General features: G+C 39.8%; 5 protein-coding genes, 1 long non-coding RNA gene, 1 other non-coding gene and 3 pseudogenes across 8 annotated transcripts; 4 read left to right on the plus strand and 6 right to left on the minus strand.

The window, feature by feature from the left end:
- Positions 1-5,923: 5,923 nt before the first annotated feature.
- On the minus strand, positions 5,924-7,538 carry LOC125583267. Its single transcript, XM_048749899.1, has 3 exons — positions 7,065-7,538; positions 6,662-6,966; positions 5,924-6,509 (listed from the first exon to the last, which is right to left on the minus strand). The coding sequence occupies exons 1-3, from the start codon at positions 7,536-7,538 to the stop codon at positions 5,924-5,926; spliced, it is 1,365 nt and encodes a 454-aa protein (XP_048605856.1).
- Positions 7,539-35,718: 28,180 nt separating this feature from the next.
- On the plus strand, positions 35,719-36,934 carry LOC106386844. Its single transcript, XM_048751400.1, has one exon. The coding sequence runs from the start codon at positions 35,902-35,904 to the stop codon at positions 36,502-36,504; it is 603 nt and encodes a 200-aa protein (XP_048607357.1). The 5' UTR covers positions 35,719-35,901; the 3' UTR covers positions 36,505-36,934.
- A 13,576-nt stretch (positions 36,935-50,510) lies between these two features.
- LOC106389870 lies at positions 50,511-51,763 on the minus strand. Of its 2 annotated transcripts, XR_002656310.2 has the most exons (3): positions 51,558-51,747; positions 51,027-51,251; positions 50,511-50,928 (listed from the first exon to the last, which is right to left on the minus strand). It is a non-coding gene; the product is annotated as an uncharacterized LOC106389870 (long non-coding RNA). The 2 variants fall into 2 exon arrangements; XR_007320904.1 differs by lacking the exon at positions 50,511-50,928 and having other exon boundaries at positions 51,026-51,251; positions 51,558-51,763.
- A 14,922-nt stretch (positions 51,764-66,685) lies between these two features.
- LOC125583871 lies at positions 66,686-70,683 on the minus strand (annotated as a pseudogene).
- A 2,140-nt stretch (positions 70,684-72,823) lies between these two features.
- LOC106384696 lies at positions 72,824-97,344 on the minus strand (annotated as a pseudogene).
- Positions 97,345-97,898: 554 nt separating this feature from the next.
- LOC106384697 lies at positions 97,899-99,604 on the plus strand (annotated as a pseudogene).
- A 109-nt stretch (positions 99,605-99,713) lies between these two features.
- Positions 99,714-99,787, minus strand: TRNAT-AGU. Its single transcript has one exon. It is a non-coding gene; the product is annotated as a tRNA-Thr (tRNA).
- Positions 99,788-99,805: 18 nt separating this feature from the next.
- LOC125583872 (protein PLASTID TRANSCRIPTIONALLY ACTIVE 14) lies at positions 99,806-102,503 on the plus strand. The gene is made up of 12 exons (XM_048751402.1): positions 99,806-99,975; positions 100,062-100,220; positions 100,295-100,432; positions 100,510-100,635; positions 100,718-100,846; positions 100,939-101,028; positions 101,108-101,258; positions 101,331-101,440; positions 101,537-101,608; positions 101,692-101,797; positions 101,880-102,074; positions 102,182-102,503. Exons 1-12 carry the CDS (start codon positions 99,919-99,921, stop codon positions 102,301-102,303), a joined length of 1,455 nt encoding a protein of 484 aa, XP_048607359.1. The 5' UTR covers positions 99,806-99,918; the 3' UTR covers positions 102,304-102,503.
- Positions 102,504-102,789: 286 nt separating this feature from the next.
- Positions 102,790-103,936, minus strand: BNAC03G63730D. Its single transcript, XM_013830218.3, has 3 exons — positions 103,763-103,936; positions 103,536-103,673; positions 102,790-102,999 (listed from the first exon to the last, which is right to left on the minus strand). Exons 1-3 carry the CDS (start codon positions 103,851-103,853, stop codon positions 102,983-102,985), a joined length of 246 nt encoding a protein of 81 aa, XP_013685672.1. The 5' UTR covers positions 103,854-103,936; the 3' UTR covers positions 102,790-102,982.
- An 18,404-nt stretch (positions 103,937-122,340) lies between these two features.
- Positions 122,341-124,631, plus strand: LOC125583873 (galactan beta-1,4-galactosyltransferase GALS3). The gene is made up of 2 exons (XM_048751403.1): positions 122,341-123,755; positions 124,117-124,631. The coding sequence occupies exons 1-2, from the start codon at positions 122,614-122,616 to the stop codon at positions 124,460-124,462; spliced, it is 1,488 nt and encodes a 495-aa protein (XP_048607360.1). The 5' UTR covers positions 122,341-122,613; the 3' UTR covers positions 124,463-124,631.
- The last annotated feature ends 9,675 nt before the right edge of the window (positions 124,632-134,306 follow it).

The following is a 134,306-nucleotide window of genomic DNA, read 5'->3' on the forward strand; positions in this document are numbered from 1 at the left end:
TGTATTTGATGCTAAAATGTACGATATAGATGAAACTGTCGGAGAGAGTTGTTGGAGGGAGTCTTGGTAGTCGATGGAGGTGGCAATCCCAGTTGGTAAATCCGGCAGAGAAGAAGGGTTCACCTTCATATAGATGCTTAGCATCAAAGATTTTGGTGACGGATCATACGATGTAATCAAGTCAAAACCTCGGTTCTCAACATTATCGTATTGAGACAAACTAGTTGTAACTGGACGGGATCTGAACAAACTGTCATCAAACTCAAACAAGTTGAGAGCGTGTGATTGAGCGTTGGAAGAGGGCTGGGAATTGTTTGGATAATCGCGCCTTAGGGTTGGTGGGAAGTTTAACATCCGCGATCCAAGATAAGGATTGTCGGGACGGCCATGGTTCGAGGAAACAAACCAGCCAGTCTTAGGACATAAGACAAGCGTTCCATGGCCAAGATAGAAGGTTAAGGAGATAAGGAAACTTAGACTTAATGATACGTCCTAGATTCGGACAAGGATCACTCAACAGAATTTTGGATATGAACTCACCAAAGTAGGGAGATCTGATGGTTTGATAGGCGACACACAAGGTTGCGGAAGGGCATTATGCTACTACCGGCTTCGATTGTGGTTTGGAATGTGACGTTAAGACCAACAAGGGAAGATCTGTTTACTTGGAGAATCACTCGACAAGAAACAAGAACTGTTCTAAGCAATGAACAAAGAGATAAACTCATAAACTATAAGGGAAAAATCGATTGATTGATAATGAAGAAGAGTTTACATATTTATAGTACTTGTGGTAAATGAAAGACATTAGTAAAAACACTTAGGAAATAACAAAATTGACTGAGAAGGTGGAAGATCAGTTAAGAAAACTCTTCAGCTTCATATCTGATCGATGTGACTCTTCAGCTGATGTCTAGATTCATTCGTCCAAGTTGAAGTCGCCGCGGTAAGGAGCTGGACGAACGCGGGACGGTCTGGACAGTCCCTGGCCTGATCAAGCAATGTACTGATGCGGCCTAAGTCTTCAGATAGTTGGATGATTCATGCCTTAGAGAAATCTGAATGATAGAAGTCCAAGAGAGAGTCGAACATGAGGGTTAGTCCATCGACTCGATCTTTCGAACACTCGGTTCGCGTCAACCGGACCAATAGAGAGAAGTCTCGATCATTTTGGGAAACCTCACGATCCAAGTCAAGTCTGGCACGATCCAAGACAAGTCTGGCTTGGCTATCCAAGTCAAGTCTGGCTCGGCTGTTGGCTTTGGCTTGTCGAGATGGTTGGGAAGGACACGTACTGGCTTGGTCAGATCGGTCTTCAAGACCCGGACTTGGCGAAGCTCCATCCCGGATGTAAGTGGGTCGAGGCGGTACACGGCTCGATCGTTCTGGGCGGTACGGCTTGGAAGGCGAACCTTGGCTGAGCTGTTCTGAACGGCCTGATCTCCATTCTGGTACGGTCCTATGTACTGATCCATGGACTGAGGCGCATCACTTAATCTTATACAAGTCCAGAGTCAGATAGGACGAGTAAGAAAGTAGCAGGACGAAGTGAACGGGTAGCTCGACCAGCTCAACGAAGCTAGGTTAAGCTCACTCCAGCTCGACCACTACTAAGTCAGCTCCACTAGCTGAACTACTAGCTCACTCAGCTGAGGCAGCTGGGAGTCAGCTCATCTCAGCTCGACGGACTGTTCGGGTTTCGGGGCCGGGTCCGGGTCAGTGGCGGGCCATGTGGTCTGGTCATGGGGCCATGGGCTGTTGGGTCACTGGACAAGGACATGGGCTAGGTCCAGAAGGCTTGGGTAAGGCCTTGCGCTACTGTACGACCCAAACCCATGCGGTATTGGCGATGGGATGCGAGTGGTCGAGAGGGTACAACCCTTGGCCGATGGTGCCCATCCGCTAGCAAGTCATGCCTGTTCGTGGGGCAAGACTTACCCCTTCGGTTTCTATAAATATGGGGCCCTCTCTGTCGATTTCATTCATCCATTCCAGAGTAAAATACTCAGAGAAATCGTAGAGAGAGAGAAAGAAAGAGAGAGAGAGTTTCCGGCCAAAGCAAGGCCGATTTTGTGGTGGTTAGGTTTCCGGCGATCTGATCGTTTGTGAAGCAACCTCCGATCAAGTATGGGAGACCGAGACCAGGAGAAGAACATGGAGAACCCAGACGTGGTTCAGAAGGTACGTGGTGGGCTATGGCTCCATCAGACCGAATGGACAGTCCTTGTGATCGCACCACGGCTCTAGTCGGTTCATTAGACCTAACCGCTTCTCCTTACTTGTTTCTATCCGATCCCTTTCTCTTCTTTCTGATTTTACACGAAGGGTTTTGTTGGTTCAGTCCAAGGGACACGTCCCTAGGCTTGGCCGATCATAATCGAACCGCTAGCCTTGACACGGGTCGGCTATGCGGATGGTTCGAATCGCACCATGGACTGGGCGGTTGGGCTAAACGGTTGGTCATGTCCCAAAAGGCACGAGTTGCCAAAGGTCACGAGTTACCAAAGGTTGTGAGTTGCCAAAGGTCACGAGTTACCAAAGGTTGTGAGTTGCCAAAGGGTGTTAGTAACCAAAGGGTACGAGTTGCCAAGGGTTACGAACATCAAGAGGTACGAGGACCAAGAAGTACGAGGACCAAGAGTTACCAAGGACCGAAGGGGTGCATGTTCCAAACGGTGTCTATTGATACAGGTTGTGTCCGATCCTTATGGATCAGTCTATGACTTGTTAAGTTAAGACAAGTTTACGGTAGACCGGGTCCGGAATGCAGTGGCGCTCTACCGGTCGCGAGGCATCTCCCGACTTTTACGTGCATCGGACATGGACGAGCCACACCCCGACGCTGTTCCCGATCAGAGGGAGAGAGTTAGGCCCCGAAAGGACAAGGGAATCGCTCTCGAAGACAGAAACTTTGTCTCAGAAGATCTTCCGCTACCCGGATGGAACCCGGGTTTCACCCCGGGTGATGGTAGTGGAACCAGCGAGGCTCCCCTTCCGGATGACTTATTTGCCAACCTTCCTCCCGGTTTTACTACTCCAGCGTCACTGGATGAAGCGTCGAGGAGAGAAGTGATCGCGGAAGGTTCTCGGTTGATCAACGAGGTTTAGTCTCTGAAAAATTATTTTTTTTTGGCGAGTCTTCGTTTGTCGCTTCCATGTTTGACCCTTGATTCGTGTAGGGAATGCGGGTCTTTAATTCAACGCTTGACGGAAGTTTCAGAGAGGCGCGTCTTTCGCACTTCAAGGCCAAAGAGATCGAGAGGAAATTCATCCGTTTTCAGAACGAGGTTGCGGTAAGAGAGCGCAGACAGGCGGAGTCCCATTCCCGAGCTCTCATTCGTGCGGAGAGGAAAGGGAGGAGGACGATTGCTGCTGAGTTAGCGAGGAAAGCTACATTGTTTGATGCTTAATTCAGGAGTTTCAAGGACGCTGAAGACTACATGGGTGACTTCCGCAAATGCCGCAGTTCGGTTGGTACCCTTTGGAAGTCGCAGAACGCTGATTTCTTTTTTCTCTCCGAGGTTGCTCAGATGTCGGGCCTCATGAATGGGTGCGCCCAGGCCGAGTCGATGGTTCCTCCAATAGAGGGGAGGATCCGAGAGCTTTGGGAACTCATCGAGGTTTCGGAGGACACGACGGAGGCGGGAGCCGATGCTGCGGACGAGGGAGGAGAAGTGGATTAGCCCGCGAACTCATTTGGAGCCTTGAATTTTGGGTATCTTGACCTTGATCTCTGAAGGTCGTCGGGATTGTTTTCCCTTTGCCTTTTTCTCAAGATTTCGTGTAGTGTTTTAGGCCAAGTGTGGCCGTTCGTTATTTGAGTGTCCTATGGCCTTGCGAGGTCATTTGACTATATATGCGGGACTGGCCTTTGGTGGCTTCGAATCCCAGCCGCTCTCTGGCCTTTTTATATATAACGAATGTTCTTTTTGCATTCTATGGGTTTTAGTTTATACTTCTGCCAAGTGTCGAGGGAAAGACACGAGTAGTCACTTCGTTTCTTAACTCTTAATTTGTCGTTCCGTTCGTTTGCTCTTTCGAGGGTATTCAAAAACGTTTAGGAGTTTTACGAAGTTTCGTGAGCGTTTTAGATGTGGACGATGAGACATGTTTTAAGATCTCGTATCAGTTTCGATATCATGCCTTGAGATGTTAATGGACCAGCAGAACTGGGTTTAGGGCAAGACCTAGGTTTACTTTCGGCTCTAAGGCTATGCGACAACTAATCGGCTTTCATTTTGCCCGTTGGCGTTTTCTACCTGATTCTTTCCGATTAAAGTCTGCGACTGGGTGCCGGCTTATATGACTTGTGTGGGAAGAATCGAGCACTCTCCAGAGAACGTCTGGTGTGCTGACCAAAATTTTGGATTTTCTTGTGTAGCGCACTATGGTATCATTGTCGGATGTAAGAAAACCTTTAGTTTTTATGAAAGGGTTGACTACGAGTTCTTTTTTAGAGAACGTTTTGGACTTGTCCGTCGGGGCCAATCGACGGGCATTTTATATTTTAGAGTCACAGACGGACTGTGTATTTAGATAATATCTTTCGAGAAATATTTGCGACGTCTCGCTTTCTAGAAGATATGTCTTTTGCTGTGAGATGGCTACGATCTTCGTTTTTATAGCAGATGCATTTTTCCGGTTTTGGTTGACCATGAGTATGTGTGAATTATGTAGGTATTAGTTTTCGTCCAAGGACTGCTTGGACGGTATGCCCTTACCTTCGGCGTTTCTTAGGCCAACCTTAGATTACTGTGACTTATTGCAAGTGAATCGTGAGATCGGAAGAAGGTAGAATTTATTGAAAAAGTTTCGAAAATATCGAGTACATTCATGGATATTTCGGATTTTTGTGGGAGTATACGAGTATATGTACCCCCCCCCCCTTTTTAACAAGGGGGATAGCTGAACTTGTCGATATGACAAGCTGCCTACGTACCTCTTTCGAGGATCAAGCCATCTCGTAGTTCTGCTTGTTGCTGCAGGTGTTCTTACTCGCTGGATGGGATCGTTCCGGATACTTCAGCCGTTGGGGCTTCAGTTGGATCGACGACCATTTCAGGAGTCGGGCTGTCCGCTGGCAAGGCGATTGACTCGGGGACTATGTCGCTGTCTGGAGTCGTTGCCTGGTCGGGTGATTCTAGATCACTTTTTATGGAGCTCTCGGGAGCGTTTTGAGCTTTCTTAGCCCGCTTCGGGTTGACCGGGGGGGGTGTTCCGAGTTTGTCGTAGTTTATGCTCGGCCAAGAAGCGTAGCCTAGACTGTTTCTGGCATCCCCAGATTACCGCTGTTCTGTTTGAAGTTGGGAACTTGATGCCAAGGTGGTAAGTCGACGGTACCGCTTTCATGGCATTGATCCAAGGAGTTCCCATGATAACATTGTAGATTGCTGGGTTATCGACTACCGCGAAGTCAATGATTTTCGTAACCTCTTTAGCCATCACTGGGAGTTTGATTGATCTGAGGGTCATTGACGTTGCACCTGAGAAACCGGTGAGAGGTTTTGGTTACGGGACGACTTCTTCGAGTTCGATGTTCATCCTCCGAAGGGTATCGCGGAAGATGACGTTGACTGTGCTTCCTGTGTCGATAAGGATCCTTCCCACTTCCAGGTCTCGGATTACCTGATCGATAACCAATGGGTCGCAGTGAGGTTTGTCGATTCCGATGGTTTTCCTCTCTTCGAAGACGATCGTATCGTTAGGGGCGCCGTCGGTTGGGGACCGAGCCAGCCAGCTTGAACTCGTCTCAGCCTTCCGTCAATAAGCTTTGATCGACGAGATCGAATCGCGATAGAATTGCGATCCCCCGATGATCATGCTCACCCTTCGACGGTTGATGTTGTTTCCTCGGTCATCCTACCTCCTTCCGCGTTTCTCGCCCGTCTGATTTTCGCGGGTGTTATTTTTGGGGGACTCTTTATCAGTTTTGAGAGTGCGATCGGAATCCAGGAGAAGGTCTTTTATGCCTGTGACCTTCAAAATTTCGCCGGCGAGGAGCTTCGCAGCAAGCCTTTTCCCCGAGAACCTTGCAGTTCATAGTGGAATGACCTCTGGTCTGGTGGAACTCGCAGTAGAAATTATCCTTGAACTGGTTCCCAGTCCAGGTATTTCCGGAAGTCTTTCCCTGTTCGGAGTTGATAGCGTAATTATGCTCGCCCTGGAGATCTTCTCCCTCGTGGTGGACATACCTGTCGTTGCGAGGGTTTTTCCTTCTCGCGGACGTCTTCTGCGGGTTGTACTTCTGGGAGAGGACTTTCATCTCTTCTTCCATCATGATGAAGTCCGTTGCCTTGTGAAGAGCGTCCTGGATTGTTTTCGGTTTTTCAAGGGATATCCATTGCCGGAGTTTTGACCTGTACCAGAGAGTTTTCCGCAAAGCGTCGACTGCCACTTTGTCGCTGATTCCAGTGACTCTTGCCATTACCAGCTTGAACCTGTTCATGAATTCGCGGAGTGGTTCGTCTTCTCTTTGAGATAGACTCCAAAGGTCGACGTCTGAGGTTTCCCTGTCCATGAACATAGAATACTGTTTGAGAAACTCCGAGGCGAGCTGACGGAAACTTCCAATGGAGTTTCGTTTCAGACGAAGAGGAGGCAGTAGCCAGCGTCTCGTTCGCGTTCCTTGAGTTTGCACCTTCCCATCGCGATCTGGAAAGACTGCCGATGCGCCTTTGGGTCGGTGGTGCCATCGTAGACGGGAATTTTGATCTTCCCAGGATCTGAGATGTTAGTTTCCGTGATCCGGGCAGTGAACGGAGTTTTCCGTGCTTCCTCGAGAAGTCTGTCGATCTCGGGTTCAGCGCTTGTCGCGTTGTGAATCTGCGACTTTACCGCCTTGACTTCTGCCGCATTTTTTGCGATGTACTCGCGGAGATCATGGATCTCATCAGAATTTCTAGCAGCCTTGCGAACCTGTTGGCGTTGACTGCGGTGGATCCGAGCCTGATTCTCGGCCAGTTCTTCCTGCTCTACCCAATAGAGATTTTCTTCTTCCTATGTCACGGGCTTTTCGAACGATGCATCCTGCCGAGGGGACTGGCTTCGTGTTCTCTCAGATGGACATCGACACCTCCGGCCGAGTGATCGGACTGGTCGCTTATGTCCAGATCGATCCGCTCGAAATCGCCTCCTTCGTTGCTCCCGGCGGGAGGTGGAAGATTCTCCGCGGTCGGTTGTGCGCCTGGCGGGACTGTTTCGTCAGGGTTCTGACCTGAAGAATCCTTATCTGCCCGTGTGGCCCGATCGCTCGGAGTCTCGAAATCGAGTCTTCTTCCGCTGCGGGCTCTTGTGGCCCCGTGCGGGTTTTTACTCTTGGCCTTCACCGTTAAGGTTTTCACCTGTTTTGCGAGAGAGGCCACGAGCTTTTCTTGTTCGTCCGACTTTTTCTGAGCGGAGGCGAACATTTCTTTCATCTGGTCCAGTATCACGGCGTTCGTAGTGACCGTGGATACGTTTCCAGCTGGAGTTCTTTCAGCGTTGGCATTGATGGATGTCCCGTCGTGCGTTTGCTTGTCTTTGTCAGCGTCGATCGTCATACCTTACTGAGCGTGCGCGGTTGCGTTAGAGTTAGATCCGTACCCTCCCCCCCTCCTTCTAGCGCCAAACTGTGGGAACCAGAATTCACACCGTCGAGATTTGTTAATCGGAGGAAAGCCAAGCTAACCTAGCCTTCCCTGAAGGTCTCAGTTATCTGCTGGGCCACGCACAACACAATCAATATGAAAGAGTCGAAAGTAATAAATCGTAAAAGAGCGAAAAGAGAACAAAGAGGTCTTATTTCCGAATTCGCGTTTGAGCGTGAACAACAGGTAAGATCCTAGGCCACGAGAGCTGTCGGTACGTTCGCTAGTCTAGCCACCTAGGTTCTAACCTAGTCGAGTCGCAGCTCGATAGTTAAAACGGAAAAATGCCTAAATTGCTCTAAGTAATAAGTTTGCTCTGAGAAAGCTCTCTCTTGCTCCTCGCCTTAAGCCCTCCTTATATACTCTCTCTAGGTCGGTTTGCACCTTTTCCTGGGCCGGATTCATCGCGAGACGGGCTTTTCCATTTTTCGTCACCCTTCATGATTATCTTCGGAAACTTGGCATTTATCTTTTCCTACGAATAAAAAATAGACCGTCATATCAGCCTTAGGCTCAATCCTGTTCTAAAATCGTAAGTGAGCCATTTAGCCGCGGTTCAGGCCCCTTTTGGGCCGTTTTGGGAATTAAACATTTTTACGATTTTTCCTAAGAAACAGCTGTTGGTTTTTCCGAAAGGATTCCAATTCTCCGTATAGTTAAGGCAACTGGTGTTCAAGCTAACCATAGCCGTTTTATACGGCATGCTGGAATCCATTTCGACGACCAAGTTTTTATAACTTTTCCTAAAGTCTTTCTTTGATGATCCTGAGCGAGATGAGACATGGGTATTGCGTCCAAGGGCCCGAGGATTGTGTTACGGCAACTTAGACGAGGATGGACGGTTTCGGGACAGGAGGTCGGTCCTCGCCCATGGGCGAGGTGACCTCGGTCCGGGTCATCCTCGCCCATGGGCGAGGTAACCTCGGCGCGGGTTTTCCTCGCCCATGGGCGAGGTGACCTCAGCGCGGGTCGTCTTCGTCCATGGGCGAGGTGACCTCGGCGCGGGTCATCCTCGCCCATGGGCGAGGTGACCTCGGCGAGGGTCGTCCTCGCCCATGGGCGAGGTGACCTCGGTCCGGGTCGTCCTCGCCCATGGGCGAGGTGACCTCGGCGTGGGTCGTCCTCGCCCATGGGCGAGGTAACCTCGGTGCGGGATGAGACATGGGCCCGAGGATTTTGTTACGGTAACTTAGACGAGGATGCACGGTCTCGGGACAGGAGGTCGGTCCTCGCCCATGGGCCAGGTGACCTCGGTGCGGGTCATCCTCGCCCATGGGCGAGGTAACCTCGGCGCGGGTCGTCCTCGCCAATGGGCGAGGTGACCTCGGCGCGGGTCGCCTCGCTCATGGGCGAGGTGACCTCGGCGCGGGTCGTCCTCCCCATGGGCTAGTTGACCTCGGCGCGGGTCGTCCTCGCCCTTGGGCGAGGTGACCTCGGCGCGGGTCGTCCTTGCCCATGGGGGAGGTGACCTCGGTGCGGGTCGTCCTCGCCCAGGAGGTCGTCCTCGCCCAGGGGCGAGGTGGCCTCGGTTGAGACGGTCCTAGCTTACGATCGAGACCTCATCAAGACTGATCCTCTTCTCGACATTCCTCGGTTCGCATCCGCGAAAAACTGTATTTTACTTGATTAACCGTTTTCCAGGAATGTCTAGTTTTCAAGGATCGATCGAGAGTTGGTTTTCCGGGAACTTTCAGGCATTGATTCCGTCGTGACCGGTTTTGACCCCAACATTCAATAGAGAAGAATTCAAAACTCCTTGAGATGATACTTATATCTTCTATAGTTTCAACCATAGCTGGCCATTCTTCCAAGTTATGGATCAATTTTACGAGCTGAGCACAATCAGATTCAAAACATACCGAGGTGTGTCCATCTCCAAGCATCTTCTTCATGGCCCATATCAGTCCTTCCGCCTCCGTGATGGACTATGGATTTGACCCATTTTCATCCATAGTTTATAGGTGTTTTTACTAATAATTATTATATTATAGAGTCTATTTATTATATATATAAAATCAGGAGTGTTTTGGAGAAAAATGATGATTTTGGAGCATTTTGGAGATATTTGGAGAAAGCACCCGAGATGACCATCGAGCTCGACCATCGGTCGACATTGGAGAGAAACAATCGATCGATACTTTTATTGTTTTACTATTTTCACAGCAAGAGTTTTAGGATTTTGATAGATTGGAGAGAAGATCCAATTGGATCTTCATTAATATCTATTTACTATTCTAATGAAGTTTTCATACTTAATTGCTGTTATGAATTGCTTAGCCATGTCTGAGTAGTTCCACTGTTAGATTTTAGGGTTTAAATAGGTTAGGAGGGATTAGCCCCAACTATAGATTGCTGAGTTGTGATAATCATCTTTAGGATTGTTCATTAATGCATGTGTCTAGATTAGCTACCTAGAACCTGCCCTTGGATTGATTGATAAAAGCGAGAGCTTTATTCTCATCCTGAAAACATTCTAATATTGAACTATGTTTCTTGCTATGAGCAAGGCGAGAGCTGATCTAGTGAGCTTAGTAAGCCATTATTCAACCTGCGCATAAAGCTTGACTAGAGCGCGTCGATCGATATCACACTTGAATAATCGATCGATGGTGCAAAAGGTGTATCGATCGATATCCCTATAGGATTATCGATCAACACTTTCTATTGATCAAAATACGACAGTTGAGATCATTAAATCTCGTTAATAGACAAGTCAATACATGCGAGAGCTGATTGACTTGTTGATCAAAGTAGTTGAGCTTTACATTATCATGCATGCAACTCATTAGGCATCTGCAGGATTATAATCCCAATTTTCCTGAATAAAAACCCTAAGTCTAGCTATTTATTTTTAAGCACCAAAACCTAAACCAAGCTATTGAACAAACTCTTGTTCAATATAAAACTGCAATTTACATTTAAAAATCTCTATAACCATCTTGCTTAACAAATCACATTAGATTTCTTAGGTTCCCTAGTTCCCTGTGAATTCGATCCCTAAGTACTACAACTCGACCTCGTATTTGAGAGAGTATAAATCACTCCTTACGGTAATTTGGATGGTATCAAATTTGGCGCCGTTGCCGGGGAGCATTGATCGCCTATTTGTTTAATGTTTTTTAAGTTTCCGAAATAAAATTATTTCTTGGATTTTCAGGTACATGCCCAGCAGTACCAGAAGCAACAAGGAAACTCAACTGCTATTCTCACCAGATCCTGCAAGTTTGGAACGTGCGCTCCTCATCGACCGACAACAACACTCGTGTGTCGCTCGATTCTGCTCAACCACCGTCGACTCAGACACCAGTCCCGTTGACCGATACTCGCTCACCACTGTCGACCGACAACACTCACCTTCCGTCGACCGATATCTTTCATCCGACATCGATTGACATTCCATCCCGGACATCGATCGATACTGAGCCGCGAGACATGGTTGCGCCTTTGATACTCGTACGCGATAACAATGGAGACCTGCATGACCAGGAGGGTCATCTGCGTAATGCAGTAGGTCAGAGGATAGATGCTCAGGGGGCTACAATCTCTGAGCCTGATGCTACTGCTACAGGTACTACTTTACCTGTAGATGAGGCTGTGCAACCCAAAACGTTGGCTGACCACAACCGTCCAGATCGATACTACACCAACAGACCAGCCATCCTTCCTCCCACTATTGAGAGGGATTTTGAGTTGAAAGCGCAGTACTACACACTTGTGGGACAGCTACCCTACCATGGATTATCCCACGAGTATCCTATGGACCATCTGGAGAGGTTCAAGGATCTGATTTCTGCTATTAGAGTCGAGGGAGTCTCTGAGGACTACCTGTTATGCAAGCTCTTCAGGTATTCACTTGTTGGAGAAGCTCTGCATTGGCTCAAGCAGTTGCAACCAGGATCTCTTAAATCCTGGAGCGACCTCAAGAATGCATTCTTATGAAATTTCTTTGATGAAGCACGTGCTGAAGACTTGAGGAGCAAGATATCTACATTCACTCATGAGCCTGCAGAATCATTCAGAGGCTCTTGGATCAGATTCAAGTCTTACCACAGAGACTGTCCACACCACGGATTTAATGAAGTACAACTGCTCAGTTCTTTCTACAGAGGCATCGCGGTGCAGTACCAGATGGCTCTTGATGCTTCCAACAATGGAAACTTCAACACCAGGAATCCAGAGGAGGCAGTCAAGGTTATTAAAAACCTAGCATCCAGCAACAGCACCAAGAACAATGATTTTGAGAGGAAAAGATCTGCCACCATCCTTCGGAATGATCAGATGGATGAGGTGAAGGCAAAGCTGGATAGTGTTCACAAGCTTCTCAGGAAGCAGATTGGCTTTGTTAAAGATGCAGAAGCTGTAGAGGGTAGAGCAGACGAAGAAGAGGTGAACTACATTGGTGGAACTGGATTCCAAGGTTCTGGAAACCAGGGTGGAAACAGAAACTCCTATGGAAATATGAGTAATTTCAACCAAAATTCACAGTACCAGAAACCCTACAACAACAGCTACATCAACAACAGGAATTATGGAAGTTCCTACTACCAGAAGCCACCGCCGCCTACTCAAGAGAGAAAGATTGAAGAGATGGTTGATAGGGTTCTTGAGGCACAGCAGCGAATGACAGTGGACTTCAATGGGAAGATAGATTCTGTCTACACCAACCTGAACACAATGTCTGAGACTTTGAGCACTCATGTGAAGAAGATGGAGATGCAGGTTGTGCAGACAGGAGATGCTGTTAAGAGGCAGGAAGCCTCAACAGGAGGAGTAGGTGATGATGTGATGAAACACCATGTGAATGCCATCATTGAGGATGACTTTTGGCAAGTGGTGAAGGAAGAGAGGCTGCAAGAAGGAGATTTCGAGGTAGAAAGTTTGATGAGTTTCGGCGGATCGCAATGTTGTCGATCGACGCCAGACCTCGAACATCGATCGACATACACCAGTTCAAATTGATCGACAGAAACTCCAAAGCATCGATCGACGATGCCTACAGGGTCAACCGCGTCTTGCAATGCCGTGAAGATTCTAACTCACAAGGAGTTCACAGCAAAGGTTTTAGGATTTTGATAGATTGCAGAGAAGATCCAAAGTTATAATTTGTGATTGGAACTTCATTAATATCTATTTACTATTCTAATGAAGTTTTCATACTTAACTGCTGTTATGAATTGCTTAGTCATGTCTGAGTAGTTCTATTGTTAGATTTTTGGGTTTAAATAGGTTAGGAGGGATTAGCCCCAACTATAGATTGCTGAGTTGTGATAATCATCTTTAGGATTGTTCATTAATGCTTGTGTCTAGATTAGCTACCAAGAACCTGCCCTTAGATTGATTGATAAAAGCGAGAGCTTTATTCTCATCCTGAAAACATTCTAATTGAACTATGTTTCTTGCTATGAGCAAGGCGAGAGCTGATCTAGTGAGCTTAGTAAGCCATTATTCAACCTGCACATAAAGCTTGACTAGAGCACGTCGATCGATATCACACTTGAATAATCGATCGATGGTGCAAAAGGTGTATTGATCGATATTCCTATAGGATTATCGATCGACACTTTCTATTGATCAAAATACGACAGTTGAGATCATTAGATCTAGTTAATAGACAATTCAATACATGCAAGAGCTGATTGACTTGTTGATCAAAGTAGTTGAGATTTCTATTATCATACATGCAACTCATTAGGCATCTGTAGGATAATAATCCCAATTTTTCTGAATAAAAACCCTAAGTTTAGCTATTTTCTTTTTAAGCACCAAAACCTAAACCAAGCTATTGAACAAACTCTTGTTCAATATAAAACTGCAATTTACATTTAAAAACTCTAAAACCATCTTGCTTAACAAATTACATTAGATTTCTTAGGTTCCCTAGCTCCCTGTAAATTCGATCCCTAAGTACTACAACTCGACCTCTTATTTGAGAGAGTATAAATCACTCCTTAGGGTAATTTGAGTGGTATCACTCCGCCTGTAGCGGCGATGTAATCTCACTGCATTTCCTAAGCCCCATGAGAATCGTCCTATCTCCTTTGTCGAGCACAAAACCTAAGCCCGTAGTTCGCTCCTCATGAGTCCAAGATGCATCAACTTGACATCGGAGTCTCATCATATCCGAAGGCAGTACCGAGCTTGTCTCCTATGCACCTCCCTTTTGAGGATTGCCCTCTTCTATAGCTGTAATGACTTGCGCCACCTTCCAGCTTCTAGCTTCAGCCAACGGTAAGTGTAGGGTGTCTAATGGGGTAGAGTCCACTCCATTAAAAAGAAAATTGCTTCGTCCTTTCCAGATAAACCAGAGTATCCAAGGGAAAGGTTTGTGGCTTTCTTTTGGGACTCCATGCTCCTTTGCTCTCCATAAGAGGTGATCAATATTTGTGAACAGAGCACTACACGGGAATACGCCCGGAAATGTTGGGATGTCCGATAAGGCCCAGCATTGCACCGCGGGTGGACATTCAAATAAAATATGGTTGATCGTCTCTTCTTCTGCACCACACCGGAGGCATGATCTATCTGTTGTGCAGTGTCTATCACACTATCTACTTGCTGCCGTCACGAATCCAGCTTACGACTGCCATAAGAAATGCTTAATTTTCCTTGAAGTTTTCAAACTCCATACCTCTTCTTTCATCTTTGTGACGCTAGGTTCTAAAATCTGGATTTCTAAGGACGCCCTCCTTTTCTCATTAGCAACTTCATATTCTGCTCGTACAGTATAAGATCCCGACTTCGTCCGGTTCGAAAAGTAGCCATCTTTCCTTCCTAGCCTACTCAGTCTGATCTTTAGGATCTTTTGTATGTCTTCTGCTCTATCCAGTTCCTTAAGGAGGGGTTCATTCCAGAGTATGATTAAGTGATGAACTTTTAGGTCTCCATCGGTCGCGTCTCCAACTGGTAAGGCGGGTCTCGCCTGTACCTCTGGGATCCAGAAATCCTCCCAGACCTTAGTATCTTCCCTGGTCCCTATAGTACGTTGCAGGTCCTCTCCAAGTATAGATCGCACTGTCCATAAACTGCTCCACCCATAGGAGGGATTACTCGCTTTCCCAACCACCATTGGGTTTGACTGTCGATAATACCGACCTTTCATGACTTTATCTAGTAGTGAATCGGGATAGATTAGCAGACGCCAGACTTGATTTGCCAGGAGGGGTAGATTGAAATCTCGAGAGTCTCTAAACACCAATCCTCCCTGCTTCTGAGGTATACAAATCTTGTCCCATGCCACCCAATCTAAACCTCTATTATTAGCTTTGGCACTCCACCAGAATCTTGATACAGCTCCTGTCAACTTTTTATGTGTATCTTGTGTTAACAAATAACAGGACATCGTGAAGTTAGGAACAACTTGTGCCATAGATTTGATTTGAACCTCCTTTCCCCCCTTAGAGAGATGCCTAGCTTCCCACGTATTAACTCTGGCGTTTAATCTGTCTTGGACATACGCAAATACTTTCTTTTTAGATCCACAAATCTTCTCTGGCATGCCAAGATACATACCCATTCCTCCGTCTTTTCTAATTCCAGTTAACCTTTTCAGGTCTTGTTTGGTGGACGCTATGACCTTAGAACCGAACATAACTGATGACTTCTCTTTATTCAGTTGTTGTCCTGAGGCGTAACTAGAGACGTCAATAATCTTCATTAGCTCCTGACATTGACTAGGCTCTGCTTTACAAAAGAAGAGACTGTCGTCAGCGAAGAGTAAATGAGATACCGTCGGGCACGATCGAGCGATCTTTAGGCCCGTAATCTTCTTTGTGCATTCCGCTTCTCGAATCTGCGATATTAGTACTTCAGTGTACAGTAGAATAAAAATGGCGATAATGGATCGCCCTGCCGGAGTCCCCAGAAAGGAGTAATGTGGCCTCGTGCATCTTCATTAATCAACACTTTATACGACACTGACGAGACGCAACTCATGATCAAATGAATCCATCTCAGGTCGAAGCCCATTTTTTCCATAAGGGCTGCGAGGAATCCCCATTCTACACTGTCATTTGCCTTACTCATATCTGTCTTAATAGCCATGTATTTCGCTTTACAGCTCTGGTTCGTCCTTAAGGCATGGAACATCTCTTGAGCTACTAAGATGTTATCCGTAATTAAACGTCGAGCCACAAAGGCTGATTGTGTTTCAGATATCAGATCAGACAGTATTCTCTTTAGCCGATTCGATAAGATCTTTTAGATGATCTTATAACTAACGTTGCATAGGCTGATGGGAAAAAATTCCGCCACAGTAACCGGTCTTTCTGTCTTGGGAATTAAACAAATGTTAGTCTGGTTGATCTTCTCATCTAATCCCCTGTCGCAAAAAAACTCTCTGACCATGTTGATGACATCTGCCTCTACTACCTTCCAGAATATTTGGTAAAACAAGCTTGTCATCCAATCTGGCGTGGGGCTTTTTCCGGGTTAATCGCGAAAACTGCATCTCTGATTTCTGTATCAGAGACCGGCACCATAAGCGCATCATTCATCTCTCATGTTACTGTCTCTGTAACACACCGGATACTCTCCTCATAGGATGAGGGATTCGAAGTTACAAAGAGGTTTCCAAAGTATTCCACCGCAACCTGTTCGATATCGTCCTCTGTTTCAACCCAAACACCCATCGAATTCTTAAGTTTTGTGATCCTGTTCCGGGCTCGTCCTTGTTTAGTCTTTGCGTGGAAGTATTTGGTATTCCGATCACCTTCCTTAAGCCATATGGCCCGGCTCTTTTGTCTCCAGAAGATCTCTTCTTCTCTGTACGCAGCACAGAGTTGCCATTTTAGTTCAAGTTCTTCTTCGCTGGACAGGGTATCATCATTTTGAGCTTGATCTATCTTCACTTTCAGCTGCTCATTGTTATATTGGTTGCTCCGCTTCCAATATGCAATCGCCTTCCTGCATCTATATAACTTGTCCACCAAGTCACCCTGCTGTTGTCGACTATCTCTTCTCCCCCACCCGTCCTAACAGTCTCAGCGAACCTTTGCTTCCCGAACCATCTCTTATCGAATCGGAAGTTTCGTCGTGGTCTAGAAACCCGTGACTTTATACAAGCCAAAACTGGCCGATGATCTGATCCCCATCTTAATAAGTACTCCATATCAGTGTGAGAAAATATGTTGCAAATTTGGTGTAATTTTAAACGCCAAATTTACAGGAATTAATAAAAGATGTTGCAAGTTGTTATACTTTTACCTCCAAAAAGTTGTTGGTTTCAATTAGCTATCAGTTTTCAGAAAAAAAAATATATTATGATTGCTAAATTATTGGAACATGGATTCCCTTCTATTTCGCTAGTTCTTATGAAAAAATATTTTCCTATCTAATTCTGATAGAAACAAATTGATCAATTCAGAAGAAAAAAAACTCAAGGAGCTCTGGAGGCGACAATGGCGAGGCCGCTTTGAGATCATCATCTCAACGCATCGATCCACTCTTTGGTGGCCGATTGACCATCCTCAGATTGATCTTTGTCATCTGTCTGAAAGTCCGTTACCAAAACCACACAAACCTGCACTTTCTTCATCACCAAGCTTTCACCTTCATCAACGTTTCTCTCGGACGATCCTGGTTCTCGAACGATCATCAATGTCCCCGAGCAGTTCTAAGATCGTGATCTTCATTGAGATTGCAGTTTTGAGATTGTGTCCATTGATCGTCTTTCTTCATTGCGCCTTCTTCGTCCGTCGAAGTCGACATTGGAGCTAGCGTTCGCATCTACAGTCTCCATGAGTCGATCATTACATCGTCTTCCATCTGCTCATATGGCAGATCTAAAAGGCAAAGGGATTTGTTATGAAAGTGATGATGAGCCCATTCAGCTATAGGATCAGAATGATTCACATACGATACGCGACCTTCAACGTTCATTGATAGGGAAAGTTCTGAACCCTAAGAAGCAAAATGTTGTTAAGCTGTTACAACATATGCCGACGGAATGGAAGCTGCAAGATTGCATCATAGCCAATGATCTCGGTAATGGCAAGTTTCTTTTTAACTTTGAAACCGAGGAGGACCTGCAATATGTACTGCAACAAGGGCCCTTTCACTACAATTTCTGTATGTTCGTTCTTGTTCGGTGGGAGCCGATTGTTCATGACGACTATCCATGGATCATTCCGTTCTGGGTTGGCATAACTGGTATCCCCTTACACCTCTGGACGTCAAAGAACTTGAAGAAAATTGGATCCAAGCTTGGTCATGTGGACGAGGATAAAATCAAAGAATCAGAGGGTCGTATGCGTATTGATGTTGATATACGGAAGCCACTTGTCTTCAGCAAGAATATCTTATCGCCTGGTGGTGATGAGATGACGATCCAAATACTGTATGAACTACTCTTCAAGCACTGTACCTTTTGTGGCATGCTAAGTCATGAACTCTCCCATTGCACTAAGAAGGAGCAGGGATCGAGTAATCAGATGGAGATAGCAGACGTATTCTCACGGGTACAGCTGCCTATTGGCGCATCAGCTCGGCAGCCATTGCTGCGAGAGCAAAAGCATCACGATCGGTACAATCGATATGAACATCGGGAGAGTAAACATCACCATAATGTGGACGTACACTCCTCGCAAAGAAAACCTGAGGTAAACGGTTATAGACGAACTGCCTATGCTCGACACGATGACTCTTCAGACTGGAATGCAGGAAAGCAAGTAGGGAAGGAGAGAAGCTAAAAATCTACATCGACCAGATTTGGTTCCCGTTATGCCCCATACGATAAGAATAAAAAAAGGTCATGCATGCCTAAAGCGAGAGTGAAGACACAAAGAGAGATTGTGGAGAGCATTAGAGAGCCGTATGCTCCTAAGGCGCTTCAGTTGCAAATTGGGGCTTCTTCATCTTTGCCGAGGGAGACCCCAGTTGAGACTGAACCACACAATACCAGTGGACAGAGGATTGCGAGCTTGATTATCACCCCTTCACGCCAGCTTACTGAACAAAATGATAACGTTACTAAACGTAGCAAAACTGTTCCTCGTTCTATCACGTTCTCTCCTACGGAGGAAGTGCACCCACACAATGCTCAAATGATAGACGCTCTTAGCGAGATGGAGATTGTTACAGAGAATAAGAATGACGATGGTAAGGAGGCATTGATGGAGTGCGATGGTGGTGATTTACTTGGACAGGATCTGATGGAGTTGGAGGTGGGTGTGTCAAAGTCAATTCTAGTGGCTGATTCAGATGCGACTGGTGTGCTGAAGAAAGAAAGAGCGAGAGGATCTTCTTCAACTAGGGGTGTGGGAAGGTCGGGGATCCCTTTGGGTCTACCGATTAGAAAAGCTGAGTTCCTCCGTCGGGGTTCTCCAAACATCGATCAAGTACGTCAAAAGGCTCTGATCAGTCTGCTCATCATAGACACAGTTCAAAGGCTTCGAAAGCAAGTTCACATAAGGCTAATGGTTTGGAGGGGTCCAAAAACACCTCCAGACATCATCCATGAAGACACTCAGTTGGAACTGTCGAGGAATAAGGAACGACCTCACAGTTCGACACCTTACGGAGATGTGTCACAAGCATCACCCAGGACTTGTGTTCCTTTCTGAAACGAAGAATAGGAGGCTGCTGTTGCAAAACATTCAGGCCGACTTAGGATTTGATCATGTGTTTACCGTTGAGCCACTTGGTCTCAGCGGATGTTTAGCTCTTTTCTTTATGGATGAATTTCAAGTTAATGTTTTATTTTCGAATAACAGAATGATCGACATTGAGGCAGTCATTGATAGAATAAAAGTCTATATGACGTTTGTGTTATGGAGACCCTGTTTTAGAACGCAGAAAACAGGTATGGGAACGCCTTACGCATTTCTCAACAACAAGAGATGGACTATGGTTCGTGATAGGTGATTTTAATGAAATCACTGGTCATAATGAAAAAACAGGAGGAAGACAGCGACCTGATAGCTCGTTTATCCCTTTTAGGCAGATGCTAACCGATTGTGGTATGCTAGAATTCCCTTTCACTGGGGATATGTTATCCTGGGTGGGAAAAAGAGCATAGGGAGCTACTGTTAGATGCCGCCTTGATAGAGCTGCTGGAAATGAGGATTGGCATGAAAAATTTCCTCACTCTGCTGTGAAATATATGAGATTATGGGGATCAAATCATCGTCCAATCCTAGCAAATATTCTCACAAAACCAATAAGGAAGTCGAAGAAATTCAAATTTAACAAAAGATGGCTGGATAATGAGGAACTAAGGCAAGTAATCCTTGATGGATGGAAATCACCAGATCTTCCTCCAGATGCGAGTATTATGGAACATATTTCCAGCTGCCGTAAAGCATTGGGTGAGTGGAGGAGAAAGCACAATTTGAATTCAGAAAAACAAGTGGAGGAATTAAAAGAGAAGGTGGAGGGCCTATACTCGAATGATGATGCTACAACTGAGGAAATAACATAAGCATTAAAGGAGCTCTCTAATGCTCTTAAGGCAGAGGAGATGTTCTGGAAGCAAAAAAGCAGAGTATTTTGGCTAAGGGAAGGCGATAGAAACACAAAAATTTTGCATGCACTAACAAAGCAAAGGAGAGCGAGGAACAAGATCACACAGCTTTTAGATGAAAATGGGAATCTGGTGGAAGACGACGAAGGATTAGTAGCCATTGCTACAAGCTATTTTAGGCAAATCTTTGGATCCTCTAACCCAGACGATATAGAGGAAGCACTTTCCGAGGTATCTACGACGATTACTGATTCAATTAATGCTGAGCTTACAGCTCCAATGACTGAGTGGGAAGTCAAATTAGCTCTCTTTGCCATGCACCCGGGGAAGGCTCCTGACCCAGATGGGATGACAGCGTTATTTTATCAGAAATTTTGGGACATTGTAAAGGAGGATTTAACTCATATGGTTAATCAATTCCTTATACATGGAGTGATGGCAAATGGTTTGAATGACACAAACATATGTCTTATCCCAAAGACAGCAAGGCCCAATGAGATGACTCAATTTCGACCCATTTGCTTGTGTAACGTAAGTTACAAGATAATCTCTAAGGTCTTATGCAAGAGATTAAAGAAAATTCTTCCTGGTAGGATATCAGAAATCCAGTCAGCCTTTGTTGCTGGAAGACAGATCTCAGATAATATCATGATCGCTCAGGAAATGTTTCACGCCTTGAGAACTAAACCGAGCGAAAGAAATAAGAGGATGGCCATCAAGACGGATATGAGTAAGGCGTATGACAGAATGGAATGGTCATTTATTGAAGCAGTTATGCGCAACATGGGATTCTCTGAAATCTGGATTAACTGGATAATGAGGTGTATTACTTCGGTAAAATACAAGGTACTCATGAATGGCCAACCAAGGGAAAATATTGTCCCAGAGAGAGGACTACGTCAAGGAGATCCTCTGTCTCCTTTCATCTTTATTCTGTGCACAGAAGTGCTCGTTAGCCTTCTTAATCATGCAGAGAACAAAGGAAAGATAACAGGGATGCGTATTACATGTGCGTGTCCTTCGGTATCTCACCTTCTCTTTGCTGATGATAGTCTTTTCTTCTGTAAGGCGGAGCCCCGTGAATGTGAAGAAGTGATGAAAGTAGTCAGGAGATATGGGAAAGCATCAGGACAATGCATTACCTTTGACAAATCCTCTTTACTCTTTGGTAAACGGATCAACGCCAATGTCAGACAGCAGATTAAAGACACTCAGGAATTCAGAATGAAGGAGAAATGGGTACTTATCTAGGAATTCCAGAAGATATTAGTGGCTCAAAATGCAAACTTTTTGGTTTTTTAAAGGATAAGCTAAGGCATAGAGTGAATGGATGGATGGGAAGATGGCTTTCGAAGGGAGGAAAGGAAGTACTGATCAAATCTATTTTGTTAGCTCTTCCGACTTATGTTATGTCCACATTTTTTCTTCCTTTGGAGATATGTGAAAACCTAGCAAGTGCCATTGCACAATTTTGGTGGAGTTCGAACCCACCGAAGAGAGGAATTCATTGGGCAAAATGGGAAAAGGTATGTTTACCACGAGAGGAGGGTGGGATTGGTTTCCGTATGATCCATGAGTTCAACCTAGTTTTATTAGCAAAACAACTATGGAGGTTAGTCCAATATCCGGATTCGCTGGTGGCTAGAGTATTGAAGGGAAGATACTACAGGACGAGCTCGCATTTGCGTTTTCTTTCTGTAAGTAGTCCTTCGTATGTGTGGAACAGTATCTCAGCAGCTAGAGAACTGTTGCTTTTGGGTACCAGACAGAAGATAGACTCAGGATATGAATTTAAGGTGTGGGAGGATCCTTGGATCCCTACGACACCAGCCAGACATGCTCGTCCCTTAGCACCAGTTCTTAACCCAAACATGAGAGTCAGCGATTTTATAAATCAGGATACAAAGGGATGGGATGTTGGCTTACTGTAAAATTATGTGCACCCTGAAGACATACCTCTCATAAGGAGTATGGCCATAAGCTCGGCTCATCGCCGCGACATATTCTGTTGGAGCTACATGAAGAGTGGTATCTACACGGTTAAATCTGGATATTGGTTAGCTAGCAATTTGATGCAAACTGAGGAAGAGAAAGAGATACTAGAACCCATTATAACAAAGCTCCAGGCCTTTGCTTGGAAGATAAAAGCTCCACAAAAAATTCGACATCTCATATGGCAATTGATAACAGGCCATGTGGCAGTGACGTAAAACTTGACAAGGCGAAACATGAGATGCGATAATTACTGCCCAAGATGTGGAGAACCAGAAGAATCTGTCACTCATGCGAACTTTGATTGCCCACCAGCCTTACAAATTTGGGCTTTATCCTCGACGCCAACGAGTACAACTATCTTTCCAGTATCAAGTGTCTATGCTAATATGGACTATATATCTCTTCTGGAGAAAGGACAACATTGTTCATCCAGATTCAGATAGAGATCCTTATCCCTGGATAATCTGGTATATTTGGAAAGCCAGGAATGATAAACTTTTTAGGGGAATTGATCGAGATCCTTTGGAGCTAGTTCGATACGCAGAGAGTGAGTGCCAAGCCTGGTTCAATGCAAATAAGATGGTGTCATCACCTCAACAAGAACATAGTAGTGATCAACCTCAAGTCTTAAGCTTGGGTAGTATATGTATGATTGATGGCACTTGGACATCTACATCACAGTTCAGCGGGTGTGGATGGGCTTGGATAGATAGCTTGGGGGAGGTTCAACTTATGGGAGCACGAAATTACATTCGACGGGAGTCTCCTCTGCATTCAGAACTAGAAGCACTAAGATGGGCGATGGAGAGCATGCTACAATACTCGACAAGCCAGAGCTTTGGAACGGACTGCAAGGATTTGATTGCCATGATTAAGGAGCCACGAGCTTGGCCATGTTTTGCGACAGAATTGGAGAGGATAGAGACTCTGCAGATATGCTTCCCGGACTTCAAGATTACTCACGTCACACGAGAGCAAAATCGGACTTCTGATTTTTTAGCTAGGACGGCAAGATCGTTCCATAGAGAGCTTCATTTGTTGGTTGTTTTATTCCGGTTTGGTTATCCAGACTACCTCAAGTTTGAGTAATAGAATAGCCTTTCGTTGTCAAAAAAAAAAAAAACAAATTGATCAATTTTTTTCTTCTTTTTCAATCCCTTAAATAAAAAGTGTATTCTCTATTTTGCTTATTTTTCATAGGGAATACATTTTTTATTCAAGTGATTGAAAAAGAAGAAGAAAATGATCAATTTGTTTCTATCAGAATTAGAAAGGAAAATATATTTCATTTCACATAAAACTCTTCATTTCACATTATGATTCAGTCTTGTACTAATATCAACCCATTCATATTCAAGATTATTATCAGTAAGAAACTATCACACAAAGTCCATGGCCAGAACATATATATGTGAAAAGATAAAACAACGAACTCACAAGCTGTGCTAATTAAAGATGTTTATTAGTTATGCCAGAGGCAAAGGCTGTACCTTTCATGCTTGACGCAGAGAGCTGCTATGTCATAGATGTCTCAGTTCCATAGATACAAGAGGTGCATTACCAACACAAACAGCTAAACCCATTTCTTCAAGCAATCTTGGTTACACAACAATCCACCACAGGAAACAGGACAAGAAAATCTAAAACAAATAGAATTAGGGGACAACAAGAGAACTGTGTGGCTCAAGAATTTTCTTGGCGCAAGAAAAATGAAAACGGGTTTAGCGGTAAAAGGAATCCGGTTATTGAAGATAGAGTCGGGTTTAGTACATGATAACCGGAGCCAAAGGTGAGCAGAAAAAAGGCAACACAACCGCGAGAAACAGAAATGCATTCAGTGGCGGACCCAGAATTCTTTTTAACATGGGTAAAAAAATGTTAATGGGCTTTAAATCGCAAAAAAGAAGAAGTAAAATGGGTGTCAGGTGTCAAACCCAAATTTATGGGTGTGTCAGCTTTGAAGATTTTACCAATAGAGCTATCGACTCTTAACAGTTTGTTTGTAACAAATTGGACTTTTATTATTTAATGGGACTTTTATTATTTAAAGGGTGTCAGCTGACCCACCATTAATACACGTGGGTCCGCCTCTGAATGCATTCATGAAACTGTGACGACCAAAGGATAGAATTATGGAGAGATTTTGAATCAAAAGAAGAAGAATTTTGAGTTATACAAAGAGAATGCCAAATCTTTTGGGTTTAACAGTTAACACCATCATCAAAGCTAGTCGTAGTCCACTTGAATGGAAATATTTCAGTTTTCGTTTTCTAAATCATATGTTATATATGTCCAGTTTGAATTCGGATTGTCATACAACATTAACACATTTCATTATGATCTGTGTTATTAATTAAGATATGTTTTGTATACGAGAAGTATAACAGTTTTTTCTGTTTTGTTTCATATAAACGCAACGCGTATTGTGTGAAAACAATTTAAACTGTACTTTTGTTTAACAAGTAGTTGGACTAATCATATTAAAGTTGAAGAAATTAGAAGTTTGAATTCAAATGAAGGATCATCTAGGAGGTTTTACTCGTAAAAAAAGATAATATAAGTGACATATTACCGACTAATTAAATCGTGGTTCCCCGAACATTTGTCAGAACCGAGAAATGGGATTTCTGGTCAAGAAGCTTGACCAATCTTTACCATTGACTCCTGAAGGCATCTTCTATTGGCTGTATCTGTATCTAACTATCCATAGATTTCGTGTTTTGACAATAAATTTCGTGTTTTAACTTGATAAAGCAAAAAGGAAATGGTGAATGTTTTAAATTTAAGACTAATTAAAATCAATCCATTGAAGTGAACTTCAATATTTTATTATTAGCTATTTTTTACTAATATATTTTTCACTTCGATGGACCCGAGACATGTAGTTTTTTACTAAGGGCATCTCCAACTCTATTCTATTTTTGACGTCATACTCAATTTTGGAGTAAAATCTTCTCTAACCCCATTTCATATTCAACTCCAAAACAGAGTAACTCTATCCATTACTATATTTTGGAGTTGAATTTTTTCTATTTATAAAATGGTCTTTTTAATCTTTAGTGTTTTTATTTCATACTTAAAATAATATAATAACATGAAAAATATAATACTCCGCAAAAGATTATTTAATAGTTTACATAAAATATGCATAAACTCATAAAAGTCAAAACTAAGAATAAATAATATAAAATAAATATAAAATAATATAAATAAGTAATTTAATAATTTGGTAAATTTTTTTCGAAACTACCAAAATCGGTGAAGTATTATTCAAACGGAATAGATGAGTTTTTTTAATCTTGCGCGACAAAATTTTTGATCCAAAACATTTGTACTTGTTGAACTTGATATATGCACAAACAATGAGACCCAATACATAATTCAAATTACAAAACAAATTTTTTTTTTTTCTTTATGTTCTTGTAATGCATATAAATATTTTTGAATTACAAAAAAATGCATATGATAAAAACTGTTCGTATTGAAATTGGAAGATAATTTCTAGTTGTATTTTTAATGATAAATATTTAATTTAAATAAAATATATTATTATGGAAATTTTGTAAACATGAAATAGTTGGGTTAATTGTTAAATTTTTATAAGTTGAATGTATTACTAACAATTATTAACTAAATAAAAAAGAAATATATTTTTTTGGAGTAAAAAATGAACTAACACATTGGAGTAAAACTCAACTCTATTTTGGAGTAAAATTTAGACTAACACATTGGAGATCTCTAATACACCACAGACATTTCATATTGAAATACTTTTTTGGTAATTTTTAAAAACTATGTCTCTGGTCCATCCTTCGTGCTCATTCTTTTAAAGTATTTTTAATAGTTCGTAAAGAAGCTTCGTCAAATAAACCCACCGCCTAATTGCGAACTAGCTAGTGACAGCTCGTTAACGGTAATTAAATCTGTTTACGGGTTCTATTAAAAGTGACAATATACATATGCATATTCTTTTAACTTTGTATAGAACTTTTATATTCTCTAACTTGTAACGGCATTATCAGCTTCTCGTCATTGCTCACACCATATGTGTATATATATATATATATATATATTTTTATTTTTTTTTGAACTTAGCTTACACACCATATATATTGACAATCTTTTTTTTGTCAAAACTATATCGACTTAATGACGACTTTTGAAAATTGAGAAATTTTCTTTGTTTGCTTCAGTTTTTTTTTTTTTTTTTTTTTTTTTTTTGATCAAATGTTTGCTTCAGTTTTATTATCTTAATTTTAAGGCAAATATTAATTTGGAAAAAACATGGTCAACTGAAGCAAAGGTAACTAGGTAAGTCCAACTGTACGTGTTTAGACAAAAGCTGATCAAAAGTGAATAATTTACAAACATTCAAATTTTTACATGTTATAATTTTAAAAACTTAATGATATCAAGGCCATCACTCTAAATTTTTTTCTTTAAAACATTTCATAAAGGAAATATGAATAACTGGTTGATCAAGAATAATTATCAGCACTACTAAGATTTTTTTGACTGAGGCAATACCAAGATTTTCATAACGCAAATTGATCACGTACTCCAAATGAACTTCTTTACATATGCAATTATCGTAAATACATTCTAAAAACTGGTCAAAATAAGAAAAGAAAAACTGATTACTAGGTTTTTAAAGCTGGTCAATATGCAATAATCCTGAATGCATTAAAATTAAAGTGCTGGTAAAAATCAAAAAAAAAAAGAAAACCAAAATATTTTGTAGAATGTGAGTAGTTTACTTTTCTATCATCTATCAAATTTAATATCATAATCGTAAGAAAATACTTTTAAAACAATGTATTGACCAGTAAACGATCGGGAGAACCGAAGAGACAGGAAATCATCAAAGTCAAGTCTTTCTGTAGATCATGGTTGATGTTATCACCATTTGTCGCTTCCTATAAAATTATGTTCATTATCAGCCCATCTCCATCCACACCTAATTTATTAACATTGTTGTACATACATATGTGTATAACGATACAAACATTGAAATTAACCTTGCATCCAAGCTAACGCTCCTATGAAAAGATATTTTGAAACTAAAGCTAAAACTTCCAATGAAAAATACGATAAAAAATAATCAACCGATAATTTTTGGTGTGATCACCGTTGGTTACTTATCCCGGGTGACGTAGTTGTTTAAATACGGTTGCTTTAAAGAATGTCACATGTTTAAAAAACAAATAATTGTTATACATTATTATTTCAGATTTTATATGTACATTTTTATCTAACTTTTTCATATTATTCGACAGTCTGTCGGACCTGAAAAAATTAAATCCGAAACCTACCCAAAAATTGATATCACTCAAATTACCCTAAGTAGTAATTTATACTCTCTCAAATAAGAAGTCGAGTTGTAGTACTTAGGGATCGAATTCACAGGGAGGTAAGACACACAATAGATCTAATAGTTATATGATTAAGCTAGGCTAATATATTATAAAATTGTAAATATAATAAATTGCAGGGGCGAACAAGGTAGTTGTACTTATGGGACTGAGAGTTTGTTTGATGGAATGATGATTACTAGACTTAGGATTTCATTCAGGTTATTAGAACTCTAATCTATAGATTCTAAGGATTGATTCTAGAACTCGATATCTAATGCAAAAGACAACCAGCTCTCACTGTGAGTTTAATTTATTGACTAAGTTCAATGTTTCAGCTCTTGCATGTCCACATGGATCGAGCGTCGATCAATGCTATGGTATGAGCGTCGATCGATGCTACGGTATGAGCGTCGATCGATGCTATGTTATGAGCGTCGATCGACGCTGCCTTAGGCAAGTGTTATCGATCTGATCGATTGTGCTCAACTAGATTCCTAGACCAACGCTAGTATGCGCCTACGTATCTAATCCAGCAGGATTCGAGTTCCGTTAATTGATTGCACTCTCGTGCCTCTCAATTGTCCTATGATTCTAGGTTTAAGCAACTAGTCACACTCTCGTGGTTTTCCAACTACTCTAGATCCTAGTATTACAAGCTATCCTGATGTAGAGATCTTTAGATATCCTAACAATCATATAATTCAGAAGTTCATTCAAAACCCTAGAAATTCCTAAACCAAGCAGGTGGATCTACTCATGCATGATAGTTGTCACACAAATTATAGATGAATAGATGAAATTGCAATAGAATAAAATATAAAAACCAAAGGAGTTTCAGGAGGACTCTGAAAGAGTTCCTCCTTTCTCTCCTAACTAAGAGAAACAATGAATCAAAGAAAGCGTAGCCGTCAACAATGGCTTATAAATAACATAAATAAGGTTTCTGGAGTCCAAGGGTATTGTTGTAATTTGTGGTTGCTTATGGGCTTCAGTAGGTCATAAAATATGCTTGGCCCATATTATGGCATCACCGTCGATCGACACCAAGTCTGTGTCATCGATCGACGGTCCTTCATCTCCTCGACAGCTTTTTCTCGCGAAGTAGACTGACCACTCTTCAGTAAGAGAATAACTTCGGATGCAAGATTCTGATTGACCGCAAACCGGTGGAATTGGAAAACTAACTCAAATCTATATCTTGTGTCAAAAGATGGGCTCAATCTAACTGTGGGAAGGTCTCCATCTATAGCTAAACATCTGACGCGTCTGTGCAGCTCTGCACTCAAAAGGCTCTAAAATGCACCAAAATCACCACGTTCCTCCAAATCATCTCTGAACCTGTAAATACTCTAAATAGACTCTATATCGTAGTAAATATATATTAAAGCACTTATAAACCATGGTTAAAAGTGGGTAAAATCCATTGCCTATCAACTCCCTCAGAATTACCCTTTTGCTTGTCCTCAAGCAAAACACACAGGCAGTCTTATGAAAGAGGTTTGAAAACAGCAGGGACTCACATAATTTAAAATCACTACTCTCACTTCTGCAAATATGATAGGTGGAAGTGAATCATTACTAACCTTGAATGCTTTCAATATACTACATACTAGCTTAGTCACCATACCATACAATCACACAACACTACTGATAGCGCCTGACGTATCCCTCTGCTGACCTCATTATGCATAAATATATATGTGTAGGCTACATCTTGGGAATATCGACCAAGGGACATGGAATCTTACTCAAGCAAGTTTCTGAACACACATTTAGTCTTCTCTGATTCCTTTCTACCCTCTTTTTCTCTCTTCTCTGGATCTTTATAGTTTCAATTTCAATGAATGTTGATGCTGATGCAGTCCATCTTGTTCATCTTATTGACTTGTCTACTTTTGTAGCTCTATTTTACAAAGTGTAGTGAATACTGGGGTCACTGGAGACACTCTTACCCCTCGTTTCCACAAAGTGTCATCATTCCTTTCAGACTTAGAATAATGGGGTCACAGGAGACACTCCTACCCCTCTGCCTCTTCCAGGAAATCATTTCAATCTTTTGTATCTTAAGATGCTGAAGAGAGAAAGAGAAGGGAACCAGAAGCATATAGACTTTTACCTTCCAGACTTGCAGGAGGACTCCTATCCAATGTATACCAAGCCCCAAAACAAGCAAGTAGAGTAGATTAAGGTTGGAAGTCAGCTTTGGTTTCTCCAGACATTCTCAGTAGGTGTGAATGTTAGCATTATGTGATACACTGCGGTGTTTCTATCTAATGCATCCTGCAATTAGTAAATCTAGATGGTGCTAGAGAGAAATTAGAGTAGCAATCAAATTGTATTTGACCAAAATCCCCTTCTTGACTCGATAAAAGCTCTTTTTTTTTTTTGAAAACATTTGATAAGACTCACAATAAGTTAGATATCAGTAAACATCCCTCCAGACTTAAATTTCACTGTTCCCACTGTATATACAGTCGGAGTTATGGTGAGAACTAATCATAAGTACACAATTTAACAAGTTAGAACGATATACTTGACCGGGTTAAGTGTCGATCGATGGAAAGGAGTTACCATCGGTCGCTGTAGATGATGTACTGTCGATCGATATTGACATGCTCTCATCGGTCGATTTTATAATCGTCTACTCGGATTTTTTTTCTAAATACCTAACTAAAAAACAATATTAGTAGAACCTCCCTCAGACTTAAAAAACACTGTCACCAGCGTTATATAATCTAAGATTGGTGGGGAAATAAACCATAAGTACTAAATTTAACAAGATTTTGCGAGTATATCTACCATTGATGTGAATATCAATCAACACAGTCAAGTGGCGATCGATACATGTGATGCTCTTTCGATCTATACGCTGGCTAACCGTCGATCGATGCTGGTTCAGAACCTTGGATCTTCTTCTCTTTTTTTTGATGAACAGTACCTCTGATACAGTGTCGATCGATGTTTCTGCTACAGTGTCGTCGTCAATGTTCATCTTTTTTTTTTTACCTGAAATAAATTTCAAACGAAAATCAGTAATAATCTAAACTAAACTGGATGAAATTACCTAATAGTGGGTTGCCTCCCACTCAGTGCTTTGTTATTGTCATTTAGCTTGACTTTGGAGATCTGATTTAATCCGGATGAGAATGAGAACATGCTCCAAAAAAAGTCTCAATGTCTGCTCTCTGAAGCTTTATCATTCCTGTATGAAAGCTTCCTCCATAGACTCTTCCCCTTTGTCTATCGTCTCAACAATAAGGAGTGCTCGAAGCTTTGCAAATGGTGAGAAGCATCTGCTGTGCACTCTGGATTTCCTGACACCATCTGAGAAGTAAGGAATCAATGATAACTGAGAACCTCCCTTGGTCCTTTTTCCTTTTCTTCCAATTCCTCCTCTTCTTTCCCCAGACTTATCAGGTCGCGTGGTGGTGCCTCCACCAAAAATATTTCGACACACTTCATACTCTTTCTGCTCTGATACGCGATGGATGTCGATCGATGTTGGGGTGAAAGTGTCGATCGATGCCGGCTTGTTGTTGTCGTTCGATGGTATCCGGCCGATGTCAATCGATGTTGCTTTTGCTGGGCCCTTATCGACTTCATCTCTAAGTCGCAACCCTCTCTGAGAAGCTCTTGCATGTTGATGATCATCAAATAATCCACTGTAAGAGCCTAACTGCATACTTCTATCAGCTTGAATAGGCCATTCAACTTGAGATACATCGCATGGAACCATAATCTTCACATGATCATCTATCATCTTCACTCTTTTGTGAAACCTAGCGCTTATTTTGCGCAGATAGGTGGTCTCAGATGTCTGGTGACAAAAAGGTGTGAGGTCTCAGACTTGTACTCTCTTTCCTCAACTGGTTCCAGCTCAACTATGTATCCTGGTAGCTCGTCCGACGATGGGTGTCGATCGATATCATTAGGTGAGTGTCGATTGATGCAGTCGGATAGGTGTAGATCGATGATATATGTTGCATGTCGATCAATGATGTAGGGTGGATGTAGATCGATGATGTAGGGTGATTCTCGATCGATGCCAGCTTTTAGTGAAGTTCCCAGATCTCTTTCCGAAGTGAGCTGATCGTCATCAAGCTTCTTCTCCAAGTTCTGATCTAGATTCTCAGGTTGTGCTTCATCCTCTAGCTCCAAGCAATCTTCCATAGTGATCTCTCTGTCTACATCTGGGACAAGATCACAACTTGATACATCGGTGCTCTTCTGTGTCAAGTCAGCACTGTCACGAAAACAACTCGATCTGTCATGGATTTCAAGAGGTGTCGATCGAAAACATGATATTGTGTCGATCGATGATAAAGTCGTGATGTCGATCGATTGTGAGGCCGAATACCTTGTATCAGCTTCTTCAACGCTGCTCGGCTCTCCAGATCCATACTGTTCATCATTTTCTACCATATATTCCAGCAAAGATCTCATCTCAATCTCTAAATTTGCTGAATTTGTTGAAGAAGGCGCTTGTAATGTCCTCCCAGCAGGTTAGAGATCCTGGTTGCAGCTGTCTGAACCAGCGGAATGCATCTCCAGAGAGAGAATAAGGAAAGATCTTACAGAGTATGTGGTCTACAAATACTTTATTCTACTCACTCCTTGAAGCTAGATTCTCAAGCTTTTCGATGTGGTTTCTGGGATCTTCACGAAGAAAACCCTGAAAGGGGTCTTGACCTACCCAATCATACCATTCTCGGCTCAAATCAAAATCATTCATCTCAGCAACATCAACCACATCAGGGATCGCATCACCCTGAGCATTAATCAACTATCCTGCACTATTGCGAGTGTGACCTTCTTCGTCTCTTAACAACCCATTCTCATCGACCTTAAGTATGAGTAATTCGACCTTTTCTGTTTCCACACAAGTGGTGTCGGTCATCGGATGAACAATACCATGATGAACAGTATCATGATGAACAGTGTCGTGATGAACAGTGTCAATTGACGCGGGATGAATAGTGTCAATCGATGCTTGGGTGAATAGTGTCAATCGACGCGGGATGAATAGTGTTGATCGATGCTTGGATTTCTAGGCTGCCAATCGCTGTTTGGAGGGTGTCGACTGCCCTCTTAGACTTATGGATCACGCGTTCAAAATCCAGTGGCTCTAATAGTAAGAGCCCTATTCTCTTGTTGCTTCTGGTACTCATATGTATGTACCTGAAACAGAAGAAAAAAATTTATGAGTTTTTTTTTAGAACAGTAGTAAAACCTAGACTAAATCTAACTAGACAAGATCTAATGGCGATCAAAGCTCCCCGGCAACGGTGCCAAATTTTATATCACTCAAATTACCCTAAGGAGTGATTTATATTCTCTCAACTAAGAGGTCGAGTTGTAGTACTTAGGGATCGATCAAATTCACAGGGAGCTAGGGCACACAATAGATCTAATAGTTATATGATTAAGCAAGGCTAATAGATTATAAAGGTGTAAATATAATAAACTGCAGGGGCGAACAAGGTAGTTGTTCTTATGGGACTGAGATTTTGTTTGATGGAAGGATGGTTACTAGACTTAGGGTTTCATTCAGGTTATGATAAATATAATCTATAGATGCTAAAGATTGATTCTAGAACTCGATATCTAATGCAAAAGACAACCAACTCTCATTGTGAGTCTAATCTATTGACTAAGTTCAGTGTTTCAGCTCTCACATGTCAACACGGATCGAGCGTGGATTGATGCTATGGTATGAGCGTCGATTGATGCTACGGTATGAGCGTCGATCAATGCTATGGTATGAGCGTCGATCGATGCTGCCTTAAGCAAGCGTTATCGATCTGATTGATTGTGTTCAACTATATTCCTAGACCAACGCTAGTATGCGCCTAGGTATCTAATCCAGCAGGATTTGGGTTCCGTTAATTGATTGCACTCTCGTGCCTCCCAATTGTCCTATGATTCTAGGTTCAAGCAATTAGTCACACTCTCGTGGTTTTCCAACTACTCTAGATCCTAGTATTACAAGCTATCCTGATGTAGAGATCTTTAGATATCCTAACAATCATATAATTCAGAAGTTCATTCAAAACCCTAGAAATTCCTAGACCTAGTAGGTGGATCTACTCATGCATGATAGTTGTCACACAAATCATAGATGAATAGATGAAATTACAATAAATTAAAATATAAAAACCAAAGGAGTTCCAGGAGGACTCTGAAGGAGTTCCTCCTTTCTCTCCTAACTAAGAAAAACAATGAATTAAAGAAAGCGTAGCCATCAACAATGGCTTATAAATAACATAAATATGGTTTATGGTCGTCCAAGGGTTTTCTGGTAATTTGTGGTTGATTCTAGGCTTCATTCGGTCATAAAATATGATTGGCCCATATTCTGGCATCACCGTCGATTGACACCAAGGCTGTGTCATCGATCGACGGTCCTTCATCTCCTCGACAGCTTTTTCTCGCGAGACAGACTGACCACTCTTCAGTAAAACGGGCATAATGTCTGCTACAGGATTTTGATTGACCTCAAACCGGTGGCATTGGAAAGCTAACTCAAAGCTCTATCCTATTTCAGGGCTCAATCTAACTGTGGGAAAGGCTCCATCCGTAGCTAAATATCTGACGCGTCTGTGCAGCTCTTTACTCAAAAGGCTCCAAAAGACACCAAAATCACCACATTCTTCCAAATTATCCCTAAACCTATAAATCCTCTAAATAGACTCTATATCGTAGTAAATATATATTAAAGCACTTATAAATCATGGTTAAAAGTAGGTAAAATCCATGGCCTATCAAAAATACAGGTGCAGTTCGGGTCTGAGTCATGGGAAAAGTACATATTCAATATCTTTTTGGACCGCGAATATTTGTTCCAGTTTGGGTCCTATCCGAGACTCGATTGGGTATTTCATATATGTTTTCGGCATTACAGATATTTTAAGTTTCTGGTTCGGGTTTTCGGTTATAGTTTGGGGTTATGGGTAAAATTTCAATTTTAGAAAAATATATTTTGGGTTGGTAAAAGTTTGGGTGTTTTCGGTTCTCCGGGTTATGTTTACAGGTAAAATTTTGGATCTTGTGAGTATATGAATATTTTTCAGGTATTTGTTTGGATTTCAGGTATTTTTGTGTTTCAAGCCTTTTTGTGTTTTGGGTACTTCATGTTTTTTTGGATTCTAATACCCAAACCAATCCGAACCTGTTATGTATTCAAAAATTAAATTTATTTTACAAATATTTGAATTATGAGTTCGAACCAATCCGAAACCAAAAAGAACCGACCCTAATTTAAACTATAGATTTTAAAATATTTAGTTATATAAAACGTTTAGGATCCGAAGAACTCAGACCCGCATATCCAAACATGAACCATATGCTTCGAAACATTTTATCTCATTTGATATAATGTAGAAATATTAAAGGATGTTGGTATAACTAACCTAACATATGAAACATCTGATATATTTTAAATCAAATTTTTAAAAGTCAATAGTTTAAATTAAATGTTTTAAAAGTCAATATATCTTTTACATTCTTGTGATTGAAATAATTTGGGTTGCTAAAATGTGAAAAATAACAATTGTCGTTATAATAATTGTTGGACATCGTGGGTTATTTATTAAAATGTAATATGTTTTAAGTTGTTGCTATAATGAAGGCATGTTATGATTTTTGGTTTTATGTTATAGGTTGGACTAAAAAATGAAAGGATCCAAACAACTTTTATAGGTAGATTTTTTAGGACTCATTCTCTTTTAATAGTATTGATATGTGAAATGATTTTTGTTGCATCTTGATGTTTCTTAAATCTATGTGCACCAGTAAAAGTCTAGCATTCGTTTTGTAAAATTAATTATTCACATAATAATATACAAACCTTAAAATGGGTATTTACTTCAATACATTTTGCTCTTTTTTTCTTCTTCGAGTTGATTGGCGTTTGTTCATAATAATTTTCAACCTAAAAATGGAATGATGATTTGCAAGTCAAAGAAAGTTGCAAAAATGAATATATTTTAGCTTTTAAATTAAATTTTTACTGATGAATTTGCATTGTACCTACATTAAAAAAAGTTAGCACTAAACCCATATTTTATATACATAGCCGAGGTAATTTTGGGTCACGACACGAAAAATAATCAAAATCCATGAAACCATATATAGTTTAGATCATAATGGTAGTGATGAGCAAATCATCATACATTTTTTAAATCAAGAGAGCATTATACAAATAATTGGAATAAAATATACAATTACTTCCTCAACACTCATAATGATTTACACACTGCCCAATATATTTTATTGAGTAATTAAACTACAAACCATATTAAAAACTTCAAGGTACAAGTCAACGTCAACGATCATCCATAGGATTTGTACGGCAATCAAGAGTTACATCTCCGCGTATGCTATAAAGCAACCCTAACCTTAATCCTAAAGCCTATGCAATGAATACACCAAAGAGAAAATAAAATAAAAACAAACAAACAAAAAAAATCCAATGAACAACAACTCATCTAGAGCAGGCCAGTGGTTACAACACTACGAACCACACCAAGTTCAAGAGATCACTCCGTGCTTCAATACCATTAGTATGATGTCACCATCAGCAGCACATGAAACAGCCAGAAGGAGATCTAGGGCTCCGAGGAGAGCCATACCAACTACTCTCCTAAATGCAAACCCAAGCAATTTTCGAGCTCTAGTTCAGAAATTCACTGGACGCTCTGCGGGTGGTGAATCCAACCGTGGAAAAGGTCCGGTCACTCTGGATTTTAGGTCTCCAACTACACTCTCTAAAGAAGGTATCTTTCCGGTCTCCGGAGACCGGAATAATTATGATGAAGATCATCATCATGCGCTTAACCGGCATGTGAGTAGGGAGCAGCGTCACGTGACTTGGTCAGGTGAGGAAGCAACGACGTTGTACCAGTTGGGTGAAGAAAGTAGCTCGATGTTTGATCAAGATCATGATCTTTTCGGGGAGTATTCCGGGACTAGCAGTTATGATGAGGGTTTAGATCATATGGATTATTGTTATCATGATTTTTACCTACAGACGGCAACGTTGGAGGAGTTTATGATGAGAGACCTTGATTTATAATATAGCTTGATTTTAATCATCTGATTATCATAAAGCTGATGTTAATCATGATCATGATGATGTTACTTTGGGGAATAAGTATTCGGGGATACTGCTTTACAAGTCCAGTGATAGCATTTTCTAAAAATATTTGTTGAACAAGTATATTGTTTTCTATTCCAATATAGATGATGTAAATTTTTACGCCGATTTTTTAATCTCCGTATTGTTAATTTGATTGATTAATTGTAGTAGATAATACTATCGTGATTATACTTGGAAGAGTGAATTATAAAATAAAAATAAGTAAAGATGTAAGATGATGTCGGAGACTTGGTCATATACTCCCTTGAAAACGCGTGTATTTTCAATGTTTTTAATTGGTGAAAATTTACAAACGTAAGGAGTTATTTTATTTATACTGTAATTTCCTCAGTAAAAGCCGACAGAGAGAATGAATCAAAGGAAATGACAAAAGAGCCAACACTTGAACAATGTCCGCAGTCCAAAAATCTTGCTCAACATTGTTTTCAATTGATATAGAGATATTCATAAACCTTATTTCATGGTCAAAGTTTATGACCACTCCTTTGGATATATATATATATACCCTAGGGTATATATATCACAAAGTCAACTTTGCATCATACTATCGTTAAATTCCTTTCACATTTCACTCACATGCTAAAACTCAGGGTTCGTAACTTTTAAAAGAAAATACTTTGATTTATAATTTTATACAATGTTCAAATATTTGTTTGGCGGTAACTATGTGTTTTATAGAATACCATCGATTACAAATTATTCGAGATACATGCAGAGTCTAAACGTTAATTTATTAATTATTTTTATATATTTTATATTTATATTAAATATTTATTAAAAAAATTCTAATTAAAAAAAATTATTTAATTATAAAATTATTTTGATGAATTATAAAATTAGATATATAAAAAAAGAAACTAGATAAATACGTGGATTTACACTAACATTATTGCATGATATAACATATTTATGATTTAACATATTTAGACTAATTTAGATATATTCATATATTTAAACTGATTTAATAGATTATAACGATTTAAACTAATTTGGAAATCAGAATTTTGAAAAATTGTTTTGCATCAGTCTAAGTGCCACCTCTATCGATTTTTAGAACTTTGTTTATACACATATTAGGTGGCAGATCAATATGATCCCGTTCATTCGTCCGTTTGAGTTAGCTAAAGTGAATATATCGACTATACAATTTTGTTTTTAACTGAATAGACTGAAATGTAACGTAATTGTTTTGGTAATTACCAAATGAGTAAAAAATTGTACATCTGGTGATTACCAAAAAAATTACGTTACATTTCAGTCTATTCAGTTAAAAACAAAATTGTATAGTCATATATCAGTTGTTAAATATTTTTTATATGTTTACTAAATAAAACATCATTAAATGTTCAAAAAAAAACTGTACATCATATATCAGTTGTTAAATATTTTTCATATGTTTACTAAATAAACATCATTAAATGTTCAAATATATATATATATATCAGTTGTTAAAAAAATCGGAGAATGGTACCTCTTTTGGAGAATGGTACTCGGACTCGAAGAAACCTCTAAATTTCGATTGGACTCATACTTCGTATAATGGCAGCTGACCAGATCAAACAAGTTGAGGCATAGCTTAGTCCTGAAAGTATAAACTAATGGTCCTAGCTAGAAGTTATGAATATAAATATTTGGTGTCTATGAAGTCTATCTATAGAGACATTATACAATATACACTACAAGAAAACAACGACATACTGAGGGAAAAAATCGTCGGTATGTCGTCGGAATAACGTTATTCCGACGACATACCGACGAAACAAGTCCTCAGAAATTCATTTTTCGTCTGAAATCCCTCGGAATTTTCCGACGGAATTCCGAGGAAACAAATTTCCAAGGAAACTCCGAGCACTACAAGAAAACAGCGGTATTCTGACGGACATTCCTACGGAAAATGAAATCCTCGGAATATCCCGAGGAATTTCCGAGGATATTCCGAGGAAACACAAAATTTGGTTTCCCCGGAATTTCCTCGGAATATACCGACGGAATTCCAAGGAAATATTAATCCGTCGGAATATTCTTATGGAATACCGAGGAAAAATGTATTCCTCGGAAAAAACCGAGGAATTCCGAGGATATATTATAGCCGTTAGAGAGCCGTTGGGGGATTTTAAAAATTCCGAGGAAATTCCGACGAACTAGCCGTTTCCGTCGGAATTCCGTTGGAATTTCCTCGGTCTGTCGGCAGGATTTCAACTATAAATACAAGCACCCCTCTTCCTCTTCATTCACTCCATATCTTCATCCTCCCTCTTACTCTCTTTACACACGAATTTGATTCATAAAAAACATGTCTTCTTCAAATTATTTTCGTTCTTGGATCGATTGACCTCATTTGGATCCGAACACGAGATTGCTTACGGAGGAATACCAACGGGGTATAACCGAATTCATGGGGTTAGTTCACCGACGACCGGAAGCAAAAACAGGTATGTTAAGATGTCCTTTCTCTAATTGTAAAAATAGAAAGGTTATTAAAGAGTGGGATGTTTGGACTCATCTATATTTGAGTGGGTTTACACGAAGTTACAAAATTTGGTATCATCATGGGGAAACTGATTATGAACATGGTAATACTAGCGAACCTCAGCCAGCGGTTAGATTAGAAGAACCAATTAGAACGGATGTAGATTATGGTGTAGGTACTGAGGAGATGGTAAATGATCATTTTAGAGAGGAAGATTTACCCAATGCACAAGCTAGGAGATTTTATGATATGTTGGATGCAGGAAAGCAACCATTGTACGAAGGTTGCAGAGATGGTCATTCAGCTTTATCATCTGCTACAAGATTGATGGACATTAAAACAGATTATAATTTGGCTGAAGACTGTGTGGATGCGATTGCTGATTTTGTAAAAGGTATTCTACCCGAGGATAATGTAGCTCCTGGTTCATACTACGAGGTTCAGAAACTCGTAGCTGGTCTTGGTTTATCGTATCTGGTAATAGATGTATGCAGCGACAACTGCATGATTTATTGGAGGGCGGATGAACAGCGGGTTACATGCAAATTTTGTGGAAAGCCTCGTTATAAAGATACGAGTGGAAGAGTTCCAGTGCCATATAAAAGGATGTGGTATTTACCTTTGACGGAAAGGTTGCAGAGGTTATATCTGTCTGAACGCACAGCGCAACCAATGAGATGGCATGCGGAGCACTCAACAGATGGTGAGATCAGACATCCTTCAGATGCAAAAGCGTGGAAGCATTTCCAATCAAAGTATCCCGAGTTTGCGTATGAGAGAAGAAATGTCTACCTTGGATTATGTACTGATGGTTTCAGCCCGTTTGGCAAGAGTGGAAGACAGTATTCTCTATGGCCAGTCATTCTTACACCATACAACCTACCCCCAAACTTGTGCTTGCGACGAGAGTTTTTGTTTCTCTCGATTCTCGTTCCCGGACCAGAGCATCCTAAGAGATCACTTGATGTGTTTCTTCAGCCACTAATATATGAGTTGCAACAACTATGGGCTCAAGGTGCTGAAACATACGATGTTTCGTGTAAAGAAAACTTTCAAATGCGGGCAGTACTAATGTGGATAATAAGTGATTTTCAAGCATATGGTATGTTATCTGGATGGACAACGCATGGAAGGCTATCATGTCCATATTGTCAAGATAACACTGATGCTTTCCAACTAAAACACGGAAGGAAAACGTGTTGGTTTGACTGTCACAGGAGATTCCTACCACCTGATCATCCATATCGTAGGAGTAGGAATTTGTTTACGAAGAACAAGAGGGTGTTTGACAGTCCACCTCCGAAAATTTGTGGGAAAGATTTGAAGACACAACTAAGAGATTTTGGTGCAGAAAGGACGCCAGACGTCGGTGGACATGAGCGTTTTCCGGTAGATGCTGTTGGAGACCTACATAACTGGCACAAAAAAAGTATTTTCTGGGATCTGCCATACTGGGAGGATCATCTGCTAAGGCATAATTTAGATGTCATGCATATTGAGAAGAACTTTTTTGACAATCTCATGAACACGATCCTTAATGTTCAAGGTAAAACAAAGGATAATTTGAAGTCAAGACTGGATTTAGTCGATATATGTGCTCGTTCAGAACTTCATGTTGATGAGAATGGTAGGGCTCCTTTTCCCATATACCGACTTGATGCAGAGGGAAGAGATGCGTTCTTTGATTGGATTTCAAAGGATGTGGAATTTCCAGACGGTTACGCATCTATAAAAAAGTTTTATAGATATTTGTTAGGTTTTTGTGTAGATTTGATAGATTTTTGTTAGGGTGATTGGTTAGGATTGTGATTTGGTTGTATAATAGGTTTAGAATTGTGATTTGGTTGAATAATTTGTTTTGTTGAATTGATTAGAATTTTTTTATAAATTTTTGTATATAAATTCGATTTTTTGGATTTTAAAAACGTTTTTTGTATATAAAAACTATTATCTGGGATTTTTAATATTGTTAAAACTATTTTTTCTAATTATTAAACTATTTTTTATTTATTAAAACTATTTTTTGTTTATTAGAACTATTTTTATATATTTATTAAACATTTTTAATATCTATAAAACTTTTTTTGTGATTAAAAACTATTATTTGGGATTTTTTTTTTTATAAAAATCTATATTTATATTATATAAATTTCTATTTTTATTAAACATTTTTAATATTATTAAAACTATTTTTTGTAATTATTAAACTATTTTTTATTTATTAAAACTATTTTTGTTTATTAGAACTATTTTTATATATTTATTAAACATTTTTAATATCTATAAAACTTTTTTTGTGATTAAAAACTATTATTTGGGATTTAAAAAAAAAAAAATTTATATATTTCAATATTTATTAAATATTTTTTTTTTAATTTACAGGTCTCATGGTGATGAGACCCGGCCTCAACAGCGTCGTGGTCGTGGTGGTACGGAGAGCCAGTCTCGGGATTCCAGCCATTTTCAGGATTCCCCTTCGCCCCACAGCTCCTACCATACATCTCCCTTTGCTGCACCCGCTCCTGCTCCTCTCGCTCCCGCTGCTGCACCCGCTCCGGGTCCTCCGGGAGTGATGAGTGTTGCGGAGTTGGTTCGACAGCCCGGTCGTGACCATCTTCCCTATCTCACTCCGTATCCACATGGACGGGGTCAAACATGGTAATTAAACATATTTTTTTTCTTTAAAATTTGATTCATTATTAACCGTTTGTTCTTTTTGTTAGGTTCAACCGATCCGGGAATGGGATCAGCCCATGGATCAACCGTATGATGTACTCGGCCCTCGACAGGGGACATCCGACTTTCACTCACTTCCCTACCGACAAGCAGCATCTGTGGTTTCGTCAGTTTGCGATAAGTATTCTATTTTTTTACTTATATTTTTAATTTTTAATATAAATTTTCTACTAATTGTGTTTTTTTTCAGCAAGAATTCAACTGGAATTCCGATGAGACGCTCTTTATCTATCACCACTTCGTCCATAAAGTTATGGACAACTATGTGAAGCAGATCCACGAGTGGAAGAAAAAGTGGGAAATCAACAAGGTTTGTTTTTAATTTATTAAACAATTTTTTAAATTTATTAAACGATTTTTTAATTTATTTAACTATTTTCTTTTTTTTTTATCAAAAGGTCCCAAAGTCGATAAACAACACGGTCTGGACGGAGTTGTGTGCGCATTTGGATAAGGAAGAGACGAAATAAACTTCTTCCACCAACTCCACCAACCGCAGGAGCGACCGTAAAGGGAAGGGTGTCTTCAAGCATAACTTGGGTGCTCAATCTATTGCCTCTCTGGGAGATCGCATGGTAAGTTCAGTCGCTTTTTCTTCAATTATTTAAATTTTGAAATTTTATTTTTTTGTGCATTTTTTCTAATTTCTAATGTTTCTTTAATTTTTGTTTTTTTCAAGGCGGAAGAAAATGATGGCGAGCCAGTTGATGATCTCGCCCTAATGAAGAGGGCGTATACCAACAAGAAGACCGGGCAGATTGATGACGGTCTTGTGAGGGAAGTGGTCACCTTGGTCCAAACTCAGGTGCAGGACGAAGTGTCTCAGCTTCAAGCCGAGGATGACGCTTCGACGGCTTCAACCAACTTGTCCCGGTTTCGAATCAAAGAAATCGTTGAATCCGTAAGTTCTTTTTTTTTAAGTTTAATTCATTTATTTCTTGATTTAAATTTGGTTATTTTCTATTTCAGTCGGTTCCAAAGAAGAAGGGACGTTTGGTCGGTTCTTCCTTCTTCTGCACCCGGTCGGTTCCTCCTTCTTCTGCACCAACGCCCTTTGTTGATCCAGAAGTACTTACGGCTCAGTTGAAGGACAAGGATGATCGCATATCTTTGTTGGAAACCCAGATGGTGGCTCAACAGGCGGGCTATGAGGCACAGAGGAGGTTGAACCAGCAAATGATGGAGATGATGCAGAGGATGTTCCCGAACGAGGTGTTCCCGGACGTGCCAGACCCGTAGTTTTTTTTTTCTAAAACTCGGAATGTTTTATTTTTATTTGTACAACTTTGAATATTAACTAATATGATTTCAATTTTAATTTTAATTTTATATTTTCGAATTTAAATTTCAAAATTATTATTTTTTTTAAAAAAAATTAATTTTTTTTTAAATTCCGAGGAAATGAACCCTCGGAATATACCGAGGGACTAGTTCCTCGGAATTTTCCGAGGGTTCAAATTTTGTGGAAATGAACCCTCGGAATATACCGAGGGACATGTTCCTCGGAATATACCGAGGGACTCTTGTTCCTCGGAATTTTCCGAGGGTTCATTTCCTCGGAATTTTCCGATGAAAATTCCGAGGAACATTTCATCGGAACTTCCGAGGTAAATTCCAAGGACGTTCTCCCTCGGTATATTCCGAGGAGATTTCCGACGAACTGGTGGTCCTCGGAGTTTTCTCGGAAATTTGTTTCCTCGGAATTCCGTCGGAAAATTCCGAGGGATTTCCGAGGAAAATGGAATTTCCGAGGAGTTATTTTCGAGGACATGTTTTGTCGGTATGTCGTCGGAATAACGTTATTCCGACGACATACCGACGATTTTTTCCCTCCGTATGTCGTTGTTTTCTTGTAGTGGAGGACCACCAGTTCTTTGGAAAGCTCCTCGGAATATACCGAGGGAGAACTTCCTCGGGGTATTTTGATGGACTTTCCGATGGTCCAATCCTCGGAAGTTCCGTCGAAATGTTCCTCAGAAATATTCATCGGGAATTTCCGAGGAAAGAAGCCCTCGGAAAATTCTAAGGAACGAGTCCCTCAGTATATTCCGAGGAACATGTCCCTCAGTATATTCCGAGGGTTCATTTCCTCGGAATTTTAAAAAAAATTAATTTTTTTAAAAAAATAAAATTTTTGAAATTTAAATTCGAAAATATAAAATTAAAATTAAAATTGAAAACATATTAGTTAATATTCAAAGTTGTACAAATAAAAATAAAACATTCCGAGTTTTTGAAAAAAAAAAAACTACGGGTTTGGCACGTCTGGGAACACCTCGTTCGGGTACATCCTCTGCATCATCTCCATCATTTGCTGGTTCAACCTCCTCTGTGCCTCATAGCCCGCCTGTTGAGCCGCCATCTGGGTCTCCAACAAAGATATGCGATCATCCTTGTCTTTCAACTGAGCCGTAAATACTTCTGGATCAACAAAGGGCGGTGGTGCAGAAGAAGGAGGAACCGACCGGGTGCGACGACCCAAACCGACCAAACGTCCCTTCTTCTTTGGAACCGATTGGAATAGAATATAGCCAAATTTAAATCAAGAAATAAATGAATTGAACTTTTAAAAAAAAGAACTTACGGATTCAACGATTTCGTTGATTCGAAACCGGGACAAGTTGGCCGAAGCCGTCGAAGCGTCATCCTCGGTTTGAAGCTGAGACACTTCGTCTTGCACCTGAGTTTGGACCAGGGTGACCACTTCCCTCACAAGACCGTCATCAATCTGGTCAGTCTTCTTGTTGGTATACGCCCTCTTCATTAGGGCGAGATCATCAACCGGCTCGCCATCATTTTCTTCCGCCTTGAAAAAAATATACATTAAAGAAACATTAGAAATTAGATGAAATGGACAAAAAATAAAATTTCAAAACTTAAATAATTGAAGAAAAAGCGGCTGAACTTACCATGCGATCCCCCAGAGAGTCAATAGATTGAGCACCCAAGTTATGCTTGAAGACGCCCTTCCCTTTACGGTCGCTCCTGCGGTTGGTGGAGTTGGTGGAAGAAGTTTCTTTCGTCTCTTCCTTATCCCAATGCGCACACAACTCTGTCCAAACCATGTTGTTTATCGACTTTGGGACCTTTTAATAAAAAAAAAAAAGTAGTTTAATAAATTAAAAAATACTTTAATAAATTAAAAAATTGTTTAATAAATTAAATCGAACCTTGTTGATTTCCCACTTCTTTTTCTACTCGTGGATCTGCTTCCCAAAGTTGTCCATAACTTTATGGACGAAGTGGTGATAGATAAAGAGCGTCTCACCGGAATTCCAGTTGAATTCTTGCTGAAAAAAAAACACAATTAGTAGAAAATATATATTAAAGATTAAAAATATAAGTAAAAAATTAGAATACTTACCGCAAACTGACGAAACCACAGATGCTGCTTGTCGGTAGGGAAGTGAGTGAAAGTCGGATGTCCCTTGTCGAGGGCCGATATCATCATACGGTTGATCCATGCGCTGATCCCGTTCCCGGATCGGTTGAACCTAATAAAAAGAACAAACGATCAATAAATGTGAATTAGTATAAATATGTGATAAATGATATTTTAATTTGTTTAAAGCACTCACATAAGTAAACATCCATCCAGAAAATTCTCTCTACTTCATTTCTTCTAGTTCGTCCTCTGTGGCGTATCTATATTCGAACCGCTTTTCTGCCATGAAAATCCTGTACATATGATGACAATAATGTAATTAATTAAGATTTAAATTTCAACTTGTTAAAATAAAAATTTGTAAGCTAATTTATTTACCTCTCATATTTAAGAACATATTCGCAGTTGGTGAGCAAATATGTTTGCAAATTACTGCGCTCCTGCTCAGTAAGTCGCGGGGTCCTTTGGTTTTCCACTAAGTCGTCCAACGTCTGTGAAAATGTCTGGAACCGTAACATGATATGTTGCCCGTTCGCCTCTATCATCATGCCGAGCAGGTCTTCTGTTTTTGGTCTGAACTTCTGCTGGAAAGTAGTACTCGGCAAAGTTTAAAGTTTCTTCATTGACCATCTGTGCGACTATAGAACCTTCCACCCTACTTAAATTTTCCACCATCTTCTTCAAATGGAACATATACCGCTCATACAGATACATCCATCTATACTGCATAGGACCACCAAGTTCCAATTCTCTTGCCAGGTGAATAACAAGATGCTCCATAACATCAAAAAATGAGGGAGTAAATATTTTCTCAAGGTCGCACTGAATCACGGCTATGTTAGTCTTCAAATTTTCAATACCTTCAAGAGTCACTGATCTCGTGCATAAATCGCGGAAGAAACCACTTATCCCTGCAATTGCTTCATGAATATTTCGTGGTAATAGTTCCTTGAAGGCAAACGGAAGGAGGCGCTGCATCATTACATGGCAATCGTGGCTTTTCAAGCCAGTAAACTTTTCTTCCTTTCTGTCGATACAGTTACGTAAATTAGATGCGTAACCGTCTGGAAATTCCACATCCTTTGAAATCCAATCAAAGAACGCATCTCTTCCCTCTGCATCAAGTCGGTATAAGGGAAAAGGAGCCCTACCATTCTCATCAACATGAAGTTCTGAACGAGCACATATATCGACTAAATCCAGTCTTGACTTCAAATTATCCTTTGTTTTACCTTGAACATTAAGGATCGTGTTCATGAGATTGTCAAAAAAGTTCTTCTCAATATGCATGACATCTAAATTATGCCTTAGCAGATGATCATCCCAGTATGGCAAATCCCAGAAAATATATTTTTTTTGTGCCAGTTATGTAGGTCTCCAACAGCATCTACTGGAAAACTCTCATGTCCACCGACGTCTGGCGTCCTTTCTGCACCAAAATCTCTTAGTTGTGTCTTCAAATCTTTCCCACAAATTTCTGGAGGTGGACTGTCAAACACCCTCTTGTTCTTCGTAAACAAATTCCTACTCCTACGATATGGATGATCAGGTGGTAGGAATCTCCTGTGACAGTCAAACCAACACGTTTTCCTTCCGTGTTTTAGTTGGAAAGCATCAGTGTTATCTTGACAATATGGACATGATAGCCTTCCATGCGTTGTCTATCCAGATAACATACCATATGCTGAAAAATCTCTTATTGTCCACATTAGTACTGCCCGTATTTGAAAGATTTCTTTACACGAAACATCGTATGTTTCAGCACCTTTAGCCCATAGTTGTTGTAACTCATATATTAGTGGTTGAAGAAACACATCAAGTGATCTCTTAGGATGCTCTGGTCCGGGAACGAGAATCAAGAGAAGCAAAAACTCTCGTCGCAAGCACAAGTTTGGGGGTCGGTTGTATGGTGTAAGAATGACGGGCCATAGAGAATACTGTCTTCCACTCTTGCGAAACGGGCTAAAACCATCAGTACATGCACCAAGGTAGACATTTCTTCTCTCATACGCAAAGTCGGGATACTTTGATTGTAATTGCTTCCATGCTTTTTGCATCTGAAGGATGTCTGATCTCACCATCTGTTGAGTGCTCCGCATGTCATCTCATTGGTTGCGCTGTGCGTTCAGACAGATACAACCTCTGCAACCTTTCCGTCAAAGGCAAATACCACATCCTTTTATATGGCACTGGAACTCTTCCACTCGTATCTTTATAACGAGGCTTTCCACAAAATTTGCATGTAAGCCGCTGTTCATCTGCCCTTCAATAAATCATGCAGTTGTCGCTGCATACATCTATTACCTGATACGATAAACCAAGACCAGCTACGAGTTTCTGAACCTCGTAGTATGAACCAGAAGCTACATTATCCTCGGGTAGAATACCTTTTACAAAATCAGCAATCACATCCACACAGTCTTCAGCCAAATTATAATCTGTTTTAATGCCAATCAATCTTGTAGCAGATGATAAAGCTGAATGACCATCTCTGCAACCTTCGTACAATGGTTGCTTTCCAGCATTCAACATATCATAAAATCTCCTAGCTTGTGCATTGGGTAAATCTTCCCCTCTAAAATGATCATTTACCATCTGCTCAGTACCTACACCATAATCTACATCCGTTCTAATTGGTTCTTCTAATCTTACCGCTGGCTGAGGTTCGCTAGTACTACCATGTTCATAATCAGTTTCCCCATGATGATACCAAATTTTGTAACTTCGTGTAAACCCACTCGAATATAGATGAGTCCAAACATCCCACTCTTTAATAACCTTTCTATTTTTACAATTAGAACAAGGACATCTTAACATACCTGTTTTTGCTTCTGGTTGTCGGTGAACTAACCCCATGAATTCGGTTATACCTCGTTGGTATTCTTCCGTAAGCAATCTTGTGTTCGGATCCAAATGAGGTCGATCGATCCAAGAACGAAAATAATTTGAAGAAGACATGTTTTTTATGAATCAAATTCGTGTGTAAAGAGAGTAAAAGGGAGGATGAAGATATGGAGTGAATGAAGAGGAAGAGGGGTGCTTGTATTTATAGCTGAAATCCTGCCGACAGCCTGAGGAAATTCCGACGTAATTCCGACGGAAACGGCTAGTTCGTCGGAATTTCCTCAGAATTTTTAAAATCCTCCAACGGCTCTCTAACGGCTATAATATATCCTCGAAATTCATCGGTTTTTTCCGAGGAATACATTTTTCCTCGGTATTCCATAAGAATATTCCGACGGATTAATATTTCCTCGGAATTTCGTCGGTATATTCCGAGGAAATTCCGAGGAAACCAAATTTTGTGTTTCCTCGGAATATCCTCGGAAATTCCTCGGGATATTCCGAGGATTTCATTTTCCGTCGGAATGTTCGTCAGAATACCGCTGTTTTCTTGTAGTGATAATATATACCTTTGTATCATGTAATGAACGATGTTCTGATAGCAATTCTTAAATTAAGAAAATATAAATGACTCTTGAGAGTCAAGTAAGGACAATTTTTTTTTTGAATGAATGTGAAATTATATTCAAACAAAAAGACTGTCTTTATATTCAAGTAAGGACAATTAACTTCCTCCGCAAGCAAAGACTAGTTAACAAGCAACAATAAGGACCAAGTCTATACAGTCGTAGGTACATTTTTGTGATGAGTATCGTAGTTGGTTTAATTGTATCACCTACCAAAACAAAAGCGTTTGATAGTAATTTTAATTTCTGCAAAATACGGCTATAGCGTGCAAGAAAGGTTAGATGTTTGTCTATATATGTCGATGTATGAAATAGCTGCAGATATTAAATTAATATACGTACTTGTTTTACATGCATGGCGTTTAGCTAATTATTTTCTTGATATTTTTAGTTTAAAGTCTACACTCTACAGTACCAAACCTATTTGACAAGTTTCATAAAGAAAGCACAGGAGGGAAAAAATGGAAAGTCTGATTGATTAAGGAATCGGAGGTCATATAATTTTCCACCGTGTTCTATTTTAGAGTAAAATCTTTTAAAAATTTTACTCTGAAATGAAAATGATCACACATAAGGAATCTTCGTCTATTGGTTTCTTATGAAATGTTTAGAATATAAATAATTAAACAAGTTCTTAGTCAAAAAATAATAATTAAACAAGTTAAAAAGTAAGAAAAAGATGGAGAAAGATGGAGAAAGTAGAATTGAGGTGTATTTTACAAAAAAAAAAAAGTAGAATTGAGGTGAGGTGAGAAGCGGACTTAAAATGGTGAGAGACTGACTATTTGCAATAATGTTTTATATTAGGTAAGTTTACTAAAATGACTCAAATTAATTATGTTATTAATAGAATGACTCATATTTTTTAAAAATTATTAGAATATTTTTCTGGTCAAAATTGCCCTTATCCATAGTTATAACAAAAAAATATATTACCAAAGTACTCTTACCATTGGTCGTCGGCAGATTTATTTTCAAAAAAAATAAATCTATCGAGTAATAAATCTGTTTATAAAATCTGTTTAGAAAAATAAATCTATCGTTAAAGTGGTGTCAGACTTACTTAAAAATGTCAAATTTATTGCCTCGATAGAGTTAATTGTACGATTTGAATAGAAAACAGATTTTTAAGAATATGTCTGGCGAATGAAGTGGCAGATTTGTTACAAATGATCGATTTTTGTGGTCAACTTATTTTCTTATGTACCGACTTATTTTCTTATGTACGACTTGTTTTTTATGACAGATTTATATATCCGATTTAAAATGGTTGGTAGATTTTTAATTTTACGTGGTGACAGACTTTTTGACAGAAATTTTGGTTTGTATAAACCAAACATAATTTAATGTTAAATTAAATCCGGTTTATCTTAATTTCGAATCTGGTTTATTTTTAGGGTTATTTATATCAGAATTAGGTCTAATTTTTTTTGTTATTGTCGTCATCTCTTTCATCCCTGTTTTCTTTTATTATCAAGTTGGCTTTCTTTGTAACCATCATCATTTCAAATGGCTTCCGTTGTTGCGGAGTTTTAGAGAGTTGAAGTCTCGGTATACATTATATAGGCTAATTTTTTTATCCCCTTCGTTCATTCTACAGTAAAACTCGCATGTCCTTTTGTGGTGTCTGAACTTGGACAATGACCTTTGAATGTCCAGATATTAAAAGTAACTACTGCACTAACTCTTGTCGCAGTCGCATGAATGGGTATAATTCTTTGTAGGATTATTTGATTGATGATTACTCCCATATATTCTGCACCATCTGACCCAAATAGCAAATGTCAATGCTCACTATCACAATTCGATTGATGGTGACTACTTCATCATTATTGAGTACCCACACTGATTTTACTCTCTTAAATTGCTCCGTTATATCAAGTTGGAATGAAAATTATTGTATTAAAAAGGGAGAAAACAACCCCATCATGATCAAACTTTATTAGTAAAAGTAAAGTCAAAACCCTAAGTATACGAAGTTTGTCACAACTCATAAGTAATATAAAAGACTTTTTACAGCTTGTGGAGTTCATCTTTGAACTTGGCCTTTATTTTCTCCCTCTTTATCTTGAGAGCAGCTGTGCTAGTCCCGACTCTGATGTCCACGGCTCTGGCAATAACTTTATCTTTGTTGGAATTTCAAACTTTTCTAGCTTTGCCGCCTTGGTAAGAGATTGTTGAACCTCGTTTACTGCATCACCGTTCTCGCATAGCTCAGAGAAGTAGCTGTATTTAACTCCTGCTTGATCTGCCCCATTTCTCTAATGCTCCGTATGATGCTACAACAAGAGCTACACAGTAGCTGTTCATTGGGTCTGTGTGTACCATAATGTTGTCAACGTAATTATTTGAAACAAAGCTGCCTCTGCTCAACTACCTTGTAAACCTCATCGGTTTTTGCTTGATTGTTGAAGTAACCTGCTGTTACACTGTTATCACCTACCACAATCTCCCCTCGAGGCATTGGTTTGTCTGAAACATCCCTGTAATTCACGTAACAAAAACAAACTTACACACCAACCACATTGAGTGAGTAAATCAAAGCATCCTCTCCTAAGGAAGCATAGATAGTAACGCCAATTATGTTCTGTCTGAAACATCCCTATAATTCACAAACAAAAGCAAATCAATTTCATCAGTTAAGTAACGCACAAAACTCAATCAATTACCTGAAAGCGATAAACCACTCATCTCTAGAAGTAAGTTCTTTACATCAAACAGTGAGAAAAAAAACACAATATGACTCATAACCAAACTCTATAAACCCGAGGTAGAGAAACACAATACTACAGGAAAATGAATGAGAAAATTGGAAAATTTAGGGTTTTTTGAAATCTAACACTCATTTAAACAATAAATGATAAAAACATGAAACAAAAACTTAGAGTTTCATTGATTTAGGACTTACAGGTTCAATTTTCTTAGATTGAAAGGTGGATTTTGACAAAAGTGAAATCGGATTTAGGGTTTTTTTGTATGACAGACGACGGCGAGTTGAGGTGGAGATGACGAAACGGAAGGAGCCTGTCCCAGAGGAGAGCTCACCGGAGACAGAAGTGAAGAGAACCCTCTTCTTTCGTCGGAGAGGATAACGAGAGATTGAGAATTCTTTTTAGGGGAAAAATAAAATAATTATCTAATATGAAAAGAAATTTCAAAAACAAAAATGTGAATATAAAAGGGAAGGATGGATTTTTAGTACTTTCATTAGTTATGTGAGTTAGTCTAGTAATTGCAAAAGTTTATGAGTTAGTCTAGTAATTGCAAGTATAATCTGAGTCATTAAAGGTAATTTCTCTTTATATTATTAGTGGTTTAATTTTATATTTATTTAAACTATATCTTGAATTATATAGATTAAATTATCACTTAAATGATTAAAAAGTTTGGTTAAGAAACTTGTTGTTGTTGATGCTCTATTTAAGCTTCAACATTACATCCTTTTTATCCGGCAAAATGACAGAAGGTAACACTTGCATCAAAATTAGATATTGAAATCGTACATGTAATATCCAAAGTCAAACGAGGAAATCAGATCCCCCAAATGGGGGGCTATTTAGCCATTGTCCTAGTTTTCTACTGGAAACCAGTAGTATGGATTCATCATCGTAATATAACCATTTAGTTGGCAAAAAAAAATTGTTGCTCAAAATAATGGAATCCAGATAAATGGTGGGACAATATAATCAACAAACTACTATCGTTTGCTCAGTTTTTGTTTATCAGTCTTTAGAAGAAATTGACTATTTGTCAGAATATCGTTTTTGTATAGGTTTAAGCTTTTTGGCTATATGAGTCTCCTACTTGGGTATTATCGAATCTTCCACCAGTCAAGAAGAGACAAGAAATGTTATGCAGCATTATTAACAACACTATCTTCCATGTAAAGAGCTCCAGGTGTTTACAAAACTAATCAGAGTTTCCTTTTGATCTTTGGTCAATAGACTCAATACAAGATAGCTCTTAGTGTGATATGGTACAAACAATCACAAGTAAAATAGGTAGATTGGATCTTCAAAGAATGTTTTGCAAAAGTGTTTTCAGGTAACTGATGCAACCAACAACGTTTAACAAGCTCAACTTAAGAGAACGTCAAAAGATGAATAACAAACTATGTACTCAAAACATACTGTAATAAAAAAGCATATGATACTTCTCTCCTTATTCAGCTCAATTCACAGTTGCAAGTATCATGTCTGTATCTAGTATCTTCTTCCCTGTGGGAACTGAAACAATGGACCATCTCAGTTACAAATATATTGAAAATGGAGTGTACTTGACCACAAGATTCATTTACAGTCAAGCACTTACTCGGTCAGATCCCGGTTGACCTGCTGGATTATTGTTGTTCCAGTCTCCAGCTACATTCCTTTGAACATGCTCTAGTCCACCTCCACCACCTTGCATTGACGGTTCAGACGGGGTCTTCTACTAGGCTGAAGTGGTGGTGGCCTGTGTGTGATCACTCCATTCTCATATTTGTCTCCTGAAAAGCACAAGAAAACTTAAACTTTGTTTTTTAGAGCTCCGAGAGTCAGTCTCTATTTAGGCAAAACCAAAGCATACCTCCATACTCTTTGTTCTGAGGATCAATGTACGAATCTGACAATATGAACACCACTCCAGGTAGATCTGTTTACGTGCCGAAAAAGTAAGAAGTCCAGTGAACTAGTTTCATCAAAGAAAATAAAGTCTTTGTTCAGTCATAATAGCTTGAAACCCTTGCTAAGTCATTGTGCTACAAGCATAGATTTCTTATTCGCCTCTTCCAAGCTAACTCAAACCATTCATTACACACCAAAACAAAAGGTCAATACGAAACTGACTAGACCAATGTATCTAGTTACTAACTCAAAAGAATGTAATAACGAACCTAATACCAAGCCCTAATACCAAGCCCTGTGGCGCAAGTTTGCTCGTAGGTAGAGACCATTTCCTCAGGAGACAAAGGATGATTTTTTGGGAAATCCATGGTGATGAGCCAGTGATTATAATCACAACCTTCGAACAAAACCGTGTCTTGTGTGATCTCATCGCCTTCTTTTGTAAAGCTTGTATTCTGTGAGCTTTAGGGGTTTGGAAGGGGTTTTGCAAAACTAGTAATTACCATAAAGCTTTTAAATTCTTAGCTAGTGGTATTCCGGTGCTACGCGCCGGGTTCGTATGTTTTATTCTCTAATGGGTTCAAAATTGTTTGTAATCATGGAATCACCAGTATCTCTGGATAAGCTATTACATCGTGTGTGTCTGTTCTTTTAGCTGTTTCATATGATGTGTTGGGAGATGTTACATTTGATGATCGATACGGGTTTCTAGAAAACGTAGATTATGTTATTGTATTTTGTAGTTGTTGGGTATTCTTTCTTTTCGTTGTTCATTAGGATATATAGTTGTTTCTACTAAATAGTAAATTAGTAATTTGTTTTAGGAGAGGTTGCATTATGCAATTAATGAACTATATCTTCAAAAGTATCTTAGTAGAAAGGGGAGGTTTCTGTTTCTAAATTTCCAACGTTGGTCTTCATATTGTTTTGTTGCTGATTTTGAATTGTAAATTTACTATAATGGGCTAATTATAGGTTTTTTTTAGGTCAATAGATGTGTACTTCCATAGTTTTATACATATGGTTGTCGTGGTTGGATATGCCGTAAACATTTATATCTTATACATTTTCTTTTGTTTTGCTTCAGTTATGGCTGTTGTATTAGTGGTTAGTGGTAATTGTTTTAATTTTCCTTAATGTAGGATCGAATTGCATGTGGATTTTGGAGCTTAGATTGTAGGCGATTTGGGGTGACTAATGAAAGAGTGATAGGGAGAGCTCATGTGAATGTATTTTACGCCGTAGTTATTTTGTTGGTTTACTATGTTCGCAGACCTTGATTTCCAAGTAACTATTTTTTTGTTTCGACTCATTTTTTCTTGTCTGTTAACGTGGTTTATTTTTTTGACACATCTGTTGTTGTATTTAGTAATTTTTGGTGTAATGTTTTAGATTAATGGTTGACCATATTTCATATTTGTGTAATGAAATCTATCTTATGTCAGAAAGTTGCGGTAATATTTGTGTCTCTTCTTTAAGTTAAGCATTAAGGCTGACTTCCAATCAAATCAACCAATATGTTGATAAAGTAGACATTTTTAAAGAGGATCCGTTTAGGATGAAACGGTTTCTTTGTGGACATTATGCATATCACTTAAATGACCATTGATGTATAATTCCTTACAAATGGATTATGTTACTTTTTAATGTGTTTGGGACGACTGGGTCAAATTCAAAGACAGTTTATTTGCTTGAACATCAAGAAACCAGAATATAGGTTCTCGTTCTAATAAATTTGGTGGCTCCATTTTGGTTTTCTGAAATCACGTCCTTTCTAGTTTGTTAACTAAGAAGGAAGAGTTTTAAAATTCAATTTTTATTAGAGCTGCTTCGCTACAAGAAAACACAAGTTTAGCGAGGAAATTTAACGGGGAAAAGTAATCCTCGTAAATTTACGTCGACTTTACGAGGAACTTACGAGGAAATATAAAATCAGCGTTATTTCCTCGTAAAATAACGACGAAATGATTTCGTCATAAAGTCGATGTAATATCACGTGGCTTTTACGAGGAATTGCGATTTCCTCGTAAACTCGACGTAAATGTAGCGTGTACTTTACGAGGAAATATTTTACGTCTACTTAGCGAGGAAATTTTGAATCCACCAACTTTGTAGTTGTAACACGTTTTTTCGGGCACCTAACTAAATTTCGTCCTAAATTCGTAGGAAAATTACAACTACCAGATTCGAAAATTTCCTATAAATATGGACATTTGAACATCATTTTAAACACACAAACAAGAAAAAAAAAAAAGTGAAAGAAAAAAAAATGTCGGGCTCCGGGAATATTTTTGAGTTGCGGAGGTGGATGTTTATGCATAGAGATGCTAACGGGAGAGTGACGAAAGAATACCTTGCGGGGCTGGAGACATTTATGCATCAAGCAGATTCCACACCGCTCGCCCAAGAAAGTGGTAAGATGTTCTGTCCTTGGCGGAAATGCAACAATTCGAAATTGGCAAATCAAATGTTTGGAAGCATTTAATAAATAGAGGTTTCACGCCAAATTACTATATCTGGTTTCAACATAGAGAAGGTTATAATTATGATCAGAATGAAGCTAGTAGTAGTAATAGCAATTTTCAGGAAGAACCGGTTTGTCATCATTTGCATAAAGAACATAGTTACCATCCGGAAGAGCAGATGGTAGATTATGATAGGGTTCATGATATGGTAGCTAATGCATTCGTAGCTCATGATGAAGATGAAGAACCTAATATAGATGCAAAAAAAGTTTTATGAAATGTTAAATGCGGCGAATCAGCCACTTTACAGTGATTGTAGAGAAGGTCTCTCTAAATTGTCGTTGGCTGCTAGAATGATGAATATTTAAACTGATCACAATCTACCTGAAAGTTGCATGAATGAATGGACAGACTTGTTTAAAGAGTATTTGCCGGAAGACAATGTGTCTGCTGATTCGTATTATGAGATTCAGAAACTGGTTTATAGTCTTTGGTTGCCTTCAGAGATGATAGATGTTTGCATCGACAACTGCATGATCTACTGGGGAGATGATGAGAAGTTAGAAGAATGTCGATTCTGCAAGAAGCCACGATTCAAGCCGCATGTACGGGGACGTAATAGGGTACCGTACCAAAGGATGTGGTACCTACCAATTACAGACAGATTGAAAAGATTGTACCAATCAGAGCAGACTGCTGGAAAGATGAGATGGCATGCCGAGCATACTCAGACAGATGGTGAGATGACTCATCCATCAGATGCAAGAGCCTGGAAACATTTTAACAAAGTACATCCTGATTTCGCTAGCAATAGCCGGAATGTGTATCTCGGATTATGCACAGATGGATTTAGTCCATTCGGAATGTCAGGGAGACAATATTCATTGTGGCTAGTCTTTCTTACGCCATACAACCTGCCACCGGACATGTGCTTTCAACGGGAGTTGCTATTCTTGACCATATTAATACCTGGTCTGAACCATCCAAAAAGGTCTCTGGTTGTTTTCCTACAACCACTTATAAAAGGATTGAATGATTTGTGGTCAACAGGGGTGAGAACGTATGACTGCTCAACGAAGATGAATTTTACGATGCGAGCGATGCTTTTGTGGACCATAAGTGACTTTCCTGCCTATGGGATGTTGTCTGGATGGACTACACATGGGAGATTAGCTTGTCCATATTGTAATGGAACGGCAAATGCGTTTCAACTGAAGAATGGTAGGAAGACAAGTTGGTTCGATTGTCACCGTCGATTTCTTCCCATTGGCCATCCGTACCGAAGTAACAAGAATTTGTTTAGACCCGTCGTCTTCTTCAGCTCCCGGTTCTTCTTCAGCTCCCTGTTCTTCGGGTCCGGAGACTGTCCCCGAGACTCAGCCTTCTCAGAGAGTCTCTCGGTCGCCTTCTTCTAGTGCACCATCGGTTCCTCCTGTGCCTCCTCCGATGGCTCCTCCGACGATGCTTCCTCCGATGGCTCCTCAGACGATACCTCCTCATGTGCCTCCTCCGATGGCTCCTCCGATGCCCGCCGAGTTTCATCCCGATTTGATGGTGCCTCCGAGTGCTCCTTACTTTCAGTACACTGTCGAGGACATTCTCAGTCAGCCAGGCAGAGAAGGTTTACCAGTCATAAACCCCGACCGACCGGCGGAACTTTGTGGTATGTTACATTAAAAAAAAATATTTTATTCTCTTAAAATTCTTTTATAACATTAATAAATAATTTATACTTTAAATTTGTTTTTTTCAGGTTTGGGGTTGACGGATGTCTTGCATCGGACGTAACCGACACAATGAAAGGTTACTTCTCCATGCCACATCTGAACTGGAAAAAGACGCCGATCTACGTCAGAAAGACGTGGTTCAATATTTTCGCTGTAAGTTACAATTCATTAATTATATATATTTTAATTTTTTCATGATTTATATATTTTTTTTAACTAATTATTAATTTAATTTTTTTTTACAGGAAAAATATCATTGGTCCATAGGGGTCAATGAGAGGGTGAGGAAAGCGTTTTACGCGAAGGCGAAAGTTTGCTTGTTGGAAACGATCTCCAACTGGAAGGGTGACTGGATCGTGAAGAGATATGAGCATGGCAAACCCGCTGAGCTCACCACGGATGTGTGGGATGGCCTCATCTGTTATTGGCGGGATCCTGAGTCCATTAGAATTGCCCAGTCTTGCTCTGCCTCCCATAACACGGTAGATGAGCAGGGCCACGGGCCGATGCTTCACTCTACGGGCCAAAAATCCCACGCCGGTGTCCGTTTGGAAATGATAATTAAATATTTTATTTAATTAATTTTTTAATATATATATATATGTATATTCTAACTTTTTTAAATGTTTTTTAGGCCAAAGAGACAGGACAACTCCTTTCTCTTATGCAATTTTATGAGAGGACCCACAAGAATAAGGCAGACCAATTTCTAGATGGAAAGTCCGAGCAAATCTTCAACGACTTGGTTGCTCAGGTTGACGACCGCCAGACCCAGCTGACCCAGCAGTCCACCAACGGATTACCCGTCACCTTATCCACACTTGAAGTGGATAAGATTTACGAGGAGGTAAATTTTTAAATTTTTTAATTTTTTTATTATTTATTTAATTTAACTTTAAATTTTTACTAACAATATTTATTTTTTGTTTTTAAGGTTGTCCCTAAGAAAAAGGGACGTACGTCCGGGATTGGTTCCGTCAACGATGTTCCGAGAGCGACATCGTCTTATGGTCAGACATGGGAAGATGAAGTCACTCAGCTGCGTAGAGAGTCCGCTCAGCTGCGTAACAAGTTGGACTCGACGCGATCTGCGTTCACAGCCCGTGTGGGTGGAGTCGAGGGCTTCTTGGACGTTATAGCGGTCACAAATCCGGAATGGGAGTCCTTGTTGAGGAACATGCGACGACAAAATCCCATTCCAGGCGAGTCATCATCCGACACACATGCTGAGGCGGATGTAGAGAGGAGGAGTGATGAATTCTACCGGGCGATGAACGACTCTTAGTTCTTTTTTTCGGTTGTTGTATTTATAAATTTATAACTTATTTATATATAAAATATTTTCGTATCGATTTTGTTTTTAAATTTAAAGTTTATTAATAAATTAAATAATTTTAATTATTTTTTTAAATTCTGTAAAAATAATAAAACGAAGTGAATTCGTAGCTAATTTACGACTTATTTGCGTGAAAAGTTTACGAGGAAATGACGAGGAAGATTAAACGAGTACTTTACGAAGTATTATTTTCGAGGTATTTACGTGTACTTTACGAGGAAATACTTTCGAGATAAATACGTGTAGTTTACGAGGAACTATTTTCGAGGTATTTACGAGGAAATATAGCGACATTCTTACGTGGAATATTTATGTGGTCTTTACGACGAAATATGGTACTTCGTCTTTACGACGGAAAGTTTTCCTTGCTAAGTTACGACGAATTGGCGAGGAAATATGTGTTACGACGAACGAGTAACAACGAAACGTGTTTCCTCGCTAATTCCTCGTAAACCCTCTTTTACGACGAACTCACGAGGAATACCGCCGTCATTAAACTTATGTTTTCTTGTAGTGCTTGTGTTTGCTTGTGAAGTAATTTGTCGATGAGAAGCTGAGTTTGTACATTCGTTTTCTGAAGATGTCATTGTACATTCAGTTTCTGAAGATGTCTGTGTTTGCCTAGGAAATATCTAATAAATGATAACTTCTATGTTTTTTTTATATAAAGCTTTGGTCCAATAGGTTTCTCAGTTACCAAGCCAGGAAAAAAAGAATAAAAAATGACATTGAAGTGATTCATACCAGGAGTTCGTATAGTGTTTTGATTTATACGAAGAAGAAAACTATATTCTAAAATCTGTTGGTTTTTAATAAAAAAATCTACCAAAATCAGTTCAATATCCTCGAGCAAGCTGGTGAACACCTTCCATATCGCTTTCATCTGCTACCACCTGCTCTATAAATTTTTGTCTCCTGCTTGGAAACACACCATGTCATGTATAAGTAAGATCACAAAGACAGTTCACTGAGCACCAGAGATAGAAGGGAAAAATCCATACTTGGAAACCTTCATCCACTGTGTCTAGATATGGTAATTGAAAGGCACAGGTGTGTAGTGGAGACAGTCAACAGGCCATTTCATTGCAGTGTAGTTTTCAACGGAAGTAACCATAGAGTTCCAAATAACCGTAGAGTTCTCAAGTTCGTCCATGTTTTCCCATCCACTGATCCCTTCATACCCATCAAGACACACATAATCTTCTAAGGTGCTTGTCTTAATAGACAAATTCTAGGCTCAAACATATAGATAAGATATGTGAAACTTCTAGGACCTTGCGTATGCTCTTAACCCATCGTCTGAAAATGTAGTAGTTGAACATAAGCTGCATCCCACAATACACAGCTGGTTAGGTTCTTAGCTATCAAACTAAAAACGAACTAACTTTTCTGCTATTCAGCTTATGAAGTTCTTGCACTGCATGTGTCTTTACGAAAAAAAATGATGTGATCGGAAGAGAAGTAATGGAGGAGACCTGGTGATGTTCGCCTAAGTCCACCAGCCACCAGGAATATATACGTTTGTCTTCAATCCAAGGCCCTGCTGAGGAGGTACCCTGAAGCCAAAAAATAAGTTGATATGATTAAAATTGGATATACTCGTAGAAGCAAGGATATTTTTATAGTTCAAGCCAAGTTCCAATCATATAAAAAGAACAACCTTTTGTGGGCCATACCACGTAGGTTTTTGAAGCTAAAGACTTCGGATAAGTGAATCTTGAAGTGGGGGTGCTGGATGTAATGAGGATTTTCTGTTAACATCAAGAAATTCAAAGCATAAGGAACTCTTGCTCCAGTTAAACTCCTCATGGTTCTTACAAGATGACTTCAACAATCTCCTTCACCTTCACCAAGCTACCTGCTCACACAACAACAAAACACACAACTTTCTCTAAAATTCATTCGCCCTCTTTTTCCGTTAGTAGTTGCCAAGAATCTGTACCAACATCGAAGATTCCAACTTCGTGGGGCTTAGCCTTTTCAAGAGCTTTAGCTATGCAAGTTCCATCAAGAGTCTAGTAGTATGTTCCTTTAATAATATGCAGACAAAAAACAAATAAACATCACACAAAGATTGGTACGTAATGAATCTAATGACACCAAGAAAAGAGAGCGAGACCGGGGATGATGCCTTGTCCAGCATCAAAGCAAGCACCAGAGATCCTTCCATGCTTTTTGAGTTGATAGCGAGACTATCGTTCCGAGCTTCCCAAAATCTCAGCAACCAGACTTCGACGGTGTTGAAGCAGCTTTCAAGCCGGCCAGCAGAGTCGATGAGACAGCCATTCATTCATGGTCAGAGGTTTCTAGGGATTTTAATGCTTGAGAGCAAGAAACTGATGAATCTCAAAGCACCAAACACTTTTATTTATAGGTCTAGATTGAGCGAAGAGAAGAGAGGCTGCATTGAATGAAACCTAGTGGGTAAAGTGGGTTGGGGGTGTTTAAGAATTCAATTAATACTTTTGATTGAATGCATCGGCTGTCGGTTACGCTGCCGTTTTGTCGGACTGATTCGCAGGAACATAGATAGCCACATGCAAGCCGGTGGCTAGAAAGAGAAGAAGATTGTGGTTTTTTCATTAGGACAGTTTGGGCTTCCTTAATATTGATTTTCTGGCTCAACTGTGTACTAACTATTAATACATATTTTTAGACATGAAGAACTAAAGTGAAGAAAATGAAAGACCCATACATTTTTGGTTAACGAAGAATCGTGATTTGAACATTTTTGGGAGCTGACACGTGTCTTCTCCCCCCTCCTTCTTTGATGATGTGGTGGCCTGTGGAGAGAGAATGGACAACTTTATTATTATAGATTCTTCTTACATCGTCACATAAGCTTCCAAATGTATTAGATACACCCCACCCCCCCCCCCAAAAAAAAAAAAATTAATTTCTAAGACTTTCAAAAGCTGAAAAGCATATTGGGCCAAAATGAGCTTGTAACGTCGCCGTATTAACTTTATAATCTTCTTGTGTGTTGGAATAAGTTTGAAGATGACTCAACAAGAATGAAGACTTGCGGAGCAAGGAATCCTGATCTGATTGAGATTCGAGATAAAGATGGATATGTCATCAGGAGTTATCTATAACATAAGCCTTCTAAGATTAGGATTTACTTGTTTTAGCTATATAATAAGTCCATCGAGTTATGATTGGATCAAGCGTGTGTGATTGAGAACTTGAGGTTTTTGAGTGAGTTTTCCTTGAGGTTAAATAAGAGAGTGGTTCTTATAATTCAGTTGCATACACAAACATATTCGATTACTAGTTTTAATATTTAGTATCAGAGCTTTGCATTGAAACTATGGGAGATCTCGCGGTGGTTACAACAAAACCAAAGGAGCCAGGATCATCATCGATAAAGTGTCCCGTATTGAATGCTACAAATTATACTGTATGGGCAATCAAGATGAAGATATTATTGAAGCTACATAAGGTTTGGGATATCGTTGAAACAGAAGGAACAGACGACGAGAAAAATAACATGGCCATGGCGTTGCTGGTTCAATCGATACCCGAAGCTTTAGTGTTACAGGTTGGAGAGTTAGATACAGCAAAGAGGGTTTGGGACGCTATCAAAACCAGACACATGGGTGCTGATAGAGTCAAGGAGGCTAGATTACAAACTTTAATGGCAGAATTCGACCGGCTGAAGATGAAAGACAACGAGACTATTGATGAGTTTACTGGTAGGATCTCCGAGATATCCACAAAGTCTGCTGCTCTTGGAGAAGAGATAGAGGAATCAAAACTCGTCAAGAAATTTCTGAAAAGTCTTCCACCCAAGAAATACATTCAAATCGTGGCAGCATTGGAACAAGTTCTAGATCTTAAGACAACCGGTTTCGAGGACATAATTGGTTGAATGAAAGCCTACGAAGAACGTATTAGTATAGAAGACGATAACTCGGAAGAACAGAGCAAGCTAATGTATGCTAACTCGGACCAACAGTATGCTCGTAGCTCCAATGGGGATAACAGAAGTTTTAATGGAGATAACCGAGGATACAATAGCGACAGTAGAAGTCGTGGTCGTGGAGGAAGGTTTTATAACAGAGGAGGAAGAGGTCGAGGACGGTATGTCTATCAAGTTCGAGATGCATCGAGAATCACCTGCTATAGATGTGACAAAGTGGGTCATTATGCTACTGACTGTCCTGATCACTTACTCAAGCTTCAAGAAGCTCAAGAGACAAAAGAAGAAGAAACACATGTGGCAGACGAGCTGATGTTACATGAAATAGTGTTTCTAAATGAAGAAAAGGTGAAACCAAGTGTCTTTGAAGCAAGTCTTGACAAAAGCAACGTGTGGTACCTTGACAACGGAGCTAGCAATCACATGACAGGTGATCGATCATACTTCACCACGCTTGATGAGACTATAACAGGAAAGGTTAGGTCTGGTGACGACTCTCGGATCGACATAAAAGGGAAAGGTTCGATCAGTTTTGTGTTTAAGAATGGAATGAAGAAGATGATGTCGAACGTGTACTTCATACCAGCACTTAAGAGTAACATCATAAGCTTGGGACAGGCTACAGAGGCAGGGTGTGAGGTACGTATAAAGGAGGATGTGTTAAATATATATGATTGTGATGGAAAACTTCTAATAAAAACCAGTAGAGGAAGAAATCGTTTGTATAAGGTAACACTCGAGGCAGAGAGCCCTTCTTGTCTACAAGTCATGACGTCTAACGCCTCAAGCAAATGGCATGTGAGGCTTGGGCACATCAACTTCGAGAATATACGACTGATGGTTGACAAGGAATTGGTTACAGGAATACCAAAGATTACAGTAACGAAGAATACATGCATATCTTGCTTGCTTGGCAAGCAGTCAAGACGATCGTTTCCAAAAGCAACCACCTTCCAAGCATCACAGAGGCTTGAGCTACTACACGGGGATCTCTGTGGTCCAATCACACCGTCGACGATTGGGAAAAATAGATATGTGTTTATGATGATTGATGACCACTCACGTTATATGTGGACGATACTTCTGAAGGAAAAGAGTCAAGCCTTTGAGAAATTCAAGAAGTTTAAGACATCTATTGAACAAGAGACGGGTCTCTCTATCAAAACGTTCTGAACTGATAGGGGAGGAGAATTTATGTCTCGAGAATTCAACGACTTCTGTTCAGAGAACGGTATCCAGAGACATTTGACTGCGCCATATTCCCCTCAGCAGAACGGAGTAGTCGAACGACGTAACAGAACAATACTGGAGATGACAAGGAGTATATTGAAGCATATGAGTGTTCCAAACTACATGTGGGGAGAGGCAGTTAGGCACACTACGTATCTCATCAACCGAGCAGCTACCAGAACACTAGATGCCAAGACTCCATACGAAGTATTCAAAGGAAGCAAACCTAATATTGGACATCTACGAGTGTTTGGCTGCGTCGGGTACGCAAGAGTGGAAGCACCCCATCGAAAGAAGCTAGATGATCGCTCACGAGCATTATTTCACCTCGGAACAGAACCGGGAAGCAAAGCCTATCGTCTCTTCGATCCCGTGAGTAAGAGAATCACAGTAAGTCGTGACGTAGTATTTATGGAGGATGAGAGCTGGAACTGGAGCAGTCAAGCGAAAGAGATTGATAACGGCTCGTTTAGTATCAATCTTGGCGAATTTGGAAACAGAGGATTAAGAGAGATCGAGCTCACTGCGGAATCTGAGGGAGAGACAAGAGCAGAAGAGACAGAAGAGACAACTGATCACGTTGAGGACAACAATGACGTGATTGAGGTCTCGGACGATGAGGATGAACAACATGAACAACCTCAACTAAGACGCTCAACAAGAGTTAAGACGACACCAGAATATTTGTCGGACTATATCCTTCTAGCTGAAGGAGAATGTGAGTGGCTCCTTATGTCGATTAATGATGAACCGTGGGACTTCTCAGAAGCAAAAGGAATGAAAGTATGGTTAACGGCCTGTGAAGATGAGATAACTTCAATCGAGAAGAACCAAACCTGGACGTTAGTTGAGATACCAGCAGGAGTTAAACCCATCGGACTAAAATGGGTGTTCAAAATCAAGCGGAATCCAGACGGAAGCGTGAACAAATATAAAGCATGACTCGTAGCAAAGGGTTACGTGCAGAAACACGGGATAGACTATGATGAAGTGTTTGCCCCGGTTGCTAGGATCGAAACAGTACGTCTTATCATCGCTCTGGCTGCGTCTAACGGTTGGGAAGTACATCACTTAGATGTAAAGACGGCGTTCCTGCATGGTGATCTGAAAGAGGAGGTATATGTCTCACAACCTGAAGGTTTTGTGGTTCAAGGTAGTGAAGGAAAGGTCTATAAACTATCCAAAGCTCTCTACGGGTTAAAGCAAGCTCCTAGAGCTTGGAATGATAAGCTCAATCAGATATTAAGGGAGTTAAAATTCACGAGATGTTCCAAGGAACCGTCCTTGTATCAAAGAAAGAGGAATGGAGATCTTCTCATTGTCGCAGTATATGTGGATGATTTATTGGTGACAGGCTCAGATGTGTCGATGATAGTTGAGTTTAAGGAAGAGATGTCGGCTAAGTTCGAGATGAGCGACTTGGGAAGACTAACATACTACTTAGGAATTGAGGTAGTACAACATAAGGATGGGATTGCGCTGAGACAGGAGAGATACGCGTCCAAGATCTTGCTTGAGATGGGTATGGATAGTTGTAACTCTACACATGTGCCAATGGACGGGAGCTTAAAACTCTCGAAGGCAGAGGAAGAAACTTCGACTGATGAGAAGAAGTATAGAAGAAGTATTGGCTGTTTGAGATATTTAGTTCACACAAGACCTGATCTCTCCTACAGCATTGGAGTGTTGAGTAGATACATGATCGATCCTAAAGAGTCACATGATGCCGCATTGAAACATGTCTTAAGGTATTTGCGTGGAACTCTCTCTTATGGACTCACTTACAGACGTGCACGCAAAGCAACACTGCTAGGATACAGCGACAGCTCTCTCAACGTAGACATCGATGACGGGAGAAGTATTACAGGACACATGTTCTATCTTGGAGAGAGTCTTATCACTTGGTGCTCACAGAAGCAAGAAGTTGTGGCGTTATCATCGTACGAAGCTGAGTTCATGGCAGCCACCGAAGCAGCTAAGCAGGCAATATGGCTTCAGGAGCTTCTATGTGAAGTCACAGGCGACAAGTGCGAGAGAGTCATCATCCGAGTGGACAACAAGTCTGCTATATCGCTCACTAGGAATCATGTCTTCCACGGGCGAAGTAAGCACATACACAGAAGGTATCATTTCATACGAGAGTGCGTTGAAAATGGACAGGTAGATGTGGAGCATGTCGCTGGTGATAAACAAAAGGCGGACATACTAACGAAGGGACTTGGGAGACTCAAGTTTAAGGAGATGAGAGAGTTCATTGGGGTTCAAGAGACAACAGGAATCAACTTCAAGCTTAAATGGGAGAATGTTGGAATAAGCTTGAAGATGACTCAACAAGAATGAAGACTTGCGGAGCAAGGAATCCTGATCTGATTGAGATTCGAGATAAAGATGGATATGTCATTAGGAGTTATCTATAACATAAGCCTTCTAAGATTAGGATTTACTTGTTTTAGCTATATAATAGGTCCATCGAGTTATGATTGGATCAAGCGTGTGTGATTGAGAACTTGAGGTTTTTGAGTGAGTTTTCCTTGAGGTTAAATAAGAGAGTGGTTCTTATAATTCAGTTGCATACACAAACATATTCGATTACTAGTTTTAATATTGTGTACATACTCTGACTGATATAAGTTCACTCTTTATCTTTGAAAACAGTTAAGCTTATCAAAGATGAGACGATGAAGAGATCAAAAAGGTTTATGACTTTATTCAGTTCATGTCTCAAGACGATGATGGTTTGTTCAACGCAAAATGTTCCAAGCAAGCTTTCTCATTAGGACAACGATCAGCATGGATGTTTTACTGATGAACAATTACCGAAACAGTTCCAGCTACAGCTCTATCAGTTTCTACAACTACCACATTATTAGAAACCTCTGTCACTGCACTCGCAACAATCTGTCCCGACCGAACCAAAAACGAATGCTGGTAATGGTTTATCCGGTTAGGGAATACCAAGACATGTGAAAAGTCAACGACCCATCTTGTCCCATTCCCAAAAACCTTTGACTTCCCTATCGTTGACTTCAACATCATCCCTGATACGTTGTTCTGATCAATCACAACTTGATCAATCTCATGAAAATTTCCTTTCACTTTCACGATCGGGAAATTTTTTCTCGATTTACTGCTAAACATGTTGTTAACGATGTTTAACCCGGAGATCTTCCCGTGTACCGATCTCAACACGATGTTCGCATCTCCTATGAAGAGAGCGTTTGTGACATGAACGTGAACAGGATCTTCAATTACTATACCTGTGTAGTCCAGATAACAGTTTGTCTATCCTCGTTAAATGTGACTTCACTAGTATGCCGATTCCACCGAACCATGTAGCCTTATTGTAGCAATGCACTCCCGTGACCATATTGGCCTCGCCACTCAAGGAGATACCGATCCCAGCGGAGAAGATTACTACATCAGTAATGGCGTTATCGGTGCTCGAGAGATCGATTCCCGTCCCGGAGAATGATGGTTCTTGTTTGTCTCCCCCTACTGTTGAATGTTGTCCGAAGAAGGAGTTTGAAATGTATGTCTCGTGGCCTCCCTTGACGTTAACCCCCTGTGTTGTGAAATGGAGGAAGTAGCAATTCGTTATACGGATACGAGCTGAGTTGATTACCAAAATTCCCCCTCCTCTGAAGCTTGAGTCGAATAGAATGTCTCGAAAAGTCACGTCCTCGAAGAAGATCCCGGAGCTTGGTGGGACGAGTTCGATAAGATGCCGGTTACCAGGAAACACGTTCGATGCTCGGAAAGTCCCACCTTTTACCTGAATTACACCAATAATTAAATAGACAAAGATTCAAACATTTATTTGGTAAAATGTTAAAATTTCTAATTTTATATTTTTGACCAAAATTACAAGATGACTAGTAGCTGAAAAAAAAACGCAACCAGGAAGCAAACAGAAACAAAACTACCACTAAACAAGGACTAATATAAGATTGGGGATGATGTTAGGGATGAGCATAATTACTTGTTACCCGTCATTAGCTTTGCTACTTTGTTTCTACTTGGCTTGACCGAGTCGAATATCAAGTAATTTGTTTAAATTACTTACAAATATAAAACAAGTATCATTTAGTACTAAAATACAAGTAACTATTTGATGTTGTTGACTTGTTACTCATTTTTTACTAATGAATAGAAATATATTTTCCTAAATTATATAGTTTGTATTTCTATTTTCGTAAATGAATTTAAACATAAAAAACAAATGAGTTTTTTATTTCTTAAAAATGAAGTGATTTAATTTACAATTCCACCAAATTATTAAATAAGTTACAAATCATTATTAAATATCTTGTAAATAGTTTACAAGTAACAAGTAATAAAAACGGAGAATTTCATATTTACCACTTTCATGATACAATTATTCATCTTTACCACCACCACTAAAGAGATATTTTCAAAAATACATTCTTCAAATTTTTTTTTTTATGTTTTCGAATTATACTTTTTCAAATTCGAACTTTTTATAAAAATTTTTTCAAAATGTTTTTTGAAATTCGAAAATTATGTTTAAAACTATTTTTTAAAACTTTTTATATTTTTTTAAGTATTTATTTATATATTTATTGGAATCCTAAATTTCAGTTTTTAAAAACCCTAACCACCCTTCAACTCTAAACCCTAAGTTTAGATTAGTTAACTTTAGGATATAATTGTATTTTACCTTTCATTAAAAGTGATGGTAAAAATAGTTAGTATAAACATGAAAACTGATACTATGAACGCGGTATTTGTGACAATTTTTCTAATAAAATAAGAAAAGTAACTTGCAAGTCAACTATATTTTAGCAAGTACTTGAAATGATATTGGATGCTTACCAAAAGAGGAGATGTGGGAGTAGGAAAAGGGAGAATGAACAAGTATTTGTTTTAAAAAACAAATATATGTCTAAATTTCAACTACTCATATAAACCAAGTCGGAATATCAAATATATTGGAAATACAACTACTTGATCTGTGCCCATTTTTAGATGATGTTAGGAATTTAGAGATGATGTTATGGGTAAATCAACCATACTAAACCTAAATCCTAAATGAATCGGCCGTTCGAAAAAAACCTAAACTGAAAATCCAAAAAAGTCATATACCAATTAAGGTAACTAGAAAAAAAGCCTGTAGCATAGTCTTATGAGTTATGACTAAACTAAAGTTCGAAGACCAAAAACACGCTATTGCTAATGTCAATATATATACTTTTTTTTTTTTTTTGTAAAAATGCTTAAGCAAGACTCCAGATTTAATCTCAGGGACTAACCACTAGATTTCCACCGCCGGAGGAAGGGAACCTGATAGGTTTCCCGATCTTGTAATGGCCACCTTGGAGATCAACAACTACACCTCCTAGATCAGCTACATGTGGCATCATGTGAAGCCCGGTTTGCAACTTAAAAGCGTCGGTTAAAGCTTCAAGTATTGCGTCACTGCTGTCTTGTCTACCGGTCGGATCAGCTCCGTAACCAATCGGGTATATCACCTTCCCCACCTGTACAAACAACCAATCTCATAAACTCACAATTTATAAACACGTATATGTATATACCATTTTGTAGAAGCTTACTATTTTTGGAAAGTGAGAAGAAGAGGACAATCGTGGGAGAGTGGGAGTGATCGCGAGTCTTTCTTGGATCTTGTCTTGGTATTCTGAAGTTTTTGTCATATCTCTTCTTCTGAAGGATAATGTCTCTTTAAAATTCATTGAAACTGTGATGAGAAATAGTAACAAGCAAACAAAGAAACTGAGTCTCATTTTGTTTTTTCTTTTGTTTTTTATTTGTCCTCTTCTTGACAGAGAGAGAGATCAATGATATATATTGTTAAAACTTTTGTTAAGATCGAGGAGCGCACGTTGTTCTCCACCTCTGTTTGTGCGCTTCTCTGGCGTAAGAGGTTTATTATCTTGACTAGGATTAGATTAAGGTTTTTATTTGTTATAAAGTATGAAGTTTTTCCAAAATCATGCACCATTTATAAGAATATAATACTTCTTTTTCCGGCCATGTTTTGTTTTTATGGTAAGATGAACATATATGTCCAAGCCTTAAAGTGAAGAACACAGGGAAGATCTGGACTATTCTTTGGTTCGATCTGCGTTTGTTTCTCACTGAGATTATGATCAGGGCCGGATATGGGTGTCTTGACTCCCAATTTTTTTAAAGATTGTATAAATAGGTATAGATTCCTAAAATTATAAAAAAATGTCTTTTATTTATTTATTAAAATTCATAAGATTACCCGAGGTGCGTTGGGCTAGTGGTTTAGTGCTTGGAGTAGGTTCCATTGCACCCCTAGTTCGATTCCCATGGGGAGGGGTGCTTTACGCCATGTTATCGGTATCAGCGCCGGCCGGCTCCGGGCCTAGGGGGGATTAAGGCCGAAAGCCCGAACCCATCCTGGTTTATAAAAAAAAAAAAAAAAAAAAAAAAAAAAAAAAAAAAAAAAAAAAAATTCATAAGAAATGTTTATAGCATAGAAAATCTCAGATCCCACCTAAATTCTGATATGGTTCTGTTGAAAACATTTCAGATTCTGGCCGGGCCAATGAAATAGGAAAAATAAAGTTTGTTTATAAGGGTCATTGAGGGGGGAATCAGTTATGTCAATTGCACGATAAATAGAGAGCTGAATAAACTAATGAAAAACATGTTAAATGAAGAGTTGAAAAATAAACAATCATTTTTGTAGTAACTAGAATTAAATAACATATATGGAATATGATTTTGAGTCAAGGATTGTGGCCGTAACGTGTGATAGGTTTTTTGAGGTTTTTAGAAATCATTTCTTGTTGTGGTTAAGTTAACAAATAACGTGAAATTGAAATATCAAATATGTTCTCTAATTTACTGATGTTTTTTGCTTTGAATATGTAGACCTACCGTGCTCTACAAGTAACTAATTGTCGCCGGATGGAGTTCTCAGTTCTCGGCGAGAATAGCTGAAAGGTGTGTTAAGTTGATATCTATATATCTTTTTCTTTTTTTTTGGTAAAAATGTTAAATATATCCTCTTTCTTACCGTGTGCTAATTCAGCATTTGCTTTAGGAGTTGGCTTCGTTAACTGATATTCACTCTTATCAGGTTTATTTTTTATGAAGTTTTTACAATTATTGGATTTATATAACCAATTATATTCTGGAACTTTTATAAATTTATTGAATTATAATAAATTTCTATATCTTATGATATTTTGCAGAAAAAATATTTTTATAAAATTGAGGAAGTAATAGTAAAAATATGATTTCTACTACTAAAAAGTACAAAATATTAGAAATCATCACCAATTTTAATTTTATAACAAGAAAAAAAGATACCCGAAAAAGAACACCTAAATGGATAGTCAATGCTCATGTTTAACTGATTTTATAAACTAATAAAAATGACTATTTATATGTGTTTGGCTAAATTATGTGAAATAGAAAGAGTTTTTTATTTAGTAAAATAATTATATGGAGTGAAAAATTAAATGACAATAAATGTAACACATTTTTATTATTCTGATTTAAGTTATTATTTTATTCACAAAAACATGTCTTTGAATTATGTTAACAAACTAAACCAAACGTTTAACCATCTGCAAGACCCAATTATTTTACATTTTTGATTTTATAATTGGCATAAAATTAATGTTGATTAACTAATAAATAAAAATCTGCATTATTATTATTATCATGGTAATATAATTAATGATTCGATGTATTCTTAAGGTAATATAATTAATAAAATCGTTAAACTGAGTGAAATATGAAAATACAATTATATTAATGAAATTACTAAAATGACATTATAGTTTTTTTTATACTGCTATTATGTTTCCAATTACTAAAAAAACAGTGTAATGAAAATACTAAAAGGACACTGTAATGAAATTATTAAAATTACTAAAATGACATTATTCATGTTTCCAAATAATTCTCATTTATAGTGTTATCCATGTTTTAGTACTAAAAAGTATTTTAGTTTTAATAATATAGACTAGAGCTTGTATAAATAGTAGAATATATTTCTAAATTTTTTCCCTATTAAATAATTATTTAATATAAAAATTTTAAACACAACAATAAGTTTGTAGTTTATATTTATTAATTTATTTTGGTTTTAAACTGTCAACTGTATCAGCTGTATTTTCAGAATATGATATACGCGTCTGCACGAATTTACTTTTATTTTTTATGGATCAAAAATTTAATATATGATAAAATTGTTGTATATATTATTTAAAATCTGGTGCTATATATTTTATACTCTTCAACATTGATCATATTGGATTTGCATTGCCTATTATATCAAAATATACCTAAAATAACATATTAATTTATATTTTAGTCATATTACCTTAAAGTCTTATTGATCAGCTAATCAACCCCATGATCATGCTACGTTAGTTGAATTTAGCTTTTCACAGGATCTCATGTTTTCATCAAACAAAATTGTCTACTTCTTATTTAGATCATGAATCAGTGTTAATTGAGTCACATAACATGATCAACAACAACAAAAATTAAGTTCATTAGGATGAAACACCCTGACAAAACTAATGAATAACGTTTAAAGCAAAGCAACTATAGATGAAAGTTCCCTAACTTCTTTGTAATGAAACAACTCAGAGTGTATATGGTGTCTTTATAGATCTTTCTTATGTGCAGCTTATGAAATATTCTCAAAACCAAAAGCATTAATACGGTCTAGTGTCCAGAATCCTTGGCATAAAGATTGACCAGACATTCCAAGTGGTTACTCAATCTCAGCTGCAAATCTTGAGATTAGTCTTGAGCTCCTCAACCAAGCCATTCTCTGTCTCTTTCCTTGTTTTCCCCAAAACAAGATCCTCCTTGGATCTTTCAACATGTCAAAACTAGGATCTGTGGTTTTAGAGACTAGTCATGAAGCTTTCTTAACGGTAAACACAGGTTTGCCATTGAGAGGTAAAAGATTCCAGTAAGAACCATGTTGATCAACGTTGCAGCTTATCCATTTTATTTGATAAGAACCATCTGGTGGGAAACGCGAAACATCTAGCAAGCAGCTCGAGAACCCTTGTCCTCACTCATTTGGGTCGAACTGCACAACCGCAGAAACACCATTGTTGCTCCAATCAAACCGACCTGAATTTTGCTTCTTCTTTCCAGACTTTGTAATAGCATATGATGAAACAGATTGTTACTCATTTCTACCATATCTTCATCTCTCCAAGGTGAATAAGATATCTTGGTTTCACCGTATTGAGTAGGAGTGTGATAAGCTAGTTTGGTATATATAGAGGAGACAATACAGTTTGGTTAGGCGAAGAGGGACTCGCCGTTGTTGTATGTTTTTCAACTGAAGACAAAGATCCAGTGACAGCTGAAATCCTTGTTATACTGAAATTGTATCAGGAGTGCTCTTGCTGATGTCCGAAGTAAGAGCAAATAGCTCGGCACCAACACAAAGCCTAAAATTAAAAACAAACGAAAACATATTTAGCCGAGAAGATACTCTTGTTCACATCTTTCACTTTAGTACCATCCATCATCAAATTCAATTTTGATTTTCTTAGAGTTATTTGTAAGTTAACACTATGAGAATACCTTATGTTGAAGAAATACTTGGAATGCCAAAAGGAATCTGCATCCATTTCATAATTGCTTGTGAAAGTAGATTCCTGCAACTTTTGGTAATCTCAGACATAATCTCCTCTTTGTGATTTACATTAGACTGATTCTGGAATCCATGAATGCATGCAAGAACATCTCCGCAAATAGTGAGCAGAATCTTCACCTTGCCACAAACTCTCAAAACATGATTCCTAGGTTGCAGGTGGAAACAGTTTAGTGATTCGTTTTCCTTCACGAGTACGTTAAGCTTTTCGCGGGTTTCAGGGTCCACCTTCCACAGCCGTTGAATTAAACCTTGCACAAGCCTCGAGCAAACACCACTTTGTGAAGTGAAAGGAACCAAAATGTCATGAAAAGGAACAATTCCAGCAGAAAAAGGCAGAACTGAACAGCTAAGTGAAAGAGTTGTGATATTGCTAGAGCTGCTCTCGTCTATGTCAACAAAATATGCACCTAACATATCAAACTCCTTCGCCAACTTTTGAAGCAGAATAGAGAGATACGAGGAAGCTGTTGCAGAGAATTACAACCAGTCACCTTCACCTGCTTCTTGTTGCAGATATCTTGGTTCAGCAGTCCAAGGCATTCCACGAGATCAATCACAGTTTCCAGTACTCGTGTCTTTAGAACCAGGTTTGGAAACAGAACACCTCCCTCGATGATGCTGTAATGTTCCCCAACATTCCCCAACATTCATGTACGCTTCCTGAAGAGCTACGCAGTGAGTAAACTCTCCAGGTGATTCTTTACAGAGTTCTGGTAAATAACCGCTACTTCTCAACCAATTGACTAACTTGAAACTCACACTAGGCATGAGATATAGAAGGTAGGCTGAATAATTACTTTATTAGATATGTACAAGGTATTTATACAAGACATACAAGTAGGGTAAATCGTATAGTTATGTATTTACATAGAAGTCTTTAATGTCTTACGTATTTCCTTAACACGCCCCCTCAAGATGGTGGAACCTTGGTGACACCAATCTTGTCTCGTAAAGTCTGAAATGAGGTCCTCAGAAGCGGTTTGGTTAGCCCATCGGCCAGCTGATTGTGAGTCCATACATGAACAACTCGAAGAGCATGATTCTGGATTTGACCACGAACAAAGTGGTAGTCAAGCGCAATGTGTTTCATACGAGAATGGAAAACAGGATTTGCACAGAGATAGGTAGCACCGATGTTATCACAGTAGATTGTAGGGGAGGATGGAAGCGAAACGCCAAGTTCCGTGAGAAGAGAACATATCCATCGGAGCTCAGCTGCAGTATTAGCGACAGCACGGTACTCAGCTTCCGTGGATGACCGCGCGACCCCTTTCTGTTTCTTCGATGACCAAGACAGTGGATGTGTGCCAAGATAAACGATGTAGCCATTTGTGGAGACGTAGTCGTCGCTGTCTCCAGCCCAGTCACGTGATGGTCTCAGCCATGGATGCCAGTGAGTTTGTAGATCCAGACATCGTGAATTGAAAGAAAAGAAAATTTTGAAAGTTTGAGAGATGGCGGCTTAGGTTAGATCAAAGCTCTGATACCATATAGAAGGTAGGCTGAATAATTACTTTATTAGATGTGTACAAGGTATTTATACAAGACATACAAGTAGGGTAAATCGTATAGTTATGTATTTACATAGAAGTCCATAATGTCTTAGGTATTTCCTTAACATGAGAAGCAATTGGAACTTCCCTTCAGCGTGAGATAAATAAGTTAAATAACTTTAACCAAAAACAGTTGATATTGGTCTTAAGCTTGTCAAAAATCAAAGCAGATGTGACCCACGCACCCTGCGTAAACCCCAGCTCTATAAGCAGGCCAGTAGCTTCTCTCAGTTAAAATCTGAGCCGAGCATTCAAGAGAAACGATTCCAGAGTCCAATATATCAGCAGCGAGACGCCAGAGTGTCCATCTTCATCATTCACAGGTAATCCCCAAAGAATTGGAGGATGTAATAGCAAAGCAAACATCATTTGTGTGTGGCAATCAAAGAAGCTGCATGAACCTTCACTTTTTCGTAAACTTGAGACAAAACAGAACCATCACGACTGTCCCACTTTTGCCTTTACAATTGATGACACCAAGCAGCAGTTCATGAGATCTATCTGTTTTTCTTAAGCCATCAGTTAAGCTCACTATATAACCAAAGGAGTAACCTGACTTTGTCAAGCACTAGAAGTCTCAATTCAGAATGTTTTCCCACTAAACGGTGGAGAACATTGAAGAGGTTTTGAACCTCACCAACTAGTGCAGAGTCAACTTGACAGGGATCGGAACACAATCGTGACAGTAAGGTAATCCTGTCCATGATTAATCCAACAAGCCGCAGCGGAAGAGATGTTGAAGAAACCTCAACTGATCTTTTCTCTGCTGTCCGCACTATATCTTTTCAGATACTCACCAAAATACTGATAGTTAAACAGTTGCTTGAGAATATTTGAGAATGGGAAGCAATCTCAACAATAGCTATGAGCTGATGTAATTCAGATGCATCAGCCATGCATTGTTTGTAGACAAGTATCTGCATTAACATCAAAGAAAGTAAGTATCTCAATCTGAAACAAAACAAAAATTACATATCTGGTTTATGCATCACCCTTTTGAAAAACTTGAAGAGCTTTTAAGTTGCATATTCGGTGAGAGCTCTTCTTGTTTAAGTAAGATGGAAAACTTTGCAGTTTCTCTTTCATGGACAAGAGAGAAGCACATCCCTCTTTTAGTGAGGAAGTGAAGACATCTTAGTACCGCAGCTCGAACATGAGTGGTCTTATCTTCACCAAGAAATGGCATGATAACTGTTTGATCGGAAAATGGTAATAAAAAAGATATGGGTTTTAACAAAGACGTCTTATTTATGGTCGGAGAAAACGTTCAGTCGGTTACAAGGGAAACGAAGAGAGTACGACAGAAAGGGAGCCGGTGGCTTGATGAGCTACCGGAAAAGTACAACTAACGGCGAGATGAAGCAAAGGTGAAAACCCTAATCTAGCCGCCAAGTGTTAGTCAGTGATTTCGGATCCTTCTCTCGTTGTCTCCCCTTTCCCTTATATAGACGTCCTGATGCCTCATCCTTGACCTATTTTACGCCATCTTGGTGGGCCTCCTCTGCTGGGCCGAGAAGCCCGTAGGCGTCCGAGCAGCCGCTGAGCCGAATATACTTCAGTCGACGATGATTGACTAAAAGTACTCAAGAGTCAAGCCGAGAGACCTAACTCTTGAGCCGACCGATCGAGCCGTCGCACTACCTAATCCGGGCCAGGCCTTTCTATTCCTCGGGCCTTGTGGGATGGTCAAATCCATCCTCTACAGTAAGTCCCCCCCAGTCCATTAGTGAGCGAAGTGCTTTCTGGCTCGTGATGGATTCTAAGGTTCGAAGGTTTGAGGGAATAGGAGGCCTGTCGGAAGGTTGGAGCGGTTGGTCGATGAGTCGCCCAGCGTCGTTCTCTCGGAAGCAAGCAGTAGAGGCTTTATCGCTCCTTTTGATCGTTGTGTCGCAGGGAGGATTCTGGAATATTTCCGCTTAAGGTCGATTAGTCGCGGATATTCTGATCCCGACTGACATATCTAGATTAACCGTTGGTTTATTCTGATTTTAAGAGGACCGACATCCGATTTAGACGAGAAGCTGAACCGTCGCGAGGGTCCGCTGGACATTTGGGAGAGTTTCGAGGCCCATTTAGGCCCGTTTAGACTTAATGACGACACCTCGAATACCCCCCCCCCTTTTTCTCTTTTAAATGCGCCGAGAAGTCGAAACGTCGCGAGGGTCCGCTGGATTTTTAGGGAGAGTTTCGAGGCCCATCTAGGCCCGAATAAACCTAATGATGATGCCTCGAGTTCCCCCCTCTCTCTTCCTTATAAATACGCAGATCCCCTCTCATTTCTTCAAGTTTCCTCCGCGATCAAAGGTATTTTCTCTCTCTCCTTCTTTTATCTCTCTAAGTGTTATAGCCTTCATTCGACGCGTTCTTCGCCGCCTTGTTCTACCATGTCGTCGGCTCAGGGGTTATCGAGGCAGCAAAAGGGGAAATCAGTTGTGGCGGCATCAGCTCCGGCAAAGGTTCCTGACGGAGGTTGTATCGGGGATCTCGAGTCGACTCATCACCAGGCGATGATGGACACAGTCGATTTGTCTCGCTCCCAGAGGCTTTTGGTCGCAGATGCTACAAGGCTTGCGAGGGAAGGGAGCGAGAACGTCACCGTGAGGGATCCGACGGAGTGTGCGAGAGACGGACAGAGCGGGGCGGTGCCCGTTGACTCGATTACCTTGAGGGCTCGCACAGTGGAAGACGATCCTTCGGAAGACGACGATTCTGAAGCCGAGTTGTTTCCGACGACCTTCTATCCCGAAGGGATTTTCGAGGAGCTTCCACGACTACATCCTGACTTATTGTGCCATGCTTTCGTGGCTGGTCAAGATTGGGACGGTGTGGAGGAGACTAAGTCGACCCTGAGGAGCGTGAAGAGGGTTCTTCGGGCCAAGAACGCTACAGGCGTGACCTTCCTCATTCCTACGAAGGAGCAAAGGCCTTGGTCTCCTCCGATCGGGTACCAAACAGTATACGAGTCTTATTTCCAGGATGACACTCGCTGTTGGTTTCCCATCCCGCGACTGATCACCGCGTACGCCAGGCGGCGAGATGTCGCGATTAGTCAGTTACTGAACGGCTCGCTGCGACTAGCCGTCACTCTACCAGTTCTAGCGGAGGAGATTGACATGCCGATGAGCGTCAGGTCGTTCGAAGAGATGACCTCGATTACCGATATGAAGGACGGAACCTACTCGGTGAAGATGCGACCAAACTGCAATGTGTGCGCCGGTCATCCAAACAAAACGCAGAATTGGCAGCGTTCCTACTTTTTCATCAAGTCCGACGACTCGGCTTTCGAGGAGCCTCCTCGAGAGGACTATCGGGTCCTATGGAACCGTTCTTGTGGTAGAATATCTTGTCGAGAGCTACGTCTGATTTTGTTGATCTTAACGAAACTTTCTTTTTGTTGTGCTCGCAGTTGGCCATCCCACGTCTCCAGTCTATCCTGAGGATTTCCTGAAGAGCGTTCGAGCCGTTGCTTTGCTTCGGATCTACCGTTGGTCCGAGATTACCGTCGAGAAGATTCGCGAGCTTAAGGACCGGATCGCTCGAAGTGCGTTCTCTCGCCGTTTCTGGTTATTTTTTTGATCGCAAAGTTTATTTGTCGCGTCCTGACCTTTCTGCCTTATGTTTTCAGGAGAGTGGAGATCTGATCTTCCGACCGTTCTTCCTATTCGCACCAACCGACTAGACATCCAGAAGCAAGTTTCTGAAGCAAAGAGGATGGGAACTCTTCCCGATTTGAGCGCGATGTTAGCCGCCCAGCTGGGACTGGCCAGCGAGGAAGGACCCTCGACGACGGTTCCTCGAACTGATGAGGTTCCCCCTTCTTGCGCTAGAAACGCGGGGAATGGTAAAAAAAGGAAGAGGGGCGGCTCGGGAGTCGAGGGGAGCGCCGAGGAGGCGAGCGACGTTCCTCCTTCTGGTGAACCCCAGAAGAAGAAGAAGAAGAAGAAGAAGAAGAAGAAGAGGACAAAGAAGCCCGTTGATGAGCAGTCGGGGAACCTCGAAGAACCGACTGAGATTGAGGGAGGTGATGTTCAAGAAGAAGAGCTTCAACCCGAAGAGGAGGCTTCTGAGGCTGAAATCTCGGGAGAACGGGACAACGCGGCGGAAGTTGGTGAAGGGGAGGAATCTGAAATTCCTCTTAACGCCGCCCGTCCGGACGGTTCTGAAGAAGACAGCGAAGAGTCGCTGCTTTTGATCAGGAGACGTAACGACGAGGTTGGCGATGAGGCGCGATCTCCTATTCTGGCGTCTTCTCGCGAGGGAACTTCGGTTCCCATTGGGGAAGGGGTTGCTCAGATCGGCACTTCTTCTCGCAGCTCCGCTATCTTGAGGAGGGTGCCCGGAGTCAACTTTCCAGACAAGGTTTCGTTCCACTATGAGGGACCGGCCCCTCTAGTGTACGTTTCCGAGAAGTGTGGAGAGTTCCTTCGCCAATTAAGGGGGAGGGCGAAACCTTTGCCCACTGTGAAGGACCTCATCTTTGGGGGTGAATACGAGGAAGCCGCGAGGGCCAAGCTGCTGGTAAATGGCTCGGTCCCTTCTCCTCTCTTTTTTTTGTTTCGTTCTTTAACTTTTTCTTACATTTTCATCTCCTCGTTTGTTTAGGGGGATAGCGCGACGAACGTCGTGATCGATAAGTACAACGCTGCCCTGAAGGGAGATTTGGGCGAACTCGAGCTGGCTAAGAAGGAGCATGCGGAGAAAGAGGAAGCTTCTGCTCGCCAGCTGAATGCATCGAGGGCTGACGTCGAGAGGCTTAATGGGATGGTTGCTCGCATCATTGCTCGAAGAGATGAGCTCAAAGCCGAGTTGGAGGTATCCCGAGGAGTCGTTCGTGAGCTCGAGCGGAAGAACGCCGAACTTGAGAGCGAGAAGGTTTCGCTCGCTGCGTCTCATGAAAGAGAGATGAGGCGCCTTAGAGATTCCAGGATCCTGGAAGTGACGAGGGAAAGAGGAAGAGTTGAGGCCGAGATGGCTGCGAAAGCTAATCGTCGCTTCGCTAGGATTCGCTCCCGAGAAGAGCGACGAGGTCCCTATGAGGAGGCCCGGTTGCTTCATAGCCAAGCCTTCGGAACCAGGAAATGCCTTGAGGCTTTGAAGAGGGCTGGGAGTGACATCTCGTAAGCTACTATCGAGATATTCGCCGAGCAAGAGAAGAAGTACGAGGAGGAAGCCGAGAAGCTTAGGGTGGGCGAGATACCCGAGGAAGATCTCACACTTTCTCCTCTCGTATTGGACTCTCAGTTTGTGGATGCTCGAATCTTGGCGAGTCTCGATCCGTATGGGTCCAACGCCGGCTTGATCGATCCGGAGACTGCAGTGAGTCTTCACGTTCCGCCTACTCATCCGATCGAAGAGCGGCGCGAAGACCCGACGCCTCTTCTCGAAGGTCCTTTGGCTGATCCAGAGATCGTCCCGAGATCAGACGAAGTGTATGTTTCTCCGGCTGCTCGTGAGTCAAGCGTCAGGGCTTCGGAGCTCTCCGTCCTCAACGATCGCGAGAGTGATCGGGAAGCTTAGTCTTTTTTGCTTGTTGTTTCTTTTGAGTCCCGGAGGACTTGTGTTGTTGCTTTTTAGACTTTTGCCTTTCGAGACTTCTACTTTGTTGTTTCTCTTTTGTTATTTCCAATTCTTCGAATCGTATTAACTGTTTGTCTTTTATCGTACTTGTCTATCAAATGCATGATCTCTCAAGATTCGAAGTGACTGTTTGTTTAGTATAAACGTTATTCGAGATATCGAATCGTTGTAGTGTTAAGCTCGTCATGACTTTGTCTCGGTCGATTTCTTTGACTCGCGATCGTTCGTCATTTGAGTTTCGTTTTTAATTATGAGTTCTCGACGTTGACGGTTCCAAATCGACCCTAACTTAATTTTCAAGCGTTCGGTAGGTCAGACCTTACTTAGTAAATTACAGGGTGAGTTGGAGTCATTGTCTTGGCCGTGTTGGTTTAAATCGCAACACGGTCGACTCCCGTGAATACGTGTCTGATCAGGACATATCCAACGTGGGATGCGAGTATCGATACGCTTGTTCGAGAAGCCGGGGCATGCTCATATCGGCATCGCTTAAGTGATCGTCTGCTTCGGAGATCGATTCCTCGGGGAGGAGGTTTTTTTTTTATTTTTTTTTCGGCGAGAGGCGAGTAAAAGTGGCCTTTGGGGCGCATTTACTCGGTAAGGCGTTCGTTTTGACTAAGGGTGGAAGAGGCGGAGATGTTTGGAGTTCCAAGCTCTCGGTATTGCTTCGCCTGTTGAAGTCTCGAGGCGGTATACTCCTGGTTTGATGACTTCGATTATCTTGTATGGTCCTTCCCAGTTGGCTCCAAGCTTGCCGGCTTTCCACTCCTTAGTGTTTTCGAAGACCTTTCTTAAGACAAGATTGCCTATTTCGAGGGGACGCGATTTGACCTTTTTGTTGTAGTGATCTTGTGAAGATGAATGGAATCATAACAAGGGCAGTAACAGGCTGGAGCATGCCAAAGCGGGTGCTCGAGCTCCAATCCTCATAAGCACAAGCCCGAGCCGAGTCATGAAATGGAAGCAAGAGGCAGAGCAAGAATGTATGATGGTGGTGTTGGGAACATAAATCCCTAAGCCTCTAATCGTTAGCAGGAGCAGATCAGCAGCTCAACTCCAGAGATTGTTCTCATCAAATTCTCTCTTCTTGTCTCAAGCTTGTGCCGGTTGCGGTAAGCTCGTCGTGAGAGTCGGAATCTGTGCTTGTCATTTGTCGCAATTGATTCTGGCTCACAAAGAACATGATGATCATCAGATTGAGTTTGAACAAAAGAGATAATCAAGTCTTATATGATTGATAAGCAAGCCATGGAAACTTATTTTTGCTTAATGCTCATGAGCCGTTTAATATTTTAAACGAAAGCTACAATTTCAAAAGTGATTAAAGCATGTAATGATTTAATAAAGGAGCTTATCTTTGGTGGTGAGGAAGAAACAAGCATCTGAGGCTTTGTGTCTTCGCTTGTGTCGTATTCTCAAATGGCCTGAACGTGGCAATCCATATATGCTCTCCACTTTTTTTTAAAAGTTTCTAGTGCTGGAGAACTTGGATACGTCACTATTGATGGAGCATTAGAGGTTGAGCCTTGTTTGTAACTTGACTTTGGACGTGGTCAACACGAGCAGCAACACACTTAGAGGATGAGAACCAAGATTTACCTTTGAGAAAAGACGTGAGATATCATCTCGACACAAGTGGGGTGATAATGATTAATCAATCATCTCATCATCTTATGACAATCATCCCACCAAGGTTCTCGGCAAAGACATTTTGTCAAAACGATCTCAGCATCACGTTTGACGTCTACGCGTCTCCTACTCATCAAAGCTCGAGACTTCATCATGGGACCACTCCATCTACATATGGATCGCAACAATACCGTGAAGACATGTCCACCGTGGTGATTTGATTGTGACGGTTCGTCCATGGTGGTACGTTCATAATGATGTCTATGGCAACTTGTTCTTGGCAGTTAGTCGATTGACGCTTCATCCATGGCAACTTGCTCCGGTGGTTCAGAACACTGTCTTCACAGATCGTTCGAGCAACCATCCCGGAGTAAGAAGTCCGATCGGAATCAGAAGTATGCCGATGACAGCTCGCCCGGGACGGTCCGTCCATGACACTTCATTTGTGGAAACCTTACCATGACGTCCCGTTCATGACGATCATCTGCGACATGGGTACGTGCCTAGTTCATTGTCTAATAAACCCTATTCATAAAGTTCGCAGAGATCGACTTCGTCTCTCTCAACGAACTTTGGGGGGGCTTATTGTTGGGGGTGGATCTTGATCCTCTAGCAAGGCCCATAAGACAAGGAACTAGGCCCATTTGGTTAGAAAACCCTAAACATATCTTTGTATAAATAAAGAGATATCTCTCTTGAACAAAGGAGAGCTCTTCTTTCCCTTTTTTAGACCTAACACTTCTTACAAAGAGTTTATGAATTCTTAGACTTATTTACATTTGTAATCTTACATGTAAAACAATCTTTTTTTTTGTTCAAAAAAAAAAAAAAAAAAAAGATTGTAAAACAATCTTTGATCTATAAATTCTTTTAGATGTTCATTTCTCATTTGATTCTTTAAAATTTCTTTTAAACCTCAAGAATCTAATCTTTTATCTTTAGATTCTTTTATTGTATTGATTCAACAAACACTACCAGCATAAACACCATTTTTGGATCAAACAATAACCTCTACCTGTACCCACATTCGATAATATTAGATTTTTTCTCTTTATCTATACAAAAATAAAAAAAAAGGGTTTTTCACTTTCCATCAGCCATCCAGTGAAGACCAAAACTCTCAGAAAAGAGTGTCAGGATTTTAGAAACGGGAGAATAAGACTATAAATATCTTGTCGGTCTAATAAGAAATTTTCATTTCATCTTTTAGTTTTCTATAGTTACAGATTTAATTTTAAAAAGGGCGAACATATTGAGTGCAAGAAGAACATACAAGTTCAGAAGCAAGATGAGTAGATCTTGAAGCAAGCTTGGTCAAAGAAACCAGGAATGGAACCAAATTTTCCTCGTTTGATGACCCTCCAGCAGCAATAGCTTCATACAGATCTGCAGTAACACAGATGACTTCAGTTAATGAACTATGATAGTCCGTCCCTACACTAGCAGACTTTCATCATGAGAATAGATACTCCAATCACAAAGTTTGAAACTCTCAAAATGGCAACAAAAGTGAAATTAAACTCCATTCTATCAAGTTTTTCTTTACCAGAAATCTCTTAATAGCATACTATAAGTGAAAATATTTTTTGAGTATTAGAAGCAGATGGAATGGGGAACCTTGAATGCTCTGTTAGAAATAGCATGTGAGCATCCCATTTTTGCAAAAACTCGCACAGCAGCTAACCTGGTCTTTGGCATTAACTCCGGAAGTTTCACCATGTCATGTAGCATCCCAAAAACAACCAATGCAAAGTCATCTGCTACTTCACAAAAGTAACCTGCAGCAAACAGAGATGATCTTACCTGTGAGCAGAAAATAGATCAAACCATTCAAGTTTTCACAAACAAAAAAAAAAAGCAACAATCGATTCTAGTAACTACCAAACTCGAACGGCATAAAGGTTAGTAATCCATTTGGACAAATCATAAGAAAAACTCCAAGATATTTTATCATAAACATTACTCATATTACTCACACGTGAAGGTTGTAACCAAAACTCCCAATATGCTGAAAAACTGATCTATTTATACCTCCAGATCATGTGAAGAAGCCATACTGGTGAAAATCAAGTGCCGAACTCGCTGGCGAAATCTCTCCAACAACCAAACAGAACCAAAGCCAAAGCTTTTGCCTCAGAATCACCCCCTTATCATAAACATTCTTCACTACTCTTTTAAGCATCTCCATACACCCTACTCCAAAATCATTTTTTATATATGTACTTACTTTATTTCCTTCCCACAATTTCTCAAGGTTGCTATAACTCATAAATATTTCCACCAGGTACTCCGGATTAAAATTAGAAGGCAGACATGTCATCGGAAATTTGCTCCAATGCAGTAATCTAACTTCTCGAGGTAGGCAATTCAGACTTTCTAGTATATATGGACTGGGGTGATTTTTATCACAAAAGAAAGTCTTAAGAATTGGACATTCTTTCAAAGGCTCCATCACTTATCTTCAAATTTATTCCTAGAACACTTGGACTACCCTGAAAAGCACCAAGATAAATAAGCAATGTATTGTTATCAAATTTTCAGGGAGAACTGCAGTGTAGGAGTAATGTGAAACTTACTATTGTATCATTACGTAGTACTTGGCAAATATCTCCATCATCAACCAAAAACTGACGCCGGCCAGGTTCATTAGGGGATTGTTTACGAACAATTTCTCTACCCAACGTGCTAGCAATCATGCATCTTTATATATCCCCAGATGAAGGTTATGAAAGATTTCTCATCTAAAACTCGAAGACGACCTCTCACACCATCGAAATTATGTGCAAGACACTCTTCCACTTTATCAATATGTTGGTCGTCGAAAAAGCAGGCTATATGAAGAAATAAAGCTTGATCTTCCTCGCATAAGGCATCATAACTGAACTTTAAAATACTTTCTGTTTCTCCGTCAAGTCTGGTTCTTAACCTCGGTAGCTCCTCTTCCCACTCCTTGTGCATTCCTTTAAAATAAGATCCCATAACCCTTAGACCCAAAGAGAGATTACCAGCAACGTATGTAACTTCACAAGCAAGGTCTTGAAAGCCATCATATGGGGAATTTTGACAAAAAGCATTCATGCAGAAAATTTCAAGAGCCTCACGAAAATGTGGGAAATCAACCTTGTAAATACGGTTAATCCCATGTGCATTCAAAATTTTCTTATCTTGCGTTGTGACGATAATTCTACTTCCAGGACCAAACCACGAAGGTACTTTCGCCAAGGCATCTAGTTGCGCTGAATGGTCCACGTCATCGAGAACAACTAACAGTTTCTTATCTTTTAACCTGTCTTGTGCAACTCCTAAATGACAAATACTGACACCTTCGTGGTTGATTATTTGAGATAAGAACTCTTTCTGTAATTGCAGTTGGGCGCTGTATTCATCGAAACAAGGTCTTGGATAGTATCTTTTGATATTCTCCATGAAGACACTAAGTTGGAAGTCATGGGAGTGTTGGCTAAATAGAAATCTGGCGATGGTGCTTTTACCAATTCCAGACGGACCCCAAATCCCTATCATCCTCGCTTCATTGGAATCTAGACATAAAAGCGGTTTCATCTTTTCCATGTGAGCTTACATCCCAACTAAGCTGTCCAAAGCACTTGATGGCCCAGAATTAATCAGGTTGTTTGAAACATCAGTGGCTATTTCCTCGATCATGGCCGCTTCATTATCCCTAAGCAGAGGAAAGATAGAAACATTATTCTCTCAATACATGAAAAAAAAGTCACATTTCATGTTTTGTACACAATTTTGAAAGATGTTAAAACTTAAAATACACAAAACTCTCAAATTTAAGATCTCTATTTGAATTCACACCCCAATCGGTGTTAGAATGAGAGAATTATTGAGAGTTTATTTCTGGAGAATGAAGAACATGAAGAACATGAGGGAAAGGGAAAGTATGAGAGAGATGTAGATTTCAAAATGTAAGAGAGAGAAGGAGAGAATAGTTTCCCTAATTTAATTGTAGATCTAGATACAAGTATTTAAAGGTAAGTTGCATCAGTACACAATAAAGAAAATATTCATTGTTTTAAAATATCTTCAATGGTCTTCTTCTCTCTTCTTCTTCTCTTCAATAAAATACTCCAGTATAGTAATCCTTATAAAACCTTAAAAAACCTTATAAGTCTCTAGCTTAATTCTCAAGTCTGGCAGTTTACTTCTCAAGTCTGGCAGCTTAATTCTCAAGTCTGGCAGCTTACTTCTCAAGTCTGGCAGCTTACTTCTGCTTCATGTCAACACTCTCCCTCAAGCTTGACCATATGGAACAAGTCAAGCTTGGAAGCCATGAAGTATTCCCTCATTAAAACCTCAACTAGGTAAAACCCTTTGGGAGAAAACCCAAGTCAAGGAAAAAGAGTAGAACACTTCATGAATGAGATATCAGTGACATGAGAGGTCTATGAGTCTCAATTTTGGATGAATGAACTCACAGACTTTAGTGCTTGCTGCCTTGGTGAAGATATCAGCTAACTGATCTTCACTTCTAGTATAGCAGGGTAAAATGATCTTCTGCTCCACAGCTTGTCTCACCTTGTGACAATCAACTTCAATTTGTTTAGTCCTTTCATGGAATACTGAGTTTGATGCTATGTGGATAGCTGCCTGGTTATCACAATGCATTGTGATTGGTGTTGTTGCTTTTATGCCCAAGTCTCTTAGCAGGTTCCTGATCCAAATGAGTTCACTAGTTAGCTTCCTCATTGCCTTATACTCTGCCTCTGCACTTGAACATGATACCACCTTTTGCTTCTTGCTCTTCCATGTGACTAGGTTGCCTCCAACGAAAGTACAATAGCATGTTGTTGACCTCCTGTCTACTCTATCACCAGCCCAATCAGCATCACAATATCCCACTATCTCTGTACTCTTATTGCAACCCATCCAAACACCTTGACCAGGAGCCTCTCTTAGATATCTCATGATCCTTTCCACCATATTCCAATGATGAACCTTTGGTGCTTGCATATGTTGACTGGCTTGATTCACAGCAAAACAGATGTCTGGTCTTGTATGGTGAGATAGATTAGCTTCCCAACCATCCTTCTATAGAGCTTGAAGTCGCCAAATGGAGTATCCTCAAACTCCCCATCACGCAAGACCTTGTAACCTTCTTCAAGTGGTGTCTTAGCTACTCTTGCTCCAAGTTCACCTGCCTCTTTTAAAAGGTCAAGTGTGTACTTTCTTTGAGATAAGAAAAGCCCCTGTTTAGAGTGGCATATTTCTATCCCTAGAAAGTACTTTAGCTCACCCAAATCTTTAATATCAAAGGTAGACTTAAGAAAAACTTTAGTAGAGATGATACCTTCCTTGTCACTTCCTGTGATGATGATATCATCTACATAGATCAGAATCACCACAATTGCTTGCTTACTTGTGAGGGTAAAGAGTGTGTGATCAGCTTCTGACTTTACAAACCCTTTTCCATTGAGGGTTGTACTCAGCTTGTGATACCAGGCTCTTGGAGACTGTTTTAATCCATAGATTGCTTTCTTCAGCCTTAGGACATTTCCTGGCTTGACCATGTCTTCCATACCAGGTGGTGGTCTCATATACACCTCATCCTCAAGCTCTCCTTGTAGAAATGCATTCTTGACATCCATCTGCCAAAGATCCCATTCCAAGTTCACTGCCAAAGAGAGCAGAATTCTTATGGTATGGAGCTTAGCTACTGGTGCAAAGGTGTCTAAATAGTCTTCTCCATAGACTTGGGTATATCCTCTTGCAACCAGCCTTGTCTTCTTCCTTTCTGGTTTTCCATTAGCTAGGTACTTGATGGTGAAGAAAAGCCGACTTGTCACTGCCTTCTTTCCTTTTCGAAGTTCAGTCTCAAACCATGTATCATTCTTGATCATGGCTCCCATCTCATCTCCAACAGATTCTCTCCACTCCTTGTGTTGCATAGCTTCTTCATATGTTCTTGGAATGTATTCCTGATCCAATTCACTGATGAAGACTTGATGATCTTCTGGATATTGAGCAAGGGAGCATACTGCACTTATTGGGTGAGCTACAGCTTCAGCATTGAAGTAAACTTTTGTATTGATCCATTGTGAGGGTTTCCTGATCCATGTACTCCTTCTCAAAGGTTGTATCTGCTCAGATTCTGCTTCATTTCCTTCACTTGGCGCCTCTACTTGAGTCTGTATCTGCTCAGGTTCTATTTCATTTCCTTCACTTGGCGCCTCTACTTGAGTCTCAACATCTGATTCTGATGGCATCTCATCTTGATCATGAGCTACTGAGTTCTCTTCAGATTGAGCTTGTGTAGACTGCTCAACATTTCTACTGCCCCTCTCATGATTAGGATGAGTGCTCTCAACACTATCAGCTGCAGTAGATGGTACATTTTCAAGGACAGGTTCCACCCTTGGTAAAGAGGGCATACTGATTCTCAGGCTCTCCATTACTCTCCTAAGGTTGTTTGCTCTATCTGAGGCTGATTGAGAAAGATCTTTGAGCTCTTCCCAACTCTTTCCATCATAATAGCCTCTAGATTCTACAAACTTCACATCCCTTGAGACAAGAACCCTTCTTGACTCTGGATCATAGCACTTATACCCCTTCTGAGTTGGAGAGTAACCAATGAACATAGCTTTTGAGCTTTTAGCATCAAGCTTGTTCCTCAGCTCCCCAGGTATCATCACAAAACAGAGGCATCCAAACACACGCAAGTGGTCCAAAGATGGTTTGGTCTTGTTTAGGACCTCAAAAGGAGACATGTCGTTGAGGACTTTAGTTGGAGTTCTATTGATCAGATAAGTAGCAGACATCACAGCATCACTCCAGAATCTTTTTGGAACATTGGTGTAGAACATCATTGATCTTGCTACCTCCATCAAATGTATGTTCTTCCTCTCAGCAACTCCATTCTGTTGAGGAGTGTAAGGATAGCTTGTCTGGTGAGTAATCCCATGTTGAGCAAGATATTGCTTGAATGCATGACTTGTATACTCTCCACCATTATCTGACCTTAGAATTTTCATCTTGGCATTGAAATGGTTGCAGATATGGGTCTGGAAATTCTTGAAAGCATCCAACACCATGTCCTTAGACGGAATCAGTGTCACCCAAGTGTATTTGGATTTCTCATCAATGAAGGTGACAAAGTATTTGTGGTTCTCTCTGGACACACATGGAGCAGTCCATACATCAGAGTGAACTAGGTCAAAACATCTTTCATAGATGGTGCTAGACTGTGGGAAGACTGTTCTACAATGCTTCCCCAATATGCAAGCTTCACAATCATCATTCTTGAAGACCACACCTGGAAGCATCAAGTTTAGGGCTCTTGCATGAGAATGTCCCAACCTAGCATGCCATAGTGTGCTATCAACCCCGCTGGATGTACTAGCCAAACACTGAGAAGTGGAAGGTCTAGACATCTCTGTCTTCTGAAGATGATAGAGTTCATTGTGAATGTGCCCCTTCCCAATCACTTGGCATGTCTTTAAGTCTTGAAATTCAACCTCATCTGGTCTGAAGACAACCTGACAACTCAGATCAACAGTAGTCTTTCTCACAGATAGCAAGTTTGATGTAAACTGAGGCATATACAAGGCAGTGGATTCCCTATCAAACAACCTCAAGTTCCCTATCCCTTCTATCTTAATCTTATCATCATTTGCTATTTGAACATTCCATGAGGCAGGCTGGACATCACTAATCAAGTTCCTATCACTAATCATGTGATGGTTTGCTCCTGAATCTATAATGATAGGTTTAGGGTCAAGAGAGTGTGTACCAGCCTTCTTTGATGAGATAAAGGCTTGGATAAGGGAATGTAGGTCACTCATGGTTGCTGAACCATCAGTGTTAGCTGCACTATCAGTACTTCTCCATGTTCCTTCTTCATTTGAACCACCAATGACAGATGAATACATGGTTCGACCTTGAATCGATGGATGCTCAAACTCCTTGATTACATTCCTGGCTTGATTCAAGTCATTTCTTCTTGGCATACTGTGCTTCTTATGTTGTTCATTAGCCTTCTTGTACTATGGAAACAACACCATGTTGGAGTTCTTCCTTATGAAGAGATATGGACCAGTGGACAATAAATTGTTCCTACTGATTTTGAGATAAACTGGACTCTGATGAAGTTTTTCCTGATATGGCTGAAGCTTTCTTGAGTTCCAGAGAATATGATACTCCTCTATCTTGAGTTCTGGTGAGTTTCTTTTTTTTTGAAAGACCTTTGGACCAGTGGATAAAAGGATGTATCCAATAGATTTTGAAGATAATCTGAGAAAGAAATAAAGAAATTTGCGGAAGCTTTTGTGAGGTTCAAGAGCTTATTGCTCTGATACCATGTTAGAATGAGAAAATTATTGAGAGTTTATTTCTGGAGAATGAAGAACATGAGGGAAAGGGAAAGTATGAGAGAGATGTAGATTTCAAAATGTAAGAGAGAGGAGGAGAAAATAGTTTCCTTAATTTAATTGTAGATCTGGATACAAGTATTTAAAGGCAAGTTGCCTCAGTACACAATAAATAAAATATTCATTGTTTTAAAATATCTTCAATGGTCTTCTTCTCTCTTCTTCTTCTCTTCAATAAAATACTCCAATATAGTAATCCTTATAAAACCTTATAAAACCTTATAAAACTTATAAGTTTCTAGCTTAATTCTCAAGTCTGGCAGTTTACTTCTCAAGTCTGCCAGCTTAATTCTCAAGTCTGGCAGCTTACTTATCAAGTTTGGCAGCTTACTTCTGCTTCATGTCAACAATCGGAGTTCATAAATAACGAAACAGCTGGTGTAAAATTTACAGGGTTATAAATGTTCATAAGTTGTAGAATTTTTCGAACTAATACCTTTATGTTATGTTTGAGGTTTTTTATTGATATTATATTTTGATGTTTTGGAAGGATTAAGAGCAAGTAAAAATTAAGCGGACAAACCAGGTGCTTGAATCGTAACCAGCAATTGTGGCCACCTTCTCCAAAGCATGTCTCCATTTTTCAGTATCCTCCTTTACCAACACAAGTTTTTCCAAAAACCTTGCCAAAATATCCAGTCAGCTTCTTTACATCAGAAGGATCTATTTTATAGAAAACGGGGATTACGGTTTGGCCTAACTCTTCTTTGCACTTCATAATCTCCACCAACTCGTCAACACACCACTTTGAAGATGCATAGCTCCTCGAGATCAAGATGATTGTGATCTTAGATTCTCTAATGGCCCTTATGAGTTCGGGACCGATAGATTCTCCTCTCCTGATCTCATTGTCAATGAATGGTGTGGTTCCTTTTCTTTTAAACTCCTTCTTAAGGTGGCTGAGAAAATTTATGAGGACATCTTCCCCGCGAAAGCTTGGAAAGACATCGTGTAGTTGTATTAGGATAAGTACTATATGTTTAAGATAAATATAAGCTTGTGCTTATCTCCTATAGTTTAGGAGTTATCTTTACGCTTGATTACCTTGTATAAGTACACGTCTAAGGACTCAATAATAAACAAGTTGTTTTGGTATCTAATTCTACATGGTATCAGAGCTATCCTAAATTTTTCAAAAGTCTCAAGGCAAACAAAGCCGAGACACGCACACGTGTTGTGCTTGAGTCACGATGGAAGTTTCTGTCGTTCCACCGATTTCCCCTTACACCTTGTCTAACTCCGACAATCCAGGAGCCCTCATTAAATCGGTGCTTCTCTCCGGTGACAATTATAATGAATGGTCAACTGAGATGCTTAATGCTCTGCAGGCCAAACGCAAATCAGGGTTTATCAGTGGCACTATCAAAAAGCCGACGCCTGATCATGCTGACTACGAGAATTGGATGACAGTAAACTCCATGATCGTAGGTTGGATTCGAGTTTCCATTGAACCGAAGGTCAGATCGACAGTGACACTCATTGCTGATTCTTCTCAATTATGGAGCAATCTCAAGCAGAGGTTCTCTGTTCACAACAAAGTTCGTCTTCACCAGCTCAAAGGACAAATCTCTACATGTCGCCAAGATGGTCAATCTGTTCTTCAATACTTTGGCAAGTTAAGCTCGTTGTGGGAAGAATATTTTCTTCTCAGACCACTACCGGCTTGTACGTGTGGAGTCGCCGACACTTTGTCAAAAGTAAGAGATGAAGACAAAGTTCACGACTTCCTGCTAGGACTCGATGATGTTAGATACGGCAATCTTTGCACAACTATCATCGGGCTCGATCCATTGACAACTCTGGAGGAAGTCTACTCAAAAGCAATACGCGAGGAACAGATAATTGCGTCTGCTCGTGGTCGCGAGAATCAACATGATGCTTTGGGGCTCGTGACTTGCAGTACTCAACAACAAGATGCGTCATCAACTACTGCAGATGTCATTACCATATCAGACACTCAATCTACAGCCAGAACGGATACAATTCTTCGCACTCGAGATCGATCTATGCTGTGTTCTCACTGTGGTCGCAATGGCCACGAAAAACGAGACTGTTGGCAGCTTGTTGGATATCCAGACTGGTGGACCGAACGCAACAAGCAAAGTTCTCGTGGCAGAGGAACATGTCGTGGTGGAGGATGTGGTGGTGGCCGAGCTGCGAATGCATCGGCTCATGCTACTAGTGCGAACTCGTCTGTGTTTCCTGACTTCACACAAGACCAATGGCGAGTTCTCTCTCAATTGATTCACGAAAAAATCCAACACCAGTGACAAGCTTTCTGGTAAGAAACAATATGGTGATGTTATCCTCGACACAGGTGCCTCTCACCACATGACTGGAGCCAGCTCTTTGCTGATTAACATCGTCGCCATAGCACCGTGCTCTGTTGGGTTTGCTGACGGCAATAAAACATTCGCTGTCAGCATGGGGGACTGTCCTCTATCAGAGAAAGTTTCACTGAAAAATATGTTGCTTGTGCCTTCATTGAACTGCACTCTTATATCAGTTTCTAAGATTCTGAAGCAAACTAGATATTTTGCAACATTTACTGATATGGTTTGTGTATTGCAGGACCATTTTTTCGAGGACTTTGATTGGAAGAGGTGAAGAGCGTGATGGGGTATACTTTCTGACAGAGGTCGCCACGGCTAAAGTTCACAGTGTCAACGCCTCTGCGGATCAAGCTCTCTGGCATCAACGTCTAGGACACCCAAGTTTTACTGCTGTTTCGGCTTTACCTATGCTTTCTGTTTCTTCTAGTTCTGTACTAGTTCCCGTCATTGCGACAATTGTTTTCAAGCTAAACAAACCAGAGAGGTGTTTTCTGATAGCAATAATAATTCAAATGAAATTTTTGCACTTATCCACTATGATGTTTGGGGGCCGTATCGTGTTCCTTCTACTTGTGGAGCTGTTTATTTTCTCACCATTGTTGATGATCATTCACGAGCAGTGTCGACTTACTTAATGCTCGCAAAGTCTGAGGTTCAAACAGTTCTGAAAAACTACATTACATACGCTGACAAGCAATTCAACAAATCAGTTAAGATCGTTCGCAGTGACAACGGAACAGAGTTCATGTGCTTCTCTGATCATTTTCGAGAACTTGGCATTATTCATCAAACTTCTTGCGTCTCAACGCCTCAGCAAGATGGGCGTGTTGAAAGAAAGCATAGGCACATTTTAAACATTGCTAGAGCCCTGCTGTTTCAAGCTTCTCTACCTATAAGATTTTGAGGTGAAGCCATTCTCACCGCCGCGTATCTAATCAACCATACTCCCTCTAAGCTTCACCAAGGACGCACTCCCTATGAAACTCTTCACGGTCACAAACCAGATTATGGTCAGCTCCATGTATTTGGTTCAGCTTGTCACGTACATTACATGTCGAGGACAAAGGATAAGTTCGATCCACGAAGTCGAGTGTGTGTGTTTCTTGGCTGTGCACTTGGGAAAAAGGGCTGGAAAGTGTTTGATATGGAAACTGAAGAAATCATTATTTCAAGAGATATGGTATTTTGGGAAGATATCTTTCCCTACTCTGAGAAACAACCAATACCACCACAACATGCAATTTCTATACCTGACCATGACTGGGCCATACATCAGACTGTTGCAGACAGGGAAGTCCAGTTGATCAGCCTCCGACAGAAACAACAGTGCCCTCTCTGGTTGAAATTTCTATACCACAGGCTGCACCTGCCTCCTCTGTTCCGGAAGCGGAAACAGTCACAGCTCAGACATCACCTGCCTCCTCTGTTCTGGTAGCAGAAACAGTCACAGCTCAGACATCACCTGCAGCCTCGACGTCAACCCCTTTACCTGTTACGTCTCGACGAGGACAAAGGGAGCGTACTCCGTCCGTCAAACTGAAAGACTACGTCACCTACGACATTCAAGTTCTACATACCCATCACGCTCCTACTTCTTTCCTGTCACAGTCCTCGTCTACGGCCTCAGGTACAACACCTTACCCTCTTTCAGAATTTATATCTGACTCTAACTTCTCTCCAGGACAGCAAGTCTTTCTCGCTGCTATCACAGCTGAAGTTGAACCAAAACACTTTGCTGAGGCAGTTCTGGAAGATGTCTGGAACGACTCGATGTTTGAGGAAGTTGATGCTCTAGAAGAGAAACACACTTGGGACATTGTTACACTTCCTCCCGGCAAGGTCGTAATTCCTAGCCAGTGGGTTTATCGCATCAAGTATAATGCTGACGGTACCATCAAGCGACACAAATCACGTCTTGTGGTCAATGGCAGTAAGCAAGTCGAGGGTGAGGATTACTAAGACACATTCGCTCCTGTGGTCAAAATGACCACGATCCGGTCTCTTCTCAGACTAGTCGCTGCAAAGAACTGGGAAGTTTTTCAAATGGACGTCAACAACGCGTTCTTACACGGCGATCTTGACGAAGAAATCTATATGCTTCTTCCTCCTGGATTTCGCCACACACACGCAGGGAAAGTCTGTCGTCTTCGGAAATCTCTCTATGGACTCAAGCAGACTCCAAGGTGTTAGTTTAAAAAGCTCTCTGACTCTCTACTTCGGTTTGGTTTCATTCATTCATATGATGACTACTCTCTCTTCTCCTATGTCCAGAATGGAATCGAGATGCACGTTCTCATTTACGTGGATGATCTTTTGATCTGCGGTAACAACAATCATATGTTGCAGAATTTTAAAGACTACCTAAGTCGATGCTTCTCTATGAAGGACTTGGGAAAACTAAAATACTTCCTTGGACTTGAAGTCAGTCGAGGACCAGAAGGATTCTTTGTCTCGCAACGTAAGTACACTCTCGACATAGTCTCAGAAACAGGCAATTTAGGCTGTAAACCTGCCGCTACACCACTTGAACAAGGTCATCAACTTGCTAATCCAAAACTTGACAGTCCGATGCTCGCAAATCCAAGGCAGTATCGTCGTCTGGTTGGTCATCTCATATATCTCTGTCACACAAGGCCTGAACTGAGCTATGCTGTTCACATCTTGACACAGTTCATGCAAGTCCCAAAAGAAGCTCATTGGGACGTCGCGCTTCGCGTGGTTCGGTACTTGAAGGGTTTCATTGGCCAAGGTATTTTGCCCAAGTCAAACCCTGATCTCTCCCTCACTATCTACTGCGATGCTGACTGGTCGTCGTGTCCTGCGTCTCGTCGATCCTTGAGCGCTTATGTCGTCATGCTTGGAGGTTCACCAATTTCTTGGAAAACTAAGAAACAGGACACGGTCTCGCACTCTTCAGATGAAGCAGAATACAGAGCCATGTCTGATGCACTTAAAGAAATAAAATGGCTGCGACGTCTTCTTGAAGGATTGGGTATCAAACAACCTGGACCATCGCGTTTCTTTTGTGACAGCAAAGCCGCAATCCACATAGCTGCGAACCTGGTGTTTCATGAGCGCACAAAGCATGTGGAGAATGACTGTCACGCTGTGAGAGATGCTGTCAAGGCCAAGACTATTGAGACAATTCATGTCACGACACATTCTCAGGTTGCAGACATTTTAACAAAGGCTCTTGGGCGCGCAAAATTTGAAGAGTTATCGTCCAAGTTGGGTTTGACTAATCTTCACACTCCAACTTGAGGGGGAGTATTAGGATATGTACTATATGTTTAAGATAAATATAAGCTTGTGCTTATCTCCTATAGTTTAGGAGTTATCTTTACGCTTGATTACCTTGTATAAGTACACGTCTAAGGACTCAATAATAAACAAGTTGTTTTGGTATCTAATTCTACAAGTTGTGAGATGAAGAAGATGGAAATGATAAAAGAGACAAAGAAGACGGATGTGATGATGGCACTTGAATTTGGCTTTGGTTCTTCACTATGATATTCTTTCTCACTGGATTCCAAAGCTCGTCCGCTTTCCTCTTCATTTTAAATTTTTTTTTTACTGTAAGTTTATGAGGTAGATAAAAAGGAAAATCGATTTATTGGTTTTCTTGATGGAATCTGAACTTCTTACAAAACATGAAGAAGCATACAACAAGAATGGTAAAGGAGACAATTTTTTTTGTAAAGGAAATGATAAGAAGGACGAAGCAATCTGTGTTGTGGAGAGAGGGACCAAGATGATATCTAGATGAGATATGTAGAGCAATAATGAACCAAAGAGAGACTCGTGGAAAATTTGTATGTTTAATTGCATAAGTATCACTAAAAGTTGACTCTGTCGACTCACAAAGACTTTTGTGGAAAAATATGTCACCGACGAAAAATAATGTGCATAAAGTTGAAGTTTAATGTAAAGCCCCCACCATTCTTTCTGTGAACAAATCCGTTTTGGGCCTTTTGGCTATATCCTATCCTAAGAAGGAAAAGGCAAGGAAGAGCATAAGCAATCTCAAGGAAGCAGTGCAAAAAAAAAAAAAGGAAGCAGTGATCATAATCAATTTCACACTTGAAACTTCACAGCAAAGAAATCAATCTTCTTTTGATAAAAAAAAAAGAAATCAATCTTCTCTGCAAGCTTTATAATTCTTTATCCTCCTGGTCTTGCCAATCTTTCTTTCAAAACATTTGGGGTTTGTTTGGTTTTCATATGATCCAAGCTTAAGTACATTCTTCGTAAAAGCCTTTTAGTGCTTGAAGGCGGAACATAACGTTAATTAGATAATGAACATTAAAAAGAGTTGCATACCAATCTATATGTTTCAGATCCTAAATATGATTTTTTGATAAGTTTTAACTCTTTCACTAATCTACAACATAAACGAAGTCCTCTGTATGATCATGCATGAGTATAAATTCTCACCTTGACCAAAATTAATGCAAGTTGCATAAAACTTTTTGATCGACCTCGTCGGTAATTGTTATTTCATGAATTACGTAGTAGATGGAGAATATTTTACCATACATACATTACAAATATAATCTAATATTACGCAAAGATAATCACACACAAATACAACATAAAATGGATATCAAATGAGATCGTCATCATCTAAACAAAGTGAAGTTATGGTACTTTAGTTCTTAATGCAAACAATATTTATAGAGATATAGATTATAGATAATAACAACTAATACCTTGTATTTATCCATATACATATTCCCCTTAGACTTAGGATTCAGTCTCTTGTATATAAGCATTACGTTGTACATCAATAACAATAACACTTTTCTATTTCATGGTATGAGAGCAACAATTCTTGACCTAACAGATTTCGTTTTCCTGCTCACATAACCGCTTCCACTTACATATTTTTCTACTATAAATCCTTGTTCATCAACGAGCCCTAGTTTCGACAAATAGTATACAGTTTCTTCTTTGGATATGTTTCTTTCTCAATCTGTTAGGGTTGTTGTTCTAGGGTTCTTCTTTTAGTGAATCATCGACCGTGTTTATACTTTCAAATTATGATCTTTGCTTGCTTGAAGTTTGCAGACTCCAATATAATCGCCATGGCTAAGAGTTCCTTCAAGCTTTCTAGTCCGCTTGGTTAGTCTTTCATATCTTCTTTTCTTCTTTTAGCTGCATATTCTTAGCTGACTCCCTCTTTTAATTACAGAACAAAAGTTTTTTTAGTTTTTGATTCTGATCATAAGTCTTGGCAAAACTTGCTTCGTGTTTTTGATTCTAATCTTGCTTCTTATAAATGCAAAATTAGAATGGCATGACTGGTTTCCCAGCTACCACTCGCAAATGCAGCTTTTACGGTTGGTACCGGTTGTGGACGTTTTGCAGCAAAAATCGTTCTAAACCGTTTCAAATCGTTTTAAACCTGTGAAATTTAAAAGTTGGTTCTAGCTATGTTTACTTGTGGGAGGGCAAAATTTTTTTAAAAAAATAATAGTATAATTTTATTAATATAATTTGATATTTATTCTAATAATATAATTTTTAATATATTTATAATTATATAAAATATAAATATTATTAATTTATTATTAAACCACATAACTCTGGTTACACCCGTCAGTCAGGCCCTAAAGCAAGCCTAAATAGTCTCTTAACCCTTTTAGATTACATAATCTTTACCAAATGGTAGCTTTGTTCTTATGTTTGTTTGATGCTTTGCTTTGTGACTATAATCCTTTTTTTGTTTGTTGCGCAGAAGCAAGGATGGGTGAAGCTACTCGAATGAGAGAGAAGTATCCTGACCGAATCCCTGTACGCATTATTTTTTTCTTTTATCTAAATTTAGTTTATCATTAATGTGTTTTAATTTAGAAACTGAAACTTGTAGGTAATTATGGAAAAGGCTGGACAAAGTGATCTTCCTGACATTGACAAGAATAAGTAAATAAACTCATCTCTTTCATCTCACTTTGTAATGTAATTATCATGAAAATTATACTTAATCTAACATAGATATGTTCTATCACTCTTTTCTTAGGTATCTTGTCCCTGCAGACCTAACCGTTGGCCAGTTTAAATACGTTGTCTGCAAAAGAGTCAAGCCTGGAGCTGAGATATTAGTCTTTGTCAATAATACATTAATTCCTCCAAATGGTACGGGCTGTAAACTCTCAACACCATATAATATAAGATCATTTTTCACCAAACTTGGTCTCACTGGTCTCTTTGCTTTATTAACAGCTGCATTGATGTCTGCAATCTATGAAAAACACAAAGATGAAGATGGGTTACTCTACATGACTTACTGCGGAGATCGAGAACACTTTTGGTTCTTTCGATGACTTATGTACATAGATAAATCAGGAAGATAAGATGTACATTCCTTACTTCTTGTCTCTTGCTTTTTAACTCTGCTTTGATGTTTTGAATCTTTGCCTTTTATGAGTATCCCAAGCAGAGAATCTCTGCAGCACAATTTCTTTGGTAAAGCTTTACAAACCCAAAACAATTGTATGTAATGCATTTACTAGTTACTTGCAAACCTTTACTACTAGTTATTTGGCGTATGATGAATAATCGCTTCACAAATCTGAATAATAGCCTGTCTCAGCCATCACTATAAGTCGATACATGCAAAGCAACTAAAAAAAGAAAAGAAAAAGGAATTTGCTTTCATTGAGAGTTGAACTCAAGACCTCCCGCTTACTAAACGGGTGCTCTAACCAACTGAGCTATGAAAGCTTTTGTTGACTTATAAAATTAACCGGCTTTAACATATCTACACAGAATCAACACTTGAAAACAAAAGGATAACGAACGATCTTTGTCTCCCACTCACTCTCTCTCGTAAACCCATTTCAGTTGAAGGAACAATGGCTTCTCCCGTCTCTCTTCACTACCTGATCAACACCTTCATCTCCAAACCTCAGGTTCTTTATTCTCTCTCTATGTACTCTGTTCGTGTCTTTATTCAATAATCGTCTAAGTACCTCATAATTTTCCGTCCGGACAAAAGGGTTTCTGCAGCGGAACTGTGTCAGCACCAAGACCCAGAAGCAGTTTCGTAAGAGAGAGACAAAACAGTATAGTAAAACCCATCAAAGTTGCTTCTCTCGAGACACAACCTTTCCCTCTGTTTCAGTCCCCTGCTTCTGAAGAATCCTCCTTGTCCGAGGTAAAGGATGAAACAGTATCTTAAGGTTCATATGAGTTCGAAAAGTTTGTAACTTTAGAGCTTGTTTTGACTAGCTGGAGCCAGCAGATCCTGATTTCTACAAGATTGGTTATGTTCGAAGAGTGAGAGCTTACGGAGTTGAGTTCAAGGAAGGCCCTGATGGTTTTGGTGTCTATGCTTCTAAAGATATTGAACCTCGCCGTCGTGCTAGAGTCTGTCTTCTTAGTATCCTTTAAAGTTCACAACTTTATAAGTTCTTGCATTTTTTAAATGTTTGTTCTTGTGTCAGGTGATAATGGAGATTCCTCATGAGTTGATGATAACAATCCGACAGAAGCACCCTTGGATGTTTTTCCCTGACATTGTTCCTATTGGTCATCCCATTTTCGATATCATCAACTCAACTGATCCTGAGGTAATAATAACTCTAAAAGTTGTCATCTTTGTTCTCAAAGTCTTCTCCTTGTTAACAATGTTGCATAATGTTTTGGTTACAGAAAGATTGGGATCTCAGGTTAGCGTGTCTTTTGCTATTCTCTTTTGATCGAGAAGATCATTTCTGGAGACTCTATGGAGATTTTCTGCCTGCTGCTGATGAGTGTAGCAGCTTGCTTCTAGCTACTGAGGTTTGATTGAGTCTAGCTCTAATCATTGTTGTATGCATTGGTGATATCTTACTTCTGTGTTTTTTTTTTTTTTTTGTTTTTTTTTGCTGTAGGAAGACCTTGCGGAGCTACAAGATCCTGGTCTTGTTTCAACTATTAGACAACAACAGAAACGAGTCCTTGAGTTTTGGGAAAAGAATTGGGTAAAACATATCTTAGACAATTGTGTTTATGTCTGTTTTATGTTTTGTTCATTGACAAAAAATGTATTTCAAAAAACAGCATTCAGGTGTTCCTCTCAAGATCAAAAGGCTTGCTGAAGATGCAGAAAGGTTTATATGGGCGGTTAGTATCGCGCAGACAAGATGCATTAGTATGAAAACTAGGGTCGGTGCTTTGGTTCAAGACCTGAATATGATGATTCCTTATGCTGGTAAGTGTTATTATTATTAATCAAGTGTTACAATATCAAGGTTCTAAGCGGGTTTAATCATCTTCTCTGCAGACATGCTGAACCATTCATTTGAACCGAACTGTTTCCTACATTGGCGTCCCAAAGATCGTATCCTTGAGGTTATGTCAAATGCTGGTCAGGCAATTAAGAAAGGCGAAGAGGTAAGTAAGGGACTCAAAATGTTCCAATAAGCATGTCATCCTCACTTAACTGCTTTAGCTATTGAAAGATTTTAAGTTTAATGTTTTTTTTTGCAGATGACCATTAACTACATGCCAGGCCAGAACAACAATATGCTTATGGAAAGATACGGCTTCTCAACTCCTGTGGTAATGTTTTTTTACTGTTAACACATTTGTTTCGTTTTGTAAGTTTTTTTTGTTTATGAAATGTTGTATGTCTCTGCCTGCAGAATCCATGGGATGCTGTACCATTCTCTGGAGATTCTCGTATCCATTTGAATTCCTTTTTATCGGTCTTCAACATTTTCGGTCTTCCTGAAGATTATTACCATGATAGTAAGTTTGTTACTTTAGTTTCCACTCTATTGGAGAAATGGGGAGCAATGTTAGTTACTTATTGTGTTGGACACTGTGGCAGGTGAGTTATCAGGTGATGATTCTTTTGTTGATGGAGCAGTTATAGCTGCAGCAAGAACATTACCCACTTGGTCAGACATAGATCTTCCTCCAATTCCAAGTGCTGAGAGAAAAGCGGTTAAAGAGTTGCAAGATGAATGTAAAAAGATGCTTGCGGAATATCCCACAACCTCAGAGCAAGATCAGAAACTGCTAGGTATGATATGACCATTTTAAAGATATATATATATGTATACGATGATGATGCTTTACAGCGTATAGATCAATGCTTTAGCTTTCGCTCTGCCTTGGTTTTGTGAACAGATTCAATGTTGGAAGCAAGGACGACGTTTGCAACAGCTGTTAAGTATAGAATGCACAGGAAGATGTTCATTGGAAAGATCATCAAGGCGCTTGACATCTATCAAGAACGGTTACTGTTTTGATCCGAAACTGAAAAAGATTCTCTCTTTCGGATTTAGCTCTGAGATCCGTACTTGGTCCTCAATCCATTTTGAGCTACTTAGAAACTGCACCATGGAACTGTTTTTTGTTCATTGTAAGCTTATGCATCTGTGTGAAACAGTTAGTTTAAATGTGTTATAGATTGTTTCAATTGCGATCATAAATCATAACCTTTTTCCTTTTTGGTCTCCATGTCTTCAACAATAGAACAGCCGATTACAAGAGGCTATAAACCGCAAACTTGTTTTTTTTTTTCCTGAAATTTTGCATTTTTATCTGCATTTGTATTGAATGGGCAGCTCCACGAATATTTTCTTCTTTTGCCTGCACATTTACATGTAGTTATATATCTGCTCCTAGCAATTCATATTGCTTTCTTATGCAACTTGAGCCAAGTTATAAACCTGAACTTTTTGTATTTCAATCAGGCAAATGAAAGATGTAGCCTTGACATGTGAACCGTAAAATCGTTGAAAGGTTTATGATTCGAAATTATTAGCCAGGTGCAAGTAGAACCTTGTGATTCAGATTGTCAAAGCAAAAGAGAACCAGCTCTAAGCTTTTACAGAGAAAATCAAATCAAACAAAAACAAGCACTTGAGATGACTGCCTCCAGCGGAAGATACTTATTTTCTGGAGACTTCAAAGATCACTCAAAAACTAATCTCGATCTTCATCTGCATTACAACAACAAAAAACAAAAGAAAAGATTGAAAATCCAAAGTCATGTAATTTAAAAGGTCAAAAATCTAAGTATGCACACTAAATCAACAAAGCAAACTCCAATTCCGCAAGCCCTCACCATCAATAACAATTAGAGATTTTTAAAGCAAGTCCTTGAACTTAACATATGTCTGCGTATCCGGTAATGCAATAGTATTTACTTACAAGTTGCAGCCTGATCTCATTTTAGTGCCAAAGAAAATTCTAAAGTATCTATCTTTCCACTCTTATTGAGAGAGCTTGGCAATACAAAACATTATGTTACTCAAATTATCTAACTTACAAAACAGAGCTAGCCTACGTGACTTAACTTTTGAAAAGCTTAAACCTTTGAGCTTAACAAAGAAGAATCAAACCATAAAGCCGAAATGATTCAGCCTAATGTTCATGTGTTTTGGGTTACAAGTTACAACCCTCCGATTATACTAATAGATCCATTGCCAAACACAATAGACCAAACAAGTAAAAACCCACAAAGACAGAGACATACCAAAGTAACGGCGCTCATTGGCAGCTCTGGCTTTATCGAGCATGACCTCGAGATCTTCCTTAAGCTTAACATCCCATTTCACGAGCTGGTTCGCGAACACAGCACCAAGTCCCATACCCACCACATGCTCCCACGGATCTAATCACATTTCAAACATCCCATTTTCAATAAAAACATAATCCAATCGGAATCGAAATCGAAATTTGGATTTGGAATCGTTGACTTACGGCGCATGTAAGGGAGCTTGCGGAGAGCGTTGGAGTACATCTGGGTACCGAGACCCAGCAAAGCTCCCACCATCGTCGCACTCAGAGGCATCCTTTCTTCTTCTTCTTCTTCTTCTGAAATTTGTTGATTTGTGATATTTTTTTTTTCTGACTTGGTGTGTGTGTGTGATGTCTTTATCTGACTTGGTGTTCATAAAGGCTACTTTTGTGTTCAAAATGGGCTTCATCCGCCATGGTTGGTCCTTATCTGCATCTGTGAAGATTGAAGCCCAAGGGCCTTAAACTTAAAAGAATATGTATATATATGTATGTGATTTTTTTTTTGAAATCTGCATCAAAGTTTTAAAACCATCTCAAACTACTCTGAAATAGAGTAGAGTTTCTCTCTAATTATTTACTCTATATTTAACCCTAAAAATGAATATTTTTAAATATATTCTTTTTTGTTTTTATGACTAATACTTTTTATTTACAAAATTTACAAACTGATTCTTTATATTTTATTTTTCACAAATTTCTTATAAATTATATATTTATATCAAACATTTATTATCTTAAAAATTACATTACATTATATTAAAACATAATATATTTAACTTAAACATCACCATTAGTATATATTTTCCACAAATGATCAATTAACGAATTTCGAAGCGCAAAATGAGTTTTTTTATCTCTGATTTTTCTAAATCAACCAAATGAGTAGGAAGACCATATGTTAACATCCGAAATGCGATCGTTACTTTTTTCAAAGGTGATAATCCAACCATGCCCGCTGCATCTCTTTATTTTTGTGAAGTAGTTGTTATAACTTTCAACGGCTTCGATTATACAAAGGAATAGAGGACGCGACATACGATATTGATACCACTCAAATTACCCTAAGGAGTGATTTATACTCTCTCAAATAAGAGATCGAGTTGTAGTACTTAGGGATCGAATTCACAGGGAGCTAGGGAACCTAAGGATTCTAATATGATTTGTTAAGCAAAGATGTTTTAAGAGTTTTAAAAGTAAATTGCAGTTTTATATTGAACAAGTGTTTGTTCAATAGCAGGTTTTTGAGGTTTTGGTGCTTAAAAAGGAAATAGCTAGACTTAGGGTTTTTATTCAAGAAAGTTGGAATTATAATCCTATAGATGCCTAATGAGTTGCATGCATGATAATGTAAAGCTCAACTATTTGACCAACAAGTCTTTCGGCTCTTGCGGGCATTGACTTGTTGTCTATTAACTAGATCTATGATCTCAACTCTCGTTATATTGATCAATAGAAAGTGTCGATCGATATTCCAATGGGAGTATCAATCGATACACCTTTTGCACTGTCGATCGATTATTCAAGTGTGATATCGATCGACGCGCTCTAGTCAAGCTTTATGCGCATGTTGAATGAATGCTTACTAAGCTCACTAGATCAGCTCTCGCCTTGCTCATAACAAGAAACATAGCTCTATTGGAATGTTTTCAGGATGAGAATTAAGCTATTGCTTTTATCAATCAATCCAAGGGCAGATTCTAGGTAGCTAATCTAGACACATGCATTAATGAACAATCCTAAAGATAATTATCACAACTCAGCAATCTATAGTTGGGGCTAATCCCTTCTAACCTATTTAAACCCTAAAATCTAACAAGAAAACTACTCAGACATAGCTAAGCAATTCATAGCAGCAGTTAAGTATAAAAACTTCATAGAATAATAATATAGATATCAATGGAGTTCCAATCACAAATTATAACTTTGGATCTTCTCTCCTATTTATCAATAAAACAATGAAATACAAAGAAAGCACATTTTGCCTCTAACATGGCGGCAAAGCTTATATAATTAGGGTAAAAACTCGTCAGGGGCAATCTTGTAAAATAATTAAACCTTGGGCTTCAAGTTGGCTGTGACCAAACGGGCTTCCTGCGCGCTTCGTTGTCGATCGACACCATGTCTTGTGTATCGATCGATTCTAGCTCTCCAATATCGAGTGATAGTCGATCTCGATGGTCATCTCGGGTGCTTGCTCCAAATATCTCTAAAATGCTCCAAAGTCATCACTTATCTCCAAAACATTCCTGATCTTATAAATATAATAAATAGACTCTATAATAATATAATTATTAGTAAAAAACACCTATAAACTATGGATGAAAATGGGTCAAATCCATAGTCTATCAACTCCTCCAGACTTACCATTTTGCTTGTCCTCAAGCAAAACAAACAGGCAGTTCTCTGAAAGAGGTTTTAAAAACAGCAGTGACTCATATGATTTAAAACTTAGAATCATCACCTCTACAATATTGCAATCTACATCTAAGAAGTCCTAATCACAAAAGTACATCATACTATATCCTAGCTTAGCAACCAAATTCATCTAGCCAACAACTAAGCATAATCTTGTCTTTCATTCCCCTCTACCAACCTCATTTCTTAGCATAAAATAAAAGTGAAGGCTTTACCTTGGGAGTATCGATCACAGGATCCTAGGATTTTCAAACAAGTATCTGGACCTGCAGGTAAACATTAGTTCATATCCTCTCTCTCTCTACTAATTTTCTCTCTTGGTCAAAGTCTGCATATATGCAAGATCATTAACTAAGATTGGACAGGCTTCCATGAATCAAGCCTTAATGGTGGTTGCCACGAAGTCATGTTCACTTCTTTTTGACCTATATTCTAGGATTATTTGTGAAGAAAGCCTTAATGGTTGTAGCCACCAAGCCATGTTTTAATCCTTTACCTATGAAATTCTTATGAATCAAGCCTTAATGGTTGTAGCCATCAAATCCTGTTCGAATTCCTTCCTAATAAATCTCTAATATCATAACAATTTTTTTTTATATAATCTATATTTCGAAAATAGAGAGAGAAAGGGTGATAAATTTATATACACAATGCTTTACCTTCCAGACTTGTTTGAAGAATCCGATCCCATGTATACCAAGCCCCAAGACAAACAGTTGTGTCAGGTTTAGTGTTGGAGGTCAGCTTTGGTTCCTTCAAAACAATCTTAGCAAGAGTGGATAGTTGACAGGTGATCCACTTTATTATCTTTAGTACTATCTGCAATCAGAAAGTCTAGAATGGTGCTAAAGAGTGGTTAGATATCTAGCAAAAATCTATAAGTTCATAATCCCCTTCTTAACTCAATAATAACTTAATTTGAAAACATTTTTAATAAGACTAATAAGTAAATAAATATCAGTAAACCTTCCCCCAGACATAAACTACATTGTCCCCAGTGTAAATTCAGTCGGAGTTATGGTTAAAAATAAATCATAAGGACTCAATGTAACAAGGAGGAACGATATACCAGACCAGAATAGATGTCGACCGATGTAAGGATGTTGATGTCGGTCGACGCAGGTAAAGCAATGTCGATCGATGTCGACTTGTTAGCGTCGGTCGATACAGATGGCAATCGTCTACTCGGATCTTGTTTTTGTTTTTATTTTTATTTTTATGACCTGCAATAATTAAAAACCAACATAAATAGTAAATTAATAAAAACTTAATAAATATACCTAATAGTGGGTTGCCTCCCACTCAGCGGTTTGTTATAGTCATTTAGCTTGACTTTGGAGGTGTTTTGGCTAGTAGTGTCGAATTAGGACTTGTTGGAAAACAAGTATCCATCTCTTCTTTGCGCTTGTTGAACCATGTACCAGTGAAGTCTTTCATTGCTTCATCCCATCTGCGCCATTTATCCTTCATTGCTGCAGTTGTGTTTTCAATCTGCTGCAATCTTTCACCAAGACTCTCAAGGCTGAATTGATTTCTGGTAAGTGCGGCGTAAGTGTCAGTTGAGATCTCCTTTCCATGGTAAGGTGTGTTGGACATGTCGGATGTCGTATTTGGTACTAGCCGGCCTCGGTTTGTATCACTGTCGATCGATGTTGAATGGTTGGTGTCGATCGATTTTTTTTTGCGTCTGTCGATCGATATCGATGCTTCTGGTCGATGCGCAATTCAACTCTTAATCTCCACCAACTTCCCTTGTATAGCTTCGACCTTGGAGGTCAATGCACTGATGGTAAGATCCATTGGGAAATAGATGTCATCATATCTCCCATCAAGCCTATCCTCTGTAGTTTCCAGAGCTCTATAGATCCCTTTTACCAACTGAACTACCTCTTCTCTGGTGTGGAAATCTGGTTGAGACTTCATTGTGTGTGGGCGTGGCGGATTGGTGTCGATCGATGCGGCTAAACGGTTGTCGATCGATGCGTGATGGTGTCTGTTGATCGATGGTGACTGTCTGTTGTTGATCGATTGGGGTGTCTTCTGTCGATCGATGGAGGTCGAGCAACGTCGGTCGCGTTCTGAATTCTGGCTATGTCTTGTTTCATCTCCTCCATGCAAGTGGTTAGCCAACTTATACTATCATTCAATGGATTGTAGACACCATCAAGCTTCATCTGGAAGGCTTCTTTGTTCTTCTCATGTTCACAACAGACTCCATAGAACATCTCATTGATCTCGTCCTTGGTGTAGATCTCTGGTACCAACTTCGTCTGTGTGAATGAGCTAGCATGTTCAGGAAGACATATGTAGGCTGGTTCATCTCTTGAAGTTCTTTCCAGAAGTCTTCTGATATCCTTGGTGTGAACAGGAATGGTGTGTCCATCTAGATCTCTGGCAAATTCTCGATCATTTTTGTAGACTCCATACTCATCTTTCTCTTCCCAGTAGAATTTCTTGTTACCATAAAGGTCAAAAGCTCTTTTGCCGAATTTTGGCTGTCTAGCGACCGTTGGGACGTCTATGTTGATCGATGGATGGGTTGTATGGCGAGATCGTTGTTTGAAGCTGGTTTCTATGCCACTAGCTGTGTCATAGAACTCCTTTGTAGTCTTCTGTTCTCGGTTGTTGCGTTGATGCATGAACAGATTGTCTGCTCCATTGGTTGTTTGAAGGATATCTGCGATATTTTCTTGAGATACGTGTAGTGTGCGGCCATCTATGGCTTTTGCGTAGCCATTAGGGTCTCTGAAAATACCAAATTCGTTTGGAGTTAGGATCGATGAGTGTTAGACACAACTGGTTGGTTTGCAAGTTGCATACTGCTCCCACTGTTGACAAGAAGGCTCTCCCAAGTAGTAGAGAAGAGCTCCAGTTTAATTTGATATCCAAGATATGGAAATCAACTGGAACTAGGCATTGCCAATCTGCACCTCTAGGTCTCTCACAATTCCTCCTGAGTTCTTCTGGGAACAATCCACAAAAGTGAACAATTCCTGCGAAGGCTCCACCTGCAGACTTAGATGGTCTGCCATAACTCTAGGTAGGATGCTGTCTGATGCTTCTGTGTCGCACATGGCATGTGGGAATTCAATACCCTGCACTGTGCATGGTATTGCAAATTGCCCAGGATCATTCTTCTTCTTCAATGTAATCCTTCTCCTCATCTTTTCTCTAGCTTCACAGAACATTCTTCTAATGTCTTCTTCTTTCTCTCTGGTTTCTCTGAAGAACATCCACAATTTGTGGCTGTAATAAGCTTCTTCGAATGGCTTATGTAGAGGAATCTTGAAGACTCTCTTTTGGAAATTTTCCTTTTCCTTTTCATTAGCCCTCCTATTCAAATGTTTTGCCACTTTTTCCTTTCTTCTCCTTAGGGTTCTTCCAGTAGAAACCCTATCATCTTCCATGGGATCATCTCCAACATCTGAAGGTGTCCTGACAGGCTCCGGTGGTTGTTCTGAAGGTTTAGGTTTTGGCCTGAGTGCGTTAAGTCGTGCTACATCTATCATCGGCATCTGCACTCGGTAGGTAATAGGTGCACGTCGTTCGATAGGCGGTGATGGTTGTCGATCGATATTAGCTTCTGAGTGTCGATCGACGTTGCTGTTGGCATGTCGATCGATTCGGACATTGTCAGGGTTGGGCGGATGTGGGTGTTTTGCTGCGAACTCCTCGTGATTTAAAATCTACACAGCATTGCAAGTCACGGTTGACTCTGTAGGCATTGTCGATCGATGCTCTAGTACTCCTGTCGATCGATTTGAGTTGGTGTATGTCGATCGATGCTCGGTGTCTGGTGTCGATCGACACCAATGTGACCCACCGAAACTCATCAAACGTTCTACCTCGAAATCGTGTTCTTGCAGTTTCTCTTCCTTCACCACTTGCCAAAAGTCATCCTCAATAATGGCATTCACGTGGTGCTTCATCACATCATCCCCCACTCCTCTTGTTGAAGCTTCCTGCCTCATAATAGCATCTCCTGTCTGCACAACCTGTATCTCCATCTTCTTCACATGAGAGCTCAAAGTCTCAAACTTTATGTTCAGATTAGTGTAGACATAATCTATCTTCCCATTGAAGTCCACAGTCATTCGCTGATGTGCCTAAAGAACCCTATCGAGCATCTCTTCAATCTTGCTCTCTTGAGTAGACGGCGGTGGCTTCTGGTAGTAGGAACTTCCAAAATTCATGTTGTTGTTGTAGCTATGGTTGTAGGGTTTCTGGTACTGTGAATTTTGGCTGAAGTTACTCCTATTTCCATAGGAGTTTCTGTTTCCACCATGGATTCTGGTTTCCTTGGAATCCAGCTCCACCAATGTAGTTTACTTCTTCTTCCTCTGCTCTACCCTCTACAGCTTCTGCATCTTCAACAAAGCTGACCTGCTTCTTGAGAAGCTTGTGAACACTGTCCAGTTTTGCCTTCACCTCATCCATCTGATCATTCCCAAGGATGGTGGTAGATCTCTTCCTCTCAAAATCAGTGTTCTTAGTGTTGTTGCTGGATGCTAGGTTTTCAATCACCTTGACTGTCTCCTCTGGATTCCAGGTGTTGAAGTTTCCATTGCTGGAAGCATCAAGAGCCATCTGGTACTGCACCGCGATGCCTCTATAGAAAGTACCGAGTAGCTGTACTTCATTGAATCCGTGGTATGGACAGTCTCTCTGGTAGGACTTGAATATGATCCAAGAGCCTATGAATGATTCTGCAGGCTCCTGAGTGAATGTAGCAATCTTGCTCCTCAAGTCCTCATCACGCGCCTCATCAAAGAAATTGCATAAGAATGCATTCTTGATGTCGCTCCAGGATTTAAGTGATCCTGGTTGTAACTGCTTGAGCCAGTGTAGAGCCTCTCCAGCAAGTGAATATCTGAAAAGCTTGCATTATAGGTAGTCCTCAGAGACTCCCTCGACTCTAATAGCAGAAATCAGATCCTCGAACCTCTCCAGATAGTCAATATGATGCTCGTGGGATAGTTCATAGTAGGGTAACTGTCCCACAAGTGTGTAGCACTGCGCTTTCAACTCAAAATCCCTCTCAATGGTGGGAGGAAGGATGGCTGATCTGTTGGTGTAGTAGCGATCTGGACGGTTGTAGTCAGCCAACGTCCTGGGTTGAGCAGCCCCATCTACAGGTAAGGTAGTACCTGTAGTAGTAGCATCATGCTCGGGGATTGCAGCCCCCTGAGCATTTATTCTCTGACATGTTAATATACGCAGATGACCCTCCTGGTCATGCAAGTCTCCATTGTTGTCCCGAACAAGTATCAAAGGCGCAACCATGTCTCGCGGTTCAGTATCGATCGATGTCCGAGATGGAATGTCGATCGATTTCGGGTGAAGGGAATCGTTCGACGGAAGGTTTGTGTTGTCGACCGACAGGGTGAGCGAGAATCGGTCGACGGGACTGGTGTCTGGGTCGACGGTGGTTGAGCGGAATCGAGCGACACGGAAGTGTTGTTGTCGGTCGATAGGGAGTGCGTTTCCTTACGGATCGTGCGTTCCAAACTTGCAGGATCTGGTGAGAATATCAATTGAGATTCCTTGTTGCTTCTGGTACTGCTGGGCATGTACCCTGAAAATCCAAGAAAAAAATTTCTGTCAGAATACTTAACAAAAATTAGAAATATGCAATCAAAGCTCCTCGGCAATGGCGCCAAATTTGATACCACTCAAATTACCCTAAGGAGTTATTTATACTCTCTCAAATAAGAGGTCGAGTTGTAGTACTTAGGGATCAAATTCACAGGGAGCTAGGGAACCTAAGGATTCTAATATGATTTGTTAAGCAAAGATGTTTTAAGAGTTTTAAAAGTAAATTGCAGTTTTATATTGAACAAGTGTTTGTTCAATAGCAGGTTTTTGGGGTTTTGGTGCTTAAAAAGGAAATAGCTAGACTTAGGATTTTTATTCAGGAAAGTTGGAATTATAATCCTATAGATGCTTAATGAGTTGCATGCATGATAATGTAAAGCTCAACTATTTGATCAACAAGTCTTTCGGCTCTTTCGGACATTGACTTGTTCTCTATTAACTAGATCTATGATCTCAACTCTCGTTATATTTATCTATAGAAAGTGTCGATCGATATTCCAATGGGCGTATCGATCGATACACCTTTTGCACCGTCGATCGATTATTCAAGTGTGATATCGATCGATGCGCTCTAGTTAAGCTTTATGCGCAGGTTGAATGAATGCTTACTAAGCTCACTTGATCAGCTCTCGTCTTGCTCATAGCGATAAATATTGCTCTATTAGAATGTTTTCAGGATGAGAATTAAGCTATTATTTTTATCAATCAATCCAAGGGCAGGATCTAGGTAGCTAATCTAGACACATGCATTAATGAACAATCCTAAAGATGATTATCACAACTCAGCAATCTAAAGTTGGGGCTCATCCCTCCTAACCTATTTAAACCCTAAAATCTAACAAGAGAACTACCCAGACATTGGTAAGCAATTCATAGCAGCAGTTAAGTATAAAAACTTCATTGAATAATAATATAGATATCAATGAAGTTCAATCACAAATTATAACTTTGGATATTCTCTCCTATCTATCAATAAAACAATGAAACACAAAAAAAAACACACTTTGCCTCTAACATGGCGGCTAAGTTTATATAATTAGGGTAAAAACTCGTAAGGGGTAATCTTGTAAAATAGTAAAATCTTGGGCTTCAAGTTGGTTGTGACCAAACTGGCTTCCTGCGCGCATCACTGTCGATCGACACCATGTCTTGTGTATCGATCGATTCTAGCTCTCCAATATCGAGCGATAGTCAATCTCGATGGTCTTCTCGGGTGCTTGCTCCAAATATCTCCAAAATGCTCCAAAATCATCACTTATCTCCGAAACATTCCTGATCTTATAAATATAATAAATAGACTCTATAATAATATAATTATTAGTAAAAAACACCTATAAACTATGGATGAAAATGGGTCAGCTCCATAGTCTATCAGATATCTCCTACGAAACATAATATCATTGTACACCGGCGTTTCCGAAAAGTAATCGTTGAACAATCTATATCTTGGTGATCAAATAATATCGGTTATCAATACCTTAAAAGAACGAAATACTGAATTTTTGGAACAACTAAAGAAGACAAGAGGACAACGAGAATACCACTTGGAAATTCAAAAGAAGAATTATGCTTTGAATGAGCCAGAGTAAGAAAATAAATTTTTATTTTGTGACTTGAATTCAGTGCAAGATCCAGAAGTTTGTGCATATTTTCAAGAGGAACGAACACGAATTTTACAAAAAAAAGACGTGGTCAACAAAATGAATAAGAAGCTACTCTTTCATCCACCTCATTTGGACAATACTTTAACAATCTTAGTGGATCTGGATGCAATTTACAAGAAAATTAAATCACAATTATCTATGATTTTAATTTTATGTTATGTTGCTTATTTCTAATTTTAGTATTTGTTTTCTTTGGCTAATTTTATAAAATTATTTTTAATTTTAATGCTTATTTTCTTTGGCTAATAACAATAAGTTTCAAACGTTTGTATATTGTCTTGAAGCGAATTATGGGAATTATGTGATGTTTGCGTAATTAAATTACATAAATAGTTACAAAATGAAAAGATTAAAAAATAATAAAACTAAAGTATAAATAAAAAAGTTTTACTCTATAATAGAGTAAGAAATAGATTTACTCCAAATATAGAGTAAAAAATAGAGTTACACTATTTTAAAGTGAGATATAGAGTGAGGTTGGAGAAAATTTTATTCTATAACAGAGTTATAGAAAATAGAGTGGGGTTGGATAAAATTTTCCTTTATAAATAAAATAGTTTTAATACCTAACCTAAGTAATAATTTTAATAAAAAACATAAATATTTTGAACTGAAAACCCAACAAAGTGTCGTCACAAAAGAGTTTTTCTAATCTTATGTGGTCAGAAGCTTTCGTTTGGCAACTGAAACGTTGGAGAGAAGCCAAGCAAATGGTCACGCTGGCGAAACGGACAGGTGGTTACTGGAACCATCGCCTTGCCTACCCTCCCACAGACAGATGTTGTACCCTGTAGCTATAGGCATAGCTGTCAAATCGGTGAGCTGACCATTCTTTGTCCATGTCCAAATATAAATGGATCTATTTTGGTGACACCCATTTGTCCATACGGATTATAAATAGACAAAAATCACAAGACCAAGAGGTAATGAGCGTTCATGGATTTGAACTATGTGGATGCGGTCGATCCAATGGTCACAAAAAGTTAAGATTTCTAAAATTTAATATCGAATTTTCCGACAAAACCATAAAATCAAGTGTTCTTGCTAAAATCGCAAAATCGAATTTTTCTACCAAAACCGCAAAATCGAATTTTTCCACCAAAACCGCAAAATCGAATTTTTCTACCAAAACCGCAAAATAGAGTTTTCCCACCAATACTGTAAAATCGAGTTTCCCGCCAAAACTGAAAAATCGAGTTTTCCCGCCAAAATCGGAAAATCGAGTTTTCCGCCAAAACCAGAAAATTCAGTTTTCCCGCCAAAACTGCAAAATCGAGTTTTCCCGCCAAAACCGGAAAATCGAGTTTTCCCACAAAAACCGTAAAATTGAGTTTTCCCGCCAAAACCGAAAAATTGAGTTTTCCCGCCAAAACCGAAAAATCGAGTTTTCCCGCCGAAACCGAAAAATCGAATTTTCCCGCCAAAACCAGAAAATCGAGTTTTCCCGCCAAAACCGGAAAATCGAATTTTCCCGCCAAACCGCAAAATCAAGTTTTCCCGCCAAAACCGTGAAATCGAGTTTCTCGCCAAAACCGGAAAATCGTGTTTCTTTGCAAGATTGGAAAATCGAGTTTTCTTGCCAAACCCGCAAAATCGAGTTTTTTAGTCAAAACCAAGTTTTTCCAACAAAACTGCAAAATCGATTTTTTTCACCGAAACCACAAAATCGAATTTTCCGCCAAAACCGTACAATTTGTAGGCTTATAGATTAAAATTAAAAAAAAAATCTTATATGGTCCGTTATGGACTTCATGGCAGCTCATGTAAAAATGGGTGCTAATGAGTCTAGTCTTTAATGAACATTGTTCCTAATGAACATGGTCACTCTCTTTGTCCACAAACAAACAATGAATGGAAAAATGGATATGAGTTAATGGACGTGAGATAGTCCAGTTTGCAGCTCTAGGTGTAGCTGAACATATATTTTAAAAAACTATGGTAAAAAAAGCCGTCGCAATGCCTTCTTTTTGTAGAGTTTTGTATTTCATATTCTTGATTCGGTAGAAACGTCAGCCTGCAAAATGGCCAACTAAATTAACTTCCCCGGTTTAAGCAAAAAAATATAAAACTAGACAAGTAATGGAAAACTAAAAATATAGGGAAAATTGTTTTTTTAGGCCAAAAAATGATAAATATGTTCTATTAGACCAATCTCATATATGTTATGTCCTATTAGTCTAAATATTTTCAAAATAGCAATACTGTCCTTAATTTCAATTAAAAATTACAATTAATAAAACAATTGTTAAATATTAAAATATAATTTTTAACTAAAATAATTATAAAAATATTAAAAATCCCGCCCAAAAAACCTAAAGTTCGAAGTTTCTTTTTTCTCAAAGGGATCGATATATCCCGTAAGAAACCGTTCGATCTGAACCGGTCGATCCTGATAAATATATCCAGAAAAACAAAAATATGCGGAGCATATGCTAATCGACCAAGTCTAGGTCAGTCGATCGCATAAGCTCGATCCCACTTCGATCAATCGGTCGCGTCTTTGGGATCGATCGATCTCGTGCCTAGGTAAGTCTTCCAAATCGATTTCCTGGTTTTCGTCGGTTACAGTTTGATTCCCACTTGATTTGAACCGAACAAACACGAGCTGAACTCTTACAACTCGATTTCTAGTCAATCAAATTCATTTTTCTCTTCTCCTTGAAGAACAAAGGAGAGAAGAAGATTACGTGAAAAGAAGTTTCCAAATCGATGTATTAGTATTTTTTTTAAATTTAAAAATTGACTTTATAAATCACAATTTTTTTAATGATTTAATAAATATAATGAAACTAAATATTTCCAAATATTATCTCCCCATATTTTTGGAACTGACTATCTTTATCCGTAGAATTTGTATTATACTATATAGAACACAATAAACATGTTTGAAATTGATTTCTACTAGTTTTAGATTTATAGTAATTTGTGGATTCTGATTTTTATAGATTTTAGATTTATAATAATGTGTAGATTCCAGATTCTACATATTTTAGAACGATAGGTTAAGCGTATAATGTGTTTTCCAAATATTTTTAGATTACTATTATTTAAGTAGATCATGTATTCTAAACATATTAGATTCAATGAAAAAATGGATTACATTTTCTACGGTGTAGAATGTCAATTCTACTTTTTGTAGAACAAAATATGCGATGCAGCGCATCTCTTGTGTCTTGGGCCTTAAGCCACTTATGGGTTTACTTATCGTTTACGGTTTTGGTGTTGGTTTTATTTAAGATAAGCATGCTTTGTTAGAGATAAACATCTAGTTAATTTTTCAGTTATTATTTGGCTTTATTTATAGTCGATTACGACTTCGTTGCAACACACGCTTTTGATAATAAGAATATTGAGTTTTAGAGCTTTGATAGCTAGAAGAGGAGTACTCTTCATCCCTTTCGATCGTCTGAACCTGTTGTTCGTCAATCAACCCCGCTTCCTTAACGCAACGTAGCTTCCGCCCTCTATCAGTTGGTATCAGAGCAGAACATTCTGGGTGTGAATTCTCCTGCGATCATGCCTCCAAAGAAAGTCGATGTGGCCAAGGATGCACCGATAGGTGATTGGGCAGAGTTTCGTCAAGCTTTGTTCACAATGCATGAGGAGACTCAATGAACTATTCAACAATCAATGCACGAATTGGGTGAAACGTTACTGCAACGTTTTCCAGCGAATAATCCTCTACTTGAAGGAGATGGTGCAGAGGACAATCGTAATCCTTTTGCGAAGGTACGTGGTGATATCGACAACGACGATAGGCGTGTTCATCATGCACCCCGTTTTGCTAACACAGATTCAAAGTGGGAATCTTCTTTTAAAGTCGAGATCCCTGAATTTCATGGTGGTAGTCGTGGAGACGTGTTGGATTGGATGGTGTCGGTGGAAGAAGTATTGGAGTTCAAACAAGTACCGGAGGATCGCTGGGTGCCTTTGGTGGCAATGCGGTTCAGAGGACACGCTGCCTCTTGGTGGAAACAAATCAAAACCACTCGGACGCGTACGGGTCGTGCTCCAATTCAGACCTGGGAAAAGTTAAAAAAGCACCTCCGCTCAACGTTCCTGCCACACAACTATGACCGGGCTGTCTACAACAAATTGCAAAACCTAAAGCAGGGCAACCGTTCTGTCGAATAGTATGCAGAGGAGTTTTCTCTTTTGCTAACACGTACTGATATTTACGATAGCGAAGATCAACTGGTCTCACGATTCATCGGGGGACTGCGCCCTCAACTCCAATCGTCCTTGGCGCAATTTGATCCTACTACGATCGCTGAAGCACACAGACGCGCGGTGACATTTGAACAACAGAGTCGAACTGGATCCTCCAACTGGTCTTCCCAGTCTACCCGCGCCAAACCCACCGAGTCTTCAACGACAACAACCCAGCCAACCAAGGATTCGGATCCTGCATCGGCGAACCAACGACCTTCCACTACGACGGAGGATCCAAACCTACGTCGTTCGTCGCGTATACCAGCAATTAAATGCTTCTCGTGCGGCGAACAAGGTCATCGTCAAGCGAACTGTCCACATCAACAGCGACGTGGTCTCCTTCTCGAAGGAAACAAGAAAGATGATGCGGCAGTATACGACTCCTATGACGAGGAGGACACTGAAGTTGAAGCAGTGTTGCCGCCACTGGACAACAAAGAACGCCTTCTGGTCGTTCGACGTTCTTGCATGGTCCCACGACGACAGGACGATAAGTGGTTGCGCACAAACATCTTCCGCTCTACCCGTGTCATCAAGGACCGCACGTGCACTTTTGTGATCGACTCAGGGAGTTGTCGCAACATGATCGCACAGCACGCCGTCGACAAATTGGGACTCACCAGCGAGCCACACCCGTCTCCCTACACACTGGGATGGTTAGATGAGAACGTCAATCTGCGCGTCACTCATCGTTGCTTAGTTCCTTTTGCCATCGGAGAGCACTACCGTGACTGTACATACTGTGATATAGTTCCGATGGATATCAGCCACCTACTATTGGGTCGCCCATGGGAGTTTGATCGCAAAATCACTCATGACGGCGCCATTCTATTGGGAGAATCATCACATTGTTCTCCTTCCATCGAAGGATGCGTCTTTGCCGGCCCCACCGTCTCCTCCTCGTCACGAACTGTCTCCACATGGCAAAACACTCTTGTGTTCTTACGGTGCTTTCATGACAAAGCTACGAACAGAGGGGTTTGCTTTGGCATTAATACCAATGTCTGCTGACACTACATCACCACCGTTAGTCTCTCCTACACTTTCAGCGATTCTCCAAGAGTTCGCAGACGTCTTTCCATCGAATCTTCCGACTGGTCTTCCCCCTCTGCGCGACATCCAACATCAGATAGACCTGACTCCGGGCGCAGTGTTACCGAATCGGCCCCACTATCGCATGAGTCCTCTCGAACACGAAGAGCTTCGCCGCCAGGTGGAGGAACTGTTACGAAAAGGGTACATTCGCGAGTCTCTTAGCCCATGTGCAGTGCCTGCTCTGCTGATTCCCAAGAAAGATGGGACGTGGCGCATGTGCGTCGACAGTCGAGCTGTGAACAAAATAACAGTCAGATATCGCTTCCCCATCCCAGGCTCGATGACCTGCTCGATCAGATTGGCTCCGCGAAAGTCTTTTCGAAAATTGATTTGAAAAGCGGGTACCACCAAATCAGAATCCGACCAGGTGATGAGTGGAAGACAGCCTTCAAAACTCGAGAAGGCCTATTCGAATGGTTAGTCATGCCTTTCGGCCTCTCCAATGCGCCAAGTACTTTTATGCGCATCATGAATCAGGCCCTCAGACCATTCATCGGCAAGTTTGTTGTGGTGTACTTCGACGACATACTTATCTTCAGTCCTTCCTTGGTTGAACATGCAGTGCACCTGCGACAGGTTTTGGCGATTCTGCGACAAGAAAAGCTGTTCGCAGCAAGCCACAAATGTGAATTCGGTGTCTCCGAAGTCCTGTTCTTAGGATATGTGGTCTCAGCTCGAGGTCTGGCGATGGATACCTCCAAAGTCGAGGCAGTACGCTCTTGGCAGATCCCAACAACAGTGTCTGCAGTGCGTAGCTTCCACGGCTTTGCATCCTTTTATAGGAGGTTCATGAGCCACTTTAGCTCCATCATGGCGCCCATTACAAGCTGCATGCGAGAAGGGAAGTTCGAGTGGACTCAGGCAGCAACAGAGGCGTTCAATCTCATCAAGGAAAGGTTAACAACGGCGCCAATATTAGTGCTTCCTGACTTCTCTGTTACTTTTGAACTACACTGCGATGCTTCGAAGTTAGGCGTTGGAACCATCTTGAGCCAACAAGGACGACCAGTTGTGTATTATAGTGAAAAGTTATCTGGTGCACGAGGTCGCTACAGCACATATGATGTTGAATTCTACGCTATCGTGCAAGCGATCAAACACTAGAAACACTACTTAGTTCACCGTGAATTCGTCTTGTACACAGACCATGATGCTCTGCGGCACCTTGACAGCCAAGCTAAAGTCTCCTCGCGTCATGCATCTTGGATCTCATATCTGCAGCAATTCACGTTCTCCATCTGTCATAAAGCGGGTAAGCTGAACAGAGTTGCAGACGCACTCAGTCGACGGCATAGCTTGCTTACTACTTTACGCACCTCGGTTACTGGTTTCGCATCATTTGCTGACCTATATGCAACAGACCCTTTCTTTGGTCGTGTATACAATGAGGCGAGGCAAGGCATCTCCGCCAACTTCACATGCGACGAGGGTTTTCTTTTTCGAGGTTTGCGGATTTGTGTTCCGCAATGTAGCCTTCGCTTGCAGATCATACAAGAGCTACATAACGAAGGACATGTGGGAAGGGACAGGACACTGCAACTTGTGTCTCAGACATACTTTTGTCCTTCCTTGCGCAGAGATGTGGAGAGATTTGTGGAGCGTTATCGTGTGTGCCAGCAAGCAAAAGGACGCACAACTAACGCCGGTCTTTACTTACCATTGCCGATCCCTACCCAACCATGGTCCGATGTGAGCATGGACTTTGTCCTAGGTCTGCCACGCACCCAGCAAGGCTTCGACTCCATCTTCGTCATTGTGGATCGCTTTTCCAAAATGGCGCATTTCGTGCCTTGCAAGAAGACTACAGATGCAATCAATGTCGCCTCCCTCTTCTTCCGTGAGATTTACAGACTTCATGGGTTGCCTACGTCTATTGTTTCTGATCGGGACACTCGGTTCCTCAGTCATTTTTGGCGTTCGTTGAGGAAGCTTCTGGGTACTAGCTTGGATATGAGCATACCATCCCCAAACAGACGGCCAGACAGAGGTCACGAATCGCGCCTTAGGGGATCTGTTGCGTTGTCTTGTTGGAGACAATATCAAGTCTTGGGATACTAAGCTTTGTCAAGCTGAATTTGCGCACAACCACGCCCTTAACAGAAGTTTGGGATTCTATCCTTTTCAGGTAGTTTACGGGTCCATTCCTAGGTGCCCTTTGGATCTTGCGACCATCCCAGATAAGACTCGTCACCATGGTGAAGTTGTCAATTTCGTGACAGACTTGCCGAAGCTCCACCGCCAAGCTCAATCTAACTTGGAGCAGTCCACTACCAAATACAAAGCCGCGGCTGATGTGAAGCGACGCGAGCTTCGTTTTAATCCCGAAGATCAAGTCTGGGTTTATCTCACTAAGGATCGTCTTCCTCAGCGGGAACACAACAAGCTTCATGCTCGTAAGATTGGTCCAGTTGAAGTCGTAGAGTGCATCAACGAAAATGCGTACTGTGTCCGTCTTCCTTCGCATATACGCACGGCTGATGTCTTCAATGTGAAGCACCTCACGCCTTTCCATGGAGATAACACCGTTGCAGCTTCGTGGGCGAAGCCTTCCCCACCGGGAGAGACCTGATGCAGCGCATCTCTTATGTCTTGGGCCTTAAGCCACTTATGGGTTTACTTATCGTTTACGGTTTTGGTGTTGGTTTTATTTAAGATAAGCATGCTTTGTTAGAGATAAACATCTAGTTAGTTTTTCAATTATTATTTGGCTTTATTTATAGTCGATTACGACTTCGTTGCAACACACGCTTTTGATAATAAGAATATTGAGTTTTAGAGCTTTGATAGTTAGAAGAGGAGTACTCTTCATCCCTTTCGATCGTCTGAACCTGTTGTTCGTCGATCAACCCCGCTTCCTTAACGCAACGTAGCTTCCGTCCTCTATCAGTATGAAATTATGGTTTAAACATTTTTAGAACTGGAAAAAATATCAATAAGTTCATATAGGTATTTCATGAGTGACTACTATTAGAGAAAGAGATGGTATAAAAAGAAAATTAGCTTAATATTACATAGTTATCATTTTTTTTTTTTTTTGCCTAAAAAACAATTTCCCCGAAAAGGTAATGATAACTAGAAACGACACCAATAATAAGTAGCAGAAAATAATTATTGTTAATAATATGACCTTGGGTCCAAACCTCGCGCTGCAGCCCATATTCACATCTATATTCCTTCCATCTTTTGTGACGTCTGCAAGTCAAAATAATACGGCATTAGGAAAGACAAAGAGGATTATTTGGAGAGAGAACCATAAATATATACTTTTTGGAAATATAAATAATGTCATCAAATCTTATACTTTATATGAATATTCGACCGAGCTAAATCTAATTTAAATTTTGAATTATTAAAAAAATAATGTCAAAAGCTCGAATTAAAATTCTACATGGCTATGCGTTTTTTCTATAAACTATAACTAGACTGTAATTTATTATTAAAAACAAACTGTTTTAAATTATACTAAACCACACACCAAAAATATACCATATTCTGTTTAATTTTCATTTTTTTTCTAAGTAAAAGAAAGTGAAGTTCATGAATTAAACACTCGTACTTAAAAAGAAAACAGTAAAAAAACTGGTAGCTAAAAATGTCTCTGCATATGAATGTTTGCGTAATCTTATCTAATTTTATCTAATTTTAGTAACCTTTTGTAAGTTGTTTTCACCAATCCTTCTATATGTGTTTACTAAGATCAAAGATTGGAAAAAAAAAGAAAAAAAAACATCCCTTACTAAAATAAAAATACTAGTAAATCCGGGAAATATCATAGAAATTGCATTTTTTCCAAAATTCATTAAAAAGTATATATAATACTTAACACATATAAACAAATGCAGCCGCTGGTAACAAGACAAAGAAGAACAGGTGTATAAAGACATGGTGTAGAATATAAAGCGACTCGACTCGCCGACTTGTTGAAAGAGAGCGAAGACAGAGACACTGAGAGAACGAATCTATTCACTTCTTCTTCTTATTCCTTTTTATTCATCATCTTTTCTGCCTCTCGAGTCAGATCCAGTACTGAAGAATAGAACATCACTCACCATGGTCAAAGACAAAGAGCAACACCCTATTAAGGAGAAGAAGCTCCTCGTCAGCCTCATATGGAACTTCTCCACAGAGCTAAAGCTCATCTTCATGGCGTTGCTTGTTATATTCACTTTAGCCACTCTCTTACCTTTCATACCTTCTTCATTCTCACTCTCCACCTCCGACTTCCGCTTCTGCATCTCACGCTTCTCCTCCGCCGTTCCCGTTAACACCACAACCACAACGGAAGTCTTACCCGAGAAGAAGACGGCGACGGAGCTAGAAAGAGTTTTAGCTAACGGCGTTATTAAACGGACGTTTACTGGCTACGGCTCTGCAGCTTACAACTTCATCTCAATGAGCGCTTACAGAGGCGGCGTCAACACTTTCGCCGTTATCGGCTTATCGTCAAAACCCCTCCACGTGTACGGCCATCCTTCCTACCGCTGCGAGTGGGTCCCTCTCGACCCGACTCAGGACCCGGTTTCAACACTCGGGTTTAAAATCCTAACCGACTGGGGATACGGACGGATCTACACAACAGTCGTCGTCAACTGCACTTTCCCATCAACCACCGCCGTCGGCGGGAACCTCATCCTCCACGCAACCACCGGAGATCCCGACCGTAACCTCACCGACTCAATCCCCGTCCTAACGGAACCACCAAACTCCGTCGACTTCACCCTCTACAGCTCCCCGAAGAAGAAGTACGACTACCTATACTGCGGCTCGTCTCTCTACGGCAACCTAAGCCCGCAGAGAGTCAGAGAATGGATCGCGTACCACGTGAGGTTCTTCGGAGAACGGTCGCATTTCGTGCTCCACGACGCCGGAGGGATCCACGACGAAGTGTTCGAGGTTCTGAGGCCGTGGATCGAGCTAGGGAGAGTGACCGTGCATGATATAAGGGAGCAAGAGCGGTTCGACGGGTATTATCATAATCAGTTCATGGTTGTGAATGATTGCTTGCATAGGTATAGGTTCGCGGCGAAGTGGATGTTCTTCTTTGATGTTGATGAGTTTATATATGTTCCGGAGAAAGAGACGATTAAGTCGGTGATGGAATCTTTGGAGGAATATTCTCAGTTTACTATTGAGCAGATGCCGATGAGTAGTAAGATTTGTTACTCCGGTGATGGTCCGGCGAGAACTTATAGGTAAAACTTATAATCTTACATTAGTTCAGATTAAAAAGTTACTAGTAACTAGATTTCGATTGTTCAGACAGAACAAGCTGTTAGATGACTCTGGTTTTTTTCGTTTCTCGTGATTTGTCGGTTTAATGATTGACACTTTAACCAAAACCCATGTGTTGAGTAACGTTAGAATAATAAAAGCACAAGTATTTGATTGGCCCTTTTTGAATATAATAAAATCACAGAACAAGTAGGCATCTGATTCTGTCAACACTTGGCCTGCAAAAGTCTTTGTGCATTCCCTATTAGTCTCTCATGTCGGTTGCTTTTGTTTCGCATCACATGGTTTCATATCTAAATGCTAATTTATGTTATGTTCCAGGAACTGGGGGTTTGAGAAAATGGCATACAGGGACGTCAAGAAAGTTCCAAGACGTGACCGCAAATACGCGGTCCAGCCGAGTAATGTATTTGCAACGGGTGTCCACATGTCTCAGAACTTACAAGGGAAGACATACCACAAGGCCGAGAGCAAGATCCGTTACTTCCACTACCACGGCTCCATCTCTCAGCGCCGTGAGCCTTGCCGTCACCTTTTCAACGACTCTCGAGTTGTTTTCGAGAACAATCCTTATGTGTTGGACACTACGATCCGCGACGTTGGCCTCGCTGTGAAAACTTTCGAGATGAGAACGATCGGTAACCGGTTGCTTAGGACACGGCAATGAGAATATAAAGAAAAAAGGATAGTGATTGTATTTGTCTTTAGAAAGATTTATTAGAACTTAATCAAAGATGGGGCAGATGTTTTACTTTATTGTTTTATTTTGTGTATTCTTTCATTATATTGTATCACAACTTGGGTATATGTTCATAGTACAGCTTAAACTCTTGGTATATCTTGTGTATGGATAGGGAAAATGTCTCTTTTAAGTATATAAACTAGTGAGAATAATTGTGAAGATGGATATCGCTGTCGTTTGTCGACATGATTAAACGGATGAACAAAGTTATTAGGATGCAATAACGAAAATTAATACTGTATAGTTTGTGTATTAATATCATCGACAAAAGAAGATAGCTTTTTACTTTTGGAGGTGAGGAACGTGCGTTTAGGCTTTTCTTGACGACCACCGAATGGGCCTTAACGTGCGGGTCCCACTTAGGAAGAGAACATTGGGGACCCACTTTTCGTGATTACAGGTGTAAGGTGTTCAATAATCATATTTTTTTTTGTCACCGTTCAATAATGATATAAATGTCGTGAAACTAAAGAATAAAATCTATGTTTTTATATTATTCATAAACATAAATAACCCTTTATATATAGAGAATTACACCGTCATAGAATAATAAAAAGACTAAAGAAAGGAAATACAAATATAAAAAGAGTATAAATCATAATCTAATAAGGAAAATGCAAAATATCGATTCTCTCTCTCTCTCCTCATGGTCAACTCTATCTCTCTCTCTAGTATTGGACCGGTTATGAACTGGACCGGTTATAGACATCCACAATATGATTTATAACACTCCCCCTTGGATGCCATAACCATACAAGGATTGTAATACGCTTTAAATGTTACATCATTAAAACCTTACCAGGAAAACCCAGTGTGACAAAACAATAGTGAAGAAAAAAGAGTACAACACGCATTACTCCCTCTGTTCTGAACAACTCGCAGCTGGCCTCATGAACAGCCAAGATCTCCGAATGGTTTGAAGATGTGGCCGCGATTGTCTGCTTCATGGAACGCCTTGATATGGCCGTTCCACCATGTGTGAAAACATAGCCTGTCTGTGATCGAGCATTATGTGGATCCGAAAGATAACATGCATCAGCAAAATCAACTAAACCTTTTTTGTTTTGGTTAATATAAAATAAACTCAAGTCTTTCGTTCCTTGCAGATAACTAAGAACATATTTAATCCCGTTCCAGTGCCTTTGGGTTAGACAAGAGCTTAATCTAGATAATAGATTCACGACAAAACATATATCTGGTCGTGTGACTAGCCATATACATTAAAGATTCTATGGCACTGAGATATGGCACTTCGGGACTAAGGACATCTTTATCGTCCATCTTGGGACGGAAGGGATCAGTGTCCAGGCCGAGGGACCTCACGACCATGGGGCTGGATAAAGGGTGTGAGTCGGCCATGTTAAATCTCTTGAGTACCTTTTCTGTATATGCCATTTGATGCACAAGGATTCCATCTTTAATGTACTCAAGTTGTAATCCCAAACAAAACTTTGTTTTTCCTAGATCTTTCATCTCGAATTCTTTCTTAAGATATTCAACTGTTTGGAAAATCTCTCCAGAGGTTCCTAGGATATTCAGATCATCAACATACACTGCTATGATCACAAATCCTTTATTTTCGAATTTCTTTATGAAAATACATGGACTGATCGGGTCATTCTTATAGCCCTCTTTCACTAGGTACTCACTTAGTCTATTGTGCCACATTTGACCTGATTGTTTCAATCCATAAAGTGATTTATTCAACTTTATACAATGTTGTTCTCGAGAACTCTCTTTGTTTTTCAATTCAATACCCTCTGGGACTTTCATATATATTTCATTATCCAGTGGAACATATAAGTATGCAGTTACAACATCCATTAACCACAAGTCTAAGGTCTCTCTTATAGCCAGACTTATCAGGAATCTAAAAGTAGTAGCATCCACCGGAGGGGAATATGTTTCCTCATAATCGATTCCTGGTCTCTGTGAGAATCCTTGTGCAACAAGCCGTGCTTTATTTCTCACTACTTCACCATGTTCATTTCTTTTCCTCACAAAGACCCATTTGTATCCAACTGGTTTAACATCATATGGTGTTCGGATTATAGGACCGAAAACACCTCTTTTCGTTAAAGAATTTAACTCCACGTTTATAGCTTCTTTCTATTTGATCCAATTTGATCGTTGAGTGCACTCATAAATAGACGTGGGTTCATGATCCTCGTTTAAATCCATAAGTTCAAGTGCTACCTTGTATGCAAATATATCATCAATGTCGACATTCTTTCTGTTCCATTGTATCCCAGACGACACATAGTTTATTGAGATCTCATTATTATCAGGACCTTCAGTACCTTGAATCTTGGCGTCCCAAGAATCAGTATTAGATACATCAGGGCCGGCCGCATCTAAGCATTCATGATCGGCCACGATCGCTATTAGGGTTTTGGGATCAGCCGCGGCTAAGTCCCATGATTTAGGAACGGCCGCGGTCGTGTCTAGGATTTCAACAACTTCGGTTTCATTCTCTTCACCTTTCTTAGTTTTCCGAGGGTTCTTATCTTTGAAACCTATTGGTCTACCACGTTTCAAATGTTGTCTAGACTCTGTAGCGACTTGATTGTGTCCCTCTTGAACATCAATTCTGATTGGTGCATTAGGAGCTGGTATATATGACTTAGTCACTCTTTTCGGGTCAGCAAAGGAATCTGGCAATTGATTAGCTAGCTTTTGTAAATGTATAATCTTTTGGACTTCTAAATCACATTCCTGAGTCCGAGGATCTTGCCAAGATAATGATGTTTGATTCCATGTAATCTCTATTACCATCTTATTATTATCTCCACCTAATGTTGGATGTTCGGATTCATTGAAATGACAATCCGCGTATCTGGCCTTAAACAAATCACCCGTAGTTGGCTCAAGATACTTAATAATCATGGGAGAATCAAATCTAACATATATCCCCATCCTCCTTTGAGGTCCCATCTTTGTTCTCTGTGGTGGTGCAATTGGCACATAGACGGCACATCCAAATGTCTTAAGATGGGATATGTCTGGCTCATGACCCGTAAGCAATTGTAATGGGGAATATCTATGTTCACTAGACGGTCTTATACGAATCAGTTCGGCCGCATGCAAGACCACGTGTCCCCAAGCTGTGGCCGGAAGCTTAGACCTCATAAGCAATGGTCTAGCTATTAGCTTAATTCGTTTTATGAATGATTCGGCCAAGCCGTTCTGTGTATGTACATGTGCCACGGAGTGTTCCACACTTACCCCCATGGACATACAGTAATCATTAAACGCTTGGACATGAACTCACCAGCATTGGTCTCTATCATTCCGACCTTAGCATAGTAAAAGGCCAGTAGAGAGCGCATGTATAGACTCTAGGACTTTCTTATAGCCTTGGCCGATCTCTATGATCTGAAGGAACTCTTTGTTTCCTTCGCCCTTAGTCTCAATCTGAAAGCCATTCATTCGAATGTCTTTAAAGCTCAATAGGTTTCTCTTAGAGCTGGGTGAATACAATGCATCAAATATCTCTAGATTTGTACCCTTAGGCAACATGATATTAGCCTGGCCGTAGCCCTCTATGAGACTTTAGAGACTTTTATATCAAAAACTTTCATTTATTAATAAAATAAGTTCAAAGCAATCAAAACATAGAAAACACAAAGCAAAAAACACAAAAACATAGATGTTGAATTCAACTTCATTCTTTTAAACAATCAGACGTTTCATACTCCATGAGATCGTCTTGTTCATGATTGAAATCATCTTCACCATCTTGATAAGTCATATGAGCTTCAGGATTCTTCCCTTTCAAACTCTCTTGGTAGAGGTCAACGAGATGTTTGGGAGTCCTACATGTCTTGGCCCAATGATTATCCATACCACATCTATGGCACACGGATTTGGTTGAGTTTTGTGGTTTAAATGATGTAACACGGCCTCGGCCATGACCACGGCCTCCATAAGAGTTTCCTTGGCCACGACCATATGAGTTTCCTCGGCCTCGACCAAACGAGTTTCGGCCTCGACCACCACGTCCATGACATTTTCCACGACCACGGCCGTGTTGGCTATCACTCTGGACATGGTTCGATTCTTTTTTATCCTCTACGGCCACATGTGCCTCAGGTAATGGGTTTGTTCCAGGAGGTCTCAATTCACTGTTTCTCATCAACAGTTCATTATTCTGCTCAGCGAGCAAGAGACAAGAGATCAGATTAGCATAAGTTGTGAAGCCCTTCTCACGGTACTGTTGTTGTAACAACACATTGCTTGTGTGGAAGGTGGAAAAGATTGTTTCAAGCATATCTTTATCCGTTATATCCTCACCATACAGTTTCAATTTTGAAACTATTTTAAACAGAGCAGAGTTATACTCGTCCACGGACTTAAAGTCCGGGATTCTGAGATTCCTCCAATCATATGTAGCCTTTGGTAATAACACCACACTCTGGTGATCATATCTTGCTTTCAACTCTGTCCAAAGGTCTAGAGGATTCTCAATAGTCAAATACTGATCTTTGAGACTCTCAATAAGATGATGGCGTATAATTAATATAGCTCCATATCTATCTTTCTCACTTGCATTATTGCCCTCGGTGATACATTCACCGAGTCCCTTGGATTTTAGGATGATCTTAGCATCAAGTGTCCATTGCAAATAATTATCCCCAAAGAGATTTAGGGCATCAAAATCCAAGTTGTTGATTTTCGACATCTGAAATCATATGTTTTATAATTTAGATTTTAAAAGTGTTCATGAGAATGCAATCAATATGTTCAAACTTAGCATTTTGTTTCTATATGTACATTCGATCAGGTTGATATGATGCAATCAGTTCTAACGGATATGCAATGTTCAAACAAGCCTCTTGGCCAAGACAAACCTCACGACCAATTCAGTTTCTATCAGCCTAGCATACGAGTTTCTAAGTGTAATTGCAATCAATCAATGTTCATTCGGTTATATATGAATGATGCAACAAGCCGCACGGCTACAAGGTATGATCATTCTTAGCAAACGGTTTCTATATGATCTTTATGCAATCGGTTTATTCATCTTAGCAAAATAGTTTCTAAGTGATCATATAAATGGAAACATGAAACCTCAATCAAACAATCAAGCAATTAGGGTTTTAATATAAATAGTATGATCGAACTTTTAATCTAGCAAGCGGTTTCAATATCAATCGGATTAATCAAATTCAGTATGCGATTTCAAGTTCAAGATCATCAAATCGGTTTCATTAATTCAAGAATGAGTTTAGCAATCCTAGCAAACGGTTCTATGTGATTATATTCAATAACATTCAAGCAATCAAGCAATCAATCGATTTCGATTTAAAGCATTAGGGTTTTAGATAGAAAACGAACACACATTAGGGTAGGATATAAAGAATTTGGGGTTTCGATTTTGATCATTAGATCATTGGGGTTTAGGGAATCGAATTATGATCATGAGCTTCGATTTACTCATTGGGGTCTTGGTCTATTACCTTAGGGTTTCGATTAGGGTTTAAGATTTTATGGTTTCAATTCATATCAAGCAATCAACATTCGATTATGGTTTCAATGATTGCTTATTATGGTTTCATGGTTACCTTAACCTCCGATGGGTTGAATGGACCACCAATGAGATGAGGATCGCGAGCTGAATGTTGATGTTGAGTCGCGAAAGGATTGCTTGCTGATCGTGTCGCGAGCTGTCCTTGTCGCTGATCGGGAATGCGAGCTGAAGCTGATGGCGTCGAGTACCGAGCTGAGATGAGTCGCGGATGTTATCGGGTCGCGATCTGTGTGTATCGTCGCGAGCTTGGAACGAGCTGGATCGCATGTCGTGAGCTGGAAACGGACTGAGGTCGTGAACTGGGATCGTCGCTGAACACGGGATGAGATGTATCACGATCGGGATTAGGGTTCAAGCCGGCTAGGGTTAGTCGTCGAGGTGATTAGGGTTTGATTCGTCGGGTTTGTTTTAGATTAGGGTTTAGAGCGTAATCGTGCTGATAACGTGTTGTGAAACTAGAGAATAGAATCTATGTTTCTGTATTATTCATAAACATAAGGTGCCCTTTATATATAGGAAATTACACCGTCATAGAATAATGAAAAGACTAAAAAAAGGAAATACAAATATGGAAATATTACAAATCATAATCTAATAAGGTAAAGGCAAGAAGCCGATTCTCTTTCTCTCTTTCCTCACGGTCGACTCTCTCTCTCTAGCATTGGGCCGGTTATAAACCGGGTCGGTTATAGACATCCATAATATGATTTATAACAATAATCTTTTTTTTTTACATGTGGTGTTAAATCTCCAAGATTTACGTTCGGACCCACAATTATTTTCTTAACGATCCATTTTCAAATAGGTTAACATGATAATCACTTTCGTTAGATTTCTTCCTCCACTTTTGGTTGGTAGATATATTTCATGATAGTCTGAGAAAGGTTGAAATTGCTATATAAGAATATTTATATTTTTGGTGTTTGGAAGGCCCACCCGCCTTATGCCGTAAGTAGGATAAATCATAAAAACAGGCAATCTCTTATCATAAATAATTACATTATAAATTTTATCGTTTACACTGGTGGTTCATGAATTTTAGTCCATGACTAACAATGGAAATGTGATTTGAGTATTTCTAATATATTTTTATTTTATTTTTAAAATACAGTGTTTAAAAAAATGGAAAGATAAAAGTATACTAATACATATCATTATTTTATTTTTGAAATTTTTTATTTAAGTTTTGAAATGCATGAGTAAAAAAATTAAAATGACTTTTAAGAAGAAATTATATGAAAATCCAGCAAAATATATATTAAGTTTGATTTTCCTCCAATTTTTTATAGGGCTTTTTGCAGAATTGACCTATAACTTAAAGTCAAACACAAAACTAACATCTTTTTTTTTTTGAAAATTGGTTTTGCCCTATTCACCCCACAAGTTCATATAATTTACGAAAATGCCATCAATTTTTTTTTTTTTTTTTCGAAAATGACATTTTTACTCTCTCACCCTCATCATCTTCAAGTAATTACAAGATTGTCATTGTCATCAATACCACAACCACCATGAACAACCAATTTGAAGCTCTTAATGCTCCCAAAATCGATTTACCCTTCTTCTTTTTCCATTCTTGTGAACTAAACACAACATATCTCTCACTTTCTCTCCACAATGAGCTAAAAAACCCAAGATTTTGATTCTAAATTTTTTATGGTTCATAGAGTCATAGAAGCTAACGATTCTGGGTGGGTTACTTTCGTTTGTGATTCTGTGTGCTTGGAGAAGCCTTATGTATGCTAAGGAACTTATCTCACCAATTTAAGGTATGACATCGAGTTTTTTTCCAGATCTGTTCGTCAGACGACTTACTTGGGAAGTCGTCTGGCTGTAGACAACTTACCTGGAAGTCGTCTGGTCAACGCAGAGGTTATTTTTGCAATTGACTTTGAAATCTGTAACCTGAGACGACTGAAAGTTAAGTCGTCTGTTTTTGTTTGGTTTCAAAAAATTTCCAAAGAACCTAGACGACTTACATTTCAGTCGTCATAGGTTAGTTTTGCATTTGACTGGATAATTTCAGAAGTTTGACTTCCCCAGACGACTTACATTTCAGTCGTCTGGCGAAAATTAAAATAATAATATTTTTTTAAAAGTAGACGACTTACAGTTAAGTCGTCATAGGTTAGTTTTGCAATTGAAAAAAAAAACTTCAAAATTTAATTATACACAGACGACTTATAATTCAGTCGTCCACGAGACGACTTACTTGTAAGTTGTCCAGGATTTTTTTCTGAGATTCTGGTCAAACCTCATAAATCCTGGACGACTTACATTTCAGTCGTCTCGTGGACGACTGAATTATAAGTCGTCTGTATATAATTAAATCTTGAAGTTTTTTTTTTCAATTGCAAAACTAACCTATGACGACTTAACTGTAAGTCGTCTACTTTTAAAAAAATATTATTATTTTAATTTTCACTAGACGACTGAAATGTAAGTCGTCCAGAAAAGTCAAACTTCTGAAATTATCCAGTCAAATGCAAAACTAACCTATGACGACTGAAATGTAAGTCGTCTAGCTTTTTTGGAGTTTTTTTTTTAGCCAAACAATAGTAGACGACTTATTTTTCAGTCGTCCGAAATAACAGATTTCAAAGTCAATTGCAAAAATAACCTCTGTGTTGACCAGACGACGTATAGTTTAGTCGTCTGGACAACTTAGATTGAAGTCGTCCGCGTCTTCTCCGCTAGTTTTTAAGTCTTCTACGTTAGTTTTTGAATAACTTGTATTTTTAAGAGTGATAAGTAACTTCAAGATATGTAAAACTCATATTTACAAAATATGTTCTCTCCCTTAGTTTTACTAAATTTGACTAAGTTTTTCAACGCAAACTTATAATAAAATATGATATGCTTTGACTAGTTACTATTGTTTGTTTCCATCTCTTAAGTATTATTGTTATAGACAATAATGATGACTATTGTTATGAGTTGGAAGAAGGGTTAAAATACTTCTTAAAATGTTGTATCAATATAAAGCTACCAACATTCTTGTTTATTAAGATGAGAAAAAGGCCATTGGAGTTTATTATTGCATATGAGAGATCCAAAGATAAGAAAAAGGCTACTGAAGTCTATTATTTCATTGATTTGTAAATGTGTAAACACATTGTTAGCACATTTAATACATCTTGGAAAATATTATTCCTGATTTTACAAAAAAATCACAACTAAAAGAGTAGACATGCAATTCACAAAACAGACCACAAACAAAACTATTATAGATCATTCCTCTACAAAGACAAGCTTGGATTCCACTTGAGTAGACAAGACCACACGACTTTTAAGAAGTCCAGACGACTTCTAAGAAGTCCAGACGACTTCTAAGAAGTCCAGACGACTTCTAAGAAGTCCAGACGACTTCTAAGAAGTCCAGACGACTTCTAAGAAGTCCAGACGACTTCCAAGAAGTTCAGACGACTTTGTCAGAAGACTTTTAGGAAGTTCAGACGACTTCCAGACGACTTTACAGGAAGTCCAGACGACTTTACAAGAAGTCCAGACGACTTTGTCAGAAGACTTCCAAGAAGTCCAGACGACTTCCAGACGACTTCCAGACGACTTCCAGACGACTAACAGGTAAGTCGTCCCAGAAGTCTTCCAGATCTGAAAAACCTGCATATTAAATCCAGATCTGAAAAACCTGCATATCCAAAAACATTCAAATGGCTTAAAAACAGAAAAAATGAGTGAAAGATTAGATAAATCTACCTTTACAGAACACACAAAAATACATATCTAAAAATAATAGATCTACCTTTAAATTAGTGGAAGATGAGTACCATCTAATTAAAAACCTGCAAAAAAGATAGATTAGTAAGAAAGACATGAGACAAAACTGGAAAATTCATATAAAGTTTGGTGTTTTCAAGTCAAAGAGATTAGAGTGGGTTTGGAGAGTTTTAGTTTGGGAAAAAAGTAAGAACTTTATACAACAAGAAGTTCCCAAATGAAGAAAAAACAGACATAAGAACTTACCAAAACGCTCAGATCTATTATGAAAGGGTGACTTCGTCAGAAGACTTCCATGAAGTTCAGACGACTTCCTAGAAGTCCAGACAACTTCCCTGAAGTCCAGACGACTTCCTGGAAGTCCAGACGACTTCCTGGAAGTCCAGACGACTTCCTGGAAGTCCAGACGACTTCCTGGAAGTCCAGACGACTTTGTCAGAAGACTTCCAAGAAGTCCAGACGACTTTGTCAGAAGACTTCCAAGAAGTCCAGACGACTTCC

The sequence above is a fragment of the Brassica napus genome, chromosome C3 (assembly GCF_020379485.1).
Source record: "Brassica napus cultivar Da-Ae chromosome C3, Da-Ae, whole genome shotgun sequence".
Classification (NCBI taxonomy): Eukaryota; Viridiplantae; Streptophyta; class Magnoliopsida; order Brassicales; family Brassicaceae; genus Brassica; species Brassica napus.

Excerpts from the sequence above, each read along its gene's own strand:
- LOC125583873 (XM_048751403.1), top strand. The coding sequence starts at position 122,614 with ATGGTCAAAGACAAAGAGCAACACCCTATTAAGGAGAAGAAGCTCCTC. Across the intron at positions 123,756-124,116 it reads GGTCCGGCGAGAACTTATAG|GAACTGGGGGTTTGAGAAAA; the intron begins GTAAAACTTATA and ends GTTATGTTCCAG.
- LOC125583872 (XM_048751402.1), top strand. The coding sequence starts at position 99,919 with ATGGCTTCTCCCGTCTCTCTTCACTACCTGATCAACACCTTCATCTCC. Across the intron at positions 100,221-100,294 it reads AAGAATCCTCCTTGTCCGAG|CTGGAGCCAGCAGATCCTGA; the intron begins GTAAAGGATGAA and ends TGTTTTGACTAG. Across the intron at positions 100,433-100,509 it reads AACCTCGCCGTCGTGCTAGA|GTGATAATGGAGATTCCTCA; the intron begins GTCTGTCTTCTT and ends TTCTTGTGTCAG.
- LOC106386844 (XM_048751400.1), top strand. The coding sequence starts at position 35,902 with ATGAACAACAACTCATCTAGAGCAGGCCAGTGGTTACAACACTACGAA.
- BNAC03G63730D (XM_013830218.3), bottom strand. The coding sequence starts at position 103,853 with ATGCCTCTGAGTGCGACGATGGTGGGAGCTTTGCTGGGTCTCGGTACC. Across the intron at positions 103,674-103,762 it reads CAAGCTCCCTTACATGCGCC|ATCCGTGGGAGCATGTGGTG; the intron begins GTAAGTCAACGA and ends AAATGTGATTAG.
- LOC125583267 (XM_048749899.1), bottom strand. The coding sequence starts at position 7,538 with ATGACGATCGACGCTGACAAAGACAAGCAAACGCACGACGGGACATCC. Across the intron at positions 6,967-7,064 it reads ACTCGGCCGGAGGTGTCGAT|GAAGAACTGGCCGAGAATCA; the intron begins GTCCATCTGAGA and ends TGGGTAGAGCAG. Across the intron at positions 6,510-6,661 it reads GACCCAAAGGCGCATCGGCA|GGAAACCTCAGACGTCGACC; the intron begins GTCTTTCCAGAT and ends GTTCATGGACAG.